Consider the following 144,179-nt stretch of genomic DNA (forward strand, 5'->3'; position numbering starts at 1 on the left):
TTTGCCTCTCCGGGATATAGTCCCAGGAGTGGTATTGCTGGGTCAAATAGAGCTCAATTTCTAATTTTTTGAGAAGCAATATGGATTGTTTTCCAAAAGGGCTGAACCAGTCAGCATTCCCACCAGCAGTGTAGGAGGGTCCTTTTCTCCCCATATCCCTGCCAACACCAGTTGCTTTTGTTCTTTTGGATGTGTGCCAGTCTCTGTGGTTTGAGGTGGTATCTCATAGTTGTTTTGATCTGCATCTTCCTGATGATTAGTGATGAAGAGCATTTTTTTCATGTGCCTTTTGGCCAGTTGTATTTCTTATTGAGAAAGTTTTTGTTCATTTCATTGCCCCATTTTCTGATGGGGTTGGATCACTGGTTGTAGAGTTCAACCAGTGCCTTATATACCCTTGATATCAACCCCTTATCAGAGGGGTATTGGGTGAATATCCTTTCCCATTCTGTAGATTGTCTTTGTATTCTGGTCACTGTATCTTTTGCAGTGCAGAAGCTCCTTAGTTCAATACAGTCCCATTTGTTTACCTGTTTCCACTTGGTTGATCAGTTGAGTGTCACTTTTGAAGATATCTTTAGCTTCCATATTATGGAGGGTTTTGCCAACCATGTCTTCAAAATACCTTATGGATTGTTGTATAATGTTGTGTTCTTTAATCCATTTTGACCTGACTTTTGTGCATGGTGTTAGGTCAAGGTCTAAGCCCATTCTTTTGTGCGTCGTTTGTGTGGTTGTTCAGTTTTGACAGAACCATTGGTTAAAGAGGATTTTCTTGCTACACTTCACATTTCTTGCTCCCTTATCAAATATTAGATGATCATACATTTGGGGTTGTGTATAGAGATATTCCACCCTATTACATTGGTCTGTGGCTCTGCCTTTGTCCAGTACCATGCTGTTTTTTTTTTTTTTTTGGGTCACACCCGGCAATGCACAGGGGCTACTCCTGGTTCTCCACTCAGGAATTACTCCTGGCAGTGCTCAGGGGACCATATGGGATGCTGGGATTTGAACCCGGGTCGGCTGCGTGCAAGGCAAACGCCCCACCCGCTGTGCTATCGCTCCAGCCCCTACCATGCTGTTTTGTTACCACTTTGTAGTAGAGTTTAAGGCTGGGAAGGGTGATGCCTCCCATCGTCTTCCCCAAGAATTGCTTTAGGTATTCGTGGGCGTTTCTTGTTCCATATGAATTTTAGGATTGCTTGATCGATTTTTTTTGAAAAATTTCATGGGCATCCTTATAGGGACCATGTTGAATTGTATAATGCTTTGAGTACATCGAACCTCTTCAGATTTCGTCTCTGAATTCTTTATCTGAGAGGTCGTATTTGTGTGTAACCCTGTTGAGGCTTCTGGAAACTTTTCTTCATCCTTTCCTCGTGGTGGGGAGTTTTGCTCTTTCTTCATATTTTTATGGAACTATGGAGGTGGAACCTTCCAGTTCTCTATCCCTATTCCCTCTCTGCTGCAAGAGGGGATTCTGCATGAGCTAAGTCAATGATGGTAGCTTTTTGTTCCCTTTCTAGAATACTTCCTAACTCTCAGGCACTCCTCCTGATTTATGTGGGGCCTTAGTGAGGACTTGAGGCTATGCTCTCTTTATAAAGGGCTTGTGCAGCTTCTAGTGTTCACTGACAGTTTTTGTGAAATTAGAATAGGCTAATGGACTATTGGCACATAGTTATTGACATAGCCAGGGTGTTCTTCAAAGAAACTGGTTATACAGATTGTGACCTAAGTCCATACAGCAGGGAAAGGGGGTAAATAACTGCTACGACCCCTACAGGAGGCCACGCCCCCTGATGTAGAGGTCATGCCCCCAACAACCTATTGGGGAAGCAGGGCCTGGTGGGAAACATGGGTGCTGATGGGTGGGGGTTGCTGCAAGGGCACTGCGCTGGTCTGGCGGGACAGCTCCCACAAGCCAGGTGGTCAGAGCTGAGGGGGTCCCATGATCTCATTCGGGGAAGGGTGGAGCTTAGGGGGTGAGCAGGAAAGGCTGGGGCCGGAAACCGGGGTGCTGGGGGGCTGCAGGGGCACTGCACTGGTCTGTTGGGACAGTTCCGTCATTCTGGCGATTAAAGTATTTCTTAGAAATTAAAAATGAGCAATTAAAAAATCATAAAGTATAAGAAACAGAAAGTAACATTAATATTGCAGATTTGTTCATCTAGTTCTTTAATTCCTAGAACTTCAAATGTATATTTGCCTCTTTTTATAAAAATAATTTTAAATATTATTTTCTAAAAGGTAGTATTGAATTGCTTTTAACATAGCTGGACAGATTTTGTAGAGTATGTGGCGAAGTCACCGTGCATGGGCCGACATGTGTTGGACTCCCAGAAGTCCACATGGCATCTCCCAGAACTCCCAAGCATCATCAGGAGTGCTCCCTGAACACAGCCATGTGTGGCCCCCAAACAAAACAAAACAAAACAAACATTTCAGTGCATTTTAATGAACTTACAGATTCATAAGTGTTTCTCTCATTTCCTTGGTGGCTATATCACAGGTGCTTGCGAGTGCTTCTCACTGGGGCCAATCAGCAGAGGCCCTAATGGAGAGCCACGGACCAACCCGCTGCTGACACCTGCCCAGGAGCCCGTCTCCTGCCGGCCCCACCAGGCTCCTGGGCAGGGCAAGGCAGAGGCAGGTGCACCCGTCAGAGGGCAGTGCACAGACTATGGAGTTGCTCATGGGGTTCTGAAAGCAGGTCTTCCTGCTGAAGGTGAAGGAGCGCCAAGGTATAGAGGTTGTGACCCAGGCAGGGGAGCGTCAGTGCCCCCAAAACTCTCAGGTTACTCTCACGGGCCCTGGAGAGAGGGGTCCAGAACGTGCTCCACTCCCTGATAAAGCCACCTCTGATGTAATGCTTAATTAATATACTCAGAGGGCTGGATGGAAGGGACTTCCCAGGCTACGTGACAAGGTGCATCTCCTAACCAGGAGAAGGACTTGTAAGAAAATGAGAACTATTCAGAAATGAGAATATTCTGGACACAATCACTGTCCTAGAAACAGATATTGTGTTTTTCCATGGAAAGAGCCAGTGGGAAGGGGAAGAAGACAGTGGAGAGAGGGAGGGGAGGGGAACATGGGAGGACAGAGAGGCAGGGGGAGGGAGGGAGGTTCCTTTGCTTGGAACTCTGATAACAGAGAACTATCTGGACCTCCAGTCAGATCAGCTCTTCCTTGACAACTTTTTGATTTGGCAGAACAGAAGTAAACATATTTGAGATCTGTTGCAGCACCAGTGTTGCTGTGCAGCTGTTAACGTATTAAGAACGAAACTTTCATCCCAGATAGAGAAGGGAACACCAAGTAAAATGTGATTGGAAATCCCGAGCAGGGAGGGAGATGCACGCTGAAAGTAGACTAGAGACTGTACATGATGGCCACTCAATACCCCTATTGCAAACCACAACACCCAAAAGGAGAGAGAGAGAGAGAACAAATAGGAATGCTCTGCCACAGAGGCAGAGTGGGGTTGGGGGGATGGGATAGGGGGGTGGGAGGGATAGTGGGTTCATAAGTGGTGAAGAATGGACACTGGTGGAGGGATGGGCTCTCGAACATTGCATGGGGGTAAGACAAGCACGAAAATGTGTGAATCTATAATCTATTGTACCCTCACTGTGACTCACTAATTAAAAAAAATCAATAAATTATATAAAAAAGAACAGCCAAAAGATAGTACAGCAGTTAAGGCACTTGCCTTGCATGCAGCAGGCCCAGGTTCAAGCTCTCACACCCCCTACATGGATCCACAAGCCCACCAAGAAGGATCCTTGAGTACAGAGCCAGGAATGGTACAGTACAGAGCCACCCTTGGCACCACCAGGTGTGGCCCCAAAACAACAATAACAAAGAGAATGCTTCTTTAAATGGTTGAGTAGAGGTTATGTGAGAAATAACATGGTAAATAAATGCACAATGTTTGTCCTATACATGTTTTTATTTTTGACTATTTAAATATAGAGCAATTTATAGAAACCTATAGATAAGATAGGTCATCTTTACAAAACAAAGTAATAGAATTATTTATTTTCTTTTCTTTCTTATTTTTTTTTTTGCCTTTTGGTCACACCTGGTCATGCACAGGGGTTACTCCTGGCTTTGCATTCAGGAATTGCTCCTGGAAGTGCTCAGGGGACCATATGGGATTCTGGGATGGAAAATGGGTCGGCTGTGTACAAGGCAAATACCCTACCCACTGTGCTATTGCTCCAGCCCCGGTGATAGCATTTTTAAATTTACATAAAACATACACAAGATATGTCATGAGAAAACAAAAATTAAGGTTCTACTGACACTTTTTGGTTTTGTTTCCTTGGGAAACACTCAGCATGCTCAGGGCCTACTCCTGGCTCTGCACTCAGAAATCACTCCTTATGGTGGCTCGGGGATTCCATGGGATGCCGGGGATAGAACCCAGGTTGGCTGTGTGCAAATCAAATGCCCTACCCTCTGTGCTATTGCTCGAGTCCCTAAGACATTTTTTTAAACCTATACATGTCTAATGATAAGTCTCCACTTTTCCTAAACTAGTGATGACCAACATTCTCACTAGTAGACTAAATTTTCTGCTGAAACCTTAGCAGGCAAAGTGCTTGTTGAACAGCAAAAATTTCAAATAAGTACCGTGTCTCAATTGAAGCTAATCTTGGTTTTCTTTGCCTAGTATTGCTTTTTCTTTGTCATTTAGTAAATCAAGTATATCAACTGGATTGCAGCCTTGCTGTGAATCTTTGCTCCCTGCACTAATGACAGATGTATTAATAATGAGGATACTTTGTATTGATCACTTTCTGACGTGAATACTTACTGATGTGAATGATTCCCGCTACCTAGTTCAACCCACAAGATTGGATTTCCTTCAGCATTTTAGCTGCCCTGCCTGAAACCTGGAATTAGCTAACTCGTATGGTACCAAAGAATTGGCCAGTGCTGTCATTTTATTTCAGTGGGTACATTTATGTTTCAGTTTCCTGCTAGTCTTTCTGCCAAGTTCTCAGCAAGTGGGAGGGTCTAATGCAATCTCTTAAACCGCTTCCCAAGGAAGTACACAAAACTGCTCTGATTAACACCATGGTCAAAAAATATATATTAACTCCTAGTGTGGCCAGCCTACAAAATCCACTTCTTTGAATAAAATTTGTAAAGGTCAGAGAAGTGCTAATATTTCCCCCCAATTTTCCTTCTTATTCTTCATCAGAACTCTTTGAAGAGCTACTATTATTACATCCATTTTACAGATCAGGGATTCGCAGATCAATGACTGGGCCTGTTTTTTTTTTTATGGGAACTAAGGTTTGAAAGTGTTAAGAGTTTAGAACCTAATCATAGAACACTATTTAGTAACAAGTGAAAAATCAATGAAATGCAAAGTGTGCATGCATCCATAGGTGAATTTTTATTGGAACATAGGTGCATCCATTTATGAATGGTGGGAAATTTCATTCTACATGGCAGAATAGAAAAGTTACAACAGAGATTCTGTGGTGTGCTAAGTTCCAAATATTTACTACCTGACCCTTCGTGGAAAAACTTGACTGGATCCATTAACAGATAATTAAGCCACAGACTAGAGAATTCAACAACTTTCTCAAGCCTACTGTGAAATATAAGTATTAAAGTTAAGACCTCTGCGGAGTTTGATTTATTCAAGAGCTCAACACTCAGAGATTCTGAAGTGCTGTTTATAGCTCTGGTTGTTATGAAATCAGGGAATCTCACACATATAAAGAAAATTGCATTTTAATGACTAAGACTCATATTTTCTATCTTGACCACTGCAGACAGATTTGGCCAAAAGTGACTGTTCCTGCTTCTGTAAAATGGTGTGCTGCTGAATTTGTAACGAGAACATTTTGCTTGGCTGACATCTGCACAATGAAATTCTGGTTTCATTTCAAGAGGAATGATTGCCAATCCCTGCATTATAAACACGGCTTCTTCTAACCTAACTTCAAAAGCACAGCACATATGCTAAGCTTTTAGAATCGGATGAAACGTATGGGACCATGCCCAAGAAATAATTACAAATGATTATTCAAAATTACACATTTAGTTAATTGCCAGTAAAGAGAAAAAAATTATCCCTTCCTAGTTTCAGAAACCAGAAATAGTGCAAAGGATTCAACTCATTAAATGAATGGAAAAATTATATTATTCTATCTCAGAGCAACATTTACTACCCAATATGTAGTTTAAGATAGCATTGCACTGTTGCCCCGTTGTTCATCGATTTGCTTGAGTGGGCACCAGTAACTTCTCCATTGTGAGACTTTTTGTTACTGTTTTGGGCATATTGAATATGCCACAGGTAGCTTACAAGGCTCTGCCATGTGGGCAGAATACTCTCAGTAGCTTGCTGGGCTCTCCGAGAGGGATGGAGCAATCGAACCCGGGTCGTCTGCGTGCAAGGCAAACACCCTACCCACTGTGCTATCGCTCCAGTTTGTAGTTTAAGATAGAATTATAGATGTTTATCATATTTTACTCACATTTAAATTACTTGAAGATTTTACATAAAGATCAACAGTAATTTTTTAATCTGTTTTTGCTCTTTTGCATCATAGTGAGCTGCCTGTCCTTCTTCCTTCCTCCCTTCCTCCCGCAGAGATTCCACATGGCAATGAGTAAGGGATCATTTTGGTACTGAGGATCAAATTCAGGTTGGACATGTGGAAGGCGAGGCCCTTTGCCATCTCAATACTCAATACTCATTTTCAAAGACATTAGTTTGCATCTGGGAGAACACTAAATTTGGCGAAGAATTAAGAGGTACAACTTTTTTAAATTTTTTAAAATTTTAATTAGTGAATCACCATGAGGGTACAGTTACAGATTTATACATTTTTGTGCTCATATTTCCCCCATACAAAGTTCGAGAACCCATCCCTTCACCAGTGCCCATTCTCTACCACCAGTAAACCCAGCGTCCCTCCCACCCTCCCCAGTCCCGTCTCCCCCCACCCCAAACTGCCACTATGGCAGGATATTCCCTTTTGTTCTCTCTCTCTGATTAGGTGTTGTGGTTTGCAATAAAGGTGTTGAGCGGCCATTGTGTTCAGTCTCTAGTCTACATTCAGCACACGTCACCCCTCCCCCACATGACCTCCGACCACATTTTACTTGGTATTCCCTTCTCTGAGTTGCCCAGAATGAGACACCAGCCTCCAAGCCATGGAGTCAACCTCCTGGTACTTATTTCTACTATTCTTGGGTGTTAGATTCCTAGTATATTATTCTATATTCCACAGATGAGTGCAATCTTTCTATGTCTGTCTCTCTCTTTCTGACTCATTTCACTTAGCATGATACTTTCCATGCTGATCCACTTATATGCAAACTTCATGACCTCATTTTTTCTAAAGATGATGGGAGGCATCACCCTCCCCAACCTTAAACTCTACTACAAAGTGGTAACAATTAAAACAGCATGGTACTGGAACAAAGGCATAGCTGAAGACCAATGAAACAGGGTGGAATATCCCTACACACAACCTCAAATGTACGATCATCTAATCTTTGATAAGGGAGCAAGAGATGTGAAGTGGAGCAAGGAAAGCCTCTTTAACAAATGGTTCTGGCACAACTGGACAACCACATGTAAAGGAATGGACTTAGACCTAGACTTGACATCATGCACAAAAGTCAGATCAAAATGGATTAAAGACCACATCAGACTACAAACCATAAGGTATATTGATGACAAGGTCGGCAAAACCCTCCATGATATTGAAGATTAAGGTATCTTCAAAGATGACATGCAACTGGCCAACCAAGTGGAAACAGAGATCAACAAATGGAACTACATTAAACTAAAAAGCTTCTGCACCGCAAAAGATACTCAGTTACCAAAATACAAAGACTATCTACAGAATGGGAAAGGATATTTACAAAATAACCATCAGGTAAGGGGTTGATACCAATGGTATATAAAGCACTGGTTGAACTCTACAAGAAGAAAACATCCAACCCCATCAAAAAATGGGGCGAAGAAATGAACAGAAACTTTACCAAGGAAGAGATACGAATGGCCAAAAGGCACATGAAAAAGTGCTCTACATCACTAATCATTAGAGAGATGCAGATGAAAACAACCATGAGATACCACCTCACACCACAGAGACTAGCACACATCCAAAAGAACAAAAGCAACCGCTGTTAGAGAGGATGTGGGGAAAAAGGGACCCTTCTACACTGCTGATGGGAATGCCAACTGGTTCAGCCCTTTTGGAAAACAATATGGACGATTCTCAAAAAATTAGAGGTTGAGCTCCCATTTGACCCAGCAATACCACTGCTGGGAATATATCCCAGAGGAGCAAAAAAGTATAGTCAAAATGACATCTGCACTTATATGTTCATTGCAGCACTGTTTACAATAGCCAGAATCTGGAAAAAATCCGAGTGCCCTAGAACAGACGACTGGTTGAAGAAACTTTCGTACATCTATACAATGGAGATACAACTCTTTGCAGAGATACGCAGACAGAAAGTGATGTCTGTATGCAGTAGGGCACAGTGGCAGCTACTAACAGGTATCAGGACTATATACTGATGTCTGTAAACTAAACACTTCATAATTGGTATTAGATGCTGCTTTCCTTGACAATAGCATCAGGGTCGATGGGCTGAAACACTTTTCACTTCCCTGTCAGGGATCTCTACATTGGAAGGCTTTAGATTCCATTCAATATTATTCGACCCTAGGATATCTGGTTTTGTGTCTTGGCAGTAAAGGCACATGCCACACCTTAGACAAACATTCCTTTTTGCCAGAATCATGTTAAAGGGCAGAAATTTAGCAAAAAAAATACTAAAGCCATTTTCTTAATTCTAGACTATGGAACATGTGGGTTAGAAAATAATATGTTCTGAGCATGCCTCCAACTCACGTTCATCCCCCTGCACTATTTAGGGTCCCCTGGGCCCTGTCAGGATTGATCCCTGGCCACAGAGCCAGGAGGAAACCATGCAAAGGACCTGGTCTGCCTTGTTCCCCACAACTGTAGCACTGTAGCTCTGTCGAAGCAAATCCCATTGTTCATCGATTTGCTCGAGGGGGCACCAGTAATGTCTCCATTGTGAGACTTGTTATTACTGTTTTTGGCAAATCCAATACGCCACGGGTAGCTTGCCAGGCTCTGCTGTGTGGGCAAGATACTTTCCATAGCTTGCCGGGCTCTCTGAGAGGAATGGAAAAATCAAACCCAGGTTGCCCATGTACAAGGCAAACACCCTACCTGCTGTGCTATTGCTCCAGTCCCCCCAACAACTGTATCACTGTGTCACTGTATCACTGTCACCCCATTGCTCATTGATTTGTTCGAGTGGGCACCATTAACGTCTCTCATTGTGAGACTTATTGTTACTTATTGTTATTGTTATTTTTTTTTCGTATATCCAATACGCACGGGTAGCCTGCCAAGCTCTGCTATGCGGGCTCGATACTCTCGGTAGCTTGCCAAGCTCTCCGAGAGGGGCGGAGGAATCAAACTGGGGTCAGCCGCATGAAAGGTGAATGCCCAACCGCTGTGTATGGCTCCAGCCCCCCACAACAACAATCACATAAAATAATAAAGGGCAAATACTTACTAAAATGTCTTTGCTGGACTTTGTTTCTAGGGATTATTTGGGTTTAAGCTAGGATAAACCCTAACTTGTAAGGGAGCTTGCAAGTTGCTAGTCAATTCCAACCAGAAATGAAAGTTAAAAGACACTGAAAAAATGACTCTCTTAAAAGAAAAGAGTAGGGTTCTAGGACAATTACTGACCCTAATGCTGGTGGAATCTGTCTCTGTCTCTGTCTCTCACTTCACCCCCTGCCCCCCTCCCCAACGCGACACCTGCAGGGGTTCATTCAGCAGGAAATGAAGAATTCCTAGACTCTAACCGCAGACTACTGAGAGTTTCCAACTGGGGGGAACGCAGGCAGATGTGCAGGTGTCAAGAGGTGGGCAGGGGTGTGCTAGAGGCACCCAACCAGATTCCGCAGGGAGAGTGGCAGGAAGGGTCCAGTTTGATAAGAGGCTCCGCATCTGCCTATCCCGAATAGGGTCTTCCCCAGGTGGGAGCGGCTAGGCAGGGGCTCACCTGGGGCCGTTCGGGACATAAACAACCTGCGGAGGTGAAGAGCCCAGTGGTTCCAGCCCACCGAGCGGCGAGCAGTCTGCGGCCATCCTATCACACACGTGGCAGGCCACCCCCAAGGGCGAGGGGAACAAGGACGTTCCGGTAACATGGGTTCATTTGAAACCTAGTTATTTAAGACTGAGAAATAAAACTAGGACAATAGAATGCTCTCGCCCTGTTTGCACTCCCCACAGGTACTTGCAGGACTGTTTGTCACGGATCTCTCTACATACCCTCTTCAATTTCTTCCCTCGAGAATACTGGAAAGAAAAACTTTAAAGGCATCCCAAAAGACAAAAACATACCAACAAACAAGCATAGTTTGCAGAGTTTTAAGCAAACTTCATAATCAGACATGGCAGGGATGTTAGGATTATCTAGACGGGAAGCTTTAAGGAACTATGATCAAAGTGTTAGGGGCCCTTGTCAACAGGCGATGCAGATGCGTAAATATGGATCTATGGCTATGGAGCTAGACATGGAACACTAGGACAAAGTGAAATGCTAGAATGAAAAGTAAGAAATACTGGAGGGCCAGGAGGGTCTAGTAGAAGGGCCAGAGCACGCGCCTTAGGTGTTGTAAACTATTCCCTGTGTTCTAACCACTGAACCACCGGGCACCCAAGAAGCACCTGTCGAAGGTAGCCCAATAACTCCAGGCTCACTTCTCACTGTCTCTTTCCCATTGAACTGCCAGTCTGCCCCCATGGCCTCTGACCACTACTTGGAAGGGTCCCCTGCAAAAAGAACATACTGTTCTGGCAGTTAAGAAGTCCTCAATGGGATTATTAGCAAGCTAGTCACAACACAAGAAGTGGGGCCTTTGGGAGAGTGAAGGAGTACACTGCAGATGGGTGGATGCTGGGATTACATGCATAAGAGACTATTATTAATATCAGTGTAAACAACAGACTGCCAGTGAGAAGAAATGTTTTGGAAAAAAAGAAATATCCGAATTAGGGAAGATATCAGTTGAGTTTGTTTTGTTTTGCTTTGACAGGACACACCTAGCAGTGCTCAGGGTTTACTCCTGACTGCACTCAGGGATCTTCCAGTGGTTACTCAGGAGATCACATGCAGTGCCAGGGATCAAATCCGGATGGGTCATGTGGAAACAAGTGCCTTAACCTCTGTCCTTTCTCTGTAGACCCTGCAATTGAGAATCAGAGAAGTTTAACTGAAAAAAAAATTTAAAAAATATTCAAGCACTCTAGGACAAAAGTGTAGGACTAAAGGTGCATAGTGAATCTAACAGCTAGAGAAAGACAAGAGAAAAAATTAAGAGAAATATTTCCAATAATAATTAGAGTTTTCTCTACTTAATATAAGAAAACAAAGCCTAGCTCTTTTAAGCTACAAAAAGCCAAGCAAAATCAATACTAATGAACCTACATCTCAGCATATAATTTTCAAATGAGAGAAAAATCAAAGAAAAAAATGTCTTTAAAGAAACAAAAAACAATACAAAGGTGTGCAGAGATAAAGATAAGAATTACATTTTCTCATCAGAAAACATGGAATAAGAAAAAAATCTAGCTCTTTGCAATGATCAATATAATTGACAAGAAAATGAAAACAATGATAAGATACCCCTATACTCTTGTACAATGGCAAAATGTAGACCACTGACCTCATCACATACAGTTGTGAATGTGAGGCTGCAGGACCCTTCAATATTGGTGATGAGAGGGAGCACACTGCTTCACCTCTAGGAGACAGGTCAATAATGTTACAGAGCTGAATTCTTCCCATGCAGTCCAGGGTTTGTTCCTTGATATTTACCCAAAGAAATTGAAAACATATCTCCCACAAATCGTTCGACATTAATGTATATAGAAGCTTTTATATGATTGTCAAATCTCAGAAGCTAACAAGATGTCCTTCCATGGACAAAGGGTAAGGAGTGGTAAAAACAAACAGTTGAATGACATTTCAGTGCACACAAAAGCTATGAAGCCCTTAAACGATTTGAAATAAATGTAGACACATAGTACAGAGTGAAAAATATGAATCTGAAATATATTCTGCATGATTTCCACTACCTAGTACCAGGAAAAGGCAAAACTATAGAGATAAGAAAAGATTCATAATTATACTGGGAATAGGGAAGGAATTAAGTTTGGTAGACTGAACCTGACAGATAATTACACCACTGAAAATACACTATGTGTTTTAATAATGATGGATACATGCCATAACTTTGGTTTAAACTCATTGCAAATCCGATGGTAAACTCTGGGCTTTGGCTGATTATGTTTCTGTGTGGGGGATCTACTATTTGATGAGAGTTCTTAGAAAAGAGTTAGGCTGCACAGGAGAGACAGAAAAAATCCTGTATCTCCCTCTCAATTTTGTCACATCAAAGGATGCTCTAAAAAATTAGTTGTCAGTTAAAAAAAATTAAACATCTCATTTGACCCAGCAATACCACTGCTGGGAATGTACCCTGGGGCCCAAAAACACACAGCAGAAACACCATCTGTGCTTCATCTCATCCACTAAAGCACTGTTCACCATAGCCAGAATCGAGAAAGAACCTGAGTGCCTGAGAACAGATGACTGGATAAACCATGGCACATCTACTTAACAGAATACTACACAGCCATTAGGAAAAGTGAAGTATGAAATTTGCCTATAAATGGATGGACATGGAGAGTATCGTGCTGAGTGAAATGAAACAGAAGGAGAAGGACAGATATAGAATGACTTCATTTTTTGAGATATAAAAAAATAGTGTAAGACTAACATTCAAGGACTGGGAAAACAGGGGCCAGAGGTTCAGGTCACTGATTGGAATCTACTGCAAATGTGTGTGGGGCACAAGGTAGGTATAATAGAGAAGGGACCAGTGTGACAATAATAGCTGGAAATAATTACTCTGGACAAGAACTGAGTGTTGAAAGTAGGTAAAGGGATATACATGACAATACACAATAACCTCTCAGTATCTGTATTGCAAACCACCATGCCCAAAAAAGGGGCGAAGGGTGGGGGAGAGACAGAGAGACAGAGAGAGGAAGAAAAGTGCCTGCCATAGATGCAGGTTGGGAATATTTGGGGGTGGGTGGGAAGGAAACTGGACATTGATGCTGGGAAATGGGTACTAGTGGAGGGATGGGTTTTGGAACTTTCTGACTGAAACCCTGAATCATGAACAGTTTTAATGGTCTATCTCACAGTGATTAATTTTTTAAAAAATCTAAATAAACGTTTCTAAACTGCCTTTTAACAGTTTTAGCATCTGACTCACTTTCCTGAAAATGAAGGCATTTTTATATAGTAAATAAATATGTGACTCTTCTGGTAATGAGTGATTTCTCCTTTCTCACTCTCCTGTTATTTTATTTGCTTGATTCATATGGTAATTTTTTGCCCCGCTCCCTCTCCTGTGAAAATCCCCTTTGGCACTGTGTAAACCCCTCTCTCACCGGATCACATGTGAAAGGATGTTCGATTGGCTCTCTCTCGATGCCTGAGTTTGGTGCTCTTGAGCCGCTTCCCCACCCAGGATGGCCTTAGATGAACAGAGGAAGAATGAGGGTCAAGCTGATTGCTGATTAGTTGTCGTTTATTCAATCTTTCATCTCTCCCAGCTCTCTCCAACCCTCTCTCTCTCTGTTTCTATCTCTCTCTAACTGTGCAATTCTTTCTTCCTGCTGCATCTGTCTCCTCTCTCTCTCTCTCTCTCTCTCTCTCTCTCTCTCTGTGCTGTCTCTCTCCTTTTCTCCCCTTCAATCCATCCCTTTCTCCTAGCAGCCACTCTTTTTTATCCTCTCACCACCCTCCCCAACCGCACCTCCCCATGGGGAGTGTGATCAAAGATGTTTTTTCCAAGACTTCCCGACCACCTGTAGCCCACTAGGGCAAACAGCCCTTAAGGTGTGTTTCTCCTCTCCTTAGACCACAACTTAATTAACATCTTTAATTCTACTTCCTAATATTTACCATTCTGTATGGACACAGTAATAGATACTTTTATGCTTATAGGGTGGCTCTCCTGGGGACATCTCACTACAGACTCAGGCTACAGTGCTTAGGCTGATCAATTATTCCTAACCCCAGCAGGGTCCACATCTAGTTATTACTTTTTGGATCATGACAGAATTTGTCCGTGACCACACTCTTAACTTATAGGTAAGCATTAAGGCACTTTGGCCAGGCCCATTTTGATGCCAGGGTAGCTCATAGCTCACCATTTACCCTAAGTCCATCCAGTCCCTCGTCAGGACCCTGCTTTGGGGGATCTAGGAAGTAAGGGCAACTGAGGCTTAAGTCGAGAGAGCAGATGTCCAGGAGGTAATATTATCTGGAGTCAATCAACTCCAAAACCACAGGCTTGTCTTTGTAACTGTCTTCCTGTATCCATCACTGTATCACTGCATCACTGTCATCCATTGCGCACCAATTTGCTCGAGTGGGCACCAGTAATGTCTCCATTGTGAAAATTGTTATTACTGTTTTTGACATATCAAAAACACCACGGGTAGCTTGCCAGGCTCTGCTGTTCAGCAGGATACTCTCGGTAGCTTGTAGGGCTCTCCGAGAGGGGTAGAGGAATCAAACCCGGGTCCGTTGCATGCGAGGCAAATGCCATATGCGCTGTGCTATCACTCCAGCCCTATACAAAAAGCAATTGCTCTGAAATAGCTAACCAAGCAAAGGACTGTAATGAGAAGAGAAAGACAATATTTACAAGTCAGAGTCTGATCAGAGACAAAGGTAATTGACAGGTTGGGAGGCAATCAAGAAACACAAGCTCCCAGTGGCCAGAAAGGCAGGGCACACCAACATTATCCTACACACACACACATTTTTTTGTCTCATGTAGTAATTTTTATTGATTGAATTTTTTATTTTATTTCATCAGGGGCGGATATCTGGCGGCCTCATCAGATCTCCGTTCAGCAGCTCCATTCCCCAGCGGCAGACCCTACAGTGTATTGCTATTCAGGCCTCACACAACTGGAACTGTGAGGTTTTCTGGTGGCACTGGGAATTCTAGGGTTAAACTGGGAAATTTAAAAAAAATTGCTATTTCTTTGCCTGACTACTTCCTGTCTCAGTTTTTTTAAGTGAGGGGTGAGTGAAAAATTATTATTTTTAATAAAATATTGAATTGTGGACACACATGTTATTGGGAAAGGTGTGTGATTTTGTTTGGTAGAAATAGGGGAACAATTGTATCACATGGTTTGTGTGTGTGTGTGTGTGTGTGTATGCATGTGAAATTAAAGTGATTTACTTTGATCTTTGCAAAACCAAAGATGAGATGAATATGTGGTAGAGAGGAAAATTAATTTTTTTGAGGAGGATGGTAGAACGGAAATAAGAAGACTAAATCTAAAACGAGGAGTCAGAGGCTACTACAAGAGCTTTTTTGCCTTGCATGTGGCTGGCCCTTTTTACTTCGCTGCAGCACATCTGGTTGCTTCCTGAACACAAGCATCATTCCCGAACACACATCCCTGAGCACTCTAAGGAATGGCACAATCCCCACCCCTCCCCAATTTTTAAACAATAATAAACAATTCAAAAGAACTTAAAATTCAGGACTTAGGAAATAACACAGAAGCTAAGGCGCCATCTTTGAATAATCTCTGTAGCCCTGATTCAATCGTGTCACGACCTGTCCTCCAAGCCAGGTGTAACTGCAAGGGCCCTGCAGTTTCAACAGGACAGCTATGATTGCCCAGGGCACTGCGACACCTGAGCAAAGTTGTGGCTCTGGATCCTGGAAGCATCACCCGGAAATCTCCGTTACCACCTGCCACCCCAACACTCCTGAAAAAATATGTACTTATAAGTTTTGGATTAAGAACAGTAAAAGATATCACTTGGGGAGACATGGAGAAAGTGTCCAATGCGAGTGTAATCTTTCAAAGTTATATTTCAGATATAACTACACATCCAAGCATTTCCCACCCTACCCTTAGTACTTATTAAACATTCAGTATTTACAGAGCATTGCTCTAGGAACCATAATATATTATGTTCTAAGTGCTTCAAATTAATTTTGCTGGGGTGGATAGATAAACATGATTTTCTATTTTAATCTGTGATAATAAATCTGGTCTGATTTTGTGGTTAAGATTCTAATGGGCATGTAATGTGTTTTGAACCATAGTCAATTAATTTAGCGAAAGATGAGTCAGTTTTAAAATGTAATTCTCATTCTTTATCAGCTTTAAAAACTAATTGCTTCAATTCAAGTTTTGATTCTGCCATTCACTAGCTTCTCGTTCTTTGAACCCATTACGAAAGTTCTGTAAGCTTCAGATTACTCATTGGGCAACTGGGAGTTAGAGTACATTTAGACAATAAACATTTTGAGAGGATCAATTGGAACAATAAATTTACGGCACCAAGCATATTGCAGTGACTCAACAAATACTTGATTTTAAAGTTACTATGGTTGGCTGGTCTTTTATATAAGTATCTGTTACAGATCATGGCCTCTGGGAAAGACATTTCTGGACAGATAATTAATGTTAATAACATTTAAATATATTAATTGGACCTCAGTAAACCAGTATCAATTCTGGATACACTATATAAAGGAAACTCTCCTAGTTTCATGAATCCTTAATATATTTCTCTCTATATTCAAAGACTGGAGCGATAGCACAGCATGTAGGGCGTTTGCCTTGCACTCGACTGACCTGGGTTTGATTTCTCCGTCCCTCTCGGAGAGCCTGGCAAGCTACCAAGAGTATTTCACCCACACGGCAAAGCCTGGCAAGCTACCTGTGGCATATTTGATATGCCAAAACCAGTAATAACAAGTTTCACAATGGAGACATTACTGGTGCCCGCTCAAGAAAATTGATGAATGGGACAGCAGTGCTACAGTGCTATATTCAAGAGAGCCGAGAAATATCAATTTGAATTACTTTTTAACTTTTAGAAAAAGAATTTAGCCTGGATCTAAATGTTAACATATGTTTTATAAGTGGTCCATTTTTTAATTTAAATTTCATCTTAATAGAACATATAAACCAATGCTATTTAAATTTTTATGCATTATAATGTGTAATCTTATGAAGGTATTGATACAATTGTCTAATATTCCTTTATTGTGAAAATATGAAACTAATTCAAGTGAGATATGAATTCTATCAGCAAAAATTATTAATTCTACTATTAATTTTGGAATTGAGGTTTTTCAAAGAAGCACATTACTGACTTTTCAAATTTGTTATAGCCTCCGCCAAGCTAATGAAGTTATAAGAGAGGGAGGCAGCCAGTACCATGGCCTGACCAGATCTTAGATGGGGTGTGTGGGTGGAGCCAAAGTTTTGTAGGCACATGTATGAGGGCCTGGAACCCAACCAGAAGCTCCTAGAAAATAAGATGGTGGAGAGAGGGTGGAGGTCTCTTAAGCTACCCAAAGCATTGTATAGGTTGAATGAAATCTCCATTAAAATCCCAAAAACATTCTTCGGGGACATAGAGCAAACTCTCCTAAAATTTATATGGAGTCATAGAACTCCACAAACAGCCAAAGGAATTCCAAAAAGCAAATAAGAAGATGGGGGGGTATTGTGTTTCCTGACTTTGAGTTGTACTACAAAGCTGTAAAAATCAGAACTTTTTGGTACTAAAATATAGATTCTCGGACCAATGGAACATACTCAAAAATCCTCAGATTCATGTATCCATTGCAAAGGAGCTAAGTACAAAAGAAAAAATGGAGCAATGAAAGTCACTTCAACAAATCGTCTTGGGAAAACTGTCTAGGCAGATGTAAAAATACGAAGCTAGAATCATGATTTCATGCCATTCATAAAAGTTAACTCTAAGGGAGTTAAAGACTTGAGATTAGACCAGAATCAAAGAAAACACATTCCAGGAGTAGAGGAGGAATCTTCAATGATTCGCAAATAAGCAGATTTGTCTATACTGAATTCAAAGGCTTTTGTATTGCAAAAGAATCCAGAGCTAGAATGAAAAAAAAAAGTCCTATGATCTATTGAATGCAATACAATCAGATATAGAAATATTATCAAAAATATGTAAAGCTCTTACAAAGCCCCATAATAACGCTATCAAAATGGGGAAAAGACATGAACAGATACCCTTCCCTGCTTCACCAAAGACACACAAAGAACTATTAGTCTCCAGACAGAATGGAGGGTTAGCTGCTGAAGAAATAGTACAGCAGTTAGGGACCTGGGTTTGATCCCTGGCATCCCTTATGTTCCCCTGAGCCCATTAAGAGTGGTCCCTACATATTACTCTGAGTAACTTCTGAGCACTGCTGGGTGTGACCAAAGCACACTTTCTCCCTCTGCAAAAAAAAAAAATTAAATTAAAAAAATAAATTAAATTAAAGAAGGTTATTATGTTAAGGAAATCAGAGGAGACAAACACCAGATATTTTCACTTCTCTGTGTTTCTGTGTTATTCAGAGTGACAGACCAAGAGTTTCTGTGAATTGCATTATTGTAATATTAAATATATAATTAAATATATATGTATATGCATATGCATATATATAACTTTTGAATACATTTGATGTTTTATTTCTTTCTGTAATTATATTAAAAACTGCGTAATCACCATTTGGAGTAACAGCAAATAATCTTTTCACTAAATACAATATTTTTAATAAATATTTTAAATTTAAATTCAAAGTTAATGTAATCAAAATAAATGTCTTAGTGTGAAGGCAAATGACATGTCCAAATAAGGCAAACTAGTGCAGATATGATCCCTCTCCACTTCTGATAAAAACATTCTGATGGCTGAACAATCAAGTCAATTGTTTTGAATTAGGCGGCTAAATTAATTTTAAACAAGTTAAAAAAAGAAACTTTTTTGTAAGAGTGAGGATTTGTCTCTTCTCTATCACTGATAAAATATAGGATCTAGGGAGCTGTGTGTGTGTGTGTGCGCGAGTGTGTGCGTGTGTGTGTGTGCATGTGTATGTGTGCATGTGTGTGCGTGTGTGTGTATGAAAGCTTTATAGGAGAAGGTAAAGGACATAAATCTTTACTATGTAGAATATGTTGCCATTAAACATGAACCCAGCATTAAGATTAATTGAATATAACATACCTTTTTCTAAATTTATCCTCTTAAGGGCAGAGTCTCTTGCCCCTGCGCCTGGCTGTTTTCACTGGGGCCCCTCGGAATAGGATGGGATAAGTTTCCCTCCCCACCCTGAACAGAGCCCTGGCAGCCAAAGACCTCTGGAGCCCAGCCACAGCCATTCTCAAGGCCCCTCTCCACATGTTCGGACGAGCCTCACGCATGTAGGAACCGGCAGAGGAACCCAGGTGTGTGGGACCCAGGGCTGAGATCTCCAAGCCTGCTTGGATTGGGACTGGGCCTCCTCCACCCAGACCCCCCATTTTCCAGTAGCTTGGCAGCCACAACCACTAACTGCCCCCAGATCCAGAGACTATAAAACAATGCTCCCGGGAGCGACCTCTTATAGCCTACTACTTCCTCTCAGAGAACCTGGCAAGGTACCGACAGCATCCTGCCTGCATAGCAGAGCCTGGCAAGCTCTCCGTGGCGTATTCAATATGCCAAATACAGTAACAATGATGGGTCTTATTTCCCTTACCCTGAAAGAGCCTTTAATATGGCATTTCTGGGAAGAACAAGTAAAGAGAGGCTGCTAAAATCTCAGGGCTAGGATGAATGGAGACGTTACTGGTGCCCACTCTAGCAAATCGATAATCAACAGGATGACAATGATACAGTGATACAGTGATCCTCTTAACATAACACGAGTTTGACACCCAAGAGTAGTAGATACAAGGGCCAGGAGGATTGCCCCATAGCGGGAAACCTGCTTCATGAATGGCGGGGAGAAGGCAGATAGAATAGAAAAGGGATCACTAAGAAAATGATGGCTAGAGGAATCAGTCAGGTTAGGAGATGTGGGCCAAAGTAGATAATGGACCAAACATGATGACCTCTCAAGTGTATGTGTTGAAACCCATAATGCCCAAAAGTAGAGAGAAAGTATGGGGAATATTATCTGCCATGGAGGCAGGGGGAAGGTGATAAACGGGGGGTATACTGGGGATATTGGTGGTGGGGAATGTGCACTGGTGGAGGGATGGGTGTTTGATCATTATGTGATAGCAACCCAACATGAAAGCTTGTAACTATCTCATGGTAATTCAACAAAATTTTTTTAAAAAGAAATTTTGAGTAGCTTATGAATATTCCCATTCAGTGTCTCTCAAATTCTGCCTCTACCAATAGCAGCCATGGCACCAAGCACATGTGGCTCATTGAGCACTGTTTGGGCTGGGGAGGTCAGTCAGGATGAGCCCTGAACACATGGCTGAGACTGAAGCCATCTCCTCCTACAAGCTATACTTTAGTCTAAACCCAAATTTTCTGACTTAGAAATTTTAGGGTTGCAACTTAGAAGTATTTTATTAATTTTTCAGCACATTTTGATGTATGTTAAGAGTTTGAGGCTCTCTGGGCCAAATCAATTATCTTTCACTGAAATGAGAAATTTGACACAAATGGTCAATAATTCAGGAGCAAATCCATGAAAGCATACATGCAGGATGATTTCCACTGAAACTTTCCTTCAGATGCTTTACGTTCATTTCTATTAATTTTAGTCTATTGACTCAATTAGAGAATCTCATATTTGTTCCACTTCTTTAACAAGTTCAAACAACCTAATTTTGGCTTCTAAAATGGATCCTGATCATAGCATTCAGGCAGTTGCAGATTATTTGAAACTCAATATTACGAGATGACATTCATTGAACATCTGACTCACCTTATCAGCAACTAGTTCTACTTTGGTTTTCAAATAAAATCGAATGCATCTAAAAATGGGTTGAATAGATATGATCTTTTTACATTTCCACTTGTTATTACAGAGGATGAAATGTTCACTTTAGTGAACCATGTGCTATTGGGCATGTTTTGATTTAGTGACTCCACAAGAGTAGATTGATTTGTAAATCATTGAATAGGCCAGTTTTCACAAGGGACTGTGTGTGTGTGTGTGTGTGTGCGTGTGTGTGTGTGTGTGTGTGACACAAAACGTGGCTGGGATGGTAGAGGACAAGATGGAGAGCAATGACACCTAATTTAAACTTTGAAAGTTTGAAGGTTACATAACCAAGTCTGGAATGTAGTGAAGAATGGTTGGCAATTTATCAGATTTCTTTTAGCAGAGAACCTAAGATGGCATAAAGAATTCAAGCACTAAATATCCATTCACCTAAAATTATTCGTACTCATATCCCAAATTTGTTCTGTGAAAATGGATTTCCACTTGGATGTCCACAAAAGATGTCTAGGCTTTATTGCTTCAGTAAATTTTAAAGTTGACTGGGATGTGTACCTGCAGCCATAATTGCGTGTTTCATTTATCAACCATGGGGGTCTCATCGTACTCCCTGTTAGTAATTGCAAGTGTTGAATTTTGACCATCTCTCATGGACTCTGGTCTTTCTGTCCTGCCTCACATGGGGACCACACTCAACTATATTAACAAGAGCGACATACATAGTCATTTGACTTCTCACCCTAGCTTTCATAACTCTCTTTACAGTTCTACAGTAACTTCTTGATTCAGGTTTTGTCAGACTTTGAAATAGTTTTACATGGCAAAGATATCAAGACAGCAGAGGTACCATCTCTTTAGTTTGTTTCTATCATGAAGGACCATCTGAATAAACAGACATTTTATAGTTAACATATGGGGCTGGAGAAATAGTACAGCATGGAAGGGGCTTGCCTTGCACACTGCTGACCAGGGTTTGATCCCCAGCACCCCACATTGCCTCCCAAGAGAGCCTGGCCAGGAGTGATCCCTGAGTGCAAAGCGAAGAGGAAGCTCTGAACAGTCAGGTGTGGCTCTAAACCAAAACATAGTTAACATCATTGTGTTTAAGTCAGTTTTATAGTTGTATAGTTGTACCATCTTGAGAAATTTTATATATAGATACTCGTGTCTTCTTTATTTAACGAACACAACTAGTATTTCAGAATTAAATTGCAGATTTTCAAAGAATGAATTTCAAAAATGGTCTCATTGACCTTCAAACATATTAAATAGCAAAATCAGAATTTTCATCAGACAAGACATAGGGACACAAATACAAAATAAGACTAAGTACACTTCCATTTTTCTTTTCCCTTTCTTTGATAGTTCTTGCTTCTTTCTCTAGATCTCCTTCCTCTTTTTTATTTTTTGCTGGGAGATACATCTCTCAGTGTTCAGAAAACCATATCAAGTGTTCAGGTTCAAGTCATGGTCTACTGCACACAAGGAAAGTGCCCTTTCCCCGTGTGGCATCTCTGGTCTTTTTGCAGCCTACCATAAAAATATTTCTCAGTATCATTACCTACTTCAGTATATATTACCTGCAAGTCTGTCTCATTCTTTCCCCTTGAGCTCCAGTTGCATCATTAACAGCTCCTCAGAGGCATCCGGAACTACGAACAACCCATCATCTCCCTCCCCTCACCACCTCCGGCATACAGGCGGGCACACTCACGTCTGCTTCTCCTCCAACTGCTTCGTTTTAAATTTGGAGCACTAGGATTTACAACACTATTAATGGTTGGTTCTATGGATACAATGTTTCAACCCACACCCTCCACCCGACTGTTTGCTTCTCTCCACCATTGTCCTTCTGTATGTCTAACTAGGAGAAAGAGACAAAAATTTTAGAATTCTCTGAAGCCCACCCATTTTATACATATATAATATATATATAGCTTATATATAAATATGTACGGGCTGGAGAGATAGCACAGTGGGTCCAGGGTGTTCACCTTGCATGTGGCCAACCCAGGTTCAATTCTTCCGCCCCTCTTAGAGAGCCCTGCAAGCTACCAAGAGTATCTCGCCCACAGGGCAGAGCCTGGCAAGCTACCCATGGGATATTTGATATGCCAAAAACAGTAACAAGTCTCACAATGGAGACATTACTGGTGCCCACTCGAGCAAATCAATGAGCAACGGGATGACAATGATATAGTAATAAATATGTGTAAATAAACATATATATGTATATGTATATATATAAATGGACTGGAGTGATAACTAGTGGGTAGGGCATTTGTCTTGCATGCGGCTGACCTGGATTTGATTCCTTCATCCCTCTCGGAGAGTCCAGCAAGCTGCCAAGAGTATCCCGCTTCCTTGGCAGAACCTGGCAAGCTACCCGTGGGGTATTCGATATGCCAAAAACAGTAACAAGTTTTACAATGGAGATGTTACTGGTGCCCACTCAAGCAAATAGATGAACATCTGGATGACAGTGCTACAGTGCTACATATAAATATATATTATATACATGTATATTATATATATCTTATGTGTCGCGGACGCACAACACATTATAAGACACTTCCTACCCATTTTCCATAATTACCACACCATATTTGATGGAGTTCAGACAGTAGGCAACAAATCATAGAAGGTAATATATATACATATACATATATATTACCTTCTGTGTATATATAATGTATATATACACACATATATATTACCTTTGTGATTCGTGATTCATGATATATATCTCTCGAGAGCCTGGCAAGCTACTGAGAGTATCCCACCTGAATGGGCAGAGCCTGGCAAGCTACCCATGGTATATTTGATATGCCAAAAACAGTAACATGTCCCATAATGGTGATGTTACTGGTGCCCGCTTGAGCAAATCAATGAGCAATGGGATGACAGTGTTACAGTGCTATGTATAATTATATATATACTATATATATATATATATCTCCTAATGTGTTGCGGCCACACAACACATTCTAAGACACTTCCTACCCATTTTCAATAATTACCACACCATATTTGATGGAGTTCAGACAGTAGACAATAAATCATAGAAATTAATATATACATACGTATGTATATATGTACATATATGTATATATATATCCCATTGCTCATCAATTTGCTCAGTGGGCACCAGTAACATCTCCATTGTTGAGACTTGTTGTTATTGTTTTTGGCATACCAAATTTGCCACAGGTAGCTCGCCAGGCTCTGCTGTGTGGGTGAGATACTCTCAGTAGTTTGCCAGGCTCTCCAAGAGGGGCGGAGAAATTGAACCTGGGTTGGCCGAGTGCAAGGCAATGCCCTACCTGCTTATATACCTTTCAGAGAGCCCGGCAAGCTACTGAGAGTATCCTGCCCACATGGGCAGAACCTGGCAAGCTACTCATGGCGTATTCGATATGCCAAAAACAGTAACGATAGTTCTCATTCCCCTAACCCTGAAAGAGCCTCCAATCATTGGGAACGATGAGTAAGGAGAGGCTGCTAAAATCTCAGAGTTGGGAGGAATAGAGATGTTACTGGTTCCTGCTTGAGTAAATTGACAAAGGGATGACAATGATACAGTCATACACACACACACAAACACACACACATACATATAGGTTGTTTTTTCATTCTAATTTCAAAAGATTTTCATCTGTGATCCATACTTATCTCCAAATTAGTGCAGCATTTACTAAATTTCCTGGGTTATTATTGTAATTTTCTGGTTAGAATCCATTATCTCTGCATTTCCTCCCAGTCTATTTTCAGTACATCTCCTAAGTTTTCTTTCTAAGAAAATTTTTGCTTTTTTTTTCCTTCCTGCCTTCCTTTCCTTCATCTTTCTCTCCTTCTGACCATTCTTCCTTTTTTTCTTTGTTTTCGTTTTTGGGCCACGCCCGGTGATGGTCTGGGATTACTCCTGACTCTGTGCTTAGGGACCATAAGTGGTGCAATTGAATCTGGGTTGGCTGTGCAAGTGCAAGCATCTTGTCCTGTTTCTCAGGCCCCATCAATTATTTTCTTTTTACAAAGAAGAAATTATAAGCCATCTGATACTTACCAGTAGAGATAAAGTCTGAACCTGAGCTTGGCACATAAAGTTCCCTTCAACTAGGTCTCAGAGAGTTCTGGCATTTATAGGCACTGCCTGCACTCTTACCAATGTTAACGTCAGATCACATGAACATTGTTTTAGAAAATAGGCCACACTTTTATATCTTTTTTTTTATATTTCCCTTCTGCTTAGAATATCTCTTTCATTTTATCTCACTAACATGTCATGTCAACTACGGTTTCTTAATGAGAATAGTTCTCACTCGAAAAAGTTTTCACTTGGTTTCTCATTTGAAATGTTGTTCCTGATTCTGCTACTAAACTGCCATACTGGAAGGAAAAGGTTATGAGTAGATGAAGGGTATCTAGAAAATAAAAGACACTGAATTTTAGCGAATAAATAAATGAATCAAGGCAACATCCATGTCTATATATGGTAGGTATGGTTGATAAATCTACGTAGCAACTCATCAATAGGCATATTTTAGGAAAAAATGAGCAACTGGAAAATATTACTCTTTTCTAGCATTACAGAATGAAGGAAAAGTTGGTTCTCTGTTTAAAGTAGCACAGAAATATCTTATATCTCCATCAAAAATTCATTCAGAAAACATATCATAAAATCCCCCACACTTAATATCAAGTGATTCCCTCAGATGCCACAATAAGAAAAATTATCTTTTAAGTGAAATTGTAAATGGTGACCATGAATGACACAAAGAAACACATTCGTATGTATGATGATACTAAGGAATAGTCATATTGATAATCATATCATTCTAAGCTTAGAAAAAATTCTTTAATTTTAGTGGCATAATGAATACACTGCTACTATAACTGGAATTGGTTCAAAATAATATTAAGTAATAAATTAATTATGACTTATTCAAGGCAGATAATTCAATTTATGATCAATGATAATAGATAATAGCCTTCATGAAAATATCTTTTCCTGGGTATATTGAAAGTACTCAAAATGAAAAGAAAATACATTTTAAATCATGGTCAGTGCTTACACAATTGTGGACAAGTAATATGACATCAAATAATTGTTTTGCTATGTTAAGATTCTGATATTTCCTATTATAATATATATGTATACAGTTTTGGGACTACACTTGGTGCTGCTCAGGGGGTACTCTTGGTTCTATACTTAGGAATCCTGCCTGGTGGTTCTCAGGGGACCATATGGGATGCTGGGGATTGAACTCGGATCAGTGGCATACAAGGCAAGTACTACCCCCTGCACTATCTCTCCAGCCCCTGTGTGCTTTGAAAAGTTTCTAATAAGTCATTAAATTTGATGATTTTTCTAATAGCTAATAGCAAACAGTGTTTAATATAATTATTCTTGTTATTCTCCCCACTCTACGAATATTCATGTTATAGTTTTTCTATATATTACATATTCACCTCATAGTAAGGCTCTCAGACTTTAAATGCATCATCTTCTGTATCACTCTAACCTTGACCTATGTCATGAGGTCTGCTGTAGAACAGTTTTTCAGAATTGATCTAAAGAAATGAAGATGAAGATGGTCCATAGATAAAGCTTAAGAAAACTAGAGAGAATAATAGATGGCATTATAAAATAATTTCTCTGACTTTTAAACATAAATTATATACACATATTTGGAACATAACTTTATCTTGAATAAAGCAACTGTTGTGGAGATTTCACTGGGTCTTTTGTTCAAATTTGACTAAGTATAGAAAAGAAAATTCTCCTACACATCTATTCTTCTTAATGTTCCACTGTGCATATAAATATTTATATTCTAATATGAATTCTAATATTTATATTCACGCATGAAGAAACCGGCAGAGGATCCCAGGTGTGTGGGACCCGGGGCTGAGACCTCCAAGCCTGCTTGGATCAGGACTGGGCCTTCTCCGCCCAGATTTCCCATTTCCCAGTAGCTAGGTGGTCACACCCAGGGACTGTGTCCAGTGCTGGGGAATCCCATCAACGGTCAGCATCCAGATACTTAAAAGCAAGCATATGGCTGCTTCGAGGCCGAGTGACATCTTATAGCCTATTTCTCCCTCCAGAGAACCTGGCAAACTACGGGGAGTTTCCTGCCCACATGGGAGAGCCTCGCAAGGTCCCCATGGTGTATTAATATGATAAAACCAGTAACAAGCTGGGTCCCATTTCCCTGACCCTGAAAGAGCCTCCAATGCAGCATCATTGGGAAGGACGAGTAGAGAGAGACTTCTGAAATCTCAGGGTTAGGACGAATGGAGATGTTACTGAGACTGCTTGAGAAATTCGACAATCAACGGGACAATGATGATGATGATTTTAATAGCACTAGTTGTTTAGAATTACTTTATATATAATTCTAAATTATTTTAGACATATATCTTAGATATTATAATTTATATATATAATATAATTTTGGTTATTATAATACACAATTTTAATATTTAAAATTATAGGTACATAATTAGAACATTGTGTTCCTATAATTTTCCATATTATAATCCATACATATATACATATCAGGGATCACTCAGGGCAGGTTGGGAACAAAACTCTGATCACAGCACTATTGCTTACACCCTCATATTGTTCACACCTTTAGCTTTGCAGCCACAAAGACACTGTGGTTTCCAAAGTCACTTCTGGATATTTTCAAACATATTGAGATAAACAATATCTTTTCAGTTTGTATTTATACAACTGATTTTTTTGGATTTCATTAAATAAACTGTCATTTTGTGTTTTTAAATACCTTTGCACTTACTAAGGTCATTTAAAATTTTATTTTCTGGGATTCATGTAAACCTCCTGGGATAATGTCGCGCGCCGCTTCGTCCAGCGAAGAAACACGCAACTCGGAGATCCTTTTGGCTGCGATTTATTCAGGAACTTTCTCATGCGTTAGAGAAGAAATCAGGAACGGGGACAAGGAGGAAAGGGGGACGCATGAGCGAGAACCGACTAGCTAGGTGACCTCCCCCCTTATATACCTCTCGCTGCCTGCTTACGCCCACGTGTCTGCATCTGATAGGTTAGTTACAGCTTATGGGCGTGGCAAGACATCCTGTTTCCTTATTAGGAGTTGTTTACAAAGCACGGTGCAATTAACAAGAAACAGGTGTTGTTTACGAAGCATGGCCCCGTGGAGGCTCTCCACAGTTCCCCCTTTTTGTTTTAGAACAACAAATCTGTGTAGCGACCTCGGCCCCCTTGGCCTTACCCGTCATTGGGAGCCCTCTCGCTTGTAGGTCCCTGTCTTAGGTTGGTCCAAGGGTCAGGTGGGGTATAGTGCACCCTTTCAAACTCCTCAACTACAGGAGGTCCCCTGCAGTTAAGGGCTCTCAGCTGCATAATACCTTTGCTACTTCCAGCTAGACCTGATTGTTCTAAGCGAGATTATTGTTTCAAAGTTGCAAGCCAAAGTTTGGGGGATTGCTGTGCCTCCAGGGCAGGGATACCTGTAAATATCACGCCTTTGTAAATAGTTGTTCTTGCTGCATTTTGTATAGACACCAGGCAAAAAATCAAAGCAGCGAGAAGCAATAAGGATAGTACTACTCCCACCCCCACCCACTCTTTGATAAAATAGAGGGAACTTCTACTCTGGTCTTATTAAGGTGGGTAAGGAAGGGATAAAAGCAGGCCAAGTTGTAGAAATGGCCCAAAAAGCTGCTTCTTCAGCTCGTATCATCACAGGAACCAGGCTGAACAGGAGCACCAGTTTCCACCTCTTGATCTACTGGAGGCGCGGTCTTCCGTGTCAGACGTTCAGGAATCCACACTGGTTCTGCCCTGTCCTGTGGAAAAACACAAACAGAACCCCTGGCCCAGGTTAACACGGGGTCCGGGCCATGCCATTCACCAGAAAGGATATCCTTCCATTTAACATATCCTTGGCACACAGGGATCTTTGAAGAGTGCCTGTCTGCAGAGGAGGTGCCCTTATCATAGATAATCAAAAAATTTAGAGTAAAAAGTGCAACAGAGATTCTTTCTCGAGGGGGCCGTCCCAGGCCAACTCCCCCTTTTTGTTTTATTAGGCATGCTTTAAGGGTGGAATGGGCACGCTCAAGGATGCCCTGTCCTTGTGGGTTATACGGGAGGCCATGAGATAAAGAGACTCCCATCTGGGCACAAAATGCGGTGAATTTACCAGAGGTGTATGCCAGACCGTTATCTGTTTTCAGTTGGGCTGGGATGCCCCAGGCTGCCCATGCTTCAAGGCAATGAGAGATAACGTTTGTGGACCGCTCTCCAGAAAGGGAAGTGGCATGAATGATACCGGAGCACGTGTCCACAGATACATGGAGATATTTGAGCCTGCCAAATTCCGAGAAATGTGTAACATCCATTTGCCAAATGCGTAAAGGCACAAGACCACGAGGGTTTATGCCATGGAGGGGGCAGGAAGAAAAGGGACACAGTGTGGACAATGTAAAACAATTGCCCGAGCTTCGGCTCGAGGTATTTGAAATCTATGTTGAAGGGTCCGAGAAGAAACATGGAAACGGTCATGAAAATTTTTTGCTAATTGTAAAGGAGACTGAATAACAAAACAAGATGGTCTAGTGAGTGCATCAACACAAGCATTGCCTTCTGCTAAGGGACCCGGAAGCCTGTGTGAGAGAGGATATGTGTGACAAAAAATGGTTTTTCACGGGTCCAAAGAATTTGCTGTAAAGCAGATAACAAGGAGGCTATCGAGCTGGAGGCCTTTATGGGTCCTGCCACCTCAAGTGAGCAAAGAGCATTCACAACGTATCGTGAATCAGAGATCAAATTAAAAGCAAAGGGGCAATGCTCAAACACTGTCAAGACAATGCGGAGTTCCACAACTTGAGGAGACAAAGTTGGAAATTGCATACGATAGTACCTCTATCATATAAGCCCCCCAGCCTGTACTTGAACCATCAGTATAAATGTTTGGAACATCCCAAAGGGGTACATAAGAGGTGACTTTGGGGAAAATTACCGGATGGGTTTTAAAGAAGGTCATTAGTGGATGTTTGGGATAATGATTATCAATAACATTGGGAAAAGAAAATCGGAGAATCGCCCAATCATCATGTAAGTTATACAAAGAAACTATTTAGGTGGAATTATAGGGGGTTATAAGAGTATCTGGAAGTTTTTCAAAGTATTGCAAGCAGTCCTGAATACCAATTGGTCACTATCATGTGTCGCAGCTTCCTCTTCAATAGGGGGGTCAGAATCCCTGTTAGCCCGTCCCTGCTGAAATTGACGTAGCGAGGGATAAAGAGACGGACGGGTCATGGATGGTTCTTGGGACCTTCCTTTCTTTTTTGGGGCGCGTCCCTCCACCAGCGGGGTTCCCCCAGAGGCCTCGCTTTCCACGTCCGAACCCTCCTCTGGCTCAGAGGCTATAACGCCATGACGGCTGCCTCTGTCCTTCTTTGTCTCTTCTAACACTACTTGTCCTGGTTGTACGGCCTTATCGCACTTCTGATCCTCCAACCAACTTCTAACTAACTTACTAAACACGAAAGGGAGGCGCAGCTCCTCAATACAGCCACAGAAAGCAAAAATGAAAAAACAAAGGGAAAGACAAACAAACATCCAACCAACAAACAAAACATACACATCCATGGATATTATTGTCCTGACTCACCACAGGAACTTGATCGTCACGACTTCTCGTGAACCTTAGTCCTGACTCACCACAGGAACCTCATCGTCACGACTTCTCGTGAACCTTAGTCCTGACTTACCACAGGAACTTGATCGTCACGATTTCTCGTGAACCTTAGTCCTGAATAAAGCGCAGCAAGTTCTGAATCCACCGGGGGGGGGGGGGTACTGGAGGTCGGGTTCCCCGTACGGGCCACCAGCTGTCGCGCGCCGCTTCGTCCAGCGAAGAAACACGCAACTCGGAGATCCTTTTGGCTGCGATTTATTCAGGAACTTTCTCATGCGTTAGAGAAGAAATCAGGAACGGGGATAAGGAGGAAAGGCGGACGCATGAGGAAGAACCAACTAGCTAGGTGACCTCCCCCTTATATACTTCTCGCTGCCTGCTTACGCCCACGATGCATCAGTGTCTGCATCTGATAGGTTAGTTACAGCTTATGGGCATGGCAAGACATCCTGTTTCCTTATTAGGAGTTGTTTACAAAGCACGGTGCAATTAACAAGAAACAGGTGTTGTTTACGAAGCATGGCCCCGTGGAGGCTCTCCACAGGATAATGTCAACTACAAAAACAAACAAAAGGAACCAAAAATCCTCCACCTTTTTAAAGTATCCGTCTTAGTGAAAAAGTTGAATTAATCTCCAATATCTGTATGCCATTTAAAGTTAATTTAAACTTGATTCATTTAAAATTCATTTAAACTAATGATAAAACATATCAAATAATAAGCAAATATAAATGTGCTATGTTAGGCATTAAACAGATATCAAAATAGTGACATGTTTTCAGATTATTTGGTTCCGATCAGCACATATTAGATTTAAGACAAAAGTGCTTGATAAAGATTAATATGTACATTGTGTTACAGCCCCAGCCTTCTGTAATTATAATTACTTCCACAAATGTACTTTATAAACTTGAGGCATTTCTCTACAATGTGGAAAGCAATGCCTGATGCATGTGAAGTAATTTTAATTTTATGCATATTGAATTAAAACCTCAATACATCTAACTCATTATCTTGACATAAAGAGCTATAAAGAAAAATAATTTCCAGGTGTAGATAAAAACATGTGTTAAGAAATGGGAAAAATGTTCATATAAATCTTCCTATTTTCTTCCTATTTTCTTTAGTATCTATTAAATACTGTTAACAAAATTTGCATAAATTTAGATGAGGTGGGGCTGGAGTGATAGCACAGCGGGTAGGGCATTTGCCTTGCACGCGGTCGACCCAGGTTCGATTCCCAGCATCCCATATGGTCCCCTGAGCACCGCCAGGGGTAATTCCTGAGTGCAGAGCCAGGAGTAACCCCTGTGCATCACCGGGTGTGACCCCAAAACAAAACAAAACAAAATTTAGATGAGGTAATAGGAAAGCCAATGTGGAAAGTTTCTCACTAATCAGAAATCTGTAAATCATGCATACAATAATTTGAACTGCTGGCACTTTTTAAACACACATTTCACTATTGAACAATTGTGTCGCTCTTGTGATAGCTGGTCTGCCAGAATCCAAGACATTCATAAGATTCATTAAATGTTAATTAACCTCACAATGTCTTAAACCACTGTTTTGAGAACTCCAGCCATAGTCATTGTGACTGATGCAAACCTTTCGTGTCAGAGCTGGGCTGTGCAGGGACAGAGCTCAGAAGATGGAGAAGGAGAAATGTTGCCTGCGTTGCTCCAAACCTGCCGACTCCAGACGATCTCTGACCTCTAGTTTTATAGTCTTTGGAATTCACACGGAAACATTTTAAGCCAGGTGACATTTTAAGATGTATTTTATTCTTACATGCTTAAAGTTTAATTCTCAGCATCTGGATATCAAACTTTTTGTCAAACTTTGGACTCACTGGAGAGAGCTACTAAGAATTTCAGTTTAACATTGAAATGCCAGATAGATGATAATCCTATTGTGCTAATGTTGACTTTATGGCTTTATGCCCTACTTCCTCTCCCTTCATCATGCCCCCCCCCCCACACCAATTCTACACCCAGACGCCAAAGGGACTCAAATTACAGGTCTTAAATAACACTTCTGTGAAATACAAAATATTATCTTCTCTAATATGAAGGAAAACAATTATAAAGTTGTGTCAAAAGTGGCTTGTCAGAATATTTAGCTTTCATCTGCTCTCAGTTCTTCTATTTCAGTCTAATTTTATTTAAAAACAATGCCTCACATTATCTTGATTAAATATGCCAAAAAGGGCAATTTTTCCCCCCACTGGAGATTAACACTTAGAGTTACTCCCTTGTGCCAAGTACTGAGAAAGAATAAAATAGTACTTCTAATTCTGGATCTTATATTTCCTTTAAAAATATTTTGCTAAACTCAAAAAGTATTTTTATACTTTAAGTAGCAAAATATGTAACCAAATTTTCTTCTTCCTTTAACAAGAAACATATTCAAGTTAGGGAGTAAAAATGAGAACTCAAATATCAAATATTAAGTACTTTAGGCTCCATAAACCTCAGAATCCTAATGAACTAAAAATGCTTATTTTAATTTAGTACATACTTTTGAATATTAGGGATCAAAACAAAATTTGGTAGATTCAAAAACGTCAAAAAATTAAAAATGACACAAAGTGAAATAACTTTCTTCTAAATGTATTCTTCTAAATCTAGTGAAATCTACCTAATTATTGTGACCAGAAAAAAAAATACTGAAATTTTTATTCTATTGCTAGGAACTTAGAAACAAATGTACTAATATAAGGATGTGCCCCCAAATAAAACTAGTTGTTTAAATTTGGGGGTTGTTTCTCCCTACATATTTTTTTCCATGAAAGAGAAATAGTGGAGTGATTTGTGAAGTAAGTCCATGAATGTCATATTTAAGCCAAGTAGTTCCCCAGTATGTTTTAAGTAAAAGTGCCAGATTGTGAGAACATGCATGACATGTTCACCACACATGCTATACTTATCTTTAATTCAGGAGGATTCTCCTTGGTATAGCTCTCCGGTTCTTCACTGCTCTAGGCTGAAGCTCTTCCACCGTATACGACTCATCTCCCTAGCTAGGACACAAGCCAATCCTTTTCACTGTCCTATTTTTCTCTACTTCAGTTACCTCCGGATATTTTTTAACCCTCTATAATCAACTAAATTTATTCAACTGGGCTCATTTCCACAAAAGCAACATTTTATCTATTTTCCATTGAACTAGGTTTTCCTTAAACATCAGCATTTACAGTAAATGTAAAAAAATATAAATTTGGTTTTACACATTTTACAAAATCATACTTAACTATTTAAAATGTACATTTGTCTTTTAAAGGACACTCTTTCATTTCAACTACACAGAATTTCAGCTGCATCATAACCTGTTACATAAAGGGCATGATATTTTCCCTTAAAAAATTCCTTTCGCGTTTTATTCAACTACTTTCAGACACCAATTTACTTAATGCCACCACTCCATCTAATAGAAACAGGCCTTTTAACTTAAAGCAAACGCTACAAAGTTATACAAAAGTCAACCACCAAATTTGAAGAAATGGATTTCAAAATAAAATTTTATTAAATAAATAAAATTTTTATTTTTCAAAATCATAAATTGCTTAAAATAATTGCTATATTCTAGTTTTTTGAGGGCATGGAGGGAGAATAGGAGTCTTTGGGACCCAGGGAGAGGGAACTGGGTCCTCTGGTGATGGGTGTGGTGTTGGAACAATGATGCACAGGAATCACCATTCCTAGGTATAAAATGACTGGGGAAAAGCAAACAAACAAACTCTAATGTATTCTAGCACAAAAGAAAAGACGGAGTGTATGTAATGTTGTTTAAGGGAATAGATTGCTAATGGACATCAAATATGAATAAAGCATATGAAATAAAAATATTGGTTACAATCAAATGTGTTAAGAGTAGCATGCTGAGTGAAGAGTGAGAAGGAGATGGACAGATATAGAATGACTGCACTCATTTGTGGTATAGAACTATAATAGAAGACTAATATCCATGGCCAAGGAAAACAGGGACAAGGAGGATGGGTCAACGATTGGAATCAATCACAAGTGTGTGTGGGTGGAGGGCAGGTAAAATAAAGAAGGGATCAGTATGACAATAATAGCTGGGAATGACCACACTGGACAAGAACTGAGTCTTAAAAGTAGGTAAAGGAAAATACCTGTCAACCTTTCAGTATCTGTATTGCAAACCACAATGCCCTAAAAAGCAAGCGGGGAGGAAGGAAGGAAGGGGGAGGGAGGGAGGGAGAGGGAGAGAGAGACAGAGAGAGAGAGAGAGAAGAGAGAGAGAGAGAGAGAGAGACAGACAGACCGACAGACACACAGACACACACAGAGAGAGAATGAGGGTGTGAGAGAGAGGGAGAGAGAGAAAGAGAGAGAGAGAGAGAGAGAGAGAGAGAGAGAGAGAGAGAGAGAGAGAGAGAGAGAGAGAGAGAGAGAGAGAGGGGAACGCGTCCCTGCCATAGTGGCAGGCTGAAGGGGGTTGGGGGGGTGATGGGAGGAAACCTGGAAACACTGGTGCTGGGAACCGTACACTGGCGGATGGATGGATGTTGGTACACTGTATGGCTGAAACAAATCAGGAACAGCTTCATAAGAGTTTATCTCACAGTGTTTCAATAAAATAATCTAAAAAAATAATAAATTGAAATAAAAAATAAATAAAATTTTAAACAATGTGTTAAAGACTGTTTCAAAGTTCATGAAGACAAATTTAAAAAGTGTAAAAAAGCAGATTTTTATAACCACAAAGTAAAAGCATGAACTTCAATTGGAAACTGAGAACATAATGATAAAAAATAAACTTATACTATATTGATGTTTATATAAAATTATTTAATATTTATTAAATCTTTAAACAAAAGTAAATTTGGAAGACTACCTCTTTATCAATATTGTATATATTACTAATTTCTGGTTTATAATTTTTACCCTCTCTTAAAAAATATTCTAGAACCAAACTATATTATGAATGGTTTTTTTTTTGTTGTTTAAACAGAATCACATAGGTAATAACATAGTAAATATGAAACAATGATTTTACATTATATGCCTTAGCCATAAGCACATTTAAATTGAATATGTATATGGAAGACAAACATCTTTGGAATAGTAATTTAATAAGTGGATACATTTAAATGTATTCAAGAATACATTTAAATACAGCCAGATTCAACCATTTTCCTTGTCTATCTTGATAATATTGGTATTAATATGACTGAACAAGACCGTTTGTTCCACAAGTATAGGCTGCCTACCCAAACTTCACTAGGAAAAAGCATCATTCCCAATCCCAATCATTATTAGTTATTTGTATGTTCAGAACACAGTCATGCAAGGTATTCTAGAGCTATTTGCTATAACTTACTTTGAAATGACTCCTTCCTTGAGTTTCTTTTTTCAAATTAATCTACTAGGTCGAATAAAAATTGCATTACAAAACTCGAATATGAAAGCACTCTGTTTCACTACCTTTCCACCAGTATTTTTATGAGGAGAAAAATAAAAGCTACTGTTTGAAGTAATTATATCCAAGATGTCTGGAAGAGGCTTTTTCAAACTGACAACTCTGAGGAAACAATTTCAGAGGGTTAAGTGTATGTTTAATTGTCTTTACCCCTGAGTGATGGTTAGCCATATCAACCAGACAGTTACAATGTATAGATTCTGGCATGCGGGTATTTCTAGAGGAGGAAAAAATAAAAGAAAAATTAATGTAGAAAAAAAGTTGAATGGCATAAAATATATCTGCTGTGATGAAAGCCTCATCTACAGTCTCAAAGAGATTAAGTAAGGTATTTTCTATCCCCTCCAGGCAAGGAATTCTACAAAAAATAATGTTTCCAGATATGATGTCTTTGCTGTATAAAAAGCAACAGACTTTTCTCAGTAATTGAACGTGATTAAAACTAGCCTTTGTGTAATTTCTGCTTTATTGCTAGGTTGCTCTAGATTTCAGGGCTTTCAATTTTCGTAATGTCTAATGAAACTGGCCCATAGTTCCCCTTACTCTAACAAATGTCCCATCTGATACTAACAGAGATGGAAGAGATAGAGTCGACCTAGTCTGTTCATTTGTGAGTTCTGCCTTTGGTAATTGGGTAAAGGGTGATGGTGTAGAATTACAGAAGTGAATCTTTCTAACAACAAGGATGACAAACCACAAAAAAGGCTTAACTCACAGAGTTATTCTGGATATTTAATAGGAAAATGCATTTGACATTGAGCTCCACTCCTTGCCCAGCTCCAAATATAATGAACAACTTTCTATAGCACAGAAGCAGATTATAATGAACTTATTTTTTCCTTTTCTATTGCCAGTTTCATGATGGCATTCTTATGGAAATTCCCATAGTTGTACTGCATTTGGAACAGCTTAAAAACAGAGCAAAGACAATGTCTGAAAGTAAGACACTGAAAGCACTGTCATAATTATATCATGTCATGTTATACCATACTAATATCATATGTCATACTACTGTGTCATGCTAATATCAGTGTCTGCAGAAGCTTATCATTCTAAAAGCTTCATTATATAGAGAAAAGAAGAGCAAAACCCTAAAATGCCCAAATTCCTGCTGACATCCAGTTTGAAGGAATGATGTAAAGATCAGCAGCTGACAAATGTGTGCAAGTCAAGCTCTCTGGGAAGATTGGAAGGAAGTGAGACTAGGGCTCTTTCCATGGATTAGGAAAATAAATCCTAAGGATGTACAGTGTGCTTTATGCTGTCTTTACAAACAGCTCAGGTAAAATTTTTAAAAATACCATGTAGCTTAATTTGTTCCATAACTGCCCAACCAGTTCTATACAGAAAATATAACATAAGTAAAATACAAGTTATCCTATAAAATTAAGCTTATTAAAAACAAAAAAGATTTAAATTTTATCATAATCTGGAGATATAAAAACCTCATAAAGATGTTATAAAAAGGTCACTGATAACTCTGTGATCCTGTTTTCTTTTTTCTTTCTTTGCTTAAAGACTTTAAAATAAATGGTTAAAAATCTATGCACCATCTCCTTGCTACTTTACACATAACATTTAAGATCCTCAGTCTGTAGAAAACAATTTAAGTCTGTTTCTTTTACCACTGCCACTTTAAAAAAAAAACCCTGGTTTTATAGATATTTTACCTATAGAATAATACAATATACCTAACTTGGTTACATGGAACAACTTTACTGTACATTAGTATGCTGGTGAAATATACATCATACCTCATATTTCGCACCGACAGGAATTAATTGGCAAGTTACAAAAACAGCACACTGTGCTTCTTTGGACCAGTATTTATAGTCACATTCATTTGGACTATACTATCTTCTTGAAATTACAGAATTTCACTTATTTTTGTGTAGGAAGTTTTCAAACTTCTGCACAAACCCACGAAATTTACCTGCACTTGGCTGGTATGAGTGATAAACACCAGTGTTATAATTAAGCAGTGGGCTGGATCTGCCATAACTATTGCCCATAGTTGTGGATTTCATTTCTGGGCGGTGTATACCACTATTTGCCATGTTGCTTGTTGGTGGAAGTGAGCTCTCAATCTTACAAAATGGCTCAAAGCGACTGTAAACACGCCGATCAATGGAGTGAGTTCTGAGAATCTCGTTAGGCTTTGTTCTGGGAGCAGCTGGTTTTCTTTGAGGAGCCATCGCTGCATTCATCTCCTTCGAATCCTGGTACTGAATCTGTTCCGTGTTAAATCTTGGGGCACTGGCATCTCCTGCCCTTTCCAAGAACTTGCGTTCAACTGGGCCTGGAGAGGGTATTTTTTTATTACACTCATCAGATGGAGAATTCCTCCCCGGAGAGGAGTTTACCACGACATCTTCCTTACTCTTGTGGATGCTGCCTTGGGAGTTCGATGAAGAAGAACGCTTTCTTCTTGGAGATGAATCGACTTTGGGTTCGGACTTTTTTAGTTTCTGATTATCTTCGGCCTCAGAAACTAAAGTGTCAGAACTACTGCACATTTTGTAAAAAGCAGATCCTTTATTTTTTGACAGATTATCTTTCTTATCTGGAGAAAGGCTGAGAAATGATCTTAACTTCTGAGATCCCTTTTTCAGAAAACTTGGCGAACCCTTTCCTTCTTTCTTGGAGGTCAGTTCTTTGTTAGGTTCCTCTCTATTCACGTCAAGCAAAGCAGCCATGGAGATGGATTTGACGGTGGTGGTGTTTGGGGGCTCCCTCCCCACAGCCAGCCCCTCCTCCCCCATGCCCTGGGCCACGTTGTGCATGCTCTTAGAGCTCTTCAGCAAATCCTCTTTGGGTTTTTCCGGCTGTCGAACCCGATTCCGGGTGAGGGTACTATAGACATGATGCTTATTATTTCCGTGATCAAAATTGCCTTTTGCATGTTCAAAGAATGGGAAACTTCTCCTTTTGAGCAGATTCTCATTGTGTTGAGCCCTTGCGTTTGCTGACTCCTTATTCCCACACAAGGTAGTGTATAAGTAGAGGTTTGCCTCTGCCTGGCCATTTGTAGTTTGGTTAGAGACTGTTGAGTGGTTTTCAGGAACCTGCAAAGTGTGAGATTTTGGTGCCTCTGACTGCAGCGGGGGTTTGGGGACTGATTCTTGCAAGGGTTTGTCTGTCAAACGTACAGTTGTCGTGGTATCTGGGACCTCTTTTGGTGTGTCACTTCCCTGGGAACCAATGACGGTTGAATTTGAGGATCCAGTTGTGCAACTGTTAACTTCCTGCTGCTCAGGTAAAGTTGGTTTAAACATAAAAGAGGAACGCAGCCGGGAATGATTATAAAGGGCGCTGGCTTTCAAGTTCTCAGGACAATCATAGCCCTCCAGCCGGTCCCCCAGAGCAGAGCCATTGGACTCAGCTGCTGACTCTGACTGATCATTTAAGTAGGATTCAATTCTCCAGTTACGCAGGAACGATTTAGTGGTATGCTCAAGGGTTGGCATTCGCTGTTGCAGAAGACGGATGTGGTTATCTGTCCCGTGAAAAGACCTCCGCATATTTGAATTCCTGTCTCCAAGATTTGGTGTTTTTCTCTGTGCAAGCCGATCGGCAAAGCTCTGGGAAGGAGCGTTCTGCTGGCTGATGTAGCCTCCCCTGGAGGAGGACGCCACACTGAGGCTCTCGGTGGACCTTTTCCAGTTACTGGCAGGATTCATGTTTCGATTCATCGCTCTGTTAAGCATCAGGTAAGGAGCCGTTTCCGACGGTTCCCCGGCATAGCTGTGCCTCTTCCAGTTTTCACTAATCTGACTGGGTTGATACTGACGGACAGCATTTGGACCATTCATGTTTGGAACAAAATGTGGTTTATAGCCATGGTTTCTTATGCCATATTTGTCATGTTCATTTCGGGCATACATGCCTCTGTTTTGGAAGTAGCTTGCATCTAGTTTGTGAATGGGATCTTGTCTACCAAAATGATTTCTTTGGCTGGAAACAGAAGCAAGTGAAGAAACTGATCGCTGGTGACTGCCGTTCTCCCAGAGAGCTTTGCCACGCTTCACTCTGACTGATTCTTCTTGGACGAATGAGCTGGGAACACAGGACCTGGCATAGAGAGTTCTAAATTCTTCATCAAAGGATTCAACAAGTTGTCCTGTGATTATCTGAACCATGCTCAGGTGGACTTTTTCAAATGACCACATATAGCTGAAAAAAAATGAAAAGTAAAGAATTTCAGTTTAGAAAAGTTAAAACAATAATAATAGTTCTACTAAGAAAACATCTCTTTGCATGCCAACAAGAGTATTTTGACTTGGTTTCCTTTGCTACCATAATTTAGATCATCTTAAGTCATTATGTCCTTGTAATGCATGTGTCTTCACTCCCATCCATTTTTTTTTTTTTGTAGATGGGAGTAGAGAGAAACATCTATTAAAGGGATTCAAGTTCTGGCCTTAAAACTAGCCATAATTGCTTATATTGTTCCAGATGTTTAAACAAAAGACATTTGTGCATTCTGCATCCCCCTTACCACATTTTATGGAGTTAAAAATGACATTATTTATCACATACTACATCCAAGAAGTTTTTGCAAAGTCAGCAGCTGAGAAAGTTGGGAGACTAGTTTCTTATGCGTTAACCAGCTACATAAGTTTGGATTTTCATTTTGCATATAAAAAATGAGAACATGTACAAAACAGCTAAAAGAATTCCTATAGAACTGACATGCTCTAATGTAAGACAGGCAAGTATTATAGTGCAGGTGTTGAGCTGGGGTTGGCTGTATGCAAGGCAAGTGCCTTATCCCCTATATTATCTCTCCTTCCCCCTTTCTCAATATTTGAGGTAAAATTTATATTGGAATTTCTTAATAATTTAACAAATTAAAAATCTGGTATTTAAAATAAAAAAATTGATAAAATAGTCACTGAGCTATAAATAAATTATTAATGTAGTATGTAATCAATAAAGTAAATGATACATGGGGGTTAATACAGAATGAAAATGAAACAGATATGTAGGACCATTTTCTATAAAGACAGTAGCAAAGGCAGATAAAAAATGGTAAAAGAATGTGCACAGTAAAGTTTAAAATGTATAAATTCTTTAAACATCATTATGTAACAAGTATACTGATACTATGCTAGGTGAAATTTTTTAATTCTGTATTGCTTGTTATGAATGATCTGCTAAAAATGATTCAAAAATGGTTTCTTAGGGGCTGAAGTAATAGCACAGCGGGTAGGGCGTTTGTCTTGCACGCGGCCGACCCAGGTTCGATTCCCAGCATCCCATATGGTCCCCTTAGCACCGCCAGGGGTAATTTCTGAATGCAGAGCCAAGAGTAACCCCTGTGCATTGCCAGGAGGGACTAAAAAAAAATGGTTTCTTAGAGGAAACTGTGTGAAGATTCTTGTATTTCACCCAGGAGCCATTAAGCCTTCTATAAGAGATTACTAATATGTTGTTAAAGGTTAAAACTTGTGTGTATATATATATATATTTATATATCTTGTTTTTTTGTTTTTGTTTTCGATGCACAGGGGTTACTCCTGGCTCTGCACTCAGGAATTACTCCTGGCGGTGCTCAGGGGACCATATGGGATGCTGGGAATCGAACCCAGGTCTGCTGAGTACAAGGCAAATGCCCTACCCGCTGTGCTATCGCTCCAGCCCCACATATATATATCTTAATAAACATATTTCCCCATAATATTGGTTGCCTTCTACTTTAAACCCCATCAAATGTAGTGTGCTACTCTTGGTATATTAACAGGTGCAAGTTTCACTAATATGTTTGCTGTGAGAAGGATATTTAATTGGTTCTCTTTATATGCACATTTGTGGAAGACCCGGATGAATTAAAGAAATGTAACAAAAGTAAGTCATTAAAAAAAGTTCAATTCAACTGAAGATATTAAAATAAAATAGGTTATAGATACAAAATAAAAGAATAGTCAGTTATCAAATATAAGAAAAGTTTATCAAAGTTTTGACCACACCTATTCAGAAGTTCATACCTAAAAAGGTGTGGAAGCACAACTTGTGTGAAATAAGAAACAGAGACAATGAAGGAAAGAGTAATGACCACGGTTTAGTTCAACAAAGTATAGTTGGTTGAATTAGAGGAACTAGTGGGTGAAACCTTAAAATCAAAGCCCAGCATTTTATTAGGTAAGACTTATTTCCAAATTTAAATACATCATAATAAAAAATACTTTTGCCTTTTTTCTTATTAGCTATTTGTAATGCAGACATGAAAAAATAAGGGACTAAATTTACTATGGATAAAGTAGTTAGAATGAGGTAAAAGTAGCCAAAACCAGCACAGAAACTACATTATTTTGTGAAAATGCTGAACCAGTAACAAGACAAAATAAAAGTTATGCATGTCATAAAAATATACACAAAGGTATGAAATAAAAATAACTGCCAAATTATTCCATCATGTGATGGAACAAACACATTTACTTTTTATGACATAGGATGCTGAGAAGAAAATGACGCTAGTCAAATGGGTGGCAATTGGAAGAGGTTCTTTGCTTTGGTAAAACAGAAAATAATGTAATATAATTCTAGGTAACAGAAAGACTTTCAATTTAATATATTCAATTCAGAGATTCGTCTTTGAAGATGCTGAGGGGCTCCAGTTAAAAAAAAGCTGTTTATGCTATCATTTAGAAATCTGATGGAAAACTGTAAGAACCTCACCCAATCATGCCCCTGTACATTCAGTAGTTGATAAGCATTTCACACATAATTTTCATTTTATTTTAAATATTCCTTCATTCTTAAATATTAACACAGGGCAAAGATGAATAGACATTTAAAGTAAGAAAAGTTTAGAAGATGGCTTATAAAACTGAAAATCTTAGATGTAAAAAAAGAGATCAAAGTGAAAAGACAAAATATACTTGTAGTAAAGAAAAAATGTGCAAAGTCCCAGCCAACTTGTGGACCTTACTACATGTACTCCAGTTATTTGTGTGGTAATTTCAAATGAGGGTAGCATCCAGTTCAGGAGACAAGTTGCACATGTTGATTCAAAAGTCTGTCCTGATGCATGGGCACCATCATGATGGGGCTGGTGTAGATCCCTTGTGTGTTCCTGCTCGTGAGGATGCTGAGCCAGACATACTGCCTGACCAACTCTTTGGGGAAATGATGAAGAATTAAAGTGTGAAGACATTGTATGGTAAAGAACTGAATTAAGGAGGTATTTTGAATTTTAGGAAGATCAATGGCAGTGCTATAATATGAGCATACGAGGCTTTTTTTCAACCAAACGTAAGAAAAATTTTATCCAAATTCTATGAAAACTGGCTTATAATTACCAGATCCAATTACATTTGCTAGTAATAGCAAAGGCCCATGATAATTAAAAAAACCCCACAAATGCCTAATAACCATTAATTCTTCTTTTAAAAAAATAGTGTATTTAAAACTGACAAAAAGTAACTGTTAGTAGATTTCATTAATGATCATATATTGATACATTTTTATAATGTGTAATGTGTTCATGGGCTGGAGCAATAGCACAGCGGTAGGGTGTTCACCTTTCACACGGCCAACCCATGTTCGATTCCTCTGCCCCTCTTGGAGAGCCCGGCAAGCTACCGAGAGTATCGCGACCGAACAGCAGAGACTGGCAAGCTACCTGTGGCATATTGGATATGCCAAAAATAGTAAAAAATAAATATCATAATCGAGAGACGTTACTGGTGCCTGCTCGAACAAATCGATGAGCAACGGGATGACAGTGACAATGTGTTCATATACATTCGTTATTAACTCCCACAAATATTAACTTAAATGTTACCACTAGTTTATAATCTAAATATAAAAAGAGTTTTGTTGTTGTTTTCCAAACATTAAGTCATTCATCTCAACATATAGTCCCTATTGATACCTAGTGGTAGCAAATTGAGATGAATTTACCAATGAAGATAATCCTAAAAATAAAATCATATTATAAAGATAGCATCAATTATGATGAGATTAACTAATGTACTCCATTCTGTAAGTCAACTAAACACCCAATTTTAATTAAAATTTCAATTAAAAACCCTCTAAAGCAAGTGGTTCTGAACAAATGCATATACTTTTAATGAGTATTTTTAAAAGACTCATTAATTTCAAGAACTAGTTGTAATTTCTACTTTTAACAGGTTTTCCTTTTGAATTTCAAACAGCGTTTTCAAATAAAGGGAAAATTAGTAGAAAATAACAGTTAAAATTTTAAAACAAGTTCAAAACCATAACTAACATTAAGAGTTTAGGATGCATTAACTCATTTTATTCCCACAATGACACAAAGTGGGTTCTATGATTATCTTCAATTTACAATGTGGCAAATTAAGGTATAACCAAGTAAGGAAGCTGCCAACAGCTATTCACATAAAACACTGATACCTTTTTTTTTAAACTTTTATGTGAAGGAAAGAGACAAAACTTTCACCCTATATCATCCTATTATATTCATTCTTCTCCTAATTATTTCTCACTGTCTTTAGTAATGAAGCTGCTCTGCTCTGACCACTTAGCAGTTCACAACAGTTTACTGTAGTGGACTGAAGTGATAGCACAGCAGGTAGGGCGTTTGCCTTGGATGCAGCTGACCTGGGCTTGATTCTTCCATCCCCTCTGGGAGAGCCCAGCAAGCTACCGAGAGTATTCCACCGCATGGCAAAGCCTGGCAAGCTACCCATGGTGTATCTGATATGCCAAAAACTGTGACAACAAGTCTCACACTGGAGATGTTACTGGTGCTCTCACTTGAGCAAGTCGATGAACAATGGGATGACAGTGCTACAGTGCTACAGTTAGTAGTTTCCAATATGGACTCATTGTGTAGCCCAGCCAACTGAATGCCAGGCCAACCAATAACAACACTAGGGAAGTCAACTTAGAAGTGATGATTCTCTTGAGGCAGCCTGGTGTTGGCTGCCTCTGGCCCTTAGTTGTATGGCTTCAGCTAAGCTATTAAAAACTGAAACTTAAAGCATAAACTTGAAGTTTGAAACTTCAGCATCATCATTGATCCAATGCAGATGAAAGCAACTGGCTTGTAAATCCGTTATAAGGAACAGGGACAAAAACTGTGAAAGGACCAAATCACAGAACGGTAAAATATTTTTTTAGTGGCAGATTAAAAAAATACTGGAAAATAGAATTTTGAATTGAACAGTTGAGTCTAGTGCCCATGATATTTCTTTATAATTTTATTTTGTCTTGGCTTGTTTGTTTGGGGTACACATGCAGCAGTGCTCAAGGCTTAATCCAGATCCTGTGCTCCGGGAAACACTTATGGCAGACTCCGGGGAATTTAAGGGGTGCTGAGGACGGAATTAGGACCAGCCTTGTGAGAAGCAAATGACTCACTCACTATACTATTTCTCTGGCCTCCAGTCTATGATAGCCAGAGCCAATTTTTTTCAATGATACTACAGTGGCTCGTGAGAATTTTCAAATTCTAAATATATTAAAATAAGAAAAATCTATTTGATAAGTTCTGCAAGGAGATGAACTATTTTTAAGAACATATGTTGCTACTTCCACACTTTATATTTTTAATTAAAAATACAGTGAAGCATGATAGATTTTATTAAACAAAATTTACTTAGAAAGCATGAGGTTAGAAAGAGAGGTATAGGCATCTTCAGGGTAGAGAAAGAATATGTGCTCAAGAGAGAACCAAGGCTTGAAAGAATAACCCACTTACTACTCTTTTAATAGGGCGCAAAAGCACTTTTTATATCAAAGAGCTGCATGGAATCTGCAATATCTGTCAAAGTCATTTTAGGGAGAGCAACTTGAAGTCTAAGGAAGTTAGGTTAATTCCCAAAAGTCTTAATGTTCTGTAAAGCCCAGAACTAAAATCCAGTTTTTCAAGTTTCCATAGATGTAAGTGTCCTCTTTTATTTTGAAGATATGACAAAAATATATTATGCTAAAGCTTAAAAATAACTGGAAAATACTGAAGGTTAATAAATTGATCTTACCTGTAGGAACCATACATAACTTTTTGACAATCAATTAGCAAAAATTTCTGTTCCATTTTTCCATGAAATTTTGATCCTGTTTTTGAAAGATAATCTTGGCCTCTTACTGTCCGTACTCGAATATTCTAAAATTGTAGCAAATATAAAGGAAAAATTATGGATAGAAAAGGGATATCATGAAAAGTAAAACATGTCATATAAAAAATTTGGATAAAATGTATAGTTGAAAACTCACATAGAATTAAAATTTTAAACAGTGAAAATTTGAAACATCATCAAGAAATATTCAAAGAAAATAGTTGCTAAAGTATTTGTATTAACACAATTTCAAGAGCAGTTATTACTATTACTATATTTATACCGGGTGATTTCCTAAATTTCTTAGGCTTTTTCTGAAATAAATATTTTCAGTTTGTAGGGATTGATGACCAAAACATAAAATAAAAATATACCCTTATTTTAGAAAATTAAATGATTCACTTAATTCAGAGTTATTAATGTTGTGGCATACAAAATTGAGGCAAAGTTAATTCAGCGGCTGAGCACTTCACTACCAAGAAAAGAACATTATGCAACTTGTAGGGATATGTGTGTTTCCAGCCAAATTCTAGAAGCACAAAAAGTCTTTTCTGTGATCAATTCGTTCACTACCTTGAATATGTTCAATTTTTATTTTATTTGAGATAGCTTCACAGTACCTCATTTTGATTGTGATAAACATGGCACACAAAGTGCTTAAGAAATAGAAAAGATGATATTCTTACCCTGAGCCGCTGAATCTGACAACCCTGTTTCTCAGTCATGGCTAAGAAATGACGGAAGTTGTATTCATCAAGCAGAATGTATACAGATATGCCACGAATTGATGATTCCACCAGTTCTTTGAAAATGTCTATATCTGTAAATATATCCATCGCCAAAGCAATGACCTGTTAAGGAGAAAATTATAAAACAATTATCAGTAAGTCAAATAAGTTGCTTATTTTCAGGGAAACAACAGAAAAAATAAATGAATAGAATATAAAATGTAAGTTTTCCAAATTAGAAGATAAAACTATAATGCAATCATTTCGTGCATATTTGTAACAATAATTCATATGCAACTATTATACAGACTGACCACACACACCATTACAAAAAAAAGGGGATCTAAACCTTGACTTTAGTGAACCTAGGTTAAATTTGGTGGGGCAAGAGACTATAAGTGATCAACATAATTAACAGGTACGTTGTATAGAACACTATAGGATGATACATATTTTTTGTTTGGGGGCCACACCCAGTCATACCTGGCAGTGCTCAGGGATCATTCTTGGTTCTTTGCTCAAGGATCACTCTTGGTGGGGGTTGGGGGACCATAGGAGGTGTCGGGGATCAAGGGGATCAAACCCATGTTGGATGAATGCAAGACAAAAGCCCTACTCACTGTACTATTTCTCTGGTCCCAGAATGATGCACTTAGTGGAGAGAACATTAAGGGTCAAGAAGATGTAACAGAAAAGAGCCTCGGGAAACAGAGAAGATAGAATTTGTTCGATTCTAAGTAAAAACAACATAGCAAACAGATGGGTATGTTCATGAGTGTCACTATCCTACTGCTAAATGAAGTAACAGTAGTATTAAGAATCCAAGAGGTTAGATTCTGGAGCGATAGCACAGTGGGTAGGGTGTTTGCCTTGCACGCGGCCGACCTGGGTTCCGTTCCCAGCATCCCATATGGTCCCCTGAGCACTGCCAGGGGTAATTCCTGAATGCAGAGACAGGAGGAACCCCTGGGCCTCGCCGGATGTGACCCAAAATGCAAAAAAAAAAAAAAAAATAGAAAGAAATAAAAAGAATCCAATAGGTTAGTTAATAATATATGAATTGACACAACTAAAATGAAGTTTAAGAGAAGTGTAAAGAACATTATTTGGAATGGGTTTAAGAAGCAATAGGGCAAATATTAGCAATAGCCAGGTTAGGCAACTCCTTCGTACAAACTGACTACAATTAGAATCAAAGAAATGGAGCAGCAGCTATGAATTGAGCCGTAATGTGATGCATTTTTGTTATTGTTGTGGTTGCTGAAAGCTGATATAAATAATAACAGAAAGTTGATAAAACAAAAGATGACGGAAAGTGGTATAGGGAAGGAGGGAATTTCTAGACAATATCTTTAGACGTGATAAAATATAAGCTCTAATAGAAGGTAAAACAATTAGAGTACACAAAATAAAGACCAGTAAAAGCGAGTAAAATTTCAAGCCCAGAGGACAATATGAGGGTGAGATGCTACCGAAGGGTTGGCTGCGGTTCTGGCATGATGGATGTTCTTTTCTGAATCTGCCCATTTTCCGGGTGAACCTGGAAGCAATGTCTTCAATTGAAAAGACATTTACATATAAAAAGCCATATGAGAGTCACGGGCTAAGGGGCAATAAGCAGGCATAAAGTTGGTAGAAAAGGCTCTGAAAATATAAGCAGACTGATGGCTGCCTTAACAGTGCAATGGACAGACACATTCAAAATGAGGGGGGAACTGAAGTTGCCATTTATTTACCAACTTTGTTCAGCAGCAGGGATAAGTCATGAGAGGGAAAATTATATGTAACTGGGACTGCAGTTCTGGTTATGGATTTGGTACAATGTGAGAAAAATAATTACAGTTGAGATCTCAGTGTACTGTGAAGTAAGATAGAAACAATACACTATGGAATTTAAACTGGATTAGGAGACTAGAGCAGGTCATGGATCAGAAAGCAGTGAAACAGGTCGGGGTGTAAAGTCTAAGATCTTGTGGGGGAGCAGTATTAAGAATTCATGTGAATTTTAATGTAATAAAAAGACGGCATATATTTTAAAAAATCTGTATGTAGTTATAGACAATATACTGCATTGTAATATATACCTAATATTATAATAGAATAACCAAAATTGAAACAAACTGATAGTCGTTGAACTGGTTGACTGATGCTTTCATGTTCTATAAGAGGCTTTATACATCTGAAAACCTTCGATGTCACAAAGTTTAAAATTAAATAAGTAAAGGAATATTGGATACTAATACTATGGAAAGTAAACCAGAAGTAAAATGAGAAGCAATAGTCAGGTGGGAATATATGAATTAAATTTTATAGGCTATGTGGTTACATTTCAACTATGAATTTGAAAGGCAGTCAGAGATGGAGACATGTATAAGACAAGATCATGGGAGAAGGGAAGGGACGTATCTTTAGAAGGATCTATACCATGTATACTAAAATTGCTAGGAGTTGAGATGGGAATGATATTAAAAAGAGGGGAAAAGACCAAGAAACAAAATTATTAAAAAATAAAATGGAATGCGATGAATTAGAATTATGTAGAAGGAAGTAATGTGATAAAGTAATGGGTGGTGTCTTAGGAATGCTAAACAGTAAGCAGAGTCATACATAATTTATTAAATCACTGTACTTACTCCAATAAGGTATTTTAGCATGATACAGACATATAATTCATATACAGATATATAATTCAGATACAGATATATAATTCATAAATTATACAAGTTGATGACATTCTTCATAATAGCTTTGAAATTCACTTCATATTTTTTTCTTGGAAAAACAATTTTACTCTAATGAACTCAACAAATTTGATGTTTATTTTTAAACTCAAAGATGCTAGGCCAGAGTGATACTGTGGTATGTAGGGTGTGTGTCTTTCATGTGGACAACTGGGTTTGAACCTCAAAACTCCTGAGGGTCCCTAGCCCCACCAGGAGAGGTAACTGGACTCATAGCCAAGAGAGTAAGGTCGGAACACAGCCAGGGGTGGTCCCAAACTAAATGAAATAATAAGATGCAGCTATTGATAGCAATCTCCCCCAGGTCTCATGAATAGTCTATGAATACTAAATATGTGAAAAATATTCAATCACATCCATGATTAATTAATGCATTTACTACACATTAAGGAATGGTATGATGATTATACAAACATGATACAAAGAAAATTATCATATTACAAACATATTTTACAAAATTACTCTTAAAAATATGCCTCTAACAGATTGGCACTAATAGTTTTTTTTTAATTAAGCTAATTATTTTGAATAAAAAAACATCAAAACATGATATGGCAATCTTTTTATTGCTGACTTCTTTAAAACACTGTAGTTTGGGGCTGGAGCGATAGTACAGCGGGTAGGCATTTGCGGCCGATCTGGGTTCGATTCCCAGCATCCCACATGGTCCCCCCAGCACTGCCAGAAGTGATTCCTGAATGCAGAGCCAGGAGTCAGCCCTGAGCATTGCCAGGTGTGACTCAAAAAGCAAAAGCGGAAAAACAAAACAAAACAAAAACAAACAAAAAAACCCACTGTAGTTTGCCAAGTTGTTCATAATAAAGCAGTTTTGGGTATGACCCAAAAAGCCAAGAAAAAAAAACCCAAAACTGTGGTTTGCCAAGTTGTTCATAACAAAGTAGTTTTGGGCATTCAGCCTTCTAACACCAATCCCACCATCACTGTGAATTTCTCGCCATTACTGTTCCCAGTTTTCCACCTACCTCCCATGTTCCCTCCTTACCAGGAACAAAATAATTTAGTTTATGTTACCTCTTACAGCAAACCAGTAAATGGAACTGTATTCTTTAAGAGTCTAGTTAATGTATCTAGAGATTTTGTTTTTAATTTGATCTGAAGTCTGATGTAACAAAATACTAGAAACCAGGAAATGAGCAAAACCATTTTAACAAAAGTGTTTGTTTTCAAAAGAGTAACTGAAGTCACTCAGCCAATGGATGATTGTTGTACACCAAAGACAGACCAAAATGAGTTTCTCAGCTCTGCAGACAACAAGCTGAGGATCCAGGAGACAAGATCACACATTTTTGACAAGCTTATCTGATGTTCAGGGAAGGTTAGCAGGATGTCTTGTTTTCTACTTCAGATCATAAAATTTATAAATTCACTTCATATACTGAATATTATAAAGCCTGTAAAAATTTCATTTGTACCAAGAATGCAAAATGTAGAGCATTTATGGTGAGTTATCTTTCTTAGAAAGTTAACTAGGAATGAGGTATCTCAAACCTGATCTGAAGGTATTACATTTCTAGAACCTAAAATCATTGTACTGTACATGTGACCAAAATGACTCCACAGTCAAATAAAAAGTATATATTTCATTACTAAAAATCTTTTCAAAAGTCACATAAGTTGATTCTGATAATATAGAAATGAGTTACATTACATGCTATTGATTAAAGTATAATATTAAATATAAGTTAAATTGTATTCTTGCTTTGATATTGTTATTCTAAGTTTGTAAAATGAAAATTAGTAAATATTTTTTATTCACCAGTAAGTGTAGGCTTTAAAAACAGGCAGAAATATACTGTGTTGTTAATAAATTCTGAGTGGAACTTCGTAACTTTTAGCACTTTCAAAGAACAGAATCAAGGACAGTGGTTTTCACTTATCTTTCAGTAGCAAATTTTCCCAAAGTGGCCTAGAAATTGCAGGCTGCAATGCAATAAAAATAATATAAATTCTGCCATTTTATAATAAGTTCACAAACATGAAATGTTAAGGCCATTCAGGTGAGTATATCCTAAGATACACTGTAACTGTATTCTGAGAAAGGAAAAAAAAATTACTGCATGTTTACAGAGCTCTTAGGGGTAGGTATGTTATAAATGCAAAAGATACACAAGGCTTCATGGGTATATCTTAAATTATGAATAAAGATTATTTTAATCACAAACAATGGAAGACCTGCATTATAAATAAACAGAAAGCAAAGACTATTTTTGGGGGGCACATCCAGTGGTGCTCAGTAATCACTCCTGGTGGGGTTCCGGGGACCATACAGAGTGCTGGGTTTGAACCCAGCTTGACCATGTTCAGTGATAGTACATTGTACTGTCACTCTGGCCCCAAATAATACTTAAATATTTACTAAATTACTCTAAATCTAAAGAGAAATATTATGCTTAAAACATGGAAAAATGTAATTAAAATTAATATAGATTATAAAATATCTTGAAAACCTGATACCTATTTAGAATTGATCTGAAGAACAATATCAATCCTTTTCTATTTATTTATTTTTAATTGAGTTACTGTGAGATACACAGTTTCAAATTTGTTCATGATTGGATTTAATTCATACAATGATCTATACAATACCATGTAATATGCATACAACATGTGTACATCCATACAATACCAGTGTCCATTTCCCACCACCAATGACCCCAGTTTCCCTCCCTGCTCCCCCAGCCTACTCTATGGCTCAAGGGTAGCCTCTCCCTCTCTCCCTCCTTCCCTCTCTCTCTCTCTCCCTCCCCTCTCTCTCTGTATCTCTCTCATTCTCTCTTCTCTCCCTTCCTCTCCCTCTGTATCTCTCTCTCCCCTTCCCTTCCTCTCTCTGTATCTCTCTTTCTCTCTCCCCCTTTCCCTCCCTCTCTCTATCTGTATCTCTCTCCCTCAACTGCCTTCTCCCATAGCACTTGAGGCAGGCTTCCATGACTAATCCTCCTTACAGCTTTAAAAGTGAGTCTGAGATATATACATGTTAAAAATATCTAAAATCTATGAAGTAATTATGAAGTTAAATTATGAATCCAATTTATTTTTTATTATTATGTTTTACCCCACCCCTATGAATCCAATTTAATCCTATTTATTATTTTACTAGTATATTTTGCATGAACATTTTATAGTCATATAACTGTTATTATCATCCACAAAACAGAAATATTGACTATGACATTTTCAAGAATCAAAATATTTAGGGAGAGAGAGAGAAAGAGAGAGAGAGAGAGAGAATGGGGTCTCTGTAACCCCACCAGAAGTGGTCCCTGAGTAAAGAGCCAGAACTAAGCACCTGGCTGGCCTTAGTCCTAACTCTGGGTACTACAAAAGACCCCCTGAGCACAGAGCCAGAGTTAATTCCTAAGCACCACCAGATGCAACCCAAACCCTTACCACCCCTTCCCCATTTCTGCCTCCCTCCAAATGTAAATATGATTTGAAAATAACGGGTATCTTTTGAAACTGACTGTAGAGAGATAGGGAAAATTTTTTCCTTTGATTTTGCTTTGGGGTCTCGCAGGGCAGTGCTCAGGAAACACTGGTGGATTTAGGGGGTTATACAAAAACACTAGCCTACCATGTACAAGGCAAGCATCTTACCTGCTGTACTCTCTCTGGCCTCCTTATTTTATTTATTTTTTAACAGAAGAAAAAACTAAACAGCTAAAATTTAATTTTTAAAAAATCAATAGAGCTCTACAAAAACTATTTACAATAAAATTTGATATAACTAGGAAAATCTTAAGAATTGAGTGATAGAAAGGGAAATGATCACCTAAGGGAAATATGCTTCTACATCAGTAAAAACAATATGCTGAATAGATTTTAGAAAGAAAAAGGCTGATATTAAGAAAAAGTGATTTGGATTCTTATTCTTCTGCAGCTTAAATAGTTAATTTGATGTGAAACTACATATGGTAATGCTGTTTAGTAAGTTACAACATTCCTTGCTTAGTTTTTGGGCCATACATACCTTTACTCAGGGATCATTCCTGATAGGGCTTGGGGGACCATATGGGGTGTCGAAAATCAGATCTGGGTAGTAAGTTATAGTTTTCCAGCTTTATGATGATGTTAATTTTTGCAGGCACTGCACTACCCATACTAAGAGCTGTCTCAAAGCATCACTTGATGGTGGCTATAACTTGCATGTGTGGGGTTTCCCAAGCAGTGCTCAGGGGACCTAGGGCCTCTCCAGGTAACTCTTGGTCACTGGGAAGAGAAATCAGTGTGCCGGCCTGATCATTCAAGGTGAAGTATAGTATTTAATATCACTCAGGTCACCTCAACAGTCTCTGGAGCTTCTAGGGCCACATATCGGAGTGCTTTGAGGGACCGTGTGCAAGAGATTTAAATAGCATTGGCCTCTAATAAGGCAAGCCCCTCACCAATAAATGTGCATATATATATTTCCTTATATATATTTATCTTTATGGGGCTGGAGACATAGTACAGCTGGTGTTATATTATACAATCCTCATATACTTTGATTTTTGTTAAACATTAAGGTATCAGGATTCATGTAGCATACATATAGCACAGACCTCCATGTCCATGCCTGTACCACACCACTACCCTCCGATGTTAGTTCTCTGACTCTTACCCCCATTGTCTCTATCCATCTCTTCTCACTCTCAGTTTCTTTCCATCCATGTCCTCTTCTCTATAATTAAGGGTCCAGGGTAGCCTGAATATTCCCACTTCAAAACTAAGCATTATTTTCTCCTGTTATTTTTCTATATACCACAGATAAGTGAAGTCACCTGGTGTTTGTCTAGCTGGCTCACTTGACTTCACTTCTAATCTCAGTTTCATCTGAGTCGAAGCATGCTTTCACAGCTGTGTAGTATTCTATGGTGTCTATATACCAGATTTTCACTAGCCCATCATCTGCATTTGGGCCCCTAGGCTGATTCTGTATCTGGTGTTGTGCTGAATGTCGCAATGAATAGTTGTGTGTCCATGTCCTTTAGAATGAATATTTTTGTGTTTTAGATGTAAATGCCAAGAAGTAGGATGTCTCGGTCATACAGTAGTTCTACTTTTGTGTTTCTGAGAAACTTCCATACTATTTTCAATGGATTTGAATCTGACTATGTTCCCACCAATAGTGGATGAGAGTTCCATTTTCACCACATCTCCACTAATATAGACTATTTCTAGTTATTTTTTTAATGTGCACCATTTTCATTGGTGTGAAATATGTAATTGCTGTTTTGAATATTGGTGCTGTCTTTATTGGTTTATTTAGATCTTTCTGCAATTATCTCCACATAATTTGATTTTATTTACCCTGTGAAATATAGTTCTTAAGGCAGGTATAACAGGTGCTCAAAAAATTATATTGCAGTAGAGTGCTACAGAGCCTGAACATAATTTTATAAAAGATTTGTTTATAGAACCATAAACCACTATGGCACTTAATAAAATAAAATCATAACAAAGTCTTGAACCAACAGCTTCCGAAAATGATAATTTATTTGACTTATTTAATGTAGCCACATTCTTTTTATCTTGCTAAATCAAAGACTTCCGTCTAAGAACCAAATGTCAATGAACAGTGGATCAAAGCATCAACTGAAGCTCTCTGCAGAGAGAGGTCTGCAGTATGACAACCAGGTGAGTGACAGTAGATGTTCTATCAGAGGGAAACTTCAGATGGTTGGTAAGCAATGGTAATAAAGTAAGATCAAAGAGACAAGAAGTTCCCCTGCTAATCTAAGTGCAATCCCAAAGGCAAGTAGGTGAATTTGACCCAAGTCATGACCTTGACATTTCTATGATATCAACTAAAGATTTGTGGTTAAATAACAGCATTTCCTATTTAACTCATCATGAAAGTAGAACCCATGGTCTTCTCACTCATGGCCTTAAAATATTCTGGGGCTTACTATGTTTACTGCCATGAGGAGAAAATGAGCCCGATTAGGCCACTAATTCCTTAACTGCCACCATACAATATTGTTCTGTAGAATACACTGACACTCCAATTAAGTCATGAATTAAATCTAAAGAAGCTGATCATGAGAACACAGCGGACAAAGCACACACTTCACACAGCCAACCCAGGTTTGCTCCCTGGTATCCCACCTGGTACCTCAAGTCTGCAGGAGTGTTTCCTGAATGCAGAACCAGGAGTAATTCCTGAACACATGTTGCCCCAAACCCTCTCCCCAACACCAAGAAGATAAACAGAAAGATATGGATCAGGACCTTTTTTCTGGAAGCAAGGTTTCCAAAGTTCTTTTGTTTATTGTTACATTTGCAGAAAAATAAAATCACTCGGTGCCCCCTGAATATCTACTTCCTTTATGTGAACAGAGAGAAAGCATCCCTCAGTTGCGCCCAAGGTTACTAACAACCCTTACATAATTCCATTACCTCACATGTGTGAAGGGGACGCTTCGAGTTCCATTTGGGTGACACTAGTTTAGATCTTATCAAATTTACTAAACTAGATTTTTTCACCTTGAGATTCTTTTGGGGCTTAATTTCCTCTGCAACACAATCACACATAGGCCAGGAGATTATTTTATTTGGTGTCAGCAGTATAAAGGTGAGTCAATGATAAAGAAATGACTGTAAGGTACTGAGCCAGACAAGGAGGAAGGACTAAAGCTGCACATATGGCATGTGGTTTCATTACATTCTTATGAGTATAGTGAATCACAATTTTTCCACATCTGTGTGATATTTACATCTTTTTCCTCATGTATGTGGTTTTTCTTTGGGGTCACCCAAACATAAGCACTCTAGCCTAGGTGGCATATCTCCTTTATCCTTATAAATCTGGGTGCGTCTGAAAATGGAAAGACATTCTACCCAGGGTTGGTTCTTGTTTCATTACAAAAAAAAATCAAAAGTATTTTTTTCTGTATAGAAGAAAATTCAATTTCATAAATAATGGACTAACACATTGTGTTCTTTGTTCTTCTTTCTTGCTACCCACCTTTCTATCCATTTGCCTGTCCACATGTTATTTTTTAACCACTGAAATGAGAATTTTTAGTCATACAAGAAAGGTGTGTGGACATCAAAAGAATGAAGTAGGAAAAAGATGAATCAGTTATGGCATCAGATCTGAATGGTGTTGGAGCGAGATGAGTTGGGGAGAGGATGGGGCAGGAGTGCATCTTAGAATTCTGTTCTACAAATATGACATAACGACAAGAAAGGAAATGAATGACTGACAGCTGAAGGAAATGCTTTTGGTTTGTGGGGCTTGACAGTAGGAGGAAATATAAGTATATTTAAAAATTTTTAATGAATTAGAAAGTATGAACTAGTCACTGTCACTGTCATCCCGTTGCTCATTAATTTGTTCAAGCGGGCACCAGTAACATCTCTCATTGTGAGACTTATTGTTACTGTGTTTGGCATGAACTAGTACAACAGTTTTTTAATTTAATATAACATTTTCCTATTTCTTTCCTGATAGTAAAGTGACATATATGTTTTGTTCATTTAACTCATTATTCTTCAATTGTGGATAATTTTCACAATATTCTCATAAAGTCTAAAATTGTTTAAGCCATAAAAGTGTACTTTCAGTAAAGTTATACCAAAAGATAATATGTGTGGAAAATAAATTTAAGTCTTGGGGAACCGTGAAATTACATTGAAAATATTTAACTACACTACTAAAAATATTTCCTGAATTATTGTAAGAATTCCTGTCCTCACATATCAAATTTCTTAAATAATTTGAATAGCTGATGATACTAATTCTATACAAAAAGCAGTTGGTTATAGCAATAAGAAACTTATTTTAGAATTTATTAGCAGCTATTTTGACACCATAAATATTATTACACTATCAATATAAAATCTATAATTTTCCTGCTTGGAAAATTATAAATTGTAATTATTATTTTCCTAAAGTAATTTAAAAGAATGAACTTGTCAGAATTCTGAATTATAAGTTGGTTTCTATTTATTACATATTTCACATATAAAAAATGAGGGACCATTTTGAAGTTTTGTTTTGTTTTTGCTTTGGGGGGGGGTCACACCCAGCAATGCTAAGGGGTTCCTCCTGGATCTGCACTCAGAAATCACTCCTGGTGGTGCTTGGGGAACCATATAGGGTTCTGGGTATGGAATCCAGGTCAGTCATATGCAAGGCAAATGCCTTACCCTCTGTACTATTGCTTCAGCTCATTTTCATTATTTTTTAAACAAAATTATTTCATCGTAAAATTGAGAAAACCAAATGTCCTTATATGACCTTGATTAGCTTCGTATATAAATGTTATTTGAAAACTAAAATATTCAATATACATACATTTTCAAGCAGTCAATTATACTGGAAATACATTTAAAATTGAAATAAATGATAAAGAATAGTATGATATGAGGACAAAAAAGTATAAAACAATATAAAATTTTCCTGGAATAATATATTAAATTTTGTTACTTTACCAAATCTATAAGATGGCATTTTAAAACTGAATTAAATGCCAAGTATTTCCAAAGGCCAATAGTTTCATCTTTTATATATAAGAACAAAAATAGTATTAAGAGGTCATTTCCATACTAATGGAATTCAAGTTGTTTCAATTTGGGCAAATGAAACATTTTTGAAACAATTTAATATACTTGTAATTGAGGTTTCTCAAGAATATTTGATCAAATGGCAAATGAAAATTACAGCAGTTGGGCACCACAACACGCAGATAATCATAGCAAAGGAGAAAATGATCTAAATCATTAAAATGTGAACCAGTTCAGTAATAAAGCCTTAAACATTTATTGTTCAGTAGATATAATGCAATTGTAAACCCACAACTGATAGTGAGTCCTAAGCAATTTGTCTGTAGAGAGAAATGCGATAATGGTTCATGAAAATTTTTTTCTGAATTGAAGTATCAGGTAAGACAAAACATTTTCAGTAGCATATGTTGTCATATTAAATTATAAAACACAGGTCTGTAGGAAAACCTCTTAACCCCAATTCTTTCAGAAAAAAAAGATTAATAGTAATAATCTACAAATCAGGGACAATGACATTTTCCTTTCACCAGTTTTTAAAACAGATCATTTTAATTCACATCTTATGCATCACATTTAATAATATCATATTCTCCTGTTACATACTGCTGTATCTTGTTTGGAAAAGATCATTCTTCAAAGCATGTAAAGAACATACAGAACGATACAGCATGATATGATACAGGGCTGGAGCAACAGCACAGCGGGGAGGGCAACTGCCTTGCATGTGACCAAACTGGGTTCAATTTCTGGCATCCCATAGGGTCCACTGAGCATCACCAGGAGTATATTCCTGAATGCAGAGTCAGGAGTAACACCTGAGTATCACTGTGTGTAGCCCCCAAACAAAACAAAACAAGCAAACAGAAAGAAAAGAGAAATTATATATCTGCTGCAAAAATCCTGAAACTTAGTTGGCAACGGGGAATGTGTCGTTCAGGACCTAGAAGGTAAAATAATTTCCTTTGGAGTTGTCATCATTGAGAAACTAGGCAAAGAGTCAATGGACTTGTTAGGGTTGGGGGGATTGCGGCCCTTGGGAGAGGATGGGGGTACACTGGTGAGGAGGTGAAGAGAGTGGTGTTGGAACTATGAACACAGGAAGTGTTTATTAAATAACTCAGTAATCTGTCTATCTATCCATTTATCTATGTATCTATGTATCTATCTATCTATCTAAGAAACAATAAATAATGGCAAAGAAAGGTGGAAAACAGATCGAGAAGTAGGGATTAGGAGAAAATGTAGAAGGATTTAGAATAGGGGTAAATTTCAGAGATGTTTGGGAATGAGTGGCAGCAACAATGTATGATATCCAAGTGTATCGTGGAGCATCATGAGGAGAAAGTGCTTTCATCTACCTTCCAGGTTTCTGGATTGGTTGCTGTGGCTACCACCAGTACCAAAAGCCACAGGTGGGTAGGAGGGGCACAGACGGAGCCTGGCTTTGGGTACACTGAGTTTCAGCTCCCTGGAGCATAGCAAGGTAGAACCCTTACTGACTACTGATTACTGGAGTCAAGGATTTAGGAGAAAGCTTCTGGCTTTGAGTTTCACACATTGCTATGCTATCTTTCAGATTACTAAAATTAAGTTATAACACTAAATATAAATTCTTAATAATAATAACACACAATGTCTCTCAAAATATTTTCCGTTTAATCTTTCACTGCATTCCCTAGTGCATATTTTATGCATTCTTTCCTGAAGTTCATGCTCTCTCAGAATCTTTCAGATCATAATTGTTTAGTTTCTTTTGTCTAAAATCCCCCTTTTTCTCTTTTTCTATGAAAGAAAAACATACAAAACCAACCCATCTTTCAAGGCATACCTGCAGGGCACCTTGGCAAAGCCTTTATCCATTCCCCAGCTTAAATTAAAAGCACCTTGATTTATACCATCTACCGTTTTATTTACTCTTTTAGTATAGCATTTATTTCAGGCAGCCTTATTGCTTAGTTATTACTTTCAAGGGAATAATAAGCTATGGAGGGTGGAGAGTACATACCAGTTATTTTTATAATTCTAATCATTAGAATGTAATGAAATATGTTAAATTACTCACATAGTAAATAATATTCAATATTTCTTCTTTTGAAATTCCCAATATTCTAATGATTTCTAATTAAAACACCATCTCAGAAATATTTCATGATGCTCATTTGAAACATACCAATGTCTGGGAAAAAGGAAGTTTAGAATATACAAACTGCTATTATTACTTTGTTTGTCCTAATTTTAGGCAATTTTTGATGCATGCATATCAGTGTAAGTAGCTTGAAGATGCTAAAGGTCATCTGCTTACTATTCAAATGAAATATGTTCTGAAATATAATCTCAATGTCACAGAAAATAAATGTAGTAAAAATGTAGAAATCATGGGTAAGATGGAAATAACAACATTGTAAGGAATAAGATAATATCAGAAAAAATTTCAAAACACCCCTATGAGTTAGTTGTGAAAGAAAGGTCATGTTATATACCAATATAAGAAACAAAAAAGTTAATTATGGAAAGAATATATTTATTTATAATCACACAGTAAGAGAAAAAGCTATGACTAAAATTGATTTCATCAGTTCAGTACTAGATGCTAGATTATGAGAAACTTCTGTCTTAATCAGGAAAAATACTTATGTCTGCAGACATTCTGTATCTGGAGGCCACTTTTTTGCCAGAATCCAACTTGAGCCAAGGTGAATTTTGTTTTATAATGAAAAGTAACAGTTTACTCAAGAGTTAATTTTATTTTCAACTTATTGAGGTAATGTTGGTATTCAAGATTACGTATGCTGTAGGGTATATTAACGTTTCACCCCCACCAACAATAAGCTAATGTTCTTCTGGCAACAAGCCACTTACACAGCTACTCTGGAGACTCAATTGTGCCATAGTCTAAAGGTTTGCATTCGCTGGGCTCCCCCCAACACCCTGCCCCCAGGATTTGCTTCATAAACATGAGTGAGAGCATTTTGTGTTTCTCTTTCCATTTCACTCAGCAGGACTCCCTCCAGTTCCATTCAGATCGTCACAAATGGAAAGATTTCATTTGTTCCTAATAGCTGAGAAGTATTCCACTGTAATTATATGCTATAACTTCTCCTCTGCTCATCTTCTTTGCACAGGAATTTGGGTTGGTGATGATAAAAATTATTTTATGTGCCAACTGGCCAAGTGGTGAACTATGTGTTCAGATATCACAGCATCTTTTTTTTATGAGATTGCACATTTTTAAAGTTGACTCTTTTAGTTCTTCACATATCTTAAATAATACACATTTATCAGAGGTATTATATTATTTCCCCCCATTTAATAGGTTGACTTTTTAATTATCTACTTATTTATTTGATTTTTGCTTTTAGCCACATTCAGTGGTGCTCTGGGCTTCTGTTTCTGTGCTCAGGGATCATTCCTGTTTTGGGGACCGCTTTGACTTTTAACATGTTATCTGGAATTTGTTTAACACTATAATGTTTAATTATAATATTCTATAGACTAAGATATATATGTATAACATGTAGATATATATATATATATTGAACAAAGACATAAATTAGACCGATCTTAACCTGTGAAGAGCTTCAAACATGGAAGTCTGTATCTGTTAAAAAAATAAAAATTCTCTATGAAAATATTAGCAAGACTTTTCTTCTACATACTTGGTCTCATGCCATCAGGAGGCTCCAAATGCTACACACTAATGAGATTTTGGAGTTGAAAGTAAGAACAAAGAGAGAGGAATGAATAAGAAGCTGAAGAGATATAGCATTCATTGTCTGAGACTGGCTTCTAAAATTCTTCCAACATATTATTCATATTATAAGTTTTACTATAATACTTATTAGGAGTATTGAACATAGCTTTGGAGTTACTGGGATATTTTTCAAGGTATCATTTCTCAACAGTTGATCAATAAATAAAATTATATATTCTTAAATACTATTTGAATAAAATAATTATATGAATATTTTACTTTAATTAAAATTATAACAAAACCAATCAAATTATAATGGAACTTCACTAAAATACTAAAATCTGCCAAAATATGTTTCAATATTTTTCTTTGTTTTTTAAATAAACCAGCATTTGAGAAAAATCAGAGGTGGAAAACACATGCATATTACAAACTCTAAGTAAGCTTTCCCCAGATAACTATAATGAGGCTCATATTTAATGGTACAGTTCACTCTGCACCCATTACAATCATAAAATAAAATGGAAATGGGCACTTTATAAAATAGAATAAATTTGAAATAATCAGGGAAGAATCCTAGCAAGAAGGATCCACAAATATGTTTTCTGGAAGAGATTATATAACATCTATGAACTTATGAATCTGCAATTTAATATATTACTATTTAGTCTCAATATTTTATCAGAATTTAAAGATAATTCCTAGGAACATTCTTAAATCACTAAAATTTAAAAATCACTTATTAATCACAGAAAATAAAGAATTCACCTTGCTTTAAATTATTCTACATTAAATTGAAAGTTTTTCTTATTTGAAATATGGATAAAATCAGATAAAATGGAAAAAATAGAACTAGCTCAATTTAGTCAATGTTGAAACTATATAGGGTACTATCATGAATTCTGGTATTTTACTCTGCATACTATTAATCAGAAAGCCTATATAAAAATGCAACATGACATTCTGTATATTGCGGTCTTTTGAAAAGTTGGTTTTTGTATAGAGATATTAAGAATGTTCAATTGAAATGAAAGTTTCAGATTCTTTTGTTTTGTGGGAATTGGGAGCACAGACAAACATGCTCAGGATCTACTCCTGGTTCTGTGGTCATGGACAACTTTCTGGCAGCGTCTGGGGGACCAGATGAGGTGTCAGGAACTGAACAGGGTTACTCATGGGACAGGAAAGCACCTTAGTCCCTGTTTATCCCTCTGGCTCAAATCTCAGAATCTGGATCCTTTTCAGCACATCACATACATACTGAGTAAGGGAGGAAACAGGTTTCACAGGGAACAAGTTTCTGGCACTGGGTTAATCTGAAAGTAGCTATGAGGGGCACAGTTGGAGCCAAGAGAATGCAGTCTGGCTCTGCAGTCTTGCACTTTCTGGGCAGCAGATATACATTCCCTACTAATCCAAAGTCCTTTCTCTACTCATCCACTTCACTTCGAATGGAAGCAGACACCTAACATCAGTGAAGCTGTTTGTGGGAATGCTGACTGGTTCAGCCTGTTTGGAAAATAATATGGGCATTCCTCAAGAAACAAAGCATTTGGTCTCCCTATAACCATACAGTACCACTTGTGTGTGGTTTTGCACTGCACTCGTATGCTCACTGCAGAGCTGTTCACAACAGCCAGAATCTAGAAACAACCTGAGTACCCAAAACAGATGACTGTTAAAGAAACTGGTACATCTACACAATGGAAGCTATGCAGCCACCGGGAAAAATGAAGTCATGAAATTTGCTTGTAAATGATGGGCATGGAGAGTAGCATGCTGAGTGAAATGAGTCAGAGAGGGGGACATAGAATGACTGCACTAATTTGTGGGATATAAAAAAAATAGTATGAGACTAATAGCACTGTAGCATTATAGCCCTGTCGTCCCTTTGTTCATTGATTTGCTCGATGAATGGGCACCAATAACGTCTCCATTGTGAGACTTGTTACTGTTCTTGGCATATCAAATATGCCATGGGTAGCTTGCCATGCTCTGCTGTGCGGGTGGGATACTCTCGGTAGATTGCTGGACTCTCCCAGAGAGACGGAGGTATTGAACCCGGGTGGGTCGTGTGCAAGGCAAACGTCCTACCCACTGTGCTATCGCTCCAGTCCATGAGACTAATACCCACGGATAATAGAAACAAGGGCCAAGAGGATTGGTGTATGATTGGAAGCCTGCCTCAAATGCTGGGGGAGAAGGCAACTGGGATCAAGATGGAACACTATGGGGTTGGGGTTGGGGTTGAGTTGGGGTTGGGGTTGGGGTTGGGGTTAGGGTTAGGGTTCTGGTCAAGAACTGTGAGCTGAAAATAGGTAAAGGAACACACATGATAATCTCTCAGTCACTGCACTACAAACTATAATGCCCAAAAGAAGATAGAGAAACAGACAGAAAGAGAGAAAGAGAGAGGTAGAGAGAGACAGAGACTGAGAGACAGAGAGACAGAGAGAAGAGAGAAACAGAGACAGAAAGAGATATGGAGAGACACAGAGAGAGATAGAGAGAGGGAGACAGAGAAAGATGGAGAGAGAGAGGAGAGACACAAAGAGGAAGTGAGAGAGACAGAGAGGTGTCTGCCAGAGAGGCAGACTGGGATGGGGGTTGTCAGTGGGGACACTGGTGGTGGGAAATGTATACTGGTAGAAGGATGGGTGTATGACTGAAACCCAACCATGATAAGCTTGTAAATGTATATCTCGAAGTAAAAAAGCAAAAAAAAAAAAAAAAAAAGCAAAAACCAAAATTCACCAATGGAGCAGCAACACAATGGTCAGTGGCTGCTGCTTCTCTTAGAATCTGTTCAGTTTCCCGCCTTAGCCACCCTGGCTCTGGGGGACCTTTCCATAATTAGGTAGAAATCCCTTCATCTTCTTAATAACCCTTCTTCATCCTTCCCTTCTTTAATTTACCCTTCTCTTTTCCCCCCTCTCTTATATTTTTCTGTCTCTTTTTTGTCCCTCTGGACACATTTTTTTCTTTACTACTTGTCTTCACAGGAAAGTTAATTAAAAAAAATAGTTACTGAGATTTTCAATACTGTCAAGTATAGGGTTTCATTCATACAGTGTTCCAATATCACCTCTCCACCCTTAGCAGCATTTCTGTTTTCCTCCATTGCTGTCTCTGGGTCCCCCCTCAACTCCTGTCTCCCCTTCCTCACCCTCCCAGGCCCAGCACACCCTTTCATCCCACCGTGGTAAGCTTGGTGGTTCTGAATACCAGGTGTCTCTCTCTCTCTCTCCCCCCTCTCTCCTCTCTCTCTCTCAGCTCTCTCCTTTCTCTCTCCCCTCTCTCCTCTATCTCTTCTCTCCTCTCCCTCTCCTCTCTCTCTCTCCCTCCCTCTCTTTCTCTCCTTCCCTTTCTTAACTTTGATTTGTATGAGGTTCCTAAGACCCTATCTATCTCACAACTGGCATCTTAGACTAAGATATCTGAATATCTTAGCAGTTGTAATTTCTTCTGCTCATCCATGGAACAAATATTAACAAATGGGGTGGGCAGAAGTGAACCAAGTTTATTTGTTTATCTTTATATATATTATACTCATTCTGTCAGGTATTATGAAAGATTATTAAACTGGGGCTGGAGGAGGGTGACAGGATGTGGTGAAGAAGGATCTATCATGCATTTTCTTAGGAGTAGAAGGACAGGGATAAGTTATATAATAATAGATTAGAAAATCTTTAGGTAATACTCCATAATACCATTAGATAATGATCTAGAATATACGTGGCAATTTTAAGCCCAATAAGACCTTTCCTCATCAATAAACTATCCAGAATTAACACTAATGGCGTGGACCAAATGATCCAGTTTATAACACACTTGCCTTGCGTGCTTCCATGTCTTGGAGGAGGCTGACTCCGTTCTGGTCCCATACACTGCGTGTGGTCTGAGCACCACCAGAAGTGAACCCTAAGTATAGGGCCATGAGCACTAACAGATTTGGCGCCACAAAACCAAACCACGTCAGAGTGGACTATAATTCTCTAATTCAGAGGAGTGGGATAATGATATCAGAACCTGATCTACTTATGTATTGTATATAAAGATAAAGAGCAATGATTATAGTACTTTTCAGGAATACAAAAATGAGCAGATAGAAAAAATAACCAAAAACTGTAATATTAGCAGTATTGTGCTAGAATAGAACTGCATACTATTGACATATGTAAATAGGCCAGCAAAAAGAAGCAGGGGAAAAAAAGGAAAATGAGTAAAATATATAACAAAGTTTCTTTTTGATGAAGATGATTTTATAGTAGTTAGGAAAAAACAATATGATATTAATGAGGTGAAGATATAAGAAAATTATAGACCCAATTGGAATATGACTGAAACAATATAAGTGGCAAGTAAACATATAGAAGGTGTGCAAAGCCCCTCAAAGAGGATTACAAATCAAATTTTCATATTTTACCATGTTGTCAAAAAGTCTGAAGTGGCACTTGACAAAGGCAGGTAGTGAGAGAAACACTCATGTGAAATTTCAGTATAATCTCAACCTAGTAAGATGTTGGGAACTCAATCATTCTGAACAAATACAATTGCTTTTTGCCTAAGTGCTAAACCTAAAGCTTAACTCTTTGAAAAGTTCTCAAGATTCTAGTGCTTAGCACAATCAATTATGGTAGCTGACATTGCATAAAAATGTTTTTTACTTACAAAAACTTATTTTTGTCTGAATGAGTAATGTTACATCATTATTTAATTTAAAAGTCTTTAAAATAGAGAATATGAGTCATACAAAATAAAAAATAGTTCTTCAAATTTAGTTTATTTAATTTATTATTGGATGAGCCTCACGCATAGGGGAGTCAGCAGAGGAACCCAGGTGTGCGGGACCCGGGGCCAAGATCTCTAAGGCTGCTCAGATTGGGACTGAGCCTCTTCCACTCAGATCCCCCATTTTCTAGTAGCTAGGCAGTCACACCCAGAGACTGCCCCCGGCACCATGTAATCCCATCAACAGCCAACATCCAGAGACTATAAAACCAAGCTCCCAGAAGAGAGCAATGCAGTCTCTTGCCCCGGAGCCTGGCTGTCTAATAGCCTAGTTCTGTCTCTGAGAGAACCTGACAAGCTACTGAGAGTCTATTGCCCACTTGGGAGAGTCTTGGCAAGATCCCCGTGGCATATTCATATCCAAAATATAGTAACAGATATATACATACCTCTCAGAGAGCCTGACAAGCTACCAAGAGTATCCCACCCGCAGCACGGCAGAGCCTGGCAAGCTACCCGTGGCGTATTCAATATGCCAAAAACAGTAACAATAGGTATCATTCCCCTAATACTGTAAGATCCTCCAATTGTTGGGAAAGATGAGTAAGGAGAGACTGCTAAAATCTCAGGGTTGAGTGTAATAGAGACGTCACTGGTGCCCACTTGAGTAAATCGATGAACAACAGGGTGACAGTGATACAGTGAACTTACTGTCAGTTTATCATAGAATTAGGAAAACATTGGAAATTGTCAAGTATCACTAATAATTAAAAGAGCATTTCTACCTTCTCTGCTACTCAAGAAAAACTGATTATAATTTTTAGAGAGACAGTCCAAGACTATAGGATGTCTGCAACTTCTATGACTGAAATAATGAGAAACCTGCAAATTTCTACAACAGATAAGAAGTAACTCTTCACTGGACTTCAGGTAATTTTGTCTTTGGAAGTTCTCAGAGTCAAAACAATATTCCATTGTTTGTACTACTAAAAGTGAATTTATGATTTATAAATTCTGAAATGTCTCTAAAATAGAACAAGGTGCATTGGGAACCTAGTCATCCATTTTCTGGAGTCAGCATTGGGAAACACAATTACTCTATCTCACAACATGCAATTTGATGCTAATCTCAGAAGCAAAACAAAGAGATGCAGGAAATAATATTTGACCAGGAAGGCAATCTCATTGCTGTGAGTTAGATGAAATATGAAATTTACAACTCTGATGCGAGTTACTGAAACAATGGTAGCAAATTTACATGCTTCACTGCAAATAAAGTTTCATCCTTCCTATACAAGAAAACCTATGGCTAGAGAGATAGCTGACCTTTAAAATCTTAAAAGAAGGCAAGTAACAGTGCCCAGTAAGCAAACAGTTTGCCAGATAGGTCACTTGTAGTGCAGACGATATACCTGTCATAGACAACATCAACCTGGCAGGGCTAAGTGCTTAATTACCTTAGGTCACTTTTTTATACGCTTGATTTAAAACTGATCTAAACGTAAAATACTGACTTGACTTTTCTTCAAAGTCATTCCAAGATAGATTTTCTTAACAATTTAATTCTGATCAACAATTGAAGTTTCTTTCATGTTTTCACAATGAAAGAAGAGATAGAGGAAGAAAAGCTAGTTTTACAAGGCCTATAAATATTTTATTAACATATATCATGTAATCCTTTTTGTCACCATAACACCAGAAAAACACCATATCTCTCAGTGGATATATAGTATGTTTTCCTTCTTTCCTATGGCAATTTCCTATGGAAATTCTTTAATTAATGGTTTTAGAGGATATAATGATCATTTTTGCTTTATTAAAATTAGTCTTATTAAAATATTATAAATGGTATTTGTTGAAAACATAATATTTTATTATAGTGAATAACATTTGAAATTCAGTACATATTTATTAAAGTCTACAGTGAACTAGATGTTTAACAAATTCTTCATTTTCATCAGTTTTTAGCCTAAGAAAACATGAGTAATTAAGAGGCAGAAAATTCACGGATAATAACATAAAAAAAGGATCAATACAGCTATGTCCTGAGATATTTGTCATCTTTAACATTTGCTTTTCTTAGGCTCTAAGAATTCTGGTTTGGCTATAGAGATAGGTTTCAGTTCTAGCCATGCTCATGTCGCAATAGCTTTTGTTGGCAGCACTAAGCAAAGTTGACTAGTGTCAAATAAGGGTCATGTTCTATAAAAAAAATAACTATTTGGCCTGCTATCTCCCTTTATTGCTAAATAAATAGAGCTGCAGTGATTAGTATGCAAGTACATAATATTTCTTAGATATTGCACATCTGGATAAAGTTCTCGTGGCCCACTCCTCACATCACTGTCCCTGGTAATTCTCACTGAGATAGGTGCTCTCTGCTCTCATCAGTTTGGGCAGCTCTCACTCTGAGCTTAGGTGAGACATGATACTCTCTACCTGCAGGGCAAGGGTCAATTCAAGCTAGTCTTCCGAAATTAAGCCCTTCATCTATGTCTGTTTGTTACATGTACAAATATCTGGCAAGCTCCTTTTTCCCCCTTAAGAAAACAATATGTGTTAATGGCCAAGACAGAATCTATGATACCAAAATCACTATTTTATAAATGACTCTTGGAAGAAATAGTTTTAAGGAAACAGCTTATAAGCATATAAATGTTATTATAATGCTATTTTTTTATTTGGGGGTAATTTATTCATTTATATATTTATTATTTTATTGAGTCACTGTGGCATAAAGAATGATCATGGTCAGGTTTCAGTCACATGGTTTTCCAACGCCTATCCCTCCACTAGTATGCAGTTCCCACCACCCATGTCCCCAGTTTTCTCCCATCACCTTCCCCCCAGCCTGTCTTTATGGCAGGCACTTTCCTTCTTTCTCTGTCTCTGTCCCTTTCTCTCTGTGTCTCATATGCTATTGTGTTTTATAAAACATAAGCGCATTTTGCCATAATACAACCATCATCAAAATACCAATATCCCTCTACCATGGTCCAAAGGATCCCTTCAGTTCAAGACTTCCCTATTTGGTAAGATCAATTCTGTGGTCGGTCTAAGGCTCCTTCCACCCAGAATACTGCTCCTTGCTTTCTCTCCTGACATTTATTAATACTCTCCTCCAGTTCCACACAAATTACAACAAGATTTTACCATTAAATTCTTTTGTATTTCTTCATTGCCTTTTTACTTTAGGATAACACTCTGGAGGTGCTCAGAGTTAGTCTAGGACAGCACATGCAGTCCCTCGTGGCAGGGTGGGGAGAGAATTTGACAACCGCACATGCAAAGCCCACACTGCAGCCCTTTCAGCCATGTCCCTGACTGTTAATATTTTGTACTTTCTAATAGAGGAGTAGTGTTTTGTTGTCTGTATATACCACATCTTCTTTATACACTCATCTTTCTTCGGGCGTTTGGACTGCTTCCAGATCTTGGCTATTGTAAGCAGCACAAAGATGAACATAGGTGTGAATATATTTTTTTCAAAGTAATGTTTTGATGAGCATTGTAATGAATCCTTGGGGTGACATTATTGGGTCATTTGGAGGTTGCTCCTGTTGGTGCTGAGGGGACCAAATGTTGCCAGGGTTTGAATGTGGGTCTTTCCGTGTAAAGCTTGCCAACTTGCCCTTTGATCTAGCTTTATTTTTATTTTTTTAGAAATCTCCATATAATTTTCCTTATAAGCTGATCAAATTTACTTTACATTCCCACCAGCAGAGCAACAGGATTCCTTTTCTCCACATGTGCACCAGCACTTTTCTTCAGCATTGATATGATATAGGCTATCCTCACAGATAAAATGATATCTCACTGTAGTTTGGGCCTTGTTCTGATGAGAGATGATGAGCATTTTTTCATGTACCTGTTTGTCAAGAGTATGTTTTCTGGGGCCAGAGAGATAGTATAGTGGTAGGGCACTTTCCTTGCATGTGGATGACATGGTTCAACCCTTTGCATCCTACGGTGACTCCCATATACCTCCAGAAGCAATTCTTAAGTGCACAGCCAGGAGTAAACACTGAGCACCCCCAGGCATGGCCCCAGCCCCAACCCCCCAAAAGAGTATGTCTCCCAAGGTGCAGTTCTTCTCCCAATTGATTTGGTGTTTTGTATATTCGTGTTGAGTTTGGTATTATATATAAATGTGTGTATATGCATACATGTAATATATACATATACATATATACATATACATGCACACAAACACATACACAGGAGATAGATTTCCTTGAATATTAGTGTATTGCCTACAAAGAATTTCTCCCTTGCCATAGGATATAATTTTGTCTTAGTAATAACTTCTTTCATAGTAAAGGAATTTGTAAGCTTCATTGAATTCATGTTTACTCTTACTTTCCTTTCCAGTACATCTGAATCACTGAATATAACACTGAATTTAACATAGAGAGTTACTGGACAAGTTTTCACAGTATTTTATGCTTGAATCTCAGATTGAAGTCTTTAATATATTTTGAGCTAACTATTCAGGTATTTTTATTTGCATATGGCTATCCAATTTTCTCAACACTATTAGAGAGACTTTCCATTTTAACTTTATTACAATCTAATTATCCATATATAAGGATTTATTTCTGGAGTCCCAATTCTATTTCTTTGATAGATGAATCTTGTTTTAGCAGGATAACACACCATTTTAATCATCATAGCTTTGTAGTATAATATTAAGTTATGAGTGTAATGTCTCTGTTCTTTTCTCCCTCTGGATTACTTTAATTGGGGGGTGGGGGCATTCTTTGCTGTTCCATACAAAGTCCAATCAATATTTGTCTTACTTACTTGAAGAATGATCTGGAATTTTGATAAAGATTACATTGAGTTTGTGTATTTCTCTGGATGGAAAGATAATATTACAGTAAATATCTTTCATCTTACAAACAAAATATATTTTCTTTACTTGTGTTTTTTTTTCCCCCACAGTGATTTAAAGTTTTAGGCATTTAATTCTTTTACCCTCTGTTGCTTAGACTGGAGCCATAACACAGCAGGTAGGGCATTTGCCTTGCATGTGGCCAACCTGGGTTTGATTACTTCGTCCCTCTTGGAGAGCCTGGCAAGCTACTGAGAGTATCCTGCCCGGGTGGCAGAGCCTGGAAAGCTACTGGTGGCATTTCAATATGCCAAGAACAGTAACAAAAAGTCTCACAATGGAGATGTTACTGGTGCCCACTCGAGCAAATCAATGAACAACGGGACAGCAGTGCTACAGTGCTACTCTCTGTTGCTTATTCCTAGGAGCCAAATTAATTTAAATATCATTATGAAAGGGATTTCTTCATGATTTATTACTTTTCTAATTTGTCCTCATATGTAGAAATGCAACATAATTTTACATATCGATTTGATAGCTTGTAACTTTATGGTACTAAAACTGTTTTTCAATAATTTTTAGTGGAGTCTTTGGGATTTTATATGTATAGTATCATGCTGTCTAAAAATATCAATAGTTTTGCTTATTTTCCATCTGTTCTTTTGGATGCTTTTTTTTTTCTTACTTTGGCTCAAAAGTTCTAACACTCTGCTGAAAAATAGTAGTGTGATAAGTAGCCTTGTCTCATGCCTAAACTTAGGGATTTTCAACTGTTGAGTTTGTTGCATACTTTCTGATATAATGGCAAAGATATCAAAACTAACAATAAAATGTAAATATTAAAAACCTCAAACATGAGGACTAACATGCTTGAAAATACTCTTGGATAAGTGAAGATGTAAAAGAAATTTAAAATTACAGGGGAAAATGCAAAACAATGAGGACTTATTAAAATTCATGAGAATTGGAGAGGTAGTATAGATTATGGTGCTTTACTCTCAATGCAGTAAACTGTGGGTCAACACATTGTTCCCGGATACTACCAGGAGAACAGAGCTAGGAGTAGTTGCTGAGTACAGAAAAGTGTGGTCCTAACATTCCACCCCAATTCTATATGGATACAAAAAAAAGTAAGATAAAGGAAGATAATTGCTATATAGACCCGTATCAATAAAGAAGAAAAATCTCAAATAAATACATTGACCTGAATTAACTAGAAAGAACACACAAAACCAAAACTCAGCAGAAGTAATTAAAAAATACAGAAAGAAAGAAAACAGAAACTCAAAAAGATGACAGTAAAGATCTATGTAAAAGACTGGAAGGCAGCAGCTCACTGGAGATTTCTTCCACCTGCGCTGAGTGGATTTCACCTGAGCACTTCAGACGAGCGGGTGTCCCCTCTACGCGTACTCTAGATGAACCCCGGGTGGCACAAACCTCCAGAACAAAATCCCAGGTACGGTTACCAGGGACTGAAGACTCCAGGCCACAAGGCGGTGGTGGGACGGAGGATCCCTCCCGGTCGCCCAGCCCTTTCGGGGTCCTGGCTGTCATGCCCAACAACTGCCTCTGGGTGACACTTAACCAAGTCAAAGGCCTTGATCCGGAGACTCAGAAATGAGTCTCAAAATGGACTAGCTCCCTACAGAGATGACCCCATCACTTACAAATACAGAATTCCAGGCTGGACCAGGGCAGCGCCCCACACCCCGGGTTCCGGCCAGGCTTGTCTGCTCACAGCCCTAGCTCCCTCCTTCCCCTAACAGGTGCTTGGGACCCTCTCAGCCCCACCCGCCTGCCTGGCCGACAGAGCTGTCCCACTGGGCCAGCGCATCTCCCCTGCAGCCCCACAGCACCCTGGTTTCCAGCCCCAGGCCTCACTTCCCTGAATAGGTTGCTGGGGGCGTGGCTTCAACGAAAGGGGCGTTGCCTCCTGTGGTGCCAGCTGCAGTTATTTTCTCCCTTCCCTGTTCTGCAGACTTAGGGCACAATCTGTATAACCTAATTCTTTGAAGAACACCCTGGCCACCTCAATCACTACAAGCCAATAGTCCTTTAGCCTATTCTAACTTCACAAAACTGTCAGTGAACACAAGAAGCTACACCAACCCTATATAAAGAGAGCATAGCCTCAAGTCCTCACTAGAGGCCTCACATAAACCAGGTGGAGCGCCTGAGAGTAAGGAAGTATTCTAGAAGGGGAAAAAAGCTACCATCACCTACTTAGCTCATCCAGAATCCCCTCTTGCAGCAAGAGGGTTTAGGGATAGAGAACTGGAAAGTTCCACCTCTATAGTTCTATAACAATATGAAGAAACAGCGAAAATACCCACCATGAGGAAAGGATGAAGAAAAGATTCCAGAAGCCTCAACAAGGTTAGCCACAAAAACGACCTCTGAGATAAAGAATTAAGAGAGGAAATCTTGAAGATAGTCAACAAACTCAAAGCAACCATGGAACAGACATCCAATAAATTAAGGGAGGATATGAAAGAAGCATTGGAACAGTCCACCAAGAAAATACAGGAAGAAATGAGAGCAGAAATTTCAAAGCTACGAACAGAAGTGACACAAACAAAGGAATCGGTAGATGAAATAAAAAAATTCAGTAAGTGCCCTTAACAGTAGAATGGCTACAACAGAAGACAGAATCAGTGAGCTTGAAGTAGAGCTGCAGAAAGCTTATAGGTAACAACAAATAATGGCAAAATACCTCAAAATGGCTCTTGGCTGAATCAGAGTTCTAGGGGATAACTTCAAGAGGAACAACATAAAAATCATTGGCGTACCAGAAGCACAGGGAAGTAATACAAATGAAAAAACCACAGTTAAAGACATCATTTCTAAGAAATTCCCAGAGCTGGAGGATGCAGGCATCCAGATCCAAGGAGCCTGAAGGGTGCCAGCTAAAAGAGACCCTAATAAAAAATTCCAAGGCATATCATAGTCAGAATGATGGATGCCACGGATAGAAACACAATGCTGCCAGCAGCAAGGCCAAAGAAGGAAATCACATACAAAGGAGCACCCCTTAGATTTACAGCAGACCTATCAGAGGAAACCTTCCAAGCCCAAAGACAATGGTGGGATATAGAGGAAAAAATCAATGAAATGAATGCCTCATCAAGAATACTGTATTCAACTAAACTGTCACTCAAATTTGAAGAAACCATGCACTAATTCACGGATAAGCAGCAGCTCAGGAACTTCACAGATTCAAAGCCAAACTTAAAAGAAGGACTAAAGAGGCTGCTGTAAGACAAGGAAAAACCCTACAAGAATAACAAACAAACCCTACAGAAAGAAGGCACAAAATCCATGACAATAATCTCTCTTAATGTCAATGGTCTAAATGCACCAAACAAGAGACACAGAGTGGCAAAATGGATTTAGAAACTAAAACCAACTTTCTGCTGCCTACAAGAAACACACCTGAACAGTCAGAGCAAACACAGACTCAAAGTCAAAGAATGGAAAGCAATCCTGCAAGCAAACAACTCCCTCAAATAAGCTGGGGTGGCCAGGCTAGTATCCGACAACATAGATTTCAGGTTGAAAAAATTAGAAGGGACAGAGAAGGTAATTTTCTATTTATCAAGGAATATGTGCATTAGGAAGAAATCATACTCTTAATTGTATATGCACCTAATGAGTGACTAGCTAAACACTTAAAACAACTGCTAACAGACTTAAAGGAGAACATCACTAGCACCACAATAGTAGTCCGAGACTTCAACACCACCTTATCACATCTGGATAGATCAACAAGAACAAAACTCAGCAAGGAAACACTGGCTCTGAAAAAAGAAATGGAAGAGAGAGACAGTTAATAGACATATACAGGGCTTTACACCCCCAAAAGAAAGAATATACATTCTTTTTCAGTGCACACAAAACATTTTCCAAAATATACCTCGTGCTAGGTTACAAAACATACCTCAATAGAATCGGAAAGTTAGAACCAAATCATACACCTGGAAATTAAACAACTCAATGTTGAACAATGAGTGGGTCAGGAAAGAAATCAAAAGATACCTCAAAACAAATGTGAATGAAAAACCAGCTATCAGAACCTATGGGACACAGCGAATGTCAAGTTCAGGCAAAAATTCATAGCTCTGCAAGCATTCCTCAGGAAGGAAGAAAGGGCCTACATAGATAGCTTGACTTCACAGCTCAAGATCTTAGAAAAGGACCAGCAAAGGGAACCCAAACCAGACCGAAGGAAAGAAATAATAAAACTTAGAGCAGAAATTAACGACATGGAAACTCAAAAAGCCATCCGAAAGGTCAATGAAACCAAGAGCTGGTTCTTTGAGAAAATAAGCAAGATTGATAAACCACTAGCAAGACTCAGAAAAAAGAGAGAGAGAACCCTAATAAATCAAATCAGAAATGAAAAGGGGGACAGAAACCAATGAAATTCAAAAGATCATCCAAGACTACTTTGAAAATCTGTATGCCACAAAACAAGAGAACCTAAATGAGATGGACACATTCTTTGATTCCTACAATCTTCCAAGACTGAACCAAGAAGACTTGGAATACCTGAATAGACCCATTAATATCAAGGAAATTGAAAATGTAATCAAAAGTCTTCCCCAAAACAAAAGCTCAGGTCCAGATGGATTCACTAGTGAATTCTTCCAAACATTTAAAGAGGACTGTTGCCAGTTCTTCTCAAGGTTTTCCAGGAAATTGAAGAAACAGGAACTCTCCCAAACAGTTTCTATAGGTACAAATCTCCCTTATACCAAAGGCAAACAAAGACACCACTAACAAAGAAAATTATAGACCAATATCCCTGATGAACACTGATGCAAAGATCCTCAACAAAATATTAGCAAATAGAATCCAACAACTCATCAAAAAGATCATACACCACAACCAAGTGAGATTCATCCCAGTGATGCAAGGATGGTTTAATATTTGGAACTCAATCAACATAATCTATCATATCAATAAAAGTAAAGAAAAAACAATAGGATCACATCAATAGATGTAGAGAAAGCATTTAACAAGATTCAACATCCGTTTATGATAAAAACTCTCACCAAAATAGGTTCTGAAGGAATTTTCCTCAAGATAGTCAAAGCCATGTACCACATACGCATGTAAGCATTATCCTCAACAGGGAAAGACTAAGGGCATTTCCTCTAAGATCAGGGTATGTAAGGCACTGATTGAACTCTACAAGTAGAAAACATCCAACCCCATCAGAAAATGGGGCAAAGAAATTAACAGAAACTTTCTCAAGGTAGAAATAAGAATGGCCAAAAGGGACATGAATAAAATGTTCTTCATCACTAATCATCAGGGAGATGCAGATCAAAACAACTATGAGATACCACCTCACACCACAGAGATTGGCACACATCCAAAAGAACAAAAGCAACCTTGCAACCATGCTGTGGCGTGGATGTCGGGAGAAAGGGACCCTCCTACAAGGCTGGTGGGAATGCCGACAGCTTCAGCCCTTTTGGAAAATAGTATGGTTGCTTCTCAATAAATTAGAAATTGAGCTCCTACTTGACCCAGCAATACCATTTCTGGGAATATATCCCAGAGAGGCAAAAAAGTATAGTCGAAATGACATCTGCATGTGTATGTTCATCGCAGCACTGTTTACAGTAGCCAGAATCTGGAAAACACCCGAGTGCCTGAGAACAGATGACTGGTTAAAGAAACTCTGGTACTTCTACACAATGGAATACTATGCAGCTGTTAGAAAAGATGAAGTCATGAACTTTGTATACAGGTGATCAACATGGAAAGTATCGTGCTAAGAGAAATGAGCCAGAAAGAGAGAGACAGACATAGGCAGATTGCACTCATCTGCAAAATATAAAACAACAGATAGGATACTAACACCCAAGAGTAGTAGAAATAAGTACCAGGAGGTTTGCTCCATGGCTTGGAAGCCAGCTTGGAAGCTGGGGGGAAGGACATCTCAGATAGAGAAGGGAACACCAAGAAAAGTGTGGTTGGAAGATCCGCTCAGATGGGAGATGCACGCTGAAAGTACACTATAGATAGAACATAATGGCCATCCAATACCTCTATTGCAAACCACAACACTCAAAAGGAGAGAGAGAACAAAAGGGAATGCCCTGCCACAGAGGTGATGTGGGGTGGGGGGATGGGATAGGGGGTGGAAGGGATACTGGGATTATTGGTGGTGGAGAACAGGGACTGGTGGAAGGATGAGTACTCGAGCATTCTATGACTGAAACACAAGCACAAAAATATGTAAATCTGTAACTGTTCCCTCACATTGATTCACTAATAAAGAAAAATAATAAATTTAAAAAAATTAAAATTCCAGGAGTAAGTGGCCACTTTTGGGGCTGTGCAACCTCTCATGGTGTTCATAATAAATATTAGAAAAAAAATTATCCAATCTGTGGCTGTCAGGCTTGAAAGGTGGTGGGAAAATTCTAGATAATGGTGTTGGGATGGTGTAATGGTGATGGGATTTGTGTTGAAATATTGAATGCAATCAATTAATGTGAACAACCTTATGAAAATAAATTTTAAACATTTGAAAAAAATCTATGTAAAATGAAATTCTGAATCTTTGAATAATCAATAAGGTTAACAAATCCTTTGCTAGCTTCATAAAGAAAGAAAACCTTTGACAAAATTCAGTGTCTACCTTTGGTCAAAAGTCTCAATAAGTTGAAAACAAAAGGAGCAAATGTCAACATAATAAAGATCATTTTTGACAAACTCACAACAAATATAATGTTGAAAAACTATTTTTTAAATAGTTACCTTAAGATCTGGAACTATATAGGAGTGTTCATTTTTATAATTACTTTGCAAAATAATTTTGGAAATTCTAGCCAGAACTTTTAGGCAATAAAGTATATAAAAGAAAACCAATGCTGAAAATAAAAAGAAGTAGGTTTTTCACTATCTAAAGAAGACACAATTGTGTGATCTACTGGAAACAATGAGTTTATTAAAGGAGAGGACATGGAATCAATTCACATAAGTGTATTGCTTTTTGTTTGTTTGTTTCTGGGCTCACCCGGCAGCCCTCAGGGGCTACTGGCTCTGCACTCACTGATTATTCCTGTGCAGCTCAGGGGACCACAGGGATGCCGAAAATTGCACCCATGTCTGCCACGTTCAAGGCAAGAACCTTGCCCACTCTACTCTCCAGCCTCTCTATTTCATTTCTAACCACAGTTGGAAATTAGGGCAAAAAAGTCAATAACCTCCCTTATTATTACACACAGTTGATAAAACACATGAAGTTAGCCTACTAAGAAGGTAAGAAAATCAATATACTAAACACTGTAATGTTTTACTAAAAGGAACAAAAGACAAAAAGAAATTGAAAGGCATTCTCTGCTCATGGGGTGAAAAATAAACATGGTTAAGATGTTTATTTCTTAATAACATTCTTAATAAAATTCTTAAGATGTTTATTGATCACCTAAAGCATTCCACTCACTCAATACATTTATTATCAAAACACAAATGGATTTTTTTTTAAAAATGAACAATTCCAAATTGTTTATGGAACCACAAATTACCAAATTAAGAAAACTCTGAACAAAAAAAAAAAAGAAAGAAAAATCAAAGCTTCATACAATAGTAATTGAGACTGTGGAATTAGAAGAAAAATAGGTATGATGACCAATAAGATATAATAAGAGCCTAGTAATAGAAACCTATATTTATATGCATAGCAAGTCTACTATATTAGAGCCAAGTCCCTAAAGTGGGGCAAAGCAAGCTGACTCAACAAATGGAAAGCTAGACTATCAAATGCAAAGAAAAGAAAGAGAAGAAATATGATGACTATTTAAAACCACACACAGAATTCATAGAAAAAAACCCTTAGGGATGAAGTTCAGATCTTACCACCAGAGAGGAACTCAGCGATTTAATTCACAGCATGGGAAACAAAAGTGAAAATAAACACTATTAAGGAAATGCAAATAAAATAACAATGCTATGTCACCTCACACTTATATGAATGGTGTATAAAAAATGATTAGTTTTGGTGAAAATGCGGAAAAAATAACAATTGTACACTACTGATGAAAATAAAACTTTGTGCAGTCTCCTTCGGAAACAGTATAGAGATTTAATAAAACAGAAATTCTGTATGCTCCTAGGCACTTGTCCAAAGCATATAAAAACACTGATTCAAAGGTACATGCACTTCTATGTTCATTATTTCACTATGATTGCAAGATCCTTGTTTGGTTTCTTCATGCTGCTCAGTTTTTCATTTTCTTTGAATTTATTGTGTTTAACATAGCACTATTTAGTTCTCTTTAATGCTGTCACATGTGGCACATTTTACCTTTTCTTCCTCCAGGTGAACAGAGATGAATGGATAGAGATGTTCCCTGGGGCTGAAGAGAGTCTTCTAGGGTGATTGCCCTGCACACTGTCAGCCAGGCTCAATCCCTAGAACCATTTGGCATCCTTTGAGCATTGCCAGCAGTACTGCCTGAGCCCCAAGTACCACCCAGTGTGGCCTAATGCCTTGACCCAACTAAGAAAGATTTCTTATATATATGAAGCGAAATGTTACTCAGCTGGAATAAAAGGTGAAATGTGCTATATTTGGCAGCACTAAACAGACCCAGTGTCATGTTAAACATAATAATTTAGAAGAAAAATGAAAAACTGTGAATGATCAACATGAAGAAACCAAACAAGGAGATACTTGAACAATGCCAGCTGAAAACCAAAAGGGGGTGGAAAGGGGTTGAAGGACTATAACAGATTCAATAGAACGTGGTAGAATATTGGTACCTGAGTGGTAGGCATGGTGTTAACAACACTACATTGAAGAAATTGTATCACCAAATAAAATACAGTATTATGAACCAATATTACCTTTAAAAAGAGAGAGAGAAAAATATCTGGAAAAACCTTGACCTTATTCTCCTATTCAAATACTCTATACAATCTCCATTTTAAATAACAACACAGCCTCCTAAGTTTCCACTTTATTATTTTAAGCACTGCACTGTAAGCTCTGTCGTCACACTGTTCATCAATTTGTTCGAGCAGGCACCAGTAACGTCTCCCTTGTGAGACTTGTTACTGTTTTTGGCATATTGAATACACCACGGGTAGCTTGCCAGGCTCTGCCATGCAGGTGGGATATTCTCGGTAGCTTGCTGGGCTCTCTGAGAGGGACGAAGGAATCGAACCCGGGTCAGCCGCGTGCAAAGCAAACGCCCTACCTGCTGTGCTCTCACTCTAGCCCTTTATTATTTTAACCAGTAATTTAGGATTTTATGACAAATAAAAAATGCATTTATCATTTTTATAACAAAAATTCCTGACATTACTAAATCCTATCAGATGAAATGATATAATATATTTTTTCTCAACAATTTCAAAGTTTAGTTGGAGAAATAGAGGGATAAATATCTATTAGAATCACAGTGTAATTAATTACAGTGCAACTTCAACTTGAAGTTTGAATAGAAATTAATGAGAATGATATTGAAAGGGGGACAAAAGAGTTTAACAATTTCCCAAAACAATTCAGGAAGGAAACGTTAAATTCTGAAGGAGAGAAAACAACTCTTGATAAAGAACACAGAACCAATAAGACAGGTTGGTGCTGAAACAAGTTTCCACAAATCTTGGATGGAACTTCAGGTGCAGTTACGGAAGGCTATCTGGGAGAAGAAGGAATTAAAAAGTGATTTCAAGCATATTAATTGGAATGAATGATGATATGAAATATCAATGTCCCTGTCAGAAAAATATAGATGAAATATCTTATCTGAAGTGGAGATAAGGAATTCAGTTAGGAAAATATTAAGTTTGGTTGGATATGTAAGAAATTTAAGCGGTGATAACTAAAAAGACAAAGATTACAATTGAAGATGTAAGCAGCTTTTCTTCCTAGTCTTTGAACCAATTCTATACAATTAACAAATGACCTACAAAGTTCAGCCATGTTTATATCTGAGCACTTGTGGAAATGTAGAACTGAGGAGCTTGCAGTGAGTCCTCCGAGAAACCCTGGAATCCCTGCACTGCTGCAGAGGTGGCAGAGGATTCTTTGTCGACCTGGAGACAGTTGAAGATAAGAAGAATATCAAAACACACAATGGCTGCTTAGAGCAAGCCCTGATCTTTCTCATCTCAGGCACTCATTTCAATACAGAAAGTTAATCCTTATGTAAACCAAAAGGTTTAGCCAAGCTGAAAGGTAAGAAAGAATATAATATTAGCCATTCCAGAAAAGGCCAGTTAGAGTTAGGGACGTAAAGAAGAAATATTCATTTACAGCCAAGAAATAGTTACCTACAATAAGTGGTGACATAATTTTACTGGAGTTTCTAAAAAAAAAAAGATTTTAAATTAGCCCAAATAATTTTCCTCTGAAGCAGGTAGTCAGGGAGAGATCCCTTGCTATAATTTTCAGAAAGTCCTAAAGCCAGAAGATGCTAGTTACTGCAGCCACCCCCAGTTCCAGACTGAGGTCATCCTCCCAAGCCCCAAACTGGACTCACTGGACAGGATTCAGCAGTAGCAATGAGACTGATAAGACTGGAAAGAGACAAAAACAAAAACACCAGTTTTCTTCCTTGAGAAGCCTTAGCAATCCTTGGAGTAGATGGTTCTGACATTGCCCACATACTAACTTGGGGCGTGTAAATCCTTGCATTTATACTGAACAGATCATCTTAGGAATGGCCTGCACATCCCAACTCAAGGTGTATACCATTTATTATGATTACTCTCTTATTATTTTTCTTTACCCTCACAGGGCTCTTTTCTTTGCATATTTCCATAATAAAGTTACGTTACTTCACCATGTTCTCCTGAAATTTTCTCTTTTAAAAACAAACGATGAGTCCAGGGCACCTGGCTGTGACCAGAAGTACCTTTGTTTCACTGTAGCGAGCACAGCTCACCTGGTAACTTGCCCAGAACCTGGCTCTGCCAAAGAGCGAGCTGCAGGGAGCAGTTCCCAGGCTGTCAGATCAAGATGCAGCTTGTCGGATGCCTTGGTGGGACAAGCAGAAATTGAATGTCTAGGGCATGCAGGAACTCGTGTGGAATTTCAAGAGTCCTGAATTCGCTGGGAACTTCACTGCTAGGTGTGGTTTGTCAAGTAAGTGGTTGGTAACGCTTGCTTCACTGCTGCTTCTCTCCCTGCTCTGTGGCTCCTCACGCACACACCATCAGCAATTTATAATTAGAACACTGAAATCCTTTAAAATGTAAGGTCGCCGATTAGGAAAACAGTCCAGACATTGTTTCACGCATATCTAAGCCCCACCTGCTGCCAAAAGCATTCCCTGCCCGTGATTCGGCAAGGGAACTGCTTAATTCTCCTGCTAGATAGCGTGGCATTACTTACAATTCATTTTTAAGGTCACACTATCCATTCATCCAGACAAGCATAAATGAGTGACTAAGAAATTCCATAAGATAGACCTATCAAAGAAAAGCTTAAACAGTTTGATCTGAAGTTGAGAGTTAACACAACAGGTTTTGTGTTCTTTAGTCTTTTTTTCAAGGCACCAGTAAAATTTTTCCGAAGAAACAATTCTTACCATTTCTATTCGACATTTTAAATCATTATTTATATTGGCCCTCTGTTCCTCTATTCTACTGACAGAGAATAAAATGAAGTATATGTAAATATCACTGTATCACTGTATCACTGGCATCCTATTGATCATCAATTTTCAAATACAGGTGCCAGTAACATCTCCATTCATCCTAGCCCTTAGATTTTAGCAGCCTATATGTAAATGCAGGAAACTTTAATCTCACTATAGGATAGGACTTAGATACATTTGAACTTCTCAAAATGCATTAAGAGTGAAATCCAGGGCGTGGAGCAATGTTACCTTGGGTAGAGTGCTTACCTGGCGTGTGATGCCCACGTTTGATCCCCTGCATGGTATATGGCTCCCCACACCCACCAGGAGAAGTCCCTGAGTGCAAACCCAGAAACAAGCCCTGAGTATCACTAGGTGTGCTCCCCCCACCCCCTTGCCTCAAATAAAAGAAATGCATTATGGCCTTCATTATTATTGAGCTCCCATTTGACCAAGCAATACCACTCCTGGGAATATATCCCGGAGAGGCAAAAAGGTATAGTAGAAATGACATTTGCATTTCTATGTTCATTGCAGCACTGTTTACAATAGCCACAATCTGGAAAAAACCGGAGTGCCCAAAAAACAGATGACTGGTTAAAGAAACTTTGGTACTTCTACACAATGGAATACTATGCAGCTGTTAGAAAACATGAAGTCATGAAATTTGGATATAAGTGGATCAACATGGAAAGTATCATGTTGAGTGAAATGAGTCAGAAAGAAAGAGACAGACATAGAAAGATTGCACTCATATGTGGAATATAAAGTAGCAGAGAGGCACGAGCTAGTAATGATGCAACTTCTGGCAGAAATCCCTCTGGACTTAGTTATTAAAATACTAAAATACAGAAATCCAGAACTTCGTGGCCGCTATTGTGGCCACACAACCCCATAACTCTTCATTCTCAGCAATAGAAAACAAATTATCAAATGCTTCCTTTCCAGCAGGTCCCACTCTGGGAGGCAGAAAGTCCAAACAATAATAGTGAGTTTTTTGTTTGTATGTAATCAAAGTAAAGAGAAAGTGAAGTGAAATTTATCAGCTACACAGGCGGGGTGGGGGGCTGGGGACTAGAGAGGTGGGGCAGAGGTTTACTGTGGTTCTTGGTGGTGGAATATGTGCACTGTTGAAGGGATGGGTGTTCGAGCATTATGTAACTGAGACTTAAGCCAGAAAGCTTTGCAACCGTCCACATGGTGATTCAATAAAAAAAAAATAAAATAAATAAAAGTATCTAAAAGAAAAAAAAAGAATATTTTTAAATGTAGATGCTGTTGCTGTGATGTGCTGGAGGGGAATGCCTTCTATCAGTTTGCATGGTGGGTCAGCCCAACCCAAGTTTAGCAGGGAGAAAAGCCGTCCCTGATGTTGGAAGACATGACCCAGAAATCTTGCAGAAAGGGCACTGGATGGAACGTACTGGTGTCAATAGAAAAATAGTAACAAAAGCAACAACACAGTCTACTCAAAAGAATTAGAGATAATGTTTTTGGTGACAGTTGTGGAAATTAACTTTTAAGTACCACATTATTTTTGGTTCCTTTTATTCTCCTAGTAAAAACTGGAAAAGGTTTTTAAATATATTCTTTGAATTTTCATAGCACACAAAATGCAGCTTAAAATTTGTATGAGTTAAATGTGTCCCATGATATACCCCAGAGTGGGGAGGGTGAGGACCCTCCCCACCCACAGAGACCCAGTCCCAGCAGCCGAAAACCTCGAGAACCCAGCTGCCGCCATGCTCATGGCCACTCTCCACACGCTCGGCTGAGCCTCATCCACGAGTGAATCTGCAGAAGACAGATATATGGGACTTGTGACTGAAAATTCTGAGTTCAACAGAACCGGGAATGGGTGACTCCCCCCATGTCCTCCTGTGTCTGGCAACTCTGCAGTCACACACAGAAGCCACCTCTGGCTGGCGCTTGATAATCTCATCAATGACCATGATCCAGAGACTCACTGTCTTCTCTCGGAAGAGGGCACAACACAACACTGCCAAAGCCATGTTGCCGGACCCTGTTACTGGCTGTTTCATTCGGGGCAATCCAAAAGAGGGCGGGTGAGGCCCCTCCCTGCCCCAAGGGAACCAGTCCTGACAGCCAAATCCTGGACCACTTGGCCACCAAGTGGCCTCGTGATATCTCATACCTTACACCACGCATATTCCAAGAGTAGTGCACCACATTAGTTGGGGGTTAATTTAACAACTTATTTGTAATCTCGTAGAGAAAGGCTTCATGACCCCTGGGTGAAATATAATAATCTTAACAAACTCTCCCTTAAGGAAAGTTTCTTTGGAGCATTTTTAGTAGTTTATTCATAACAAACAATAGTAAACGGATTATTTCCGTTCTGCTTTGGGCAAGGGTTAAGGATCAGGATGGAAACATCCAAAATATGGTGGTGGGAAGTTGTAATGGTGGCAAATAGGTGTTCGCATATTAAGTGTAACCAAATATTGTGAACTACTGTATTTTTTAATTTTTATTTATTTATTTATTTATTTTGCTTTTTGGGTCACACACAGCAATGCACAGGGGTTACTCCTGGCTCATGCACTCAGGAGTTACTCCTGATCGTGCTCGGGGGGACCATATGGGATGCTGGGAATCGAAACCCGGGTCGGCCGCGTCAAAGGCAAACGCCCTACCCACTGTGCTATCACTCTAGCCCCTGTGAACTGCTTTATAACAATAAAATAAAATTTTAAAAAATGTGCCCCATGACAATGATAAATTTAAATGTATTTTAAAATGGCAGTCCAGTGACCATATTCTAGACTTGAGCCACTACACTTATGTAAAATATTCTATCATATATAGCCTACTTTCCTGCCAACATCTAGTTCAAACTAACATGCTATTTTCACATCAGTGTGAATCTTAATTTTCAATTAATGCCCATAATCTAATTGTGGCTGGAAGGGGGACCAGGAGTTTATTTTAATTCTGTATTAAATAATGGAAATTGACTCTAAGGTAAGAACAAAAATGTTAGTTATTTGTACCAAGAAACCATAGTTGGTTTTTATTCTATTTAATTTTTTTAGCTACCCTAGGGATGGCAGTTCTTTGTTCTTTAAATAACTCTACATGAATTCCACAAAAAAGACAACCAAATAAGGTAACCTGTTTGAATTATGCTTTGGGTAAAAACAGATCAAGCATCATAATGACATTTTTTAAACCTATGCCATCATATTGGTTTCAGAATCTAAAGTCTCTAATTTATCTTTGCATTCATTACAAATTACCATACCAATGCCAAGCCATAATAATGAACATGAACACCACATTAATTTTCAGAATACCTTGAGAAGCATATTGAAACTCTCTGTTGCTATAACTGTGTTTGATCACATACTGTTTATGAAAGTAAAAGCCAGAATCACAAATCAGTATGAAAGTCCTACATGAAAATAAAAAAGAAATACATATTTATTGTAGAAAACTCACAATAAATTACTACATAGTGAACTTTCTGCAATACTAAAGTGATAAAAGACCAAAGGGACACCGACAGGAATTGTTTCCCAAGACTGTCATAGCTCTAGTCAAAAAACAAGTTTTCCTTCAACACAAGAGAGATTATTTTGTGAACAGCCAGAAATCTCAGAGGACTAATATGCATGCTTCATGTGTGTGTTTGTATGTGTGTGTGGGGGGGCATGACATCTGATACCTGACACCACCCTGTTCCCTGATCTTGGCCAAAGTAGTTCCTGAGCACTGTGCCAAAAAAGAGGAGCCACTGAACAATGCCAGGTGTGCTTGAAAGACAAACGGATAAACAATAAGGGTTTCTAATGTTCATTCTCACAGATCCAGATCTGGGATTTCATTATTTTTATTGTTTTCCCACATCTCTTCTGAATGAAAGTGTTCATAATGATTATTTGTACAGGCTCTGAGAGTAAGCCAGATACTTACGTTCCAGTACTGGATAGAGTAGTTTTTGGTGGTGGTCGGGGAGCAACCTTAATCAAGCTACCTCTTGAAATTTTAATTTAACTGGAAAAACGGGGAGTATGAGCCATTCCTCACAGTTTTAAATAATCAAATTCTAATAATTTAGGCAAGTAAAAAGACACCAAATACAGAGCAAAATTGATGCAGCTGAGACTCAAATCCACACAATCAAGATATACCAACCATGCTAAAATCCACTATGATAAGCTGCCACACACATTTGATATTCCGAGAAGCACAATAAATATGTCTCTATTGATGGTTATGACATTTCTGGTACAAGTAAGTTATTCTCTACTCCAATGGACTCCCACCATATAATCTGTAAATTAATGTGTGACATTATTCTTACCAACATGTCATCTACTGAAAACAAAGAACAGGCTTTGTATTCTGTTTCAGTGAAAACCCAAAATCTTAATTTAAACACCAGATGGCTGAAGTCAAAACCCTGGAGATTTTTGTATCTTAGACTCCCTAAGATGACACATATTCTTAATTAAATTTTCTTTAAGTGTGTTCTCTCAAATATAAAGTAGATTGATTTGTAAATTGATTTGGCATGTGTATATCTCATTGACAATCACCACACACACGTTCATTAAATCACACAAAGCAGCCATATTTCCCCATATTATCTAGGATGCTCATCTTTAAAAATCATGAGATTCATCAGAATCCACCATCTGACAGCATTTATGTTAGAGGGGAACAAAGATTGCAGGACCTGAGCTTTTCAAATTCTTAACAGATCCACTGCCTGCTGTGTTTAGACAGGGAACACTTAGGAACGCCACATAAATCAATGAGCACCAAGTCCACGGGCAACATATACTACAGCATTTAAGTGATGAAAGGGCAAATGACACAGTGCTACATATGAGCTGTAAAGAACTCTTCTCCCTCAGTCTTAAAGTAACTGCACAGAGACAAATATAAACACCCAAATGAAAAAGACGTGTTCTCCTCATGGAATAATCAAAGATTGCTATTCTCTGACCAGCTCAAAAGATACTGATTCAGGTTAAAACACGGTGACAAATCTAGCTTGACAAGTAGCAAGCAATTATCTTTTAGCACTTATAACACTTACAGTAATTAGAATGTCAAATGTCTTCCCAAATGGAATGAAGATGGTTCTAGCAATAAATACTGAGACTTCACATAAATACACATGTGCACTATAAAGTACTCTTTGGAGATTCCTTCTATATTTCTCCACATATGCATTTTAACTAAGAATAATCTGGGGAGGTTTTACACAAAAATTTAATTTTCTAGGTGTAAGACTTGCTCAGGTATTTGACCTTAGATTTAATTAAAAATTTGGTTCTACATGTAACTTGATTTAGTAGAATCACAATGTTTCAATAGGTTCATGGATTCTTAACATTTATCATAACCTAAAATGTAAAATATAAGTTTCACAAATGTTACTAAGATCCACAAGAAAATCGCAAGCAATTGTATTTAGAATTCTTTAAAAATAAAAGTGTTGAGCTACTAAACACTGAACTGATATAAGAAATTTGGTGCATATTTGCTTTAATATCAAATATACTCATCAACATCATCATCATCATCATCATCATCATCATCATCATCATCATCATCATCATCCCATTGATCGTCGATTTTTTCGAGCTCTCAGGAACGTCTCCATTTGTCCTAGCCCTGAGATTTTAGCAGCCTCTCTTTACTCGTCCTTTCCAATGGTGCCACATTGGAGGCTCTTTCAGGGTCAGGCTCTTTCAGGGTCATCATTGTTACTGGTTTTGGCATATGAATACACCACGGGAAGCTTGCCAGGCTCTCCCATGCAGGCAGGAAACTCTTGGTAGCTCGCCAGGATCCCTGAGAGGGAGAACTAGGCTATAAGATGTCGCTTCTGCCTCCGGGAGCTGTTTTATAGTCTCTGGATGTTGGCTGTTGATGGGATTACACCGAAGCAGGGGCAGTTTCTGAGTCTGACCACATAGCTACTGGAAAATGGGGGATTTGAACAGAAGAGGCCCAGTCCTGGTCCATGCAGGCTTGGAGATCTCAGGCCCAGGTCCCACACATCTGAGTTCCTCTGCTGGTTCCTTTATGCGAGAGGCTCGTCCGAATGTGTGGAGAAGGACCTTGAACATGGCTGTGGCTGGGTTCCGGAGGTCTTCAAGTGTGGGGGCTCTGCTCGGGGCATGGATGAAAACTCAACCCACCCCCTCCTAAGGGTAAAATATGCTCACATTTTTTAAATAGTTCAGGGCTGCAGAACTTTTCCACAATGCACCAAATTATAAAATATATCGATAAGTAATTTTAATATGAATATACTGTGTCAAAATGATTTTAATATCCATAATAGTAAAGATCAGACTTCTTAGAAAATATATTGTATGAATTTCAGCTCCTTAGCAAATCATATATCAAATTTCATGTCTCAAAATATCATTTACCATTTCAAAGATTTTGTGATCAAGAATTGGACCATACTTGGTTCTGCTGTTTTAACTGAAAGTTGAAGTTACCCAAAGGTAGCTGAATTTTTTTTACTTTTCTATCTTTATAATTATCCTTTAATTTATACACTAATATCCCCATGACCAAATGCACCTTGTGGATCTCACAACATAGCAGTAGGCTGTGACATTCAAGTTTGAGTGAGGCTGGTTATCTTTAAACAACTATGAAGCACCACATGCATTTCTCAGTATGTATCTCTGTTTTTGAAAATACATGACTGCCCGTTATTAATAGGAAAAGGTGAAGAAGAGTATTTTTGGACGAGAGGAGGATAAAACCCAAGATTTACAGGAAGTAAGAAAGCAGATACCAATCTAAAAGGTAGATGCTGGCTGAGCTTAGTGCTTCTGCTGCAACTGTGGAGTGCAAAGAGGCAAAGGTTTGTGTCTGAGGAGCAGATTCTTGTGACTATGAATGTTTGTAGTCAGAGGAACATATTCTTGGGACTATTAAGATATTGTAGAAAGCAGAATAATCTTGTGACAATTCTTCTGACTACAACAGTTTGTAGTCAGAGGAGCAGATTTTTGTGACTATTAAAATATTGTAGAAAACAGAATTATTATATAGCACAATGACCTAAAAAAGTAACTATCAATTAACACTCAAGAGTAGAGAGAAGAACTAGAGTGGTAGCAATGGAGCGAAGGAGGAATAGGCACACTTGATAGAAATCCAGGAGCTATGACGAAAACAAAGAAAACCATGAAATACTAACTGTTAGAAGAAATTTAAAAGATATCTTTAACAAACACAAGAGAAAATGTTTGGCAACTGCCTACTACTTTGGACATGTTGCATTTCATATTTCGTTGGGCCATACTGATAAAATTGTTGGACTGTTAGCTAAAATTAAAGGTACATGTAAAGAAAACAGATCCAATCACAGATGTAAAATGCAGTCGTAATTATAAGTATGTTGCAGCAAGGAATGAAATGCAGAGAGCATAATACCAAGAACAATAGCATTTTAAATAAATACACACTTTCAGAAAATGTAGAGCTACAAACAGCTCTAATAAACAAGAATCAGACAGACAGAGAAAAGAATAAATATAATCAAATATAGGAATTAATGGTAAGAGTATTAAAGGCAAGCACAACTTAGAAAACAGTGGAAGAATCTGAGGGTATTCAAAATAAATAGGTATGTCCCAACCATGTTGACAAGAGACAGAGGTTAGGACAGTGAATCTGGCCATTGTGGAACAAAAAGAACGAAGTGGAGACATTTGCTGAAAACAACTTCTTACAGGTATACAGTGACACAGGTAAGAAATAAAGATTGGTATTGACACATTACCAGTTATACAATAAGGAAGTCATGAAATGCATGGCTACATTGCCATAGATTAAAAAAAATAATGCATTGTAAATGTGAAAAGTTGTTGACTAGATCAATGTGTGAGTCTTACATAGATGACAATCATCAGAATGATTCTATGATCACTACAACGTACACAATAGAAGATCATATGGTTGTACACCTAGAACTAATATGGTTTGTACATCCATTACAGATAGCAAGAGATGACAGCAAGAGGGAGACAAATCACTCAGTCAGAAGAGGGTTACAATGGAAACAGGAGAGAAGAATTATTCAAAACAAACAGCATCTTAAGACCAGATGACACAGCAGTCGAGCACTGGCCCTGCATGAAACTGGACAGGTTCCGTCTCTGCACAGCCCAGACGGTCTCCCGGCCCAGCCAGGACAGAACTCTGAGCAGAGAACCAGGATAAATCCTGAATACTGCCAGGAAGGGTCAAAAATTCCAAAAAAAAAAAAAAAAGAAAGTAAACAATTAGATAAAACAAATTATAGTTGAGCTCACGATTATATTATTTTTCCTCTTAAGAAACCAAGATCAGAACAGAGTACATGATATTAAACTACTGAGACAAAATGGCAGGATAGCAAAGAAAATTCAATGAATGGTTCCAAATCAGAGAGGAAGAATCAGAGGTGTCCAATGAGAAAGAGTTGGAATATGAGGGCCATTAAAGTTCTTCTACAATTTAAAATGTTGAGCTCTATGATAAACATGTACATAAAAATTTTAATTTAATTTTTTATGTAATTAGTTTTATTGAGTCACAGTGATATGTACGTTTTCAAAGTTGCTTATGATTGGATTTCAGTCATATGATGCTCTAAGACCTGTCCCTTCACTAGTGTAATGTATAATTTTTTAAAAATTACTTTTGATCAAAGTTTCTTATCATTAAAGTGATTATGGGAACTGAATGCATTGTTACTCAACCTGTAGCAGTTCTTTAGAGTAACCATACAAAAAGAGAGAAAAAAAGAAAGAATTCTTCCTGTTCTAGAATTGAAGAATTTTCACTTGTGTAAGAATGAGTGCAATTGTTCATGTTTCCCAAAATGCTATTCTTAAAATAATGGTTTGCTTTCTCAATTTTTTGGACCATACTTTTAAAAAAATAGAAACAGGTGTACATTAAAGTAAAACTAAGCTCTAGAAAATTTGCGGTTTTGAGTTCCAGTGATTTTGCCACTGTTAAATTATGGAAGTAAATAACTTTATTTACATAAAATAAATACTTTAGAAATTATTTTACATAGATAAGTAATTTAGAAATTATGCAAATCAATCCTAAAAAACATTTGATTGATTCTGAATTGTAAAACTTTTACAAAAACATAAAAAAGCAGCTGCCAAGATTTTATATTTGAGCCGCACCGTTTTTCAAATTGATTTGTTATCCAAAATGAATATTTAACATATAACTGAGAAAGAGAAGGCTAATGTCTTGGACTAAATCAACATAATTTTTGGTTTGAGTGAAGCAAATGATTTTGAAAACATGCAAATAATCATATACTAAAAAAATGAACATTATACATTTCAAACCTATACTTTAACCATGAAAAATCTAATAGAAAACAGCATTTGAGCTATCCATGTTTACCTATGCATGGAATAGATCTACATTATATACTTCTGTTTAAAATTCATTAGCATAATTGTTAAAATATGCAAAATGTACATATAAAATCCTACTATAAAACAAGTATTCACACTATTTATAATGCATTTTAAGTAGTCACACATAGCCAATATTTTAAACTTTAAATCAAGGAACACTTAATCCCTATTAAGTTCTCATAAAGTTAAACAACTTTAATGGTGCTTCTAGGTACATACCATTTCTAAGGTTTTAACTAGGAAAAATAGAAAAATCTGTTTATGTACAGATTAAAATATAGACATATTTATAATACATGCACATTCACATATTTACATAAATATCATTTTCAACTAGTATTTTAAATAAAATGATTAGTCTTTTAAAGTTAAATACTAGAGTAATTAATGAAATAACTGGTTTCGAAGTGCACATACTTTGAAAGAAAGTTATATGTTACTGGGAAAATATTGGAAAATTAAGGTATAAGAAAGAAATAGACTATCGAATGGTTTATATCCATAAAAATATTGGAAAAATTCAAATGAGAGCAAAAATAAATGGCTGTAAATGAAAACCTGAATGAAAAGTATCTTAGTTCTAGAAACATATTTAAACACTATTTCTAAACACTGAAATAATGATAGCTTATTCTTTTGCATATTGAACAACAGATAGATGTCTAAGATTTGTATTTTTTTTACAAAACTAATATGCAGATGTTGAAATTTTAATCATAGTTTTTCTTTCAAAATAAAAGGGACTCCATCAATAAAAACAGGAACAAGAATTAGAAAACAAAAAATAAACAAAGACAGAATGTGTGGTGACAGGATCATTTGAAAAAATGAATTTTAAAGTGAATTATTTTCTACCAGGTTTTCAACTCACATGACTTAAATAAAACAGAAGTAGATATTTAAACTACAGGTGAATTACTAGTTATTAGAAAAAAAGAATTAGAAGTAAGCAAGTTGGATAAATTTGCTAATTGCATGGAGAAAAGTAGAAACTGACTCAGTAAATTTAATGTGTAAATATATGTTGGTCTTAATGATACCTACTTGAAACATATGGGTTTGCATATTAATAAATATATACTTGTTAAATAAGTTATTTAATAATTTTAAGCTAAATATTAATACTTTAAACAGATTTTTGAAATGAATTTACCCAGATTCTATGTATCAAGTACTGAAAAAATGGACTTTGTCACTCCACTCTATTTATGCAGTGAATCAAAATCTTAATTTTATTTGGAAAAAAATTTTAAACATCCTTCAGAAAAACAAAGGACTTAAAATAGTCAGTGCAATAACAAATTACTCTAAGTGCATAAATGTTAGCACTACTGTAACCATAGTACTAAAATTGCAATGAATTTTTAAAATAAGCAAATAAAACAAAAACAGAGGCTGGAGAGATAGTACAGTGAACAAGGTGCTTGCCTGCATTCAGCCAATTCAGGTTCAATCCCAGACATCCCACATCATCTTTTAAAACACACCAGGAATGACCCATGAGCACTGAGCCAAGAGTCAATCCTGAGCACCATTGAGCATAAAGATGATAATAATATACAGGATAATTAAACAAAGCCCTGGCAAAGGGACTGATCAGAGGCTCAAACAAAGCTACTAAACAGATTTTAAATAACGGAATGACAATGAAATGAGAAGGATACTTCATGCCAGGAAAAAGCCATGTACAAAATTTTGAAGAAATAAACTACCATAAGATCCAGGTGATACAATATAGTAACAAAGAATGGTGATTGGAGGTAGAAAGGGTATAATGCACAAAGGCAAAGATGCTATATAGCATAAGCAGTGTCAGTATTCTACCATCCTTTCTGAACTAAACTCAATCCAGTAGAAATCCAGAAATTAAATATAATATCACTTGCACAACAGATTTATTTTGTAAAAATGGCTGCTTTGCATACTGTCATCTTGGAATCAGCTATCAGAGCTAATATTGAAGCTTACATATTTTTTCTGAGCACAGTGCCTGGGCTCAGATGCAAGTTCTAAAATTTCCTACTTTTGGAGACAAATTACCAAACTCTTGTTGGTTAAGCAGGGTAAAGATACCTATCTTAGAAAGCAAATACTTCTGAGGACCAGAAACTGGATAGATACAGCAACATACAATATCATTAATATCATTAACAAATCTTGTCTCCTTTCCAGTAGAGACTCAACATGATATTAAAAAAAAAAATTTAAAAGTGAAATGTGTTGGAATGGAAATCACGATTCCTGAATACGGTCTGTCCTGAGGTTACTCATCAGTTGGGTGACAGGCTTTTGAACTCTTTCAATTTCCTTTTACCCATCTGTAAATACATATGACCACAAACTCTGGATTCTTCTTTGTTTTGAACAGTAAGTGCTTCTGAATGTCAGTGCGGTTGATTAGAACTATGACTCAGACTGATTTTTTTTATGATTATGGATTTTTCAATACCACATATCGGTTTGATATTTAGCAAAATAGCAGTGTTTTGTCTTCACATTTATTTACTTGTTTGAAATATTTGCTTAAATTCACAGAGGCAGGAAGATTGGAATGTGACTATTAATAGAAAAAAATTAGTAGTTCAAAGGAAAGTTGGACTCTGAAAAAAGATGTTAGAGTAATTTGTTTTTCTGTTTTTAAAACTCCAAGAGATAAGCAGGCTGGAGAGATCGAACAGGGTTGAAACACGTATCTCAGATGTGCCTGGCTCAGTCCCTGGTTTCCCAAGCTTCATCCCTGATCCACGGAGCACCACTTTGGGGCCCTTCCTCCCTAAAGAACTAAATTCCAAGAGTCAACTACTTACTGATAATGATGACTAAACCTGTCACGGGGCTTTCCTCACTTCTAAAGGATTTCACTATGAAAATCAGCACTAATAGCATTGTTGGAGATGGGGGTGGGAGAAAGGGCTAGGGATGGGTGAGGGCAGCAGTTAGCTCTCACGGCCCAGTGACAGAAGCATATTTTTATTAATGGTATTTACATGTATTTGCACATGGGATAATAAAAAAGCAGGCTGCCGTTTGGTCAGTTTTATTATTGCTTTCACATTGCCTGGAAACAAGGAACTTCCTTATTACCTTCACCTAGGGCTCATACCTGCCACCAGCTTCTCTGTTATGTTATTGCCTATTAATAAGAACTGATTAAATAACTGATTATTTAATAACTGATTAATGATATGAAGAATCCTAAATTAAAATAAACGTTGTATTTCTATTCATAATTAAGTGTAATAACAAATATACTAGATGTGAAAATTATTTCAAATATCTCTATAAAGTATTAAAATATATACACATAAACTCATAAACCTGTACCTCATTTAAGTAGGTCTCTACCCATCTTTTTATCTCACAGAGGAGTAGAAAAAAATGTTTGTTTTGAGACACACCTAGTAGTTTGCATGGCTTACTCCTAGTCCTGTGGTAACTGATCACTCCTGGCAGTGCCCTGGAACCATATGTGTTACTGGAGGTCAAACTGGGGTCGGCAACCCCACGGCACGTTCCCTTCCCACTGTACTATTTCTCTGGTCCTTCATTTTAATATTATTTTAGGCATGTTAATATTTCTTAACTTTCAATTTTCAGTAAGTTCAGTTTTAATACTCTGATAACTAAAGAGCAAAAGGTAGGAAAAAATCCAAGCATTTTCTAACAAACAGATCAGATGATATCCGTATTCCTGTAGCATATTAGCAACATCTCTCATATGTTTCATTAGCAATATCTCTCAATATCTTTTAACATATCCACAATATAAAACTGAAAATCAATTGATGTGTTTCTTTTTCTACTTGAAAAAAGCAGAAGAGTGAACAGTGTCTTAGGAATTCAATGGTATATATGGAATTCAAAGGTATATATGGAATTCAAAGGTATGTATGGAATCAACTTATGTGTCAACAGCTACAACTTTTGCACAAAAATATTTTTGACTTAAAATTAAGACACCTTAAAATAGGACTAAGATGCAAAAAATTAAAACAACATAATCCACCTTCTTTATGAGAGAGAATTGGGCACTTGTATTTTTCTACACTAGCAGGAAATTAAAGGTAAATTCCCATATCAAGAAGATACGGGGCGAGAGAGGTAGCTCACCAAACAAAGCACATGTTCTGCAAACAGGGTGCTGGGTTTGAACCCCATCACAGTCCTCAAACCCCACACAGGAGGGACACTGGGACACTAACACCCGGAGATCCTCAGAGCATCCGCCTCGCTCTGTGCTCAGGGATGACTCCTGACAGTGCTCAGGGGATAAAACCCAGGCCAGCTTCATGGAAGGCAAGCACCTGGCCCACTACACTATCTCTCCAAGGCCTTCTTGTCTTCTTTTTCCTCAGCCCTTCACATATATGCTGCTTGTAAATGCCAAGCTGACCAGCACATGTTTCCTACTCCTCAATAAGCATTTACCCAAAAGGAACGGGGAAAAACAATGACCAAGTACCACCTTTCCATATGTTTTTTCAGTCTTTTACTTACCTGACCCAGCATTAGAGTTGCTTAATAATTGCCTTTGGGAGTTTCTACTTCTCAGCAGGTTATATGATCTGTTAGGTCCTGAGTCAGTATCCACTCACTCCCTCCTTATCTCACAGTTGGTATTTTCTTGGTCTCTGTATCTTATGCACTTTACTCCCAACCAGCTCCACTCCTGCCCAAGCACCCTGAATCAGAACTGACCTTTAATTTCAGCCATTGAAACCCTAACCCCGTGTCTGTCGCTGACAGTGGCCAGCCTGGCTAGTGAGCAGTGCGGGGCTGCTGTGAAAATGACGGTAAAGAACTCCGTGTCAGTTTAAAGACTTCCCAGTTCCCGCTCTCTAAAATCAACTTCAAATGTCAATGTCATCATTTCAGCTTCTCAGGCCAAATATTTTAGATTAATCTGATAATCTTTCATTTATTGTACACTTCACAGTTTCTTGTCTTGAAAATATTTCCAAGATCTAGCCATCACTGTTAGCATCCTGACCATTTAGGACACCTTCACTTCACACTTAACTACTTTAATAACCTCTGATATATTGATTCATAAATCCCTACAGTTGCTTTTCAATACTACAGTGAGATGTCAATGGTCTAGCCTGTTTACAAACTCAGCATGGCTCTTTCTCACTCAAAGTTCTACAGAAGCTCTGTACTTTTAAATAGCACAAATCAACATACATGATCTCGCCTCTGCCAGAATCCAAATACACGTTCTACTCATTTCCTCTCTGCTCTCTTGGGTGAGTAACTGATATCCTTACTGTTCCTCAAGCCAACAAGAAACCGTGTTCTGACTAATTCAGTCTCTCCTTGAAGCCTGACGTTACTTCCTTGCTGATGCTTTCCAACTCCGAATATCCTATTGAAACTGATAACCACTTCCTACCAACACCGCCCTTCTTTCTCATCCTATAGTCTCTGTGACTTTTCTTCCTCCTCTGCTTCCATTTATGAAGCTTTTTATCTACCACTCCCCATTTGTATATATGTTTCATTCAGAGACAAAGTTTCTTTGGTGTTTTATTCTCTTATGTGGTCCCAGAACTTAGAGCTGTACCTGAAGTAGGGTGAGAATTAGGTAAATATTAACCAGTCACAAATGGCTTTCCATGCTTTACACCTGGCCAAAGACTGACTGATCCCCTTCATAGTTTAACTCCAATGAGGCCAAAGGACAACTTTACTTTCTGGCTGCTCTTTATTTTCCTCTTCGTATTTTTCCTGTATTTGTTCTTCCCAGTAGGGGCGGTCCAAGGCAACATTCTTGATGTTAATCACTTATTATAACCTTTAACTAGGTGAATTGCTTCTGACTTCTTAAAGCAACTTCAAATTGTCCTGTACCTGACCTATAACATTTCCACCTTTCTGTTAATTGGTCTAAAATCTAGACCTTCTTAATAAAGTGTTCTAGTTCCACTACTTTGGAATATGCAGTCATTATTACTTCCAATCACAAGCATTTTGATTTCACTTTGCTCCCTTAGCACTTAATAGAGTGATATTAGTCCTAAGAAAGCAGATTCTGCATTAGTAGAATAGACAGCAAAATACACATTTCGCAGGGTGACTGTAAAGATCAATTTAAGGTAATGCATGTAAAGTGCTGGATGTCCTGCATGACATGAGTGTCCTCAATAAATATTACCTAATACTGGGATTGTAGCACTGTACCACTGTCATCCTATTGTTCATCGATTTGCTCGAGCGGTCACCAGTAACATCTCCATTGTGAGACTTGTTACTGTTTTTGGCATTAAAAAGTACGCCACAGGTAGCTTGCCAGGCTCTGCCGTGCGGGTGGGATACTCTCGGTAGCTTGCCGGGCTCTCTAAGAGGGATGGAGGAATCAAACCTGGGTCGGCTACGTGCAAGGCAAATGCTGTGCTATTGCTTACATAATCTAAACTCATCATTTAAAATCAGATGCCAGTTCCAATCCTAATGATAAAAACCAATAACTTTCTCAAGAGTATTTGAAGAGTGATTAGTTAAATGATATCAACAATTGATATAAAACCATATTCGACATGATAAATCTGAGGCAAATGCAGAATAACAAGAAGCATCCTTTAAATGCAAAATCCTTCCCTGGTAACACCATCATCATCATCTGAAAATAGCTTCCAGAGAAAACTTCCTTTATATAAGGCATTTCCCTTGCACACAGCTGACCCGGGTTTGATTCCTCTGCCCCTCTTGGAGAGTCCGGAAAGCTACCGAGAGTATCTCACCCGCATGCCAGAGCCTGGCAAGCTACCAGTGGTGTATTTGATATGCCAACAACAGTAAAAACAAGTCTCAAAATGGAGACATTACTGGTACCCACTCGAGCAAATGGATGAGCAATGGGATGACAGTGACAGTGACTTTTTATATCTTCCTGCATATACGTATATTTTTTTGCTTTTTGGGTCACACCTGGCGATGCACAGAGGTTACTCCTGGCTCTGCACTCAGGAATTACTCCTGGAGGTGCTCAGGGGGCCATATGGGATGCTGGGAATCGAACCCTGGTCGGCCGTGTGCAAGGACAACACCCTACCCGCTGTGCTATCGCTCCAGCCCCTCTTGCTGCATATTTTTAAGGGGATGGGATAAAATTATCTTATGCTTATGAAGGTTAATTTTGAGATGATGTCGTAAGGGATTTCTGAGGTCCTAAACTCATCATCTCATTGAGTTGGAAACTACATTTTATTTATAATATTTTAAACATGGCCGCTTATAAGCAATTTATCTTCCTTACCTCCAAGTTTCTTCATTCCCTATTAGAATATCATCTGCCCATTCTCCTTTGCAATTTTATTTTTCTGGCATGTTGTGAAGGCATCTGAGCTTGTAAGGTCATTAAATTCTATCCATAGACCTTAGCTAATATCTAAACTCAGTACTTTATAATCATAATATTTTGTAATACACAAAATTTTGTAATACTGAGTGCAATGCCAACAAACTATGAAAAACATATTATAAGAAAAGTACTACAAATTTTGGTAAGGGATAAAATAACTGTATAATTTTAACTTTAATTCCATAACAGGATGGAAAAAAAAGAAAAATCTTAAAATATAATCAGTATTCTAAAGAGATCTCAGAATAAACAGAATAAACAGAACTAACTTTTAAACCCTAGTCAGTAACAGTCCCTCAAGTTCAATAGAAAATCTGTACACACCTCATGAAGTTCCTTTAGGAAGCTGTGAGAGACATAATCCTTCATGTCCCTCACAGCTTATTTTGAAGAAAAGGACCTCGAAGCGCCAAAAGCAACTACTGAGTAGTAATAAATAGTCTTAAAAATATTTCTTTTATCAGATACATCATACCTGACCTGAAATAACACAACATTTTAATTATTTCCTTCAGTTACTAATAGAGACATAAGTTAGTATTAACAAGGTGACGCTCCTGATAAATTTGTCACTATCATCACTCTAATGTTTAAAAGTTAAATTAAAACTAAAAAAAATTATTGATGATTTTGACTGGTATCCAAGTTGAAGAGCACTTTATTTTAATTTTTTCCAAACTCTTCAGTGTTCAATAATATATTCAACAAGCAATAATATATTATGGCTATTGTGAGAGCAGGTTTCTATTTTTTAAGCTAAAAAGACCAAGTATGGCAGGCCTTAAAATAAGGTATCTCATCACTCTCCATTATGTCATAAGTTTTCAGTAACAAAAAAATATATTTAGTAACTAATAATACTTAACAAACTTAGACTTGTGACGACAAATGGTAGTTCAATAAAGAATATAAACTTTGAAAACATACATAAACTGGGGGCAAAGATATGGTACAGGGATTAAGGCAGATACCTTGCACACAGCTCACCCCAGTTCAACCTTTGACACCACTTGTTCACCTGAGCACTGATGGTGTAGCCCTAGAGAATTCTAAGTATTGCCAAGTATGGCCTGAAGACCCCTGAGCACTGGTAGGGTGGACACATAATCCCCAGCATGATTACATCCAGGATAAAGCATCGTGGGGCCCTCATATTGATTGCTGGCTCATCTGGCTGGGAATTTCTAGAGTGGTTCTGGAGTCCCTTAAATATCATATTACAGAATTTTGTCATTTTTTTACCCTTAAATGTGGAACCCTTGTACATAGTTTGAGAAAATCCAATAAAGCTAGCATGTTGGGAGAGAGCCCCAGTGGCTGGTTTATATGCACACACAAGCCCAGAATTCGATCCTCTGAGCCCAGTGAGAGTCAACGCCCTAGCATTAGGCCAGGACTAGCTCTGAACAGGGCAGTTCTGGCCCCAAACCAAAATAAACCCCAAAATGAGCACTTTAAAAATTCTAAGTAAAGGGAGGGGGATTGTATTTTTTTCTAAAGAATATGACCCCCATTCTTAGATTTCTGATCAGAGCTTTTCATCTTTTTCTGCAAATCTTTAGTAAGAAAATATGGTGTAGGATTTTACTTCAACACTTAACTATTAAAGAAGATGCCATTCCTTTCATATTATGAATATGAAATCTACAGTCTAAACAACCTCTCAGTAGGTTCTACTTCTAAGAATAGTTATGTTATAATAGTATTTCCCAGTTCAAATCTTCTAGTTAATAATGTTGGATAAAAGATATTTTGATTTGCAACTAATGAGTGTACATAATAATTAGGATAATTCAGGAATATACTTAAGTCTTTTGAAATAAGATCAGGGTTACTATACGAAATCTTTCATCACTTCTATCTCTTAAATAACTGTGCTAATCACTTTATCCAGTGGTCTTTGGCTGCCGGGAGCTCTGCTCAGTGTGGGGAGTGAAGCTGGAGCCCATCCCCTCTGAGGGGCCCCAGGGAAGACAGCCAGGCGTGTGGGCATGAGACTCTCAACCGAAGACCACCGGAACCTAGCTACAGCCATGCTCGAGGCCCCTCTTCACACAGTTTGGGCAGGCCTCATGCATGAAGGTACCGGCACAGGAACCCAGGTGTGTGTTATCCCACCAACGGTCAACATCCAGAGACTTAAAAGCAAGCTCCCAGAAGCGCATGGCCGCAAAGCGACCACACGATATCTTGTAGCCTGCTTTTCCTCTGGGAGAAATTGGCAAGCTTCTAAGAGTTTCCTGCCCACATGGGACAGCCTTGCAAACTTCCCATGGTGTATTCATATGCTAAATCCAGTAACAAGCTGGATCTCATTCCCCTGACCCTGAAAGAGCCTCCAGTGCAACATTGTTGGAAGGCCGAGTTGAGAGAGACCTCTAAGATTTCAGGAAAAGGACGAATGAGAGGTTACTGAGCCCGCTCGAGAAATCGACGATTAACAGGATTTCGTGAATCACTTTATAATAATACAAGCCAAGCTGTTGCTAGTAGTGGAAGAAGTGATTGCTAGTAGTGGAAGAAGCGAGCAAGCACATGAACTGAGAATCTGTAACCTTATTTCTCTGTATGGTACTAGAGTTTGGCACAGAAATATTTATACACATAGTTAAGATGGCAAAATCATTGGACAATTTTAACCAAGTTCTCATTCTCTCTCTCTCACATACACACACCAACTCATACTTTACTCAAAGAAGAGGTGACCAAGAAGAATTCAACACCATCAAATAATAATATCATTAAGTCTAATTATTTTCTGGAAGATAAGGCTGGAGTGATAGCACAGCAGCAGGGCGTTTGTCTTGCATGCAGCCAATCTGGGTTCGATTCCTCCACCCCTCTCGGAGAGTCCAGCAAGCTACTGAGCGTATCTTGCCTGCACGGCAGAGCCTCGTAAGTTACCCGTGGCATATTCGATATGCCAAAAACAGTAACAACAAGTCTCACAATGGAGATGTTGTTGGTGCCCACTCGAGCAAATCAATGAGCAACAGGATGACAGTGACAGTGACACTGATTTTCTGGAAGAAACATGTTCTGATTTAAATTTTAAGTAGGAAATCATTCACAATGAATTGTGAGCCAGAGAGAGAGAGAGGGAAAATCTTTAATAAATATTTAGAACATTAGAGATTATCTTAGACTCACACGGACACTGAGAAATACACAAATATCACTTCCTTGGGCAGATATGTCTATCAAGTAAGAGCAGTGGGAAGTAGCACATATGAAGCAATCAAACTGATCCATATAATGGATGAATTCGAGTAAGGAATATAACATTGAAATCATTTAAAGTTCATCAGCACTGTAGAGATTGGGAGAGGGACAATAGGTTTGCAAATTACTAAAATGCTTGGCTTCGTACACTTGACTAAATTAATGAAGGAAGCTCCAGGAAAGTATAATAAAATAGTTCAATGACATGGAGGTAAGCCCATCAGAAGCTTTTATAATACCAGCCAAATTCTATAAAATCCCTTACCCCACATCATCTTTTCACCTTCATACTTCAGCCAAAGGGCAACTAGCAGTTAATGGTTCTTTAGTGTATTACTAATAACTCCCTAAGCAAAATAGACACACCCAAGAAAGTGACTCAGGGAGGAGACAGTAAGCCCTAACTCAGCAGAGCACAGAGAACACCTCGGGAGTTACTTTGTCCTAATTCTCACTCAACTTCTGCTGATGTGTCACCCTACTTCTCAGTTTCACAAGAGTAAGATTCACATCTCCCAGAAGAAGCTAGTCTAGGTTAGGAAACAGACTCAATGTTCTTGCTCAATACTTACATATTTAAAACTATCGAAAGTCGAAAATTATTTAACTTTCAAGGATATCAGTCACCAAACGGCTGAAAGAAATTTCCTTAACGAAAGATGACTTTTTTTGAATAATTAAAGAGGATACTTTCAAAGGAAGTATTCATAGTAATTAGGAATGATGCATATATCATCTTGGGAACCTTTCTTGAGAGACAAATAATTATCTAGGAAGTGCTGCTAGATGCTATCAGACTTTATAAAGTTGACCCAAATGTAATTATGTTAAACACATAGTAAATCATAGAAAAGGGACAGAAAAATAAATAAGTTCATAAGAAGGACGTTTTAGGGCAAAAGTAAAATGTTATCTGTAATTACACCTTTACAAAAGAAAATTTTCAAATCACAAAATAAACAATTTTTTTTTGGTTTTTTTTGGTCACACCTGGCGATGCACAGGGGTTACTCCTGGCTCTGCACTCAGGAATTACTCCTGGCGGTGCTCAGGGGGCCATATGGGATGCTGGGATTTGAACCCGGGTCGGCCGCGTGCAAGGCAAACTCCCTACCCACTGTGCTATCACTCCAGCCCCAAGATAAACAATTTTTTAATTTGTTTGCAGACAAAAGAAAATTTTAAACATTGGCAAGGGACAACTGATAAAATTAATAAATATTTAAAATTTTAAATACTAAAAATATTATATTCTGCTCATAGGATCCGAGATTCAAAAAGAGAGATAGAGAAGAAAAGTGCCTGCCATAGAGGCAGTGGGGGTGAGGGGGAGGGTAACTGGGGACCTGGTGAGAAATGTACAATGGTGAAAGGATGAGTGTTGGAATACTGTATGAGTTAAATCCAATCAAGAACAACTTTGTAACTGTGTATAACACGGAGATTCAATTAAAAATACATATATTTAAAAATGAAGATAATATTACTTAAAAGAGAATATGAGCATATATGCAAATTGTAAAACATTGAATATGCTAAAGGTAAATATGATATAACATATTTTTTGGCAAAGGGACCCCATCCAGTGGGATTGGTGATCACTCATGGTGGTAAAAAAGGATCAAACTGGGTGAGTTCCACTCAAAGCAAGGGTTTAACACTGTACTATCTTCCCAGCCCTGTAGTTTCATTTTTTTATTTCCTTTCTTACTGGAAGGTTAACTTGGTAGTTAAGATTAGACTTAACATGTTTGGATCAATGTAATAAAATTGCTTTTGGATTTTTTTATTATTTTAAGATTTTTCCATAATATGACATTTATTTTCATAAGTATTTTATCTCAATCGCAAATAGAACAGTGAACTAGATTTAAATTCTTCTCTGAGATTATTGCCTATGTTTTGCCTTGCTGGTTTCTATCCCTAGAGATTTTGTTGTCTGCATATCTCCAGGGTTTTGCAGCAATGATTATCAAAAGAGTGTCCCTAACAAATCTGGAGGCAACAAATCATTCTACCCATCAAAACACTACTCTCAAACTTTATAAAGAATGATCTTTTAACTGCCATTTAGATTTAGCAATTAAAAAAGTCTGTCCTGAGAAGATATTTCAAAAACAGCTTATTCAGATGCTTCATAGGTTTCCACAGATTCTAATGTATTTCAGGGATATAACTTACCTATTGATTAAATGACTGTATGTCACTGTCACTGTCATCTCCTTTCTTATCGATATGCTCAAGTGGGCACCAGTAAGTCTCCATTTTGAAACTTGTTGTTACTGTTTTTGGCATATCGAATACCCCACTGGTAGCTTGCCAGGCTCTGCCACTCAGGTGAGATACTCTCGGTAGCTTGCCAGGTTCTCCGAGAGGGGAACCTGGATTGACCATGTGCAAGCCAACTGCCCTACCCAAGCTGTGCTATCACTCCAGCCCTTGATTAAATGAAAGTTACAGAAAATGATGACTAATCTTTAAAAGCAATGTATTCAAACCAGTTTTAATTTCAAAATAATATTTGCTCACCTTATCACATGGAATTTTTTGTTGTTACTTTACAAAATTATATATATTTGTTCACAAATATAAGCTAGTACCATTTTCACAGTTCAATTATGAAAACTGTACTGAGTTTAATTAATCAAATAAGTGTTAAATGACCCTCTATGTGCTTGGTTTTTATAGTTTTTTTTTAACAATTGGAATATATCAGTATTTCCTCTCATGGTATTCTGCTAACAGAATTAACATGGCTTAGAAGTCAGGTTTATTTCCACTCAAAAGATTTAGACCAAAAAAAGGAGAAAGAAAAGTCTTTCTTCTACAAAGCCAACATCTGACATTAGCTTCAGAACACATGTGTCTCTGTAACATGATCACACGCTTTTAGTTGCCTGACCCACAAACTACCATGCCACTGTCAATTTCAAGGGTCTTCCTTATCTGTATTTCATTAAAGCATGCTTTTTCAAGATTCCCTGTGTCTTGTTGACAGGGAAAATTGCACCTATATATGCATCCTAACGGCTTTATTATATCTAAATTATTTTTAACGTATAGTGTCATTGATAAATAGATGCTTTATGGTCAAAATGTCCTAAGTTTGGCCCATATATTTTCCACACTCTTGCTTGAGCTCAATACACAGTGATGAAACTATGTTACCTTTAAACTGACAATTACAGCTCAGGGCAGAGCAAACTCTCCATATGTTTTATTTGATTTATTAAAAGAAAGTTTCTACAGTTTTATCTGAGTTCAAAAATAGGATTGCTGAGATTTATAAACCAACATAAATATTTAATAAAGAAATACAAGATCCTAAAATGCTAAGTACTTCAGGACCTCATTTTAGAATATTATATTATCATACTTCACTTTGTACTATTTCCAAACAACTCAGAAATAAATAAGCAAATCTATGGTCAATTTAATAAGATAAATTATCTCCAGGGATAGAAGATGCTGCCGATTGTAAACAAAAAATGAAGGAAGACAATTTCTTCATATTTATCGACAGCATATTTCCTTCCAGAGATAAAGGGATATATAGGTTTTGGACTTTTAAATCTGCCCAGTCAGCTCATTACTAATCTATACACATTAGCATCATTGGCCAGGAAGAGAAGGAAAGCTCCACTTAAAATATTCCCTCATATATATGTAAGACTTGTAAAATATAATCTTCCTGTATACCCATATGGATCTTTCCTGAAAAATATAGGCATGGCACATATATAGAGAGATCTTTTAAAGTCACACGTATGTCTCTTATGCTCATAATTTTCTACATCTTAAATTTTTCATTAGAAACAGAATTATCATTACCTTTCTTGCTTCTTTTATCATCTTCCGAACAGTTTCTTTTATTGTAAGTAGTTGTGCTCTTGGTGGATGAAAGAGGAGATCTACGTGGGTACTTCCTAAGAGTCCAGGTAATACATACGGCCAGCCTAAGTCAAGATTTGGTGCTTCCACATCAGATTCAATGGGCCAGTAAGTCCCTGAAGATGAGGTATCATCACAGGAATTATCAGTGCCATGTACTATATTTTGCGGAGCTTTCTGGATATTTTGCAAAATATAATTTTTTTCTTTTTCAGCTAGAAAATCTGAGACTCCTTCCTTGGCAAGGAATTCTTGGTATGCTTCTAAGCCGTGTTCAATTAATGTATCAATAGCTACTCGATACCATTCCTTATAGTGAGGCTCAATGTAATTGTCAGATTTGTGCTCATCATTCAATGAGGACAGCAATGATGAGGTCTCCATGATTGCAAACGTGTAACAGCACTTTCAACAGTCCATCCAGGCAGTGAAGAGAGTATCTGGGTATTTGAAAAGAAAAAATCAGATCAGTTAGAATTCTGTAATAAAATTAATGTTTTATGATAGTTGGACACTATCAGCTTTATGCTTATTCATTTTCACTCGCATCACCTCAATATGTAATGCATTTTCTATCCAGAGTGACATTATAATTCATTTATCTACCAAAAAGAAGCTACAAGTATTCTTTTTTCATAAAACTGGTTTCCCCCCTTGCAATTTCTGACCTGAGTTTGTCACCTTCTCTGACATCCAGGAAAACCAATCTTAACTTTAATGTGGAATTACACAGATCGTATCAATTTCTGCACACCTCTTCTTTGGTTTCATTTTGCCTTTGGTTTAAAATAGAACCAGAAGACAATCAAAGCCTATCAGCTATTAATAGACTTCACTGAGTACATACTATATGTGTGTGTATATAATACATATAATCATATATCAATTGAGATATGAAAAGAATCAAACCCTTGCCTTAAAATAATCTATAAACTAGTTGAAGGGGCAAAATGTCTCTATAAATTGTTTCCCCCTTCAACAAAGTTATATGTTGCTGAGGGCCAAAACAAGTAACTACTTGTATTCAAAAAGCTTTCAGAATATAAACAAGTAGAGGTCAGTATGGAACCAGTGGGTAATATAGAGTGTCCTTTGCAGAATATGGCCTCAGCTAAACCTAAGAAATAAGTAAGAATAAGATTGGACGGCAGAGAATTTTCTCACATTATACAAGAATAAAAACCAGAAGGAAAAAAGAAACACAGAATAGGCATGAGTTTGGTATCTTAGGAACTGATTTTTTTTAAAAAAAGTTCTGCTTGAATCGATGTTCCCTTTACCAGGAACAGGACACAAAATTGAAAACACAGAGTTGTATGTACAAGATAGTTTTGTTTAAGCAAATTTTGAGGTTCAAATACTTATAGTAGCCAAAGAAAGGGGATAGAGACTTCCAGCATTCAAACCCAGAGTGAAAAGGTAACAAGAATATCTAAGAGATAGTTGAAAGCAAGAACTCCTGAGATGTGATGGCTTGGCAATTACTGATGAAGAAATGTAAGACATCAAAAATAATTCAGGAACTTCTCTTACTCATCTTATCCAAGCTAACATTTCATCCCTCATAACGGTCACAAAATGGTATTCATTGAGCATTCACTGAGTAAGATACTGAACTGGACTTAATATCAAACAAACAAGGGGCTCTTCAGACTTTTGAAGTTACATACTCCATTGTGTAATTCAAACAAAGATTACCTCTATGATATACTACAAGCACTGAAGGGATGATTTAACCAGAAACAACTTGCCCTGCTCTCACTGTAAATTTCCATTTTGTTCAGGCTTTCAGTCTGAAACCTGGCAAAATTTTATCTAATTTCAGCTTTTGGCCTCAAACCTATTTAGAGGATAATATAGAATGAGAATATAATGTATTAATCTCTTAGATTAAAATACATCATGGAACCACTAAACATACAGAAAAGTTAGGAAGAAATAGACAATAGGTCCACAAGGTTCACCCTGGTGAACCTGGTGGGCTCGAGACTGAGTAAGAAGACAAATGATATCCAGCATATTCTAAGGCAGAACTGAGCAGCTGACCAGGAGGATGGCACTTTATTGTTTTCATAGTAATGATCCTGCCCCAAACTTGAGGTTCAGGGTTTTTACAGAGGAAATCTATTATCAAAAGACTAGAGATTAAAACTAACACAGGAAGAAAAATAAAATGTGCCATGTTATGTCTCCAGGAGAATCCCATTTAAGTTATAACATGATCTATGCCAGAATCACCCCCGAATCCTAAAGAGTGAGCAGTTTCTGTGACGTGGTATCTTACATCTGTGAACAGTTTTCACAAATGCTCCAAGTCATATTATGGTGGAATTTTACAGAAGCTCTCTATGGGCAGTAAGAGAAATATTAAATTTGTCTTCAAGTGAATATCATGGCATGGAGAAACAAAACTTGCTCCTTTTATTACTGACTCTAAAGGAACAAAATCATTTGACATATACTGTACATATAATGCCAGAAATTCAGAAACATTTCTTTTATTTTCTTTTTTTTAGCTTTTTGGGTCACACCTGGCAATTCCCAGGGTTACTCCTGGCTCTGCACTCAGGAATTCCTCCTGGAGGTGCTCAGGGGACCATGTGAGATGCTGGGAATTGAACCTGGGTCAGCTGCGTGCAAGGCAAATGTCCTACCCACTGCACTATTGCTCCAGCCCCTCACATACATTTCTTAATCATATATCAGGTGCTATTTTTTTCGTAATAGCATTTTACTCAAGTATGCAGTCACCAAGGAAAGTTGCCCCCTACCCCCTGTCTTCTACACTGTATCTGGAGATATTTTTAATGGTTAGTGGGGATACAAACTTTCAACACATAGTAGGCAGAAATTAGGGATGCTGCTAAGAATACTTCAGATCAATTACTCACACTAAGTAATCATCTGGATTAAAATGTCAGAAGGCCAAGTAATAAATCACAAATTGCTCATTCATATGCATCATAACATACTACTAATTAATGATTGCTTCCATTTCTTAAGCTTTTGTTTTGCACATAATATGCATTTTAAACGCAGAAATAAGTCTCAAGTCAGAGAGATAGTACCAGAGCTGCCTAGCCTATGACCGGGTCAATCCCTGGTGCCTGTAACTGTGCGGACCCTTACATGCTACCAGGAATGACTGCTGAGTATACATAGAGTCAGGAATAAGCTCCGAGAACTGTAGTGTGGCCCAAACACCATCAACTCAATTAAAAAGAGAATAAGGGTTATATTTGCTTGACAAGGATTAGCCCCTTTGATTAAAATACATTACCTAAGGCTTAGTGAAGTGCGTTTTCCATTTAATTCCAACTTATGACAGGACAAGTAGCAAAACTTCCCATAAAAATCATCTCATTTGTAATTTTTAAAAACAGTGCAATACTGCTAATTGCTCCCAAGTTTTCCAAAAGTGGATTTCTAATTTTAAAATTTATGGATTGATTGAAATTTTGTGTTTTTTAAACTTTGAATTCCTATGGTCACTGCCATCCCGTTGCTCATCTATTTGTTCGAGCGGGCACCAAGAACATCTCTCATTGAGAGATCTTAATCGAATTCCTATAGCATCAGATAATAGATACACATTACCTAGTGAAATTTAACAGGTAAACAGTGATTTAAAAGTTATACTCATTTCTGAGCTTTATGCAAACATATACTTTGCAACTACAAAATATTTACTCTACATCTTGAGGTAAACTGAGAAATCTTTGAAATCAAAAGAACTTTGAACACAGGGCCAGAGGGAAGCATGGCAAGGCTCCTGGTCAGCAGGGGTTCCTGAGCATGGCCAGCGGGGGTTCCTGAGTGTGGAGCTAGGAGCAGTCTCGAGCACAGCAGGTGTTGTTCCAAAACCAAACCAAAACTCCAAACTGAATGCAAACTAAAACCACTAAGACAGATAAAAGTAATTATCAAGGAAAATGTAAAACTAGGAGTTGGAGACAGAGTATCGAGGTGAAGATGCCTGTCTCCGAGGAGAATCCAGCTCAACCCTGGTCTCTGGCACTGCCTGCAGTGGCCCCTGAGCACAGGGCTAAGGACTCGGCTCTGAGCACTTCTGGATATGGCCCAAACCAAACAAATAATTAAAAACTGGATACAACAGGAGTAAGCATAAATGCGTAAATATTGGATTCAATGCATTGAAAATATGTCACAGATATTAATGCAATAGAATGCAAAATACGTCACAGGAAAAATGCAACAGGTATTAATCTGGAAGATAAATGCTCTTCACATTGTTCTGCTGAGGAGAGCATCCCCTAACCACTGCCTAGAGATGTTGAGCTATCAAATGAGATGTTCACCAGGGATGATTTTAAAGGAGTAATTAACAAACACATTTTCAGGGAGAACAAGGTAAACTTAGTTACCTAAATGAGCACTGCACTGACAATAAAATAGCACAAGTACTTAGCTTTCACATAGAAAACCAGAGAGTTCATGACAGAATATTTGAGGGATTTTGACAAATTGGGTGATCCTTTCTATTAAATCATTATTTAATTAATAGCCAATAAAAATGCATATAAAATATATTATTGAATCATTTATAATAGAAGTAACAAGTAAAAAAAAAAGCTGTCATGATGTAAAAGCTGAGCTAGGCCACTAGAATAATTTACTCACTAACTGACTTCTTCCAAAAAATTGCTTTATTAAATATGGGACACAAGTCCATGTTTCAAAAGCATTACAAATCGCATTTGATATTGAATCTATAGGGTTACTTGCAGAAAGAATTCCAGTGGTTAAATCTGAAAACACAAAAGTTATAAAACGAGGTACAAAAAAAAAACATTTTAATTAATGGGCTACTCTGAAATAGTGGCTTCATTCATGAAATTGAATATTCCACCAATATTCAATGTAGTAGTTGCGGTCCTGGGATTGATTATTAATACCAAATAAGTGAAAAGTTAGCCATTATGTTTCTTAAAGGGCAAATATTAAAGAAAATGTGTACATTAATAATATGAGCTCTTACTTGGTAGTTGATACATTAGTGACCTGGATGAATCCTAGAGAATTATACTTAATGAGATAATAACCTGCACAATTTATTTAATATTCCTGAAATTACAACAGAGATCAGAGCAGTGATTAGAGGAAATGTGGAAGGGGTATTGTAGGATGGAGATGAATATGATCCTGAAAAGTGCACAAGAAGGTATTTGCAGTGATGGAAAGGTTCTGTATCTTTCCAGAAGCAATGTGAAAGCAATGGGTGTGCAATGGTATGATAGTTTACAAGGTGCACAATGAAAGAAATTAAAGGACACAAGTGATGGCTCTATATACTTAACTTTATCACATGTGAAGGGCACTTTTCTCAAAATACAAATTTCAATTAAAAATTCATACTGTTGGTCAATTTAGCATGCCATGAATGGAAAACACAACCAAAACACAATGAGCAACTCAACTTGTCTCTAGGTTCAGAATGTCAGGTTCTGGCTACTCAGAGCTGAAACACTTTGGACAGGTTGTCTCTATATACAAGTCTCAGTCCATCAAAAGCACAAAGCCGGACAGCAGCATTTGCACCTCCATGTGCATTCTAAGATAGGCCACCACACACTTCAGAGTAGCTTTTAGCATAACTATTACTGCTGCTACCAGTGCATTATTACCATTATTACTTCTTTTTATTTTCATAATCTGTTATAATATAATTAGAATAAAGATAGGAAAAAGTTTAACTGTGTGTTGTTCTTAGACTCAAAAAAGGTAGTACTTCTGCCACTAGCAATGCCATTCACTTTTTCATTCCTGGACTATCTTGTAAACAACCAATTTCATTATAGTCTGTTATTAGTATCTAAGCTGATAAAATTCATTGGAAAGACTTCTGTAATCAATGGAAAAAGATTCCAGAAAGAATCACGACTTTTTAAAACCACAAATAATGTGAGGCCATAATTATTTAATGGCTGAGCAGATAACACAAAGACAAACTGAAAAAAATAGAAAAAATGATTAGGGCTGCTAATATATTTTTAAGTGAATCACTCTGAGATACAGTTACAAAATTGCTCACAATTAGATTTCAGTCGTACAATGTTCAACACCAGTCCCTCCACCTGTGTCCCCAGTTTTGCTCTGTCCCTCTGTCCACCCCACTGCCACCCCTAGCCTGCCTCTATGATAGGTTTTCTCCCCTCTTCTCCTCCTTCTTTCCCTCCCCTGCTCCCTCTCCCTCTGCCATCTCTGTTTTCCCCTCAGTCTCCCACTTCCCCCTTCTTCTCCCCTTCCAGGCATTAAGGTTTGCAACCCAGATACTAAAAGGTGATCATGTTTGTCCCCTTTAATACTGACTTTCAGCACTCAGTTCTCAATATTTTTTTAATTTCCTTTCCCAACTTTTGCCTTTGACTATTCGCTTTAACTATTGAATGCTCTTATGTGTTGAACTGTTTCCTCCAATAAGATAATATCTCAGTGAGTGTGATCTTTATTTGGAAATAGAAACGTTTTTGCATATGCAATTGTGGGAAATATATGTTCTTTAGCCAAAATGCATGGCATTTTGTTATAGAAACACTGTTCATACAGAAACTGACATGAATGCATATAAAATACTCTACTTGATTGTATTTTCTTGGGGATATATCCAGCCTTTCCCAGGGCTTATGCCTGACTCTGTGCTCAGGATCCTGTCTGCCTTCCAGTTCTCAGGTTCCATATGTGGTATTAAAGATGAAACGGGGGCCATGTCATGCTCCTTACCTCCTCTACTCATGGCATGAAAAATTGATCATCAGTATTTTAAAATACTGATATTTTAAAATTAAACTTTATATAACTTAATCTTACTTTTTAAACCTTAGAAAATTTTGTTATTTATTTTGCATCTCTGGGCACACTGAGTTGGGCTAAGGGCTTACTCCTGACCATATGCAAGATATGGTGAGCAAAGACACTGCCAAAGATTGAATAGGATTGGATGTGTGCAAATACTGTGCTAAATCCCTAGCTCCTGAAACTTACGAGTTATTATACAAAGAAACTTCTTAAAGAAAAGTCAAATTGCCGAGCAGAAATGAATTTAACTTTTTCCTAGTTTATGTGATATTATAACATTAATTTTATCTGCCATATCATTAATGTTGAGCAAATTTTATACAGAACATAAGGAACATTTTGCAGTCTTTCAGATACTGAATAAAAAATATCCTAAATCAACCTTTTCTTGGCTTATTAATATTATAATATGTACCTCAATGTTTACATACAGAATATGAGAAAATGTTCCATAATGAAGTGTGTCTGAATATCTCTATTTTATAGTATCAAATCCATAGTGCAGAGCCACTGAAAACCATAGCCCTTTTTTCTTGAAAATGTTAGCTGCCCAGAATGCTTGACTTTGAATTTGAAATTTAGGATGACAAAACACTACATCAGTTTCTATTAAATAAAACACCCACAGTAATATTCAATCTGCCGATTTATCTACCCTTGGCATCCAAATTTATTCAACAATTCTAAGCCAGCTTAAATATAACACTTAGAACATAAAGGTCCGACCCCAGAGATGAATCTCACCGGGAACATGGAGGAGGCCACAGAAACATACCCCAAGGGGAGCCTAGCCACAGCCCTCAGTGCAGAACCCCACAACCATGGGTACCCTCAAAAGCAGCACAACCCCAAAGACCTCCAGTGGGTCCTAAATGCCAAATGAATATTCCATTGGCTCAATTCCTAAACATTCCTTAATTTCAAGTGGGGGATAATGTGACTATCACTTTCACACCAAAATAGTTTCAGGGTTTATTTATATTGGCTATTGTCTGACATATTTGCCATCCCCAGTCTCAATTATTATTCTATATGTCATTCATTCCTATCTTACTAAACTACAAGGAAATAAAGGTCTCCAAATTATGTTCTTTTTCGGCTCCATGCCTCATGTTCTTTACTGAGGAAATGTGTAAAATAATAATACTGACTCAGAGGGTTTCTACAGGGACCAAATGAGATAAAAGCTCTCAAGAGTATGTTCTATAAACACTGTGAAACAATTAGGAACAAAGGAAGAAATCTTATTTAATAACAAAGTTATATTTTTGTCTTTCTTACTGAGAAGCTTTCTTACTTTCTTCTCATTTCATCTCTCTTTAAGTGTGAAATGAGAAGACATATATTTAGAGATCTGCAAGGAATATTACAAGGTGAGTTCTGGGATAACACTTAGCTTCACAGTTCTAAGTGCATGTTTATTTTCCTTGCAAAAGAAATATGTAACAGCCCACACCCATTAACTTTGCATTGACTACGGACCTGGTTATGAAGTATTTCTTATTATAAACTGAAAATAAACTACTTACTTTTCTTTTCTCAGTATTTTTTCCTCAGTCTGTCTTCAAAGTTCAACATTAGGCACACTTATTTTCAAGTAAAAAAAAAAGTCAAAAGCAGCCTTGAGGTATTTGTTTGTGTGATTTTGGGTTACACCAACTGTGCTCAGCACATACTCCTGATTCGATGCTCAGTTATCACTCCTGGTGGGCTCAAGAGAACATATGGAATGCTGAGAATTGAATTCAGGTTGGCTGCATGCAAGGCAAGAACCTATCCACTGCCCTATCTTCTTCTACCAACTGCATTGAGTATAAATGGCAAGCAAAAATTGTTTATGTTATGGTGCTGTATAGACGACAAGCAGGGGTCAAATAATGTGAAAAGAAAATTGCAATTAAGTAAATTTATATCAAAACAAGAAAACAACACAAAAATGAGAATGGTTATTTCTGGTGGATAACCATTTATAGGGAGGGTGATTTTTTAAAACTTCATACATTTTAAGTAGTTATTAAATATTTATAAATTAAAATACATTTATTTGTGTTCAATAATAATTATTTTAAAATCTTTTTAACTTTAGAATAACTTCCTAATTTTCATTATATCCTAAATTAGTATCTAGTTGATTCAAAGCACTACACATGAATAAAGTGTTCTATATCAACACAGGAACAAATGGAAAATATTCAGAAACTAAAGCTATTTGGGTAGAGGCACTATAAAGAAAGAAAAAAAATAAAATAACTATGAGGAATTAGTCAGCAGCTCACTGACATACAGAAGCTAGTACTACAGTTACCACATAGACTTCTCTTTGCAATCCCTGCATCATTAATATAACTCATGAAATATTTAAACGCACATTCCCCTACCTTTTTCACTATCCTAAAAGCTCCGTTGGGTGCTGACTTGTCAGTGGCAAAACTAGAATACTCTGTATATGGCTGCTAAATAGTAACCTAATAATATAGCAACCTAAGGTAATGGGAATTGCTTAAAGAACAATAGCCAAAATGTTGAAGTACATTTTTAAAAAAAAAGGTTAATATCAATCTAGAACTTTTTCAACTTGTGATGTGTATCTGTTTATGGAGGTTATTTTCATAGTATATTACCCAGTTCTAAAGATGTTTTAGAAGATTATAAACCCACTGATAACATAAAAAGTAATTAGATGAATCTTTTGATATCTATTAAATAACAGAATTATCAAGTATCATTTGGCCAGTCTTCCTAAAAAATATGTTTTGAAGTGGTCAATTGTGCTAAAGTCATCCAGCAAGTAGCTTTTGTGTGTTTAAGTGAATCTTAATGAAATAAAGTTCTGTCCTGTGTTTACAGAAGCAGTTACACAAATTAGCTGTAAAGCATGATTCATTTCACCTTTGTCTTTGGTATCAGTTTCAACTACATGAAGAGCTTTCAGTAGGAAGAAAGGATTATTGGATACTTAAGTGAACTATGACCATAAATGTTTCAAATACCATTAAAGAAATTTTGGGCAAAGTGTATTCCAGACAAAGTTCAAACATCTGTATTTTTTATCTTTATAAAACAAGGAGTGAAGCCAATTCAGTAAATTATCCAGATATCCAGATTGTGGTTATAAGCATTATGTCCATCTTTCAGATTTAGAAGTAGGTAAAACTCAAAATAGAATGAGGTTCCCTTCTTTTCCTTGTGAATACTACCATATTAGGAAAATGCTTTTGAATAGTACTATTGTTAGAATCAGTACTACCTAAAAATCATTGCTTAGATAGCCACAATGCAGAGTCTGGACAGAGACTAAACGATCTTCCAATACTGCTGCCAGAGCTTTTTAACTTTCCTGTTCTAAGGGCTGGGATTTAGGAGCACATTGATCTCTGAGGGAGTCAGTATTCTCCAGTGATGATCTCACCCAGCATCACAGCAGGAAATACCTTATATCCATAGTGACTCTCAAACCTCCAGACTTGAAAGTCCCCCCACCCTCTCCCGCCCGGTTCCAGATTCATTCAATTTGTTGACAACACCTCTGGGGCACTATGGGTTTTCTTTCCTTACACTTTACATACTGAGTTAATTCCTATCTGACATCTCTGCACTCACAGTCCATCTGTCTGGAATTCTTATTTTCATTCCCACCTTATCCAATGCCATCTCCTACGAGGTCTTCCTACCCATTTAAAATAGAACCCAACCTCTGAGTCTCTTTTCTGCTACCATTTTACTTACTTGGTTTTGTTCTTATTTGGGCTTGGGGGCCACTCAGCAGTACTTAGGGTTTCCTCCCTGACCCTGCACTGCAGAGATCACTTCTGGTTGAAGCACTGGGCACCATCTGTGGTGCCAGTGATTAAACCTGCCACGTTCAAGGCAAGCCCTATCTGCTGTACGATCCTGGCCTCTCTCGTTTTATTTAACTGAAAGCTCAGATCATTATGCAAAATTATCCAGAAGCTTGCGACTGCCTGTACTCTCATCAATCAAATTAAAAGCTACCAAGACTGAGCAGACTGTCCTTCCCATGTCATAGCGGGCATTTCATATTTTGAAGATTAGTCTATTGTTTAACACTGTAAGTATGCTGGGACCTATGTACCATTCTTTATTTCTATTAAGAAAAAAATGGTTCTAGTCTCTCTTCCCCCTCCTCTATTTCCTTCCCCTTCCTTCCTTTCTTCCTTGCTTCTTTCCCTCCCTTCCTTCCTCCCTCCCTCCCTCTCCCTCCCTCTTCTCTCCTTCTTGTTTTTCAAGACTCTTCTCCCTACTTTATGACACCTAGCCATAGACATTTTTTAATTACTCAAAAAGTCACCTTCAAAATTGTTCAACCTCAGTTTCAGAATTGGTATATTTATAGCAAGATATGGAAATTTTAGTTGAGAGCATCGGAGACAATAGGGCTATATGCAGTTAAAATGCTAAGAATGTGTCATATTCACTCGTCACACATTTTGAATCTATTTGAGATAATAAAAGGTCAATCTTGGTCCACTTTGACATTTACAGAGGGACAGGTGTGGTAGACATAATAAATGTGCGTTCAAACAGGTTAAATTGGCTTTCCCAGGGTATTAGCCAAAATCCTGGGCTACATTCATGTAAAAGTTTGCAAACAGAGGAATTAGGCAATATGTTTTCATTATTTATATTGAAACAGCTCTCAAAAATGAGTGTTGAATGTACTTAGTAGTCAAAAAAAAACCACCTTGTAATATTTTTTTAAAAAGTCAAGGTGAAAAAATTTTCCAAATTTTTCTACTCAAAATGCTTTAAAAAGTTAATGGTAACAATCCATCTAGTTGGAAAAATGTTTAATTTTGGTATAATAAGCCATTTAAACAACAGAAAGATCTCAAGTCCAATATCTCACAATCCTTCATTATTCACTTCCCATAGAAATCATCTTTAACAAGTCTGCGTAGACAATATATGTTGAAGTACAGTGTCTTATTTTGCCCCATAAATTAAAAAAAGAATGAAAACCTGACTGGAAAAGTAAGCCACACCTGTTGAGACTTGTATTGTTTTCAAAACAGCCTTCTCCACTAGCTCCTCTGACTTGAGTAAGAACACATGTGTATGAGGACGTTGATTGATAAGATCTAAAACTTTAGCAAAATACGTAGAAGGCTATTTTAGGTTGTGTAGATGGATGTTTTAAGGTCACAGGGACCACAGATAAATAGTAGCCCCGGTCCCTGTGAATCTCCTTCACAACTGCGCTCACTTCCGGAGGCAGTGGGTCTAAACTGGGGAGTGAGACAAATGACTGAGACAAAACTGATGCTTATCAAGTTCCAGTCTCGGTGTCTAAAGGAGATCTGCATCAGGCGAGGCACCTGGCCACTCCTTTGTTCACTTTCATTTGTCCTTAAGGCCCTGTGAACCTAACAATTGAGGGAGCAGGGGTGGTGAGGACAGAGTTCACCCTCCTGTATATGTGCATGTGTGTAAATTTGACCTTTCCAGTTCTTTGTTGCTTAGAGCTCTGATTCTAAAGGTGGACCATGACTTTCTTAGTTTCTTGTTTCTCCCCAGAGAGGTGGCTAGTATTCTGTGATGCTGACAATAGCATGAGTTCTCAGAGGGAAGGGACCTGCGGGGGGGGGGGGGGGGGTCATGAACTACATTAGCAACAACTTCTCTATTTTCTTCAATCCTTACTCTCTGTGAATCAAGAAAATTACTCACACAGGATTATATATTGAGTTTTTCCTCCAAATACTGGGACCTCTATGTAGTGATAGTAAAACTAAAGGTAATTATTAATTTTTAGCTCATAATTAATGAGTTTATTATCCTGCTCTGTGTGATTCATGCAAATACTAAGAAGGAGATGCTCAAGGGCTACTGTTTCAATGTTCTCCAGAATTTTATTTTAGATCTACTCTCTTGGGAAATTATTATGCTCTTTCTTTAAAGTTTTTTGTTTTACATGAAGTGGGGGAATCTTTCTTCTTGCCATGTGCTGTTTGGATTTTTATCGCATCATTCGAAGACCAAGCATCAGTCTGTCTGGTCCTGGGCCAGGGTCCAACTACATGATTCCAGAGGCCTTAGACAAAGGCAGGACATACCTACCCTTTGAACTCTTCCAGCTACAAGATTTAATCTTTACTCATAAACAAGGTGCAGTCGTTTAAACTGTTTGAATACCTTGAATACCCTATATTAACAACAAGCCGCTGAGTCCATATTTTGAGGCTGCAACCAGATGTAAGAGACTTCAGTGAGAGATGAATGCACCAGAATAGGCCTACTGTTGAACAAATGTTCCTGCAACAAACATTTTTTTATATTTTTTATATATTATTTATATGTGGACTGACATTTTTGCTTGACATAGAAACTATAAAGATATCCTGTAATTGTAATTTTAAAACCATTTGCTAGTGAGATTTTATTATTTTCTTTCTTGAAATGTACTAATTTGTTTTTGCACCACCAGGGATCCAATCCAGGTCTCACACAGCAGGGCAAGGAATGCTCAACCAGTGAGCTACAGCTACATCCCTAGTCTATTAAGATATTTTTTAAAGCTCAAGTATATGTGTAAGAGTCTCCAAATATGCTCTTTTGAGTTGTAGCAAAGAGGGGGGAGGGCCAAGCACACTCCATGTGTGACCCTGGGACTTGTGCTGGGGTGGAGGCAAAGGCTCTCAAGCGAAGCATCACTAACTTTTCAGAGCCTTCTCCATGATACTTCTTTAAACTTTTCTTTACCAGACACAGAGCAAAATGAATGGAATGGGAGAGAAGGGGCCCAAAAGACCCACTAAAATAAAGGCAGCATAGGAAAAGAAGACAAGGAGAAACCTGGGGAGAGCTCAGTGCGCACTGCAAGCCTGAGTTTGATCTGAGGCAACACACATGCTTCAGCCGAGGGTACTCATGAACTACATGGGTGCAAGCTGGTGGCCCTCAATGTCTCCTGACCCCAGCACCACAAACCAGGGGATCTATATTGCCATTCCCAGGCACAACTAGGGAGGCCTCTATTAAGAAATGGGAAAAGGGGAGAGAAGGAGAGGGAAGGGGATGGAAGAAGAGGGAGGGGGAAGCAGCATGAGTGGGGAAGCAAAGGGGAGAAAGAGGAGTGGGTAGGCAGAGATTCAAATGGACAAAAATATTACCGGGGCAATTAGATGAGAATGAATGGGAGGGTCAGATGGAAGTAACTGAAGAAACTAGCAAACCAGCAGGGAACCATAAAATGTTTAGGGAACATTACCAATATACTGCAGTTTAAAAACAACTGCTCTAGTTTTGCAAGTCTCTAAAATTAATTCAGACATTACCGCATATTTGGAGGAAAAACATAGATTTCCTTTATGATACCAGGAGTTTTGGGTTTTGTTTTTAAACGTGTTAGAAGAAACTAAGTACTTGGAGCAATGTGCTGTGAAGAATCCCGCCACCACTGCCTGACCCTGTGTGTAAATGTAGGCCCAGATGAACATTCCATGTTGAGTGATTCTATTGGAGCAAATGAAGTGGAGCCACTTCTTAATGCTTTGGAAGCTGCAATTTTCCTCAACTGAATAATGCTTGTAAAATCAGAAAAACTACTTAATGGTAGAGAGAGAGCTAAAGCCTTTAGAAATAAAAAACATTCACAACAGACGTATAAATTGTGAACTTTCAGCAAAGCTGTGTAAAGAAAAACCTTAGTTGACATTACATGAGACTACCTTCATATACCCAGAGTCAGTGTCAGCACACAGTAACTCAATACATAGATGCTTCATATCTGGAAAGAATAGACAAGCACAAAGTCCTACTCTTTTGTACCATATCTAAGCAGTTGTACAAGCTCTTCCCACACCCCCAGTGCTAGGATCAAACCCAGGGCCCCACAGATACAAAGCAATTACTCTACCACTGAGCTATACCCTGAGACCCTGAATAATCTCTCTAAATAGGCCAGTGACAGTAACGTGGAGATCATAGCCACTCCTATGCTAATATTCAAGAGTCTCATCACTACCGCCTTCTTCTAATCAAGGATAGTTGCAGACAGATTGCCAATTACTTGACAAATAGCTCAAAAGATAACTGGCATGTGCCTTTCGGGGAATGTGGCTTCATTCCCTCCTAAGGGCAGTGTAAAAGTATAACAAAAATACAAAGTGGATAGTAATTAGATCTCCCTCCCGGAAAAGGTACTCGTATCACTCAAGATCATGAACTTCATGATCCAACAAAAACACGCATGCCCAGGTCTTCCCAACAATACTGCTCACACTTTCATCATCTCTGCATGCAGGTTTGTCCTCCCAGGAATCCTAGCTGGGAGAAAATCACTGGCTCCCCTGAAACACACTCCTCTGTTCTCAATATACCTGAGCCTCCTGGTGCCTTCAAGTTCTAAAAGGCATCCCAGTCCCAGTTTAGGCGTAATGAAATGCATAGAAGTACACTCCAGAATGAACAGTCACAGCATTTAACTGTTGGGTGGAATTGTGAAACACCCTCAGAGCACACATTTTGCAAGTTGGGAGAGACAAGCAAACTTACCTGACTAGCTAAACAAGGACAACTAGTCATTTTACAGATAATTAGTTAAGTTAAGCCAAGTGGGGCCTTTTGTAAAGGTCCCCTGCAGACAGGGCTACTCTTCACAAGACTGCGGATTTTAGAGTTAGAGGATACAGCCTCAAATGTCCTTCTTGTAGACTGTAACTGTGCAGGAACCAGCCCAGCTGATTTGCTATTGGCTGGTTAAGCCTTGGTCAAGGAAAAAACCAAAACAAAACAAAAAACACCGCAGCAACAACAAAAATACCACAAGCAGGAAGGGGACGTGGTGGTGGAAGGGGACACAAGAGGAAAAGTAATAAAATTCATGAAGCCGCAGTAAACGTGGTCAGTCAGAGCTAAAGCAATCCTCTCTAGAGGGAGATCACAAAAGCCAACGCCAAGTCAGCGAACAGAGGTGTTGGCTGGGCTCTGTCCCTGTCATTCTTCTCAGCAGCTCCTCAGTGGGTGATGCTTCCCACAGGAAATTCTGAGCCGCCTGCAGTGTACACTGTGCCAGCTCCAGAGGCGGGCTACACCCGGGCCCGGGGCGGCTCTGCAGGGCGAGCCCACACTCCTCAAAGGTGTGGACAGGACTTGCTTCCTACACCCCAAAGGGAGGGCTGGGACTGGGAACTCGACAGAGCTGCAGACTTACGGGCACCCACACCCCACTTCTTTCACTGCCACCTCTCTGGAGATGCAGAGAACCCTGAAGCCCACCTCTCATCTCTCAGGCACCCCCTTCTCTGGTCCCTTCCCTGCTACCTGTCGGACCCATCAGGCCCAGTTAGTGATTCCTCGGCCTCTGGCGCTGGCTGCAAGAGGAGAAAGGGAAGGAGGGTGGGACCCGTGAGCAACCAGTTGAGCAAGTGGGAATCTGGAAAGAAGCTGTTGAGCCCTGTTGTCTGGTCTTGTCTGCCACCAGCATGTCTCTGCTACGTGTTTCTTACTTTGGTTCTCAGGCTCCACTTCGGGGGAAGCGACCCAGGATTTCCGAGGTTACCACGTCCAAGCTGACATCCGCTAGCCCCTGTTCCCTGAGCTAGGGTCTCCAGCGGCCCACCACATGCCCATAGCAGAACTCCGGCGCGCGCTCCGGCCTCCTTCCCCGCTCCGTGGGCAGCTCACCCCTGCACAGGTCGCCAACACCGGGCCCCATGCACGCAGGTCCCCAGGTGCCAGCCCGGCCCCGCGCGGGAAAGCACTCCACCACCTTAACCGCCCGCCCAGACGCAGCCCTCGGAACCGGCCAGGTCAGGGCTCCACTGATCCAAGAGCACAACTAAGACAAACCTGCCCGAGCACAGCGGGAACAAAACAAACCCCACAAACCCCACCAAGAAACAGCTCCGAGCGCGCGTAGCGTCCCGGCCCGGCGGCAGCCCCGGGCGCGCGCCCCTGCCCTCCCCTCCCTGCAGGCCTCCCCGGGGCGCGCGCCCCGTCTCCTCCCTGCACACCCGCCCCGGGTCCCAGGACCAAGACCCAATCCCGCGTCTGCGACGGCAGCCCGGACCCCAGAACGCGCCCGGCCCGGCCTGGACGGAACCTGCAACTTCCCGTTCGCCCCCGAGGGCGCCCCCCTCCCGCCCGCGCGCTCAGTGCCCGGGAGCCCCTCGCCCACCAGCCCGCGCCCACTCGAGACCCGCGCCCACCAGGCCGCCCCTGCCCGCGCCCTGCGCCCACCGCCCGCGCCCACTTACGGCGGCCCCGCAGCGAAGGACGGACTCGCGGCCTCACCTGGCGTCGGGGCGGAGCGGCTGCGCTTCCCGGCGGGGCGGGACGGGCAGGGACAAGCCCGACGCGCACGTCACTCCCGGCAGCGGGTCCGACGGCGAACGCCGCCCGCGAGACCGACCCGCACGGGCCGGGGAAGGACGGCTCCCGGAGCAGGGGCGGGACCGCGCACCTGGGCAGAGGCGGGACGCGCACACCTGGGCAGGGGCGCGGTGGACAGGGCCAGGACTGGCTCCCCGGGCAGGGGCGCGGGTGGGACGCGCTCAGTTGGGCGAAGGGCAAAAACAGGATGGGCTCCCCGGGGCAGGGAAGTGAGTGGGCTGCGGTGGGCAGCGGCGCGAACGGGATACGCTCATCTGGGCAGGGGGCAGGATGGGCTCACCTGGGCAGGTGGAGCAAAAACTGGGCAGAGGCCCGCGGGCGGAGGGAGGGTCCTACCTCCTCGGGCCTGGCCTGACCCACCCAGAGCGCCCAGATTCCGAGTAATTCCAGGCCTGGAAAGGAGCGGGACCTGGTGGGCGGGAGCGTTTGCTTTTCTGCAGAACTTTGGGGGGTCTTTGGGCTGCCCTGGACATGATTTGGGATGGCCAGTTGAGGGAGGCCGGAATGAAAAGCTGGCAGCGCCAGGACGTTAGAGCACAGCGGTGAAGGCGTTCGCCCTTGCTCACGGCTGGACCCTGTTTGATTCCAGCATAACCTAGGGCTGACAGAACCCAGCAACAAGGGGAACTGAAAAAAAAAAAATCAAATCAACATAAAGCCGATACCTCTAGGTATAATGTTTTGGAACAATGTCATGGAAATGGAGACAACTTGGTTTTAACATAAAAGCAAACAATAAAATTTATTATTCTTATTTCTGTGTTTACATCTCATTAAATCTGATAGACGCGTTTATAATGTGTTTATGATTCTTAAATCTTGAAGATGTAGCCATTTGCAACAAGTGTTCAGATGCAGCTAGTAGAGGAAGAATGAAATTTAAGATAATAGAACTGTATTCAGTTTGGGCATACTGTAGCACTGTCCTCCTGTTGTTCATCGATTTGCTCCAGCAGGCATCAGTAACATCTCCATTGTGAGACTTGTTACTGTTTTTGGCATACCGAATTCCCCATGGGTGCCCACAGGATACTCTCGGTAGCTTGCGGGCTCTTGGAGAGGGATGGAGAAATCAAACTCAGGTAGGCTGCATACTATGTATATAAATTTCCATAATTGGAATTGATCTGAAAAATTACTTTCATGACTCATTTAATATTCTGAATAAAATACCTGAAAAACTACTAACACAGAGAGGTGTGAATTGAGTACATGACTGATGCATAGACTTAGGAGAATGAAACTTACACTTCTAGAAGTTAAACTGGCAATAAAGAGGGAAAGAAAGTAAAAGCGAGTTCTTTTACTAAAAAGATACTTTGAGGTTTATTTTATTCACTACAGAATTATCTTGTTTAATACTCTTAATTTTTTCTGTTTCTATTTCCATTTCTTGCTCCTAGTTAATTTAGAAATTAGGGCCTTTTTTAAAATATGGATTCACTTATAAAGTGTTATCACAGTTATTATTCATGAATAATTATGGGTGTTTCTTAAAGGAGAAATACTTATGTGCATTTAGGAAAACATTCATAGGTATTCTGATTCTATTTCTTTTAAAGCACAGGAATATTTATTTATGCTAAACAAATTAAAATGACCCATATGGGGATAATTATATGAAAATATTTATATATAAAACCACAGGTTTAGATGCCAGACTGATAATTATTAAAGGCAATGTAGGAAGAAGGAAATGTAAATAGCGATAATTCATTAAAGGTGTTATGTTAACAACTTTTTACCCCTGTAGGATCAGAGGATAAAAAATTGAACTCATCTTTTATAGAACTTAAGTTAGGATTGAGGAAAATAATAGTGATAAGTAATAATAATAAAGTAATAAGGGAGTTAATCGTATAGCCCTTTAAAGTTTTTAAAGTTCTGCCTAAAATGTGCAGAAGTTTAAGTGCAGAAAGGCCTTTTTCACTTTCAGTAAAAGAAACGATCAACTGCTCTCGGATCATTGGGGAATGCTAACAGAACTTCACAGAACTGTTGGAATTTTCTGTGCTTCCTGGGGGATGAGTTGGAGCTGGCAGCAGTCTCAGACTGACATATGGCTATCTGCTGAATAAGCAGAATAAAGGTGAGATGTGAAAATATAGGCAAGTTCTGGGAACACAGAAATCACTTGCCAGAATGAGCAACTGGCACACGGTGGGCCTCAAAACAAGTTTTAAAATAAAGCTTGGAGTTAGTGTCTTACCTACAGTTGAGGTTAGTATAATTTACCACATAGGATTGTTGTGAGAATTATGAGTTAGAGTATTTGTAAAACTCTTATCACAACCCCTGGTAGATGATAAGAACCATAATAAAGGGCCACTATTTTTATACTGGATGTCAGATGGTGAAGAGCCCTAATTGCCAGCTAAAAGTTTAAGAACTTTTGTCTACTGATGATGATACAATGGCTAATCTAACAATCAGTGCCTATACATATAAATTATATGGATGAGCAGATAGACACAGCTATGATGTGAAAAGGGCAGCAAGGTTGAGAGCAGTGAAATGAAAAGGAAGAGAACAATTTCAGAACTAATAAAGCTGGAAAATCATTATGATCTGGGGTAGATGAAATGAGGAAATTAAAGGGAATCAGTAAGGAAAGCTTCAATTCACTGAAATCTATTAGTGGAAATAAAATTGCTGTTTATGTGAAAAGTAAGCAGAGGCAAGAATTGGATCAGGTAAGAGACTAATCTTTTGTTTGCTTTTCTTGGGTCACACCCAGTGGCGCTCAGGACTTTATTCCTGGCTCTGCATACAGATCACTCAGGCAGTGCTCAGGGGGGACTCTATGAAGTGCTGGGGATCCACCCAACTCTGCAGGTTTCAAGGCAAATGCCTTACAGTTTTATCTCTCTGGCTCCAAGAGGCTACTTGTAAGATGTTGGGGAACTCTATACAGGCAACATAAATGTATAACTTGTATTTATATAATAAAAAACTGTGGACAGAAAATAGCAAAATTAGAAGGAATACTGCAAACAAAAGTTCCTATGCTATCAGAAGGCAATATAAACCTGTCTTTCTGTATAGAAAAATGTGCCTGATAGTTGCCAATACTATTGTTTTTTTAACCTGTAGGTCATTTTGAAAACAAGAATGAAAACCAGAAATTTACACTTAATACTTAAAAAAATTAGATGAGTAAGACTGAACTCATCATCAAGAGACCCCATGGAAGTATTTATTGATAAAACAGCAAATTAATCTCCATTGCAACATTGTACAAAATTAAGTCTAAGTCCAAAAACAAACAAACAAAAAATGTCAGCTTTTATTCAACAGATAATCACTAACTACCTTTTAAATTCAAGTACACAACTACCCATTTAGTAGCAACATCAGGTATTTTTTTTCTGTCTTCAAAATAATTACATTGGTTAGAGGGCCATACATAAATACACATATATGTACTTGTGTACATATAGAAAATATATAATTATAAAACTACTATAAATAAATATACAATATTTAAAATATATATAAAAACACAGAACCACAGAGGAGAGAAAGCAACTAAAATTCAAGACAAAAATTTATATTCTTGGTGGTACTTTTCCTTTCTAATTGTTTATTTTGCTTTTAATAAGAATGCCATTTCAAAAATTGTTAGAAATATGTTAAGGTGCTCCTTCAACTGTTTACTAGGTTTTAGTTGTTATTTGAAGAAAAAAGAAACATTAGATTTCTAGTTCCTTGAAGAGTTTTAAATTATTTTGGGTGGAAATGCTAGTATAGTGGATAAGGTGCTTGACTTGCATGCAGCCAACTCGTGTTGAATCCCAGGTAACCCGTAGAATCCCACGAACCCAACAGGAATTCATATAGTTTACAGTATACAAAAATAGTGCCATATATGATAATAAAACCAAATTAAATGTGCCTATAAAACCATTTTCCCAAGCAATCTGGGATAAGTAAAGTATAAGAATCCCAGTGTGGGCAAAATCTAATAATGGACGAGTCATCCTAGTAATTTAATAGCTTTAGGACATTTCATATAAGACTACTGTGAAATTACTGAAATGAATTTCATGATCATTTAATATGTCTCTCACATCTGAATTGTTATATGTTATGTAATGGCTGAGGTATGTGACTTAGTGGAAAGTGCATGCCTTATATTCATGACACCTAGGTTCAATACTGACACACAAAAACAACAGTTAAAAAAGTATTTTTAAGTTGGCTTTATTCAATACAGTTTAATGTGATTTTTTTGTAGCAAAGGTACAGTGAGAGAGACTGACAAGGATAAGGATGGAAAAAGTAGTAAAATATAAGTAAATGATATAATTAGGAATCATGTATACTTATCTGAATCCTTGATATGTGTACAGAGAAGCAACCATACTAAAACTGAAAGTCCAAAAAGGATGGCATGAGCATTTGTGAAGGGAAGTGAAAACAAATGCAAGTGAGTTAGATACATAGGTTTGTAATTGCTTGTACTGTTCCTTTTATAATTTTAAATCCCAATTGAAGAATGGAAAACACTCTATTGACCTACATTCTTAACATCATGCTATTGTACAGCAATTATTTTTAAAAATCTGTAAAAGTTTAGATCATTGTAATGAATTGTTTGAGATAATGTGATAAAAATAAATAAAATGATTTTATTAAGACTATCGAAAACTATTGTTCTTTTTATTTTTTTGCTTTTTGGGTCACACCCAGCAATGTACAGTGGTTACTCCTGGCTCATGCACTCAGGAATCACTCCTGGCTGTGCTCAGGGATGCTGAGAATTGAACCCGGGTTGGCCACATGCAAGGCAAACGCCCTACCCAATGTGCTATTGCTCCAGCCCCTGTCCTTTATTTTTAAATATCTAAATTCATTAGATTTTACACTCTCATGACTGTATTTCCTCTTATCATTGGTTTGGGAGAACCAATATATGAAAATGGTTGGTTGCTTACAATTTTCAGCACATACATAAAATCTTTAAAAATATTTATGGTATTTGCTAGTTATTTGCTTAATCATGAAATTATGTAAATGGATAGAATATGAAGTGTGGCCAAAATAGAAAATATTTTACATAAGAATGGATTAAGTTTTAATTTAAAAAATCTAATAGATTTTTATTACCAATATTTACTAGGACATGTGAAAGTTGTTTTAAAATATTCTGAAATATTACCTAACTTCTAAAAAGTAGTTAACTAATCAGTATTTACTAATACATATAATATTCATCTTGAAATCTTTAAAGATCTTTTTAAGGCAGTGTTTAACAGGATTTTCACCAATTATTAACACAGACACACACTGCTGTATTGAAATAAAAGTACAACAGTAGTCATTATTCTGGATGATCTCAGAGCAGAATTTTACATGAACTGGACTTCATGGGCAAGGGTGGAATGTGTATCGGAGTGAGGGGGTAGGGGGAGAGAGAGGGACAGAGGGAGAGAGAAAAAGGGAGAGAGAGAGAAAATAACAATAACAGAAGACTGTTATTGAAGTCTTCTGGTAGAATTAATACTCTGTTTCTGTCCTCTGTTTAGTTGAGGGCTTCTCCATGAAAAGTGTACAAATCCATAGAGGACATTTGGAAAATGTTACAATGGTTAGCAGGTTTATTGGCATTTGGTGGGCAAGGATCTGGACCGACTTAAATTCTGTAATGCCCTGAACAATAAAAATTACCCAAGCTTCCTGCAGGTAGTAGTTGTCCTGCCAGATGTAAGAAGGGCAAAAAGCTATTAATAATTACTAAGATTAGAATTTCTGTTTTGCACACAGGTATAAGAATTTTTGTACTACATTTTGATATGTTAGATATCATGCATCCAAAGATCATACCAATTATTAATTTAGCATTTGTCATAAACTATTTCTTATTTTGTAAATCATAGCACTAAGAATTGCATCAGAATTTTATCAACAACGTGCATCAGCCTCTCTCAGCACGTAGGTCATGATGCATCTGACAGTTTCTGCATGTTTTCAGTATAGTCCACACATATTTATTTAAAACATAGAGGTGCTCTGAGCCTGAGAGTTGACAGCTATAGAAATATAAAATACACTTTTCTGCAAAAGTTGGGTGGAAATGAGAAATAGTTGACATAGAAAACTAGGAGTTATTGAGAAACTCTCTTCAACTAGGCATACAGGCTTGGATTTTAATGCGCAATCAGTACTCCACAGGGCCAGCCCGATGGTGGCATGCAAACACTCCGTGATGAAAGAACAACTAGTTCAAAGGCATAAGATTTTTTAACAAAAACAACAAAGTCCTTATCATACCTATTCTTGTATTGAACGGCCTTCCTACGCTCTGGCTTCCCTCCCCACCTTCTAGCACCTGCCTTCAATTTCTAAGTTATGGTCATTTCCAAAGATTAACTGTTCTTATTTTTATGCCCACAATATATATCTAGTACAATGGTAAATATTCCATAAATATGTGAAGCTATAAGTAAGTGAATGAATAATTTAAGTGAATTTATATAGTACTATAAGTGAGAAAACCCTCTCTTTAATTCATCTAAATAGTGTCTACATAGTATCCCTTTCTCTCAGTTTGTATAGCTAGCCTTTACTCTTTTCCCTCTGAAAAGTAAGAATTAATAGAATATTGAAAAAAAATGGAAAAGACTCCATTCTCCCCAAATTTAATTTCTATATTCCTAAAATCAAATTTCTAATATAAAGTGTATCCCCTTACTACTGCTCTATAAAAATATTTATATCTGACTATAAGCTAATGCACTTTTGAAAAGTGCTCAATTCTATCTTTTCATAATCCAACCAATAATACATTTCTACAGTGGGGACAAAATAAGAACTTATTTTAAACACAGTAAATTTTATTTAAATAAGTTATTTTATTTTAAATTTTATTGAATCACTGTGAGATAGTTACAAGCTTTCATGTTTAGGTTACAATCACACAATGATCAAACACCCATCTCTCCACCAGTACACATTTTTTAAAAGACTTTAATGCTCTTACAATTGTAGGCAAAAAACAAACAACATAGCCATGATTAATTGAAGGGGAAATGTAATGGAGAGAACGTTTAACAAAAAAATTATTACAAAACAAATAGGATGCTAATGCTGTAGAAATACCATTCATTGGTACTTTTCATTTAAAGAGCATTTTTATACTTTAAAGCTACATTATGAAAAGTAATTTGAACTATAGGTATGTGGAAAAAATTATATGAAGATATTAGAAATCCAGATGGACTAGAGATCTAAATTCAATACCATTATTTTAAGTTACTGAGCCAAAATTTTAGAACCACTTGATTTTTATTCAGATTTTTGATTTCTGATAACCTCTCAGCATGGCATTCTGAATTCCTACATCTCTATACCCATATCCCTAAATCAGACATAATTATAGTAATACCAACCGACCTCAAAGACATGGTGGGTAGCTCGGAAAACCTGCAATTATCACACAAAAGTCCGATAGTATTATGGTTATCACTGAGCAGACATTACACATCTATTTCAAACATCAAAGCCAAGATAAATTCTAAGATGAATTAGGACAGAATCATAGACATTCTCTTCATAGTAGAATTCCACTCTGATGGTTCACCTTGTATGATCCTGTTCTCAACAGATAATGTTTATAAAATAACCCCCTAAAGTTCAGCCTTACCTAAGGTAACTTATGGGCTAGAAGAAGGCGTTTGTCCTAACTTAAGTCAAACTTCCTCTTAGAATTTAGAAATAAATAAGGCTGCAGAAGTAGTGTGGGAAGTAAGACACATCTCTCACATGTAGTCAGGTCCAGTTTGAACCTTCGCACCATATCTGGGCCTCCAAACAGGTCCAAGGTGATCCCTGAGCAAAAACCACCATAATACCTGAGTGGTAACATATATGACCCACTCCCACTGAAATAAATAAATAAATATTTTAAATATTTTAAAGTAGCACTGCACGGTAGCACTGTCATCTGGTTGTTCATCAATTTGCTTGAGTGAGCACCAGTAATGTCTCCATTGTGAGATTTTTTGTTACTGTTTTTGGCATATCAAATACGCCATGGGTAGCTTGCCACGCTCTGCCGTGCGGGCGGGATACTCTCGGTAGCTTGCCGGGCTCTCTGAGAAGGACGGAGGAATCTCGGATTTTAAAGTTAACTTCATATTTATCTGATATTAAGCATAAGCTTCCAACTTAGCCATATTTACCCATGTACTTAGAACAGCAAATAAAAGTTGTCTGGAAAGAGGGTGAAAACAGAAAAGCATAGATAAGTAGACACAAAATATGAAGAGCATCCAAATTGTTTTCTACCGTCAAGGTCAGGATTCTCTAGAGGGTGTTTTTTATGGCATCTTGTCTATGGACTGACTCTAAGAGATATACAGCCACGCACATAACACATTTCCAGTTCCTACATTAGAAGATACAAGCTGATTTTGGTTACTTGTGACCTAAAAAGTCCTAATTACCTTTTATTTTTCAGCGTCCGGTGAAATAGATAATTAGAAATAGATAATTAGACTCTCAAGGAATATGGAACTAAATATGTCAGAAAGGGCCAGTCCACAAGAGTCTTCCTGTTTCAGAGGTAGGAAACTATAGTCCATACAATCACAATAAACTCTATGACTGAGTTGTTACCTGTTTCCTCATAAGAGTTTGGTTGCTTGTCAGTGATGAAACATTAATGAAAATAGCAAAACATTAATGAAAATAGTAACACATTAATGAAAATGGTAACACATTTACAAACATAAGTGGGAATGTGTTGTTTCCTCTTTGGAAAATTTAATTTTAGTAGAGTATATATTCACCAGCAAGCCATTAAAAAGAAAACTTGATTAAGTCATTTAAAGTATCTGACTAAAACTGTGCCAAAGATAAAAAGATGCCCACTGAATGATAGAAAGTATTTCCACACCAACATCTGACAGATCTAATATCCATAAAACTCAAAACCACAACAGAATCAACAACCATCAAAAAAAAAGGGGGAGAAGGTTGAACAGATAAGTACTCAAAGAAGACATACAGATGACCAAAAGTATTAATAAAATAAAATAAAAACAAAAATAAGAATAAAAATGTATTCTTCACTGGTTGTAAGGAAAAGGCAAATCAAAACAATAGAGATCAACTTATGTCCATGAAAATATATCAGCATTTTTATTTTAAACCGTTGCTATGACTTTCATTTACTGAGCTTTAATTTCACAGCATAAACAATTCTACTATTTGTTCTATATGGTAGAGGGCAATGTTTTCAGAATGGCAGCAGTGAAATTACTAAGTATAAGCCAGGTTAAAGCTCTCTATAGATGATCTCATTTAACCATCATAAGAATTCTACAATCACTAAAAATATTTCCCTCTATAATGAGCGCTTCATTAATTCACCTAGTTCACATGCTCTCTGAAACCAACATTTGTGTAGTAATTGTTTTTGATGATACATTCAGAAGTTCAACAAACTAGGTAATAATAGGAGTGACAGATAGCCCCCCCACCACCACTCCAATTACTTCTTTGAATTTTGACCTGCAGTGTAATCAGAAGATCTTAGATGAGTGATTCACACTTTTATCTCTCAGAATTCTTTTAGCCTAATTACTGCTGCCAAATACAATAATCACCCATCAATTGTGAGCATTGAATGTTATATCTTCTGAAAATAAAAGAGTTAAAAATTTTTATTCCTTAAAAAGAGTTTCTCAACAGGGACCACACAGCCTCCACCCCTTCCATGGCCCTCTTATAATAGTGTAAGGGAGCCACAGGTGGAAATCATGTCATCGTGTTGACATGGAACAAACTAAGGAGTCAATCGGTGGGAAGGTACAAAGGAAGAAAACAAGGTGGGAAGTGGGTCGTGGCTGAAAAAAATTCCTAAGATAGGAACTTACATAAAGAAGTTGAACAAAATAAATAAGTAAAACAACAACCACCACCAACAAAAGCAAGCAAACAAAAATATGGTGAGCAACAAACCAGCACGCAAGAGGATATGGTGAAAACGGGAGACTCATTTGCTCTTAGTGGAACTGCAGACAGGTTCAGTAGGTATGAAAACAGTATGAAGACTTCTCAAAAACTTAAAATTAGAACTACTGTATGTCCTGGAAGTTCTACTACTTAATATCTATTCTGCTGGAGCGATAGCACAGTGGTAGGATGTTCGCCTTTCATGTGGGTGGCCATATTCTATTGCTCCGCCCCTCTCGGAGATCCTGGCAAGCTACCGAGAGTATCAAGCCCCCATGGGAGAGCCTGGCAAGCTACCCGTGGCGTATTCGATATGCCAAAAACAGTAACAATAAGTCTCACAATGAGAGACGTTACTGGTGCCCGCTCGAACAAATCGATGAGCAACGGGATGACAGTGACAGAAGACACACAAACACTAATTTGGAAAGGTTCCTTGCATTGCTATGCTATTTATAATGATCAATATCTGGAAATAATTAAAATGCTCAATAATAGGTGCATGGATAAAAACATTGATGTTTACATATACAATGGAATACCACTCATCTCTAATAAAAGGTGAAATCTTGTAGTAGTTTGTTAACTATTGTCAAATGTAGTTTAACTTGGACAGAAGAGAGACCATAATGTAAAATAAGTAATCAATGGATCTGGAAAGATAGTACAGTGGGTATTGCACTTGCCTTTCATGTGGCTCACCCAAGTTTGATCCCTAGCACCACATATGCTACCCTGAGCATTAACAAAAGTAATCCCTGAGCACAGGGAAAAGAGTAATCTAATCCCTGAGCATCTCCAAGTGAGGCCTCAAAGTCCCTCAAATTCTGCAAAATATATTGAGGACTATATATTTAATAAGGGTAAGGACTAATGCTAGATGATCTCACTCTCTGTGGTAAATAAAGAAACAAATAAGGGTATATCCAATGTCCAATGAAAACAAACTCTTAGATTCTGACACCAGAAATGAGGTATCGACAAGTGTGTAGAGAGAGCCAGGAAGGGAAGGGCACAGAGGAAGGAACCTCCAGACAATGGGGGATACTGGCCCCTCCAGACAGTGGGGGGTAGTGATCCCTCCAGATGGGGGGATAGTGGATCCTCCAGGCAGGGGAGGGGATATTGGCCCCTCCAGACAGTGGGGTATATTGGCACTTGGTGGTAGGTGAATAAAGCATAAACATGGTATGCCTGAAGCATAAACACTAATAACATTGTAAACAACATTATGTCAATAAATTACTATTGTTTTATTATTAAATGATGAAAGTGAATGAAATATTTGAAGTCCAACCAGCTAAATCAACAAAATTATAAATGCCATGAGCAATAGTTGGTGGTTTCACCAGATACTTGGATAAAATTAATACACTAATTGAAAATGAAGACAATCCCAACACATACACATTTTGTATATATCTATATATGAGGAGTGATGGAGGAGGAGTGAAGGTGTGTCAGGTTTATATATATATATATATATATATATATCACTTTATTTTATTTTATTTTATCCCCCACAGATTTATTTGTGGGGGATACTGGCCCCTCCAGACAGTAAGAGACACTTTTAGTCTTATAGGGTGACTCTCCTTGGGACATCTTACCACAGACTCAGACTACAGTGCTCAGGTCAGATCAATCATTCTTAACACCAGCAGGGTCCAATCTAGTTATTACTTTTGAATCATGACAGAATTTGTCCATGACCAAGCTCTTAACTTAGAGTTAAGCATTAGGCACTTTGGCCAGACCCATCTCAATGCCAGGGTAGCACATAGCTAGCTCACCTCTGGGACCATTAGTCCCTCATTGGGACCCTGCTCTTGGGGATCTAGGAAGTAAGGGCAACTGAGGCTTAAGTAAAGAGAGCAGATGTCCAGGAGGTAATATTATCTGGAGTCAATCAACTCCCAAGTCACAGGCTTGTCTTTATACATGTCTTTCTGTCTCCATACAAAAATCAATTGCTCTGAAATAACCATGCAAAGGATAATAAGGAGAAGAAAAAGACAATATTTACAAATCAGAGTCTGATCAAGAGACAAAGGTAATTGACAGAAGGGGGGGAAAAATCAACAAACACAAGTTCCCAGAGGCCAGGGAGCAAGGGCAAGCCAACGTTATCCAACAGGAATATTTGTGGCATTTTTATTCCCATTGATTTTGAGCGAAATGACTTTCCTCGCATGAAGGCGGCAGACAGACGTGATGTCATGGTGTCTCGGGGCTCTGTGAAACTCTGAGGAGCAGTCGCCATGAGAAGCTGCAGTGGGCGTTATTCACCTATGTCACCCTGAGCAACATACTTCAACAGAACAGAAGGAAGCAATGCCACAATCACACACGGCAAACCCTGTGTCACCTGGGGAGGCCTTGAAGAGCAGCAAATTGGAAAATATTGTATTTATTTTACTAAGAATGCACACTCATTTCCTTCACCATGATCAGTCAGGTCATGGTTGACTTTATAGTTTCAGGCCCCAGTAGATAAGATGGTAAGAATTGGTATCTTTACAGATTGGAATTCATGACTTAATTCCATCAGATGTTTTGGGCAAATAAATCAAAGCTTCCATGCCTTATTTTTTAAATCTTATTTTGACTATTCCCTTTGGATCTAATGAGACTGAGAACCACAGTATCTTCTCAATTTTCTCACACTCACAGTGGTCAGCACATAACTGGTCTCCATATTTTATTGCAAAGACAAATATGAAGAGGAAAATCAACCAAAATGAAGCCAAGCTGCCCAAGCCATCTAAGGAGGGCCCATTGTAGATTATTTCCAGAATCTAAATAGCAACACTAATAACATTTTTTCTTTTTGAAAATCATAAATAATAGTAAGCACTATAAAAAAGTATACAAAATAATATGACCTGAATCTATGGCACTGACAGAGCTAAGGTTCCAAAGAATCTCATCAGAACTCATTTTTCTATCATTTGACAGAGGTATTAATTTACCCAATTTGGTGTTTCTTATTCCCAGGTCTCTTTTTGCTATACTTTTCTTTTCATGTATATGCTTTCCTAAGTTTTACATAGGATTCACTTGTCAAACTATCATAAACAAAGGCCAGAGAGATACTACAGCAAGTAAGGGGCTTGTACACAGCTGACCTGGGTTTGATCTCTAGCTGCATCTGTAGTTGCCTGAATTCCCAATCCCTGCCAGGAGTGACCCCTGGGACAGACCAAGTAGTAAGTCCTAGTCCTGCGCACTTTTGGGTATCAGAAAAAAATATATAAATGAAAACAAAAGACTAACACACTGTCATAAAAAAGAATCCAGAAGCTATCTTCCTGGAGGTTATTAAGTTGGGATGAGAAAATATCTAATACTTCCTTTTATTTTCTAATTTACATGGAAGAATGCTGGAGAAGGAGGAAATTAAGGCTACTTATGAAGGAAAAGAAATAACAAAATTGGGATGCAAAAGGTATTTTACCAAATTATTTGATTCCTAGATGATTGGAGTTTAAAACTCTCACTCTCCATTTTCAAAGCTATCTGGTTGGATTTTGTTCCTTGTCACATAAAATTTCCTCAGAAGTTGCGATCCTTTTTGGAGGGCTCAGGAGAACCTAGTGATTCTTGGCAGAATGGGCCTGAGAAGTGTCTCAGGGGGCCTTAGAGCTGCTCCAGCAAATACCGGGGCATATGGTGCTGAGGATGGGAACAGGTTTTGAGCATTCGAGGTATGTACCTTAAACACTGAGTTGTATCTCTGGCCCATAAACTTCACCTGTGTCACTTGTATCACTTGTCACCCATTGCTCATCGATTTACTCGAGCTGGAGCCAGTAACATCTCCATTCGTCCCTGTTGTGTGCTAGTGTAGCCCAGTGGCATCTGCTCATTTCAGGAACATGAAGAGCATCAAACCGTTCATTGAGGGTCTTGACAAAGAAGTCTGACCATCTTGTAGGTGGGTGGCCAACATTCTCTTGACATCCTGTTAGAATCCTCTCGTCCAGAGGTCATCTCCAAATCGCATTAAGTGTCCAACCCATCTGATTTTCAATGCCTTGGCAAATGGGGCAGCATCCTTGATCCTCGATCATCAAAGGAGGTTGGAACTCCAGATTCCTTCTCTCACTTAATTGAAACATGATCCTCCAAGCGTAGCTCTTTTGATTCCTCTTTGGAAGACCAAAATAGCATTCTTATCCTGTTTTCGTAGGGTCCAGGTGTCCGAGGCATATGTTAGTGCAGGAAGAACAGTGGAATCAAAAAGATGTGCCCAGAACCGAAGGTTCTTCATCCTCTTAACCACTTCTTCGACGCCCTTGAAGGCGTTCCTCGCCTCTCTCTTCCTCCTGTGCAGCTCAGGTGCCAGGTCATTTGTCATGTTGAGTTCTCAACCTAGGTACATATAACTGCTGCATTCAAGATGTTCATTCCATTGAGAGCTAATGGAACATCAGGAAATAGTCCATTTCTCATGAATATTGTCTTTGTGGGGTTCAGCTGCAGTCTGAACTTTCCACACTCACTGTCGAAGTCAGCCAGCATTTGTGCTGCTTGGCTGATATTTGGTATTATTAGAACAATGTCATCAGCGAAGCAGAAGTTGGTAGTTGCCGACTGTCTGTCTATCTTCACTCCCATTTCTTCCCATTCCAGTCATAGCATGATGTCCTCGAGGGTGGAAATAAAAAGTTTCAGATGATACCCTGCCAAACCCCTCTCTTTTCATCAATGATCACTTCCTTGTAGAATGGTGAAATCCTGGTGGTGAATCCATAATACAGCTCATGGAGGATCCTGATGTACTGAGTTTGAATGCCCTGTTTGGCTAGGGCTTCAATTAACAGTTCAGCCTTGACAGAATTAAAGGCCTTCTTTAAATCGATGAATGTTAGGCAGAGCGGCATCTTGAACTCTTGCAAAACCTCAATGAGCTTGGTCACCGTGTGGATATGGTTGATCATGCTGAATCCTTTTTGGAACCTAGCTTGCTCGCATGGTTGTCCTACATCTAGTGTTCTGCCAATCCTATTTAGGATGACTTGAGTAAATAACTTGTAGATGATGGACAATAGGCAGATCTTGCAACAGTTGCCGATGTCATGGATGTCTCCCTTCTTGTACAACAGAACAGTCCTGCTGGTTTTCCATTGGGACGGAATCTTGCATTAAGACAGGTAGTGTATGAAGAGCCAAGCCAGGTTATTGATGAGTACTGGTGGCAGATTCTTCAGGTGTTCAGGTCTGACCTTGTCTGGAGCAAGTGCTTAACTGATGAAATGGCGTGCCAGATTTCAGAAGGGAGAACACTGGGAATAACATATCCACTTTGTGGAATTTGGTATGTGGGCAGGTGGACATGGCTATTGAAGTGATCTGAGTAGAAATTATGGATTGCCTTCTCCATTGCCCTTCTGGAAGGTGTAATAGATCCATCAGGACGTTGGACAGCAGTCATCTTTATCTTGTAGTTGGCAAAGGACAGGTGGGCATTGCGAATACTTTTCCTGGTTTCTGCTGCATCAGCCAACACTGCTGCTCTTCTTTCTTTGAGGTTTTCCTTTATTGCTTCTCTGCACAGCTTTTTGAGCTCAGATACTAGCTTGTGATTGCCTGAGGTTTCCGCCAAACCACATTGGTGAATAAGCTCGAGAGTTTCTGAAGACAGGCATCTTTATGGCTTTCTCACTCTCTGCATTCCTCACACAGTCATGGAGGTGCTGAAACAGTCAATTATATTCCCCGTCGATGTTGTCAATGATGGCATCTTACCATATCGCCCTAATAGGCCCAAAGAACTCCAAGTTAGTGGTTGTTCTGGGAGTTCTTTTCTTACACTCTGCAGGTCTTTCTCCCCGCTCCATGAAGTCAAATTTCGCATGAAGGATATGGTGGTCTGATCCCGTTTGGAATTTGGGGACAACAGAAATATTGGTCAGGCAGAACCATCGATTGAATATGATGTGGTCAATTTCATTTTGGAACTGTCCCCTGGGAGACTCCCATGTCCAACATTTAGATTCGGCCATCTGGAACTGTGAGTTGCCATGGATGGTCTTGGTCTACATGATGAACTCAGACAGTCTCTCACCCTGTTCATTGCATTCTAGGTCTGGGTCGCTTGATGGTTCACTGCCTCATTGTGGTGGAGGTGTGGCAACAATGCCAACAACCGGCAAAGAGTGAACCAAAAAAAAATAAAACCAGTGGGTCTAAAATTCAGTGCTTTTGGTCCAAGATTCATACTGATTCATACTGCTGATTCTAATTATTATCCAATACAAATATAAATAAATGAACAAGAAGACTAGATCTCTTAGGAAATTTAATTCTCAGAAAATCCTTACACCTAGAATACAGAAATCTACTTTTTCTCAACTATTAAGTCACTAACCATACCTATGGAAGAGGGTGAATTAAACAATGGCTACCATCCAACAGAAAAAATATCCTACTACAGGATCATTTTATATATGGCCAGTTGAAAGAAACCTCATAGGAGTAATTTTATTTATTTATTTTTTATTTTTGGGTCACACTTGGCGATGCACAGGGGTCACTCCTGGCTCATGCACTCAGGAATTACCCCTGGTGGTGCTCAGGGGAGACCATATGGGATGCTGGGATTCAAACCCAGGTCAGCCGCGTGCAAGGTAAATGCCCTACCTGCTGTACAATCACTCCAGCCCCAGAGCAGTGATTTTAGTAGAGCTAAGAGAGACATATGGGACCAAGGCCTTGTTAGTAATTTGAAAAGACTAAGGTTCAATGACAGCTACTTATTATGTCTCCTCCCTCTTTTCATCAGCAACAGATTATTACAGTTACCTTTTCCCACTTATTCCTATAGTTGTTGTTTTAGGATGATTAAATATATCATGGAGACTAACATCCAGACCTAATAAATGGGTAATATATATTGACAGTTGACTCATCTGAAAATGAGATAGATTTTTTTGCCCTTTGGTTAGGGATCAGATGGTATTTATAATTATTATATTATAGCATGTTAAAAGAAGATATTTAGTAACTAGTCATAATATAGATGATAGATAGCCATGGTTTGGAATAAATAAGGAAATCATTTATCAGTACTTCTAACTTCATGGAACCATTCTTTACTCAGTCACATGGTTCAGTGAGACTTAATCACAGAGACTCTCCCAATCCCCACCCATATGACCAGTCTTGAAGTAAACACGTGAGATGTGTCTAGCCACAGAGAGACCCAATGATTCTTGTATGGAACACATTATCCTAACTTGGCTTGTGGACAAAACAAATTAATCACAACACATCTTTTGGACGTGTATTTAGAAAGTCGAGAGAAAAACTGTGACAATAAAGTTTGAATAGAATACGACCTACTTTGTCAGAATATGGAAAAGTTTGTCTGAAATACAGGCTCTTAAAATTATATTCAGAGGAAAGTCATGGAGGTGAAGAAATAAATGTTAGAAAATTGTTTTAACCGTGGAATATATTAGAAAGTGAATACAGAAATATCTTTGAATTTCTAAATTAAATTGCATAGTGTATTTTCTATTGAGTTTATATTAGTTTTGATTGTTCTTGTTCTAAAACATCCTATGGTGTGCTTTTGAGAAATGGAAAAATACTATTTTGTTTCCTCTGTTATAACAATTGTTATAACGTATATGACAAGTAAATAGTGGATAGGAGAACTTTACTCATATAAAATAAAGGCCTATGTGGAAATTAATCGATAGTGAGGGGCCAGAGATATAGTGCAGAAAGTAAGGCATTTCACTTGCACGCTGTGAACCTGGATTCAAACCCAGCATCAGGAGAAATGCCTGAGCACAGAGCCAGGAGTAAGCTTTGAGCATAGTTAGGTCTGGCTCCCCAATTTTCTTTAAAAAGTGAGAACACGGTATAATTCTTATCCTTTGTCCCTAGCATGTTGAAGGTGACATGACATCTACCTTAGAAAGTGTATCAACTTCTTGATCCTAACAAGAGCAGGAGGGAATTACTGAACCAAGTTGGACAGCTCACAGTTTCACACCTATTTAGACGTGGAAGGAGAATCAGCTGGTTTGTCGAAACACCTAACTGGAACTGCAACTTCTAATCTCAGGAACAGAGGCAATGCCATTCCACTCTGGGCATGAAAAGCAGAAAATGCCATAAAGCCAATCGGGAAAAACTGATGCAAATGTACAGAGATAAATAAGGAAAACAGGTAAAAAGTTTTGATGCTTGCTGATGCCTAAACTTTGTCTGAGGCTCAGCGCCATCCAGCCTCTGAGTCACTCTTTCACATCTGCAATTCTATTAAGCTCTATCATGTGCATGGCCTACTAATCGGTAGATTCTGTTTATCAGAATAATACAGCTGTGCAGCTAAAATAATTTTGATTGTAACTGTACCAATACTGTTATTTGCATGTTTACATTTATTGAGCAACTTCCACAGCTTTACATGCATCATTTAGTCATTAATCTCATGAGATAGATGTTATTATCCCTAATTGAAGTAGTTTGTAAGAAACGTTAACATATATTGCTATATATTTAGTTTAAAATTAGTCAAGCAAGTTATTACTATGAATTAACAAATCAATAAATATTGAGTCATTTTAAATGAGCTTAATATTATACCTAACTTTTAAGAGAAAAGGTGAGAAATAAACCGAGGAAAAGAGCAAGTTCCCCTTTTAGTACCAGTTATTAGTTATTAGTTATTAGGCCCTGTAAGGCAGTTATTAAAAGATAAATGCCTGCTATTAGGTGGTATTATGAGTCATTCTGACATGCAGGCTTATTGGATTAAAAGAAATTCTCTCCAACAAAATCAGATACCCCACTAATGATCAGTCTGTTTTAGTCTCAGAAAAATATCTGAGGACCATATTGAGAAACAGAACATGCACTGCCTCCGACAGCCCCATTGGTTTTTCCCTAATATTTTCACTTAGCTGAGGCACTGACATTAAATTTTAAACAAATGCTTACATGACTCAGATGATTTGGTGTAACATGAAAGAACAATGTTGCCCCTAGCTGAACAGAACTGCCTGAAAAAATGTCTGGAAAGTAATCATGGGGCATCTTATCTATGACATAATCTAAAATAATATAATTCAATATAAAGATACAACTTGAATCAAATATATCATGTGTCTTTCACTGCACTCTGTATAATTCTTAAAAGTACTACACAGTGGATATTTTTAAGAAAATCAGTGGAAGTCGGATCCAATTTTGAACTGCACCCAAGGATGACTTGTACATGAGTTAAATGGCCTTTCTCTCATTTATTTTTGGTACTAGTGATTGAATGCAGGCCATCATTCATGTAACACATGTGCTGCCACTAGGCTACATGCCAAACCTATTATAATGTCTTGTTACTATTGTTTCAAGGGTTATTTAAATGAATTTTAATGCATTAGCATTATATTTCATTTTGATCTCCCTATTGGACTGATACTTTTAATATTAGATACTGGAAATACTTATTTAACTTCACTTATTTAGCATAGAATATTACAAGTGCTTGACTAAAACTGAGTAATGTAAATCATTGTCATATTAAACGGAATTATTTGAAGGTTTTGATACACTGACGTTCATAAGACTTCAATGCAAAGAGTGTACAAGCAGATTCCACATATAATTCTCAAAGCAGTAGCTTGTTCTTTGATTCTCCAGGGGTAAAATATCCAAATAGAAGATATTTGTTTTGTTTTTGCCTTGGGGCCATACCCAGCAGTACTCAGACTGCTCTGGCTCTTGCTTGGGAGCTGCTCCAGCTTTTGCCAGAAAACAATTTGTGGAATCGAGGATAAAAACAGGCCTCCCTGGTGCAAAGCACATACTCAGCACACAGAAGCTCCCTGGCACTGGATCATACTCTTAATAAATCCAGATCAAAATGCTATTTATTCTTCAATAATCTTAGCCTCGATCTTACCTCAGGTAATCATCCCATGTTTATATCTGAGAATTTGGCATGACCAACAACTCTCTGGAAATCGACTTTCATGATCATTATCATGAGCTATCATCTTCATTATTCTATCTTTTCACACTCTAAAGTCTCAACTTCAGTACTTTCTTTTTTTTAATGTATCAACATGAGGTACAGTTATAGTATTACAAACTTCTGTGCTTATGTTTCAGTCATACAATGATTTAGTACCCACCAGTGCCCATTTTCCACTACCAATGTTCCCAGTATCGC

General features: G+C 38.2%; 1 protein-coding gene across 1 annotated transcript; it reads right to left on the reverse strand.

Moving 5' to 3' along the window:
- Positions 1 to 37,943: 37,943 nt before the first annotated feature.
- On the reverse strand, positions 37,944 to 107,245 carry FAM83B (family with sequence similarity 83 member B). The gene is made up of 4 exons (XM_004615790.2): positions 106,802 to 107,245; positions 46,799 to 46,963; positions 46,035 to 46,159; positions 37,944 to 40,239 (listed from the first exon to the last, which is right to left on the reverse strand). Exons 1-4 carry the CDS (start codon positions 107,243 to 107,245, stop codon positions 37,944 to 37,946), a joined length of 3,030 nt encoding a protein of 1,009 aa, XP_004615847.2.
- Positions 107,246 to 144,179: the final 36,934 nt, after the last annotated feature.

This window comes from Sorex araneus, chromosome X (genome assembly GCF_027595985.1).
Source record: "Sorex araneus isolate mSorAra2 chromosome X, mSorAra2.pri, whole genome shotgun sequence".
NCBI lineage: Eukaryota > Metazoa > Chordata > Mammalia > Eulipotyphla > Soricidae > Sorex > Sorex araneus.

Excerpts from the sequence above, each read along its gene's own strand:
- FAM83B (XM_004615790.2), bottom strand. The coding sequence starts at position 107,245 with ATGGAGACCTCATCATTGCTGTCCTCATTGAATGATGAGCACAAATCT. Across the intron at positions 46,964-106,801 it reads TGATAAAAGAAGCAAGAAAG|GTCATTGCTTTGGCGATGGA; the intron begins GTAATGATAATT and ends TCTCCTTAACAG. Across the intron at positions 40,240-46,034 it reads GTTATGTATGGTTCCTACAG|CTATATGTGGTCATTTGAAA; the intron begins GTAAGATCAATT and ends ATTTTTTTTCAG.